This window comes from Phoca vitulina, unplaced genomic scaffold (assembly GCF_004348235.1).
Source record: "Phoca vitulina isolate PV1807 unplaced genomic scaffold, GSC_HSeal_1.0 scaffold64, whole genome shotgun sequence".
Taxonomy (NCBI): domain Eukaryota; kingdom Metazoa; phylum Chordata; class Mammalia; order Carnivora; family Phocidae; genus Phoca; species Phoca vitulina.
In genome coordinates, this window is record NW_022589767.1 from 342,057 (window position 1) to 486,235 (window position 144,179).

The window sequence follows — 144,179 nt, forward strand, 5'->3', positions numbered from 1 at the left end:
TATATAGCTTTAAATATTTTATTAACAATATTTACCGCTAGTAAAAATATAAAGTGGTATTGTCAGAGTATGTGTATATGACTTTTTTTAAGATTTACTTCTACTTTCTAACTATTTTGAGGAATGAGGCTATTATTAATTAGTTGTAAAGACATTATCTCCAAAAATCTTTTCTGCCCGTAAAACACCCACACACTTTTGTAACCAATGTCAATGTATTTTTAGTGGTTCTTAAAATGTTTCTCATGCCTCCTTTCTACTTCAACTTTTATTTATCACGTAAAGTTTCACTAAAATATCACTCGTGCTATTTTTACATTCACCAAACCTAGCCTGTGTCAAAGAAAAAATCTATAATCTATAAAAGTAAAATTTATAATGACATTGAGCAAAAAGAATGATAAGGTAGTAGAAACCAAAATTTAACCCCAAAATGAAATAATAAGTAAGTAAAGTGAGAGGGAGAGAGAGAAATGTTCATGATAATGTAGGTAAACAGAACAAAGCAGAATGACAGCAGGATCTAACTAAATTAGTGTGAACTTTATAATAAAGCAGGCAGAGCGCATCAAATTTTGAAATAATAATCCAAAAACAAAAGTCCAAAAGAAATTAGGATTTAATTTTTTTATATCATGTTTTTCTTATATATTATTTTCACTTATTTGTTTGTATAATAAAATTGGTAAAAGTTAAGTGAGAGTGAAGAAATCATGGGTCCAAAATTCTTGGTTATGTTACAAGGCAAAGAACAAGTGATTTACTTCGAAAACAAATATGAGCTTGTGTGAACAGGAATAAAAACGATAAAAAAACCATTAACTTTGTCATCCTTAGAGTATTTCCATGTATAATTCTGTTTAATAACATACATTGGTTCATTAAATCTCAAATTATTTGGGAGCATTTCTGTTACATTTTTGCCTTTAGTGGCTAAAGACTTGGGCCTCGATTTGCCTTCTCCAGGAGCTCCTTTTCTTGGCATTTTTCTTACCTTAGTTTCAGAAAGAATCTTTAGTTCTGTAAAACTGTCAGCAGAAACAGAACTATCATTTTTTAAAAAGGGTTGTTTTCTCTCATACTTTTGATTTTTGCTATTTCCCCATCATATATCATATCTCAGACAATTATGAAATAATACTCACTTGATCTATGTATTTATTAGAAATGCAAAAATAGACTCTCCTGTTTTCTAATCACCTATCTTTAGTGCCATTTTGTTAAAGGCAGCAATGCAAAACAGACCTTTCTAAAATTTTGAGTTGTCCAAAATCGTGAAAGACACTAAGTTCGTTATCTTTGAGATTTTAATCAGAAGTAAGATGGCCTTAGTTTTAAAATCTTATAGAAGGAACATCCACCTTAATCGTGGTTTCCATTCATAATATTCAAAATTTTGTTATATAGAATGGAAAGCTCTCTCTGAACCTATTTTGTAAGAATTTTAAAAGATGGTTATAAATTAGAGAATCTATATGGGAGGATAATATTAACTAGACCTAGCTGCCAAAGTAGACATAAAGGAGCTATTGGTAAAATGGATCTTTAAGAAGATCCATAATATTGACAAATATTTAGCTAGACTGATCACAAAAAAAGAGAGAAGACACAAATTATCAAAATGAATAATGCTATTACCTCATTAAAGATTCTACACATATTAAAAAGAAAATAAGAGAATATTATGAACAATTTTATAGCAATGATTTTGACCACTTCGATGAAATAAGCAAAATCTTTAAAAGTCACAAACTACCAAGGGTCACTCAAGAAAAAGTAGATAACCTGAATAATCTCTATAACTAAAAATCTGATATTCTACTTAAAAACTCTTAAACACACACACACACTCCAAGGCTAGACAGATTCAGTGGAGAATTCTACTAAACATTAAAAGAAGAAATATTGCTAACTCTACACAAACTCTTCCAGAAAATTTTAAAATAAAGAAAATATTCCTCAACTCATTCTATGATTTAAGAATAATCAGTAAACTCAAATGGGAAGTCGGTGGGGGGATGGGTCAAATAAGTGATGGGATTAAGGAGTGTACTTGTGATGAGCACAGGATGTTGTATGGAATTCTTGAATCACTATATAGTACACCTGAAACTAGTACTACATGTATGTTAACAAACTAGAATATAAATAAAACATTAAAAAAGAATAATAAGTAACCTGAAAAAAATGAAAAAGACATTATTAAAAAATAAAACTACACTCCTTATACCCATTAAGATAATTACTATTTAAAAAAAACACACAAAATAATAATAAGTGTTGGCAAGGATGTGGAGAAATTGCATTCTTTGTGCACTACTGATGGAAATATGTAATGGTGCAGCCATTGTCTTTATTTATGTGGGTCATAAATAACCTCAAAATCTGTTTCCCCAGAAGGAGACCCTAATATCCTGCAGCCACAGGACTGAGATTGCTGAAAATCAAATGCAAATCTCATACTGCTTCTAGTTGGTCACAAGGCAAATAGAACTCTCAACCTCGCAGGGTCTCTACTGTTAAAGCGAGGGCATTGATTAGGAAAGAATGAGATCCTCTGAGTTGGAGTGAAAAAATGTAGGAGGACCCTGATGAAGCTGAAGACACTAGACACATAAATTCCGAAATGTCTTCTCTACTCCTACTGGTAGCAGCTTCTCTACTTTCACTGATAGCAGCTGGTCATCCCTGTCTGACAGGATCAACCTGCTGCCTGAGTAAAGTGTAATGGCCTCCCCTGAAGCAGTAGCCATACAAGACAATACTGATTCTCCTCAGGGCACATCCCCAACTCCCCCCTTTGCTTCTACATCTATAATTAGACTCAAGTCCCAGAGGGCTCTTAAAGGTGTAATTATTGACAAGAAGGTCTACACTCCAAAAGAATACTTGCATTTTCTAATTTATTTATGCATAAATTTATATACACAGAAATGCAGAAAACATATATGAGAATGGATATTAAGGGTGTGGGATAATGATGGAAGGAACACGAAGTTGGATGAGGGTGAATACAAATCTTCCTCAACTTATGATGGTGTCATGTCCTGATAAGCCCATTGTAAATTGAAAATATCCTGATAAGCCCATTGTAAACTGGAAATATCATTGTAAATTGAAAATGTATTTAATACACCTAATCTCCCAAAGATCATAGCTTACCTAGCCTTCCTTAAACATGCTCAGAACACTTCCATTAATCTATAGTTGGGCAAAACTAACACAAAGCCTAATTTATATAAGTGATGACTATCTCATGTAATATATTGATCCTGTACTGAAAGTGAAAAGCAGAGTGGTTTTATGGATACAGAAGAGTTAAAAGTATATTGGTTATTTACCCCTGTGATTGTGTGGTTCACTGGGAGCTGCAGCTCACTGCCACTGCTCAGCATCTTGAGAGACCACAAAGCATTAGCCCAAAGTAAGATCAAATTTCAAAATTTGAAGTATGATTTATATTGAATGCGTATTGCATTTGCACCATTGCAGAGTAGAAAAGTCAAGGGTCAACTTCTGTGAGTTAGGGACCATCTGTATAATGAATGATATGGTCTCACAAAACATACATTTTTTTCTTTAATGTTGCTGACCAGGGATATAGGAAGAACACTAACAATTTGTTTGTTGGGTTGGTTGGTTGGTTGGCTGAAACATGAACCAAAAGGTGGCCCATAGTGACCAGATTAGACATACTACACCTGACTTGGTTTAATGTAGAGGGATTCAAAGGCTTAGGGAGATCAGAATGTTAAAGTTGATTTGTCATTGATTACATACTCAAATGGGGAGGATAAAAAAGACACACTTTTCACCACTACTATGAGAAATAAATGTATGAGGTGAGTCCCAGCATTCTTGAAGACCTCTGTGATAACTCTTCTCTGTAAACTAGACCTTACAGTGGGCACTGTAGTAACTGAACTAGGAAACGTAGATGCAATAGGAGTAATTGGATCCCAGGGTGCCAAAGACCATTGATTGGTGGCCATCAATTGACAAATGCAAGGTAGGCACAGTTCTCATAATGGAGAGCAGAGTCAAAGTAGCAGTCAGAATAATCTGACTTGGGGGCGCCTGGGTTGCTCAGTGGGTTAAGCATCTGCCTTTGGCTCAGGTCACGATCCCAGGGTCCTGGGATTGAGCCCTGCATTGGGCTCTCTGCTCAGCGGGGAGCCTGCTTCTCCCTCTCCCTCTGCCTACTGCTCTGCCTACTTGTGCTCTCTTTCTCTCTGTCAAATAAATAAATAAAATCTTTAAAAAAAAGAAGAATCTGACTTGTACAGACCTATAGCATTGGCTAGTTGATCTAGGGTGTTCCTAGAAGTGAAATAGATGGGAAGCCTAATAAATTCTTACTTGACCTGTATAAATAGAAAAGTTCCAGCTCAAGTGAATAAATGTTTAACCTGAATAATAAAAACAGAATTATAGCTGTTCAATCAATTCCCAGACTTGAGGCAGTTTATACACCCAGACTTCCTGAATGAAGAGGAGGACAGGTCCCCTTGAGGAATTACCCTGGAACACCACCTTTCACCAAGGAAACCATGCATTGGGGAAAAGAAAATAATCCGCAACTAGTGAATCATTGAACACTACACCAAAAACTAATGATGTACTATATGTTGGCTAATTGAATTTAAATTTAAAAAATAATATAATAAAATAACAATAAAAAATTAATTAGTTAAAATAATAATAATCGGAACCTTTGGGGACTACTGGACACTGGCTCTGAACTGATGCTAAAATAAGAGCCCAAACATCACCATGATCCACAAGTCAGACTAGGCGCTGAAGGAGGGGTGATCGATAAAGTTTTATCTCAGGTCTGTCTCATTGTGTGCCCAGTGGGTCTCTAAATCATTTCACCAGCTTCAGAATGATGATTGAAATAGATCTACTGATCAGTAGAATCACCATGTTGGTTCATTGACCTGTAGAATGAGGGATATTATGGTGGGAAAGGCCAAGTAAAAGCCACCAAAACTACCTCTACCTCAGAAAATAGTAAAATAAAAGCAGTACTGCATCCTTCGAAGAGTTGCAAAGGTTAATGCCACCATCAAGGACTTGAAGGATACAGCGGTGATGATTCCCACTGCATCCCCATGCAAGTTGCCTATTTGGCCTCTGAAGAAGATGGATGCATCTTGGAGAATAGCAAGAATTATTGTAACCTTAAGTACGTAGCACCTCCAATTGTAGATGCTGTACCAGATGTGGTTTCATTACTTGTGTAATGACCCACTTTTCTACAGACTGCAATTTTCTACAGACTACAAATTAAGGATTGATTACATCTAACAGGTGTTTGGGGTTTTTTTTGTTGTTTTTTTGTTTTTGTTTTTGTTTTTGTTTTTGTGTGGACTTGTTAGGATTTTCCCTATGTAAGACCATGTAGTCAACTAATAGAGGCATTAATACTTCTTCTTTTCCAATTCTGATGTTTTTTATTTATTTTTCTTGCTTGATTAATCTGGCTAGGGCTACTAGTACTCTGTTGAATAGGAGTGGTGGAAGTGGACACTTATGTCTTCTTTCTGGTCTTACAGGAAAAGCCTTCAATTTTCACCTTTGAGATGATGTTGGCTGAGGGTTTGTAAATATATAGCCTTGATTATGTTCCAGTATGTTCCTTCTACATCCAGTATGTTGTGAGTTTTTATTATAAAAGGATGTTGAATTTGTTAAATGTTTTTTCTTCATCTTTATGATGATCATGTGATTTTTATCCTTCACTCTATTCATTTAATGGGACACATTTATTGATTTGCATATGTTTACTCATCCTTGCATCCTGGAAATAACTCACATTTGATCATGGGGTATAATCTTTTAAGGTGCCATTGATTTTGCTTTGCTAATATTTTGTTGAGAATTTTCCCATCTATTTGTCAGGGATATTGACTTATAGTTTTCTTTTCTTGTAGAGTCTTTATGTGGCTTTGGTAACAGGGTAATGCTGGCCTTGTAAAAATAGCTTCAAAGTGTTCCTTCATCTTCAATTTTTTTAAAGAGTTTGAGAAGGATTGGCATTAATTCTTTAAAGTTTGACAAAATTCACTAGCGAAGCATCTGGTCCTGGGCTTTTCTTTGTTAGGAGGTTTTGATCACTGATTCAATTTCCTTACTTGTTATTTGTTTGTTTAAATTTCTATTTCTTCCTAATTCAATCTTGGTAGGTTGTATGTTTCTAAAAATGTATCTATTTCTTCTAGGTGGTTCAATTTGTTGGCATATACTTGTTCATAGTAATCTCTTATGTCCTTTGTATTTCTGTGATATCAGTTGCAATCCTCCATTTTTATTTTTTTTTAATTTGGTTTTTCTCTCTTTTCTCAGTTAGTTTAACTAAAGGTTTGTCAGTTTTATCTATCAAAGAACCAAATCTTAATTTTGTTAATTTTTCTATTGCTTTTCTGTTCTCTATTTCATTTATTTCTGCTCTAATCTTTATTCTTTCCTTCTTTCTGCTAACTTTGTACTTATTTTTTATTCTTTTTCTAGTCCCTTGAGTTATAAAGTTAGGTTGTTTATTTGAGAAATTTCTTTTTCTTGATGTATGTTTTCATCTCTATGAACCTCCCTCTTAGAAGCACTTATGCTCTATTACATAAGTTTCAGTATTTTATATTTCCATTTTTGTTTGTCTCAGATATTTTTTATATTCCTTTTGATTTTTTATTCCTTTGGTTGTTCTGCACTGTGTTGTTTAATTTCCACATATCCGTGATTTTTCCAGTTAACCTTCTATTATTGATTTGTACTTTCTTACCATTGTAGTCAGAAAAGGTAATTGGTATGATTTCAGTCTTTAAATTTGTTAAGACTTGTTTGTGGTCCACCATATGATCTATCCTAGAAAATGTTCTATGTGCACTTATGAGAAATGTGTATCGTGATATTGTTGGATGGAATGTTTTGTATATGTTTGTTAGGTTCATTTGGTCTATGGTGTTGTCAAATCTAGTTTCTTTATTGATTCTCTGTATCAGTGATCCATTCATTGTTAAGAGTGGGGTATTAAGGAATCCAACTTTTATTGTATTTCTGATTATTTCTTCTTTTAGTTCTGTTAGTATTTGCATTATATATTTAGTTGTTCTAATGTTGGGTGCACAATATATACAATTGTTATATCATCTTGATGGGTTGACCCATTTATCATTATATGACACTTTTTGTCTCTTTTAGCCATTCTTAACTTAGTCTATTTAGTTTGATAAAAGTATATCTACTTCTGTTTTTTTTTTTTTTAGTTCCAGTTTGTTCGAAATAACCTTTTCCATCCTTTCACTCAGTGTATGTGTATCTTTAAAGCAAACGTGAATCTCTTGTAGGCAGCATATTGTTGGAAGTTGTTTTTCATTCATTCAGTTCATCTATGCCTTTTGATTGGAACATTTTATCCACTTACATTTATAGTAATTATTCACAGGGAAGGACTTACTATTGCCATTTTGTTCACTGTTTTCTGTCTGCTTTGTAGAGCCTTTGTAACTAGCTTCTTATCTTGCGCTCTTTTCTGATTTGATAACTTTGTATAGTGATATGTTTTGACTTTTTTTATCATAATCTCTTGTGCATATACTAAAGGTTTTTCCTTTGTAATTACCACTAGGCTTAGATAAAATCTACTTATAACATCCTACTTTAAACTGATAGCAACTTAATTTTGACAGTATACAGAAAATTTACACTTTTACTTCTCCTTCACCCCCTTACTCTTAGGTTATTGATGTTACAGCTTTTATGTATTTTTTTATATTGTGTATTTATTTAAAAATTATTATAGTTATGGTTATTTTTAATATGTTTGTTTTTCAAATTTAACCTGGGGTTGTAAGTGACTTATGCAGTACCATGACAGTAATAGAGAACCAACCTTGACTACACATTTACCATTACCAGTGAGCTTTACACATAGATTTGTATGTTTTTGTGATGTTAATTAGCATCCTTTTATTTCCTCTTGAAAGATGCTTTTTAGCATTTCTTACAAGGCAGCTCTAGGGTTGAAGCTTCTCTTTGTTCAGGAGAATCTTTATTTCTCCTTCATTTCTGTAGGGCAGCTTTGCCATGCATAGTATTCTTGGTGGACTGGGGGTTTTTTGTCCAGTGTTTTGAATATATCATCCCACTTTCTCCTGCCCTGTAAAGTTTCTGTTAAGAAATCCCCCTATAGTCTTATGGGGATTTCCTTGTATGTAATGTGTTGTTTTTTTCTTGCTCCTTTTGAAATTCTCTCTTTATCTTTGACTTTTGACAATTGAATTATAATGTGTCTTGGTGTAGCCCTTTTCAGGCTCAAACTATTTGGGGTCTTTTGGTCATCCTGAATGTGGATATCTGTTTCTCTTGCAAGTTTTAGAAGTTTTCAACCATATTGCTCTAAATTTACTTTCTGTCCATTTCTTTTTCTCTTCTGGGATTCCCATAATGTGTATATTATTTCTTTTGATGGTGTCCTGGTAAAGTCCTTTGGCTTTCTTCACTCTTCTTCTTTTTTTGTTGTTATTGTTCCTCTGACTGGATAGGTTTAAATGACCTATCTTCCAGCCCACTGATTCTTTTATTTTTGTTTAGTCAGGTGATGTTGAAGCTCTCTATTGAATTCTTCAGGTCACTAATTGTATTCTTAAACTCTAAGATTTCTGTTTAGGTTTTCTTTTTTTTTAATCCCCAATGTTTTTTATTTCCTGTTGAACTTCTGTTTTGTTTATGCATTGCTTTCCTAATTTCATTTCATTGTTTGTCTAAATGTTATTGTAGATCACTTCTTTAAGAGTATACTGAATTTTTTGTCAGATAGTTCATAGATCTCCATTTCTTTAGGGCCAGTTATTGGAACTTTATTAGTTTCCTCTGGTGGTTTCATGTTTACCTGATTATTCATGACCCATGATTCTTGATATCTGCACACTTGAGTAAGTTATTTCCTCTTCCAGACATGACCTGTTTCCTTTGCAAGAAACAGTCCTTCATCAGTCAGTTCAGCTTGGGGTTCTAGACAGGTTAACAGTCAGGATCCCTGGACAAGGGGGGCTTAATACCAAGGTCTCTATTTGGGTGTGGTCTCTATTTGGGTAAGGCCACCAAAGTAGGGGTGCTACTGAAAGAAGGGGGTGGTACCATTGGTCAGACTCTGTGGTTGTATAGGCCTGCTGTGGCCTACATTCAAATGGGGCCATTGGCTGGGCTCCCTGACTGGGCAGGATTGCTGTCTATGCTCCAGAGTCTGGTGGGCTGTGCAAGCACTTATGGTTGGGAAAGTTTGCTGTCTGTGTTCTCAAGACAAAGTACTTGACAAAATACAAAATCCCTTCCTGGTAAAAATTCTCCACAAATTGGGTACAGAAAGAATGTACCTCAACATAATAAACCCCATATATGACAAACCCACAGCTAACACTGTACTCAGTGTTGAAAGGTTGAAAAATTTTCCTCTAAGATAGGAATAAGACAAAAGTGACCATTTTTATCACTCCTACTCAACATAGTACTAAAAGGCCTAGCCAGAGCAATCAAGGAAGAAAAAGAAATGAAAGGCATCCAAACTGAAAAGGAAGAAGTAAAATTGTCTTTATTTGTAGATGACATAATCTTAAACATATAAAATCCCAAGGCTTCACCAAAAAAACTGTTAGAATTAATAAACCAATTAGATAAAGTTACAAAATCAAAATATAGGGGCGCCTGGGTGGCTCAGTCGTTAAGCGTCTGCCTTCGGCTCAGGTCATGATCCCAGGGTCCTGGGATCGAGTCCCACATCGGGCTCCCTGCTCGGCGGGAGGCCTACTTCTCCCTCTCCCACTCCCCCTGCTTGTGTTCCCTCTCTCGCTGTGTCTCTCTCTGTCAAATAAATAAATAAAATCTTTAAAAAAAAAAAAATCAAAATATAATAATCAGTTGCATTTCTATACACTAACAACAAATTTTCTGAAAAAGAAATAAAGAAAACAATCTCATTTACAATAGAACCAAAAACAAGGCAATATTTAGGAATAAATTTAACCAAGGACATGATAGCTCTCTACACTAAAAACTATAAGACATTGATGAAGAAATTGAAGAAGACACAAATAAATAGCAAAATATCCTGTATTTGTGGATTGGAAGAATTAAGATTGTTAACATGTCCATACTATCCATAGCCATATTTAGATTCAATGCAATCTCTATCAGGATTCCAATGAAACTTTTCACAGAAATAGGATAAACAATCCTAAAATATATATGGAGCCACAGAAGACCTGAATAGTCAAAGCAATCCTGGGAAAGAACAAAGATGGAGGTCTCACACTTTCTGATTTCAAAACATATTGCAAAACTGTAATAATCAAAACAGTATGGTATTGGCATAAAAACAGATACATAGATCAATGGAACAGAATAGAGAGACCAGAAATAAACTCATACATATACAATTAATTAATCTTTGAGAAGGCACCAAGAACACACAGTAGGGAAATCAGTCTCTTCAATAAATGGTGCTGGGAAGACTGGATATCCACATTCAAAAGAAAAAATTGAACCACTATCTTACACTACTCACAAAAATTAACTTGAAATAGTTGAAAGACTTAAGTGTAAGATCTGAAAACCTAAAATTCCTGAAAGAAAACATAAGGGGAAAGCTCTTTGACATTGTCTGGGCAATGATTTTTTTGGATATGACAACAAAGCACAGGGAGAAAAAAATGAAATAGGGAATGTACCTCAAACTACAAAGCTTTAGCACAGTAAACAATCAACAAAATGAAAAAGAAATCTATTAAATGGGAGAAAATAATTACAAACCATATATCTGATAAGGGGTTAATATCCAAAATATATAGGAATTCATACAACTCAATAGCAACATAACAATAATCAATAATAATAATTATTATATATATTATTATATATATAATAATAATCCAATTCAAAAATGAACAGAGGGGCACCTGGGTGGCTCAGTAGGTTAAACATCTGACTTTTGGTTTCAGCTCAGGTCATGATTTCGGGTCATGGGATTGAGCCCCACATCAGGCTCTGCTAAGATTCATCCCCACTACCTCTTCCTCCCCCTCTGCTCCACCCCCTGCTCATTCTTGCTCTCCCTCTCGCTCTCAAGTAAATAAATAAAATCTTTTTTAAAAATGAGCACAAGACTTGAATAGACATTTTCCAAAAGAAGATATTTAAATGATCAAGAGGTACATGAAAAGGTGTTCAACATCACTTATCATCTTGAAAATGCCAGTCAAAACCATGAGGAATCATCTCACATGTTATTATAGCTACCACCAAAAAAACCAAGAAATAAATAGAGAAAGACAGCTTCGCGAAGGCTCTCGGCGCGCCCCCGGCCCGCAGGCACCAGCACCCGCCCGCCCAGCCGCCTCGATGCCCAAGAGGAAGGTCAGCTCCGCCGAGGGGGCGGCGAAGGAGGAGCCCAAGAGGAGGTCGGAGAAGTTGTCAGCTAAACCTGCTCCTGCAAAAGTGGAAATGAAGCCAAAAAAGGCGGCAGGAAAGGATAAATCTTCAGACAAAAAGTGCAAACAAAGGGGAAAAGGGGAGCAAAGGGAAAACAGACTGAAGTGGCTCACCAAGACACGAAAGAAGACCGGCAGAAAACGGAGAAACTAAAAATGAGGGGAGTCCAGCCTCCGATGAAGCAGGAGAGAAAGAAGCCAAGTCTGATTAATACCATAAACCATGTCTTGTCAGTGGTCCCTGTCGCCCTTCTTGTACAATCCAGAGGAATATTTTTATCAACCATTTTGTAAATGCAAGTTTTTTAGTAGCTCTAGAAACGTTTTTAAGAAGGAGGGAATCCCACCTTATCCCATTTTTTAAGTGTAAATGCTTTTTTTTAAGAGGTGAAATCATTTGCTGGTTGTTTATTTTTTGGTACAACCAGGAAATAATGGGATATTGAATGTGGGAGGCTTTGATTGTCTTGGGGTCAGTTCAACATTCCATAGATGGGGTAGTTTTTATATCCTATAATACCAAGCATACTAAAGGGCAATTTGGAGTCAGTCGTGCATTTACTATGTCTTGAATATTTTAAATTACTTCTATTCCCATGTTGTTTCTGGTAGAATTGTTTCCTAAAGAAAACCACTTGTAGATCTTGGCTCTCTCAGTCAGAATTCTTGGGCACTCTGTAACATCTTGGTCATAGTAGTCCAGTTTTCCTAGTAACTCTGTTAATGTGCTGTGCAAGATTGAGAATTTGAGTATGTAGTGTATATGATATTAAATTGTGAATTAATGGGACTTAACAATGTAACAGTGTATCAGCATTTGAAGATCTTGGTACTTGATATACTGTTAAGGAAAATTTGCCTCCAAATTTTAAGCTCGAAGGTCACTGGAATAACTTTTAGAAAAGAATCACAACTACATGGTTTTTTGAGATTTTCGGTAGGTACGTTAAGAATTGGGTACAAATTGAAATGTCTGTACTGATCCTCAAAACAACCAATAAAAACTCAATTAAGAAAAAAAAGAAATAGAGAAAGACAAATACTGTTGGTATCACTTATGTGTGGAACCTTAAAAAAAAAAAAGTCAAACTCATAGAAACAGAAGGTAGAATGGTGGTTGTCAGAGGTTGGGGGGTGGGGGAAATGGGGATATGTTGGTCAAAGGGTACAAACTTTCAGTTTCAAGATGAATAGTTTCTGAAGATCTAATGTACAGCATGATGGCTACAGCAAATAATAGTAATACTGTATTGTGTATTTGAAATTTGCTAAGAGAATAGATCTTAAGCATTTTCACCTCCTCTACCTGCCAAAAAAGTAACTATGTGAGGTAATGGATGTGTTAATTAACTTGATTTTTGAAATTATTTCACAATGTATATGTCCATCGAATCATCACATCATATACTTTAAATATACACAATTTTGTCTATTATACTCAGTGAAGCTGAGAAAATTTTTTAAAAAATTAAAATAAATTAAAACACTTTAAAAAGTAAAAGTTTAACAATTTCAACTGTTTGTAAAATAATGTTTTTTTAGGGTGCCTCAGTGGCTCAATTAAGCATCCACCTTTGTCCAACTCTTGATTTTGGCTCAGATCATGATCTCAGAATCCTGAGATGGAGCCACCTGTCCGGCTCCACACTCAGCCAGGAATCTGCTTGAGGTTCTCTTCCTCTCCCTCTGCCCCTTCCCCAGCTTGCACTCTTTCTCTCTCTCTCTCAAATAAATAAATAATTTAAAAAATAAAAAATAAAATAATGTTTTCTCTTAACCATTACAGACAAAATCTAGAAAACAATACCTTATATTGAAGAAGCATTCATTTGAAGTATTATTTTCTTTAGTTTAATTTTCAATCTGTTATTTTCTATGAGATCTTGCTAAAATAAAATTTACTACTGTTTTGGATATGGTAAAGTAGTAGGGGGACCCTATGTTTGCCTCATCCTTCAAACACAGCTAGATAAATATAAAATCATTCTGAACACCCAAAAAAATCAATCCTTGGACTGAAAACAAACTGCACAACCAGAGGGAGAAATGGGGCCGTGTAGTGGAAGGTAGGAGGTGCAGAGATGCAATTTGGGGGAGAAAAGAATTGTGGGTGCTGTGGAAGGGAGGGAGCCCTGCTCACAGAGAGAGAGAGAGTGCAGCACACAGGGAAATGTTTCCCCAAAACTATTGACTGGAAAACAAGAGGGGCTAATTATCATGAGTTTTTAGAAGCAGCGGAACTCAAAAGGCTGAAGTTTCAGAAGTCCATGCTATGTTGGTGGGGAGCCTGGCAGGCATAGATATGGCACTATGGAGAAGGAGGACAGAGGCCTGGGACAAGTGTGGTCAGAGAATCCCCTGGGTCACACTGGGAGAGACTGTTCCCCTTCTTGGAGTGCATTTGGGAAAGGTGGCACTGCCTCTCAGGGGACAAAAGAGCTGATGGGTGCCATTGTGCTGCCCCATTTATTAGCATAGGGGCAGAGACACCTGCTGAGGGCAGCAAGCTGGATGCTGGCTTTTTGCTTCATTTTACTATAAACTCCAAGCCCCTGCATGTTCCTGCAACTGCCCTCCTGAAACAAACCGGCACCAGTCACATTGCTTCAAGACCCTCCCCCAGAGGCTCAACATGGGTCCGTGCCACACCGGGTCCCTAAAATTTAGAGTTTTGAAACTCATCCAGCATGCCTGAGATAAAACACAGGAGCCCTGTGCTGCTGGTTGGGCATACTGCCTGGACACAGACGGTGAAGGCAGGGATCTGATGGATGCCTGGGACACACAACGGGAGATTGTTCGCTCTTCTGTGAAGCCTTCATGGATGACAGCAGGTGTAAACTCCTCTCTTCAGGGATGAGAGAGCAGGCTGACACCAATTTTTTTTCCCCTGCACATAAGCACAAATGGACTTCAGTGAGCAGCACAGCATCCATAGTAGAAGCTTGACCCATTTACACCAAACCTCATGCCCCTGTGCTCCTCAAGTGCTTTTTTTACTAGGGCAAATATACCTGAGAGCCAGGGCAGCAATGGGCCCCTCCCCTAGAAGATCAGCACAAACCCCCTGCATGCACCAAGTCTACTGAGCATAGAGTGTTGCAAAGATTCATCTCTTGTGAAAATAGAATCTGGCCTCTATTAACAAGCAGACCAAAGCACACCTAGCTAAAACTCACCACACACTGGACAAGGTCCAAACACACCCCACTGCAGGCAGGAGAAACTCTAAAGAGGACTGACCTAAGGGAAAGAGCAGCTAAAACACAACAGCCAAGTATACAAAACTATATGCTGGCCTAGGACAGTATATGTCCTCTTTTTAATAAAGCCATTACTCAGGAAATGCAAATCAAGACCACAATGAGATACCACCTCACACCAGTCAGAATGGTTAAAATTAACAACTCAGGAAACAACAGATGCTGGCGATGATGCAGAGAAAAGGGAACCCTCTTACACTGTTGGTGGGAATGCAAACTGCTACACCAACTCTGGAAAACAGTATGCAATTTCCTCAAAAAGTTAAAAAGAGAACTAACCTATGACCCAGCAATTGCACTGCTAGGTACTTATCTAAAGAATACAAACATAGTGATTCGAAAGGGCACATGCACCCCAATGTTTATAGCAGCGATGTCCACAATACCCAAACTATGGAAAGAGCCCAGATGTCCATCGACAGATGAATAGATATAAAAGAGGTGGTATATATATACACAATGGAATATTACTCAGCCATCAAAAGAATGAAATCTTGCCATTCGCAACAATGTGGATGTAACTAGAGGGGATTATCTAAGTGAAAAAAGTCAGTCGGAGAAAGACAAGTATCAGATGATTTCACTCATCTGTGGGATTTAAGAAACAAAACAGATGAACATTGGAGAAGGGAAGGAAAAGTGAAATAAGACAAAATTAGAGAGGGAGACAAACCATAAGACACTCTTATCTCTAGGAAACAAGCTGAGGTTTGCTGGAGAGGAGGTGGGTGGGGAGATGGGTAACTGAGTGATGGACATTAAGGAGGACACTTGATATAATGAACACTGGGTGTTATATGCAGCTGATGAATCACTAAATCCTACCTTTGAGTCTAATAATACACTATATGTTAATTAAATTGAATTTAAATTAAAAAATTTAAAAATAAAGCCATTATTCTTGGAGCAGGAAATACAATAGGCTATCCTACCACACAGAAGAGACCTAGAAAAAATGCAAAGACAGAGGAATTCATTCCAAAAGAAAGAACAAGAAAAGGTCAATGAATTAATGGAAAGAGATATAAGTAATATACCCTATCCAGAATTTAAAACAATAATCATAAGGATACTAGTTGGGCTTGAAAAAAGCATAGAAGATGCTAGGGAGTCCCTTACTGTGGAGATAAAAGACCTAAAAACCAGTCAGGCTGAAATAAAAAATGCTAAAACTGAGATGTGAAACTGACTGGATATAATGAACACAAGGATGGAGGAGGACAGGAGCAAATAAATGAAATAGAAGATAAAATTATGGAAAATAATGAAGCTGAAAAGAAGAGGGAAAGAAAAATACTGGATCACAAAGGTAGATTTAGGAAACTCAGTGACTCCATAAAGTGCAGTAACATTCGTATCATAGGAGTCCCAGAAAAAGAGAGGGAAAGGGGGACAGAAGGTTTATTTGAGCAAATTGTAGCTGAAAATTTCCCTAATTTGGAGAAGGAAACAGACATCCAAATCCAGGAGGCACAGAGAACTCCCATCAAAATCAACAAAAGCAGGCCAACACCAAGATATATCGTAGTTAAATTCGCAAAATATAGAGATAAAGAAAAACATGCTAAAAGCACCAAGACAAAAGAAATCCCTAATATACAAGGGAAGACAAATAAGTTTAGCAGCAGATCTCTCCACAGAAATTTGGCAGGCCAGAAGAAAGTGGTATGATATATTCAACATGCTCAATGGAAAAAATCTACAGGCAAGAATACTCTATCTAGCAAGGCTGTCATTCAGAATCAGGGATAGTTTCCCAGACAAACAAAACTAAAGGAGTTTGTGACCACTAAACCAGCCCTGCAAGAAATATTAAAGGGGACTCTATGAGTGGGAGAGAAAGACTAAAAGCATCAAAGACTATAAAGGAACAGAAAATCTCCAGAAACAATGAGTTGACAGGTAGTAAAATGGCACTAAATTCATATCTATCAATAATCACTCTGAATGTAAACGGAATAAATGCTCCAACCAAAAAACATAGGGTATCAGAATGGATAAAAAACAAGACCCATCTACATGCTGCCTACAAGAGACTCATTTTAGACCTAAAGACACCTGCAGATTAAAAGTAAGAGGATGGAAGACCATTGATCATGCTAATGTATGTCAAAAGAAAGCCAGATTAGCCATACTTACATCAGACAAACTAGATTTTAAACCAAAGACTGTAACAAGAGATGAAGAAAGGCACTATATCATGATAAAGGTGCCTGTCCAACAAGAAGATCTAACAATTGTAAATACTTATGCCCCCCACTTGCAAGCACCCAAATATATAAAACAATTAATGACAAATATAAAGAAACTCATTGACTCATTGATAATAATACAAAAATAGTAGGGGACTTTAACACCACACTTACAGCAATGGACAGATCATCTAAGCAGAAAATCAACAAGGAAACAATGGCTTTGAAGGACACACTGGACCAGATGGACTTAACAGATATATTCAGAACATTCCATCCTAAAGCAGCAGAATACACATTCTTTTCAAGTGCACATGGAACATTCTCCAGAATAGATCACATACTGGGTCACAAATCAGGCCACAACAAATACGAAAAGACTGAGGTCATACCATGCATATTTTCTGAACACAACACTATGAAACTTGAAGTCAACCACAAGAAAAAACTTCGTAAGACCATAAATACATGGAGGTTAAAGAACGTCCTAATAAAGAATAAATGGGTTAACCAGGAAATTAAAGAAGAAATTTTAAAAATACATGGAAGCAAATGAAAATGAAAACACAACAGTCCAAAATCTTTGGGATGCAGCAAAAGTGATAATAAAAGGCAAGTGTATAGCAATACAGGCCTACCTCAAGAAAAAAAAAAGAAATCTCAAATACACAACCTAACCTTACACCTAAAGGAGCTAGAAAAGGAAGAGCAAATAAAGCCTAAAGCCAGCAAAAGAAGGGAAATAATAAAGATTAGAGCAGAAATAAATGATATAGAAAGTAAAAAAAAAAAATGAACAGATCAATGGAAGTAGGAGCTGGTTCTTTGAAAGAATTAATAAAATTAATATATCTCTAGCCAAACTTATCAAAAAGAAAAGATATAAAAATCCTTAACAAAGTAGGGATAGAGGGAACACACCTCAACATCATAATGACCATATACAAAAGACCCACAGCTAATAACATCTCAATTGGGAAAAACTGAGAGCTTTTCCTCTATGGTCAGGAACAAGACAGGGATGCCTACTCTCACCATTGGTTATTTAACATAGTACTAGAAGTCCTAGCTTCAGCAATCAGAGAGCAAAAAGAAATAAAAGGCATCCAAATCAGCAAGGAAAAAGTCAAACTTTCACTATTCACAGATGACATAATACTCTTGTGGAAAACCCAAAAGACTCCATCAAAAAATTGCTAGAATTGACACACAAATTCAGTAAAGTCATAGGATACAAAATCAACATAAAGAAATCTGTTGCATTGCTATACATCAATAATGAAGCAACAGAAAGGGAAATCAAGGAATTGATCCCATTTACAATTGCACCAAAAACCATAAGATACCTAGGAATAATCTTAACCAAAGAGGGAAAAGATGTATATTTATATGAAAATATAAATTATATATATTTATATAAATACATAAATATATAAAATTATATATATAATATGCTATAAAATGCCAAAGAAAGAAACTTAAGAAGACACAAAGAAATGGAAGAATATTCCATGCTCATGGATTGGAAGAACAAATATTGTTAAATGTCTATGCTACCCAAAGCAATCTACAGATTTAATGCAATCCCTATCAAAATACCAACAGTATTTTTCACAGAGCTAGAACAAATAATCCTAAAATTTGTATGGAACCACAAAAGACTGCGAATAGCCAACGCAATCTTGAAAAACAAAAGCAAGGGCACCTGGGTGGCTCAGTTGGTTAAGTGACTGCCTTCGGCTCAGGTCATGATCCTGGAATCCCAGGATCGAGTCCCATGTCGGGCTCCCCGCTCGGTGGGGAGTCTGCTTCTCCCTCTGACCCTCTCCCCTCTCATGCTCTCTCTCACTCTCTCTCTCTCCAATAAATAAATAAAATCTTTTAAAAAATAAATAAATAAAACACTAAAAAAAAAAAGAAAAACAAAAGCAAAACTGGGGGCATGGCTATATTACAAAGCTGTCATCATCAAGACAGTATGGTACTGGCACAAAAACAGACACAGAGATCAATGATACAGAATAGAGAACTCAGAAATGGACTCACAACTATATGGTCAACTAATCTTCAACAAAGCAGGAAAGAATGTCCAGTGGAAAAAAGACAGTCTCTTCAACAAATGGTGTTGGGAAAACTGGACAGCCACATGCAGAAGAATGAAACTGGACCTTTTTCTTACACCATACACAAAAACAAATTCAAAATGGATGAAAGACCTAAATGTAAGACAGGAAATCATCAAAATCTTAGAGAACACAGGCAGCAACCTTTTTGACATGGGCCATAGCAACTTCTTACTAGACACATCTCCAGAGGCAAGGGAAACAAAAACAAAAATGAACTATTGGGACTTCATCAAAATACAAAGTTTCTACACAGCAAAGGAAACAATTAACAAACTTTTAGTTTGCCTTTTAGTGCAACCTAGGGAATTGGAGAAGATATTTGCAAATGACATATCTGATAAAGGGTTAGTATCTAAAATATATAAAGAACTTATCAAACTCAATACCCCAAAAAACAAATAATCCAGTTAAGAAATGGGCAGGAGACATGAAAAGACATTTTTTTCCAAAGAAGACATACAAAGGGCCAACAGATACATGAAAAAAATGCTCAGCATTACTCATCATCAGAGAATGATAAATCGAAACTACCATGAAATACCACCTCACACCTGTCAGAATGGCTAAAATTAACAACGTAGGAAACAACAGACATTGGCTAGGATGTGGAGAAAGAGGATGTTGGTGGGAATGCAAACTGGTGCAGCCACTCTGTAAAACAGTATGGAGGTTCCTCAAAAAGTTAAAAATAAAACTACCCTACAACCCAGAAATTGCACTACTAGGTATTTACCCAAAGGACACAAAACTACTGATTTGAAGGGGCACATGCACCCCAATGTTTATATCAGCATTACAACAATAGCCAAATTAAGGAAAGAGCCCAAATGTCCATCAACTGATGAATGGATAAAGAAGATGTGGGAGTTACATATCTATACACCCTACACGGTGCTATGGTGCTTGATCCCAGGACCCTGAGATCATGACCTGAATGGAAGGCACATGCTTAACCAATTGAGCCACCCAGGTGCCCACATAAGAAACTCTTAAGGATAGAAAACAAACTGAGGGTTGGTGGAGGGAGGTGGGTGGGGTATGGGTTCAATGCGTGATGTGTATTAAGGCGGGCACTCGTTATGATGAGCACTGGGTGTTATATGGAAGTGATGAATCACTAAATTCTACTCCTGAAATCAATATTACACTATATGTTACCTAACTCAAATTTAAAGTTTGAAACAAAAAAAAACTAATACAATTTTAAAATAAAGCAGATATAGTATAATCCTATTTTACTAAAAACTCTTCCATATTCTTTTTTTTTTTTTTTTTTTGATAAAAAGAGAGACCACAAGAGCAGGGTGGGGAGGGCAGAGGGAGAGAAAGAAGCTTAAGCAGACTTCATGCTGAGTGCAGAGCCAAACACAGGGCTCAGTCTCACGACCCTGAGATTGTGACCTGAACTGAAATCGAGTCAGACACTTAACAGACTGAGCCACCCAGAAGCCCCAAAACACTTCTATATTCTATGAATCTACCCACTTATCTATCTATATGTTTTACTGTTAGATGTTCGTAAATTGTATATACACAATGATTATTTCATGGTGATATAAAATATTTTTTATTTTTTAAAACTTTCTTCTTTATATTTATTTGCAATTTTAAGTTTGTGTAAATGGTGGGGAATGTCAAAAAGATATTACTGCTCTTTGACTCATGAGCTGGACCCAGGCACTCTGAAGGTCCTCACCCCCTTCCTCTCCTACTCCCAGGGGCTGCTCCAAGGACACAGCCTTGGGCTAGTGACATGATATTGAGAACACCTCTACTGTATATTGACTGAAATCAGCTAAGGCCTCTTTATGAACTTTTATAATTTGGCAAGTGGGTGCAGGGATCCATTCATCTTGCTGCGGCCCAGGACAAGCCTTGTAAGGTCCCCTTGCTCATTAAGCCTGCCACCTACGAATCTGGAGTAGCCTGCCTCTCCCTTCGGTCTCTCCCTGACCTCCGAGTACAGGGGCCGATTTCAGATTACACCAGGAAAGCTCCAGAGAGGGCTGCAAACCAACAGTAATGAATCTATAATTTAAAATAAGATAAAACAGGGCGCCTGGGTGGCTCAGTCATTAAGCGTCTGCCTTCAGTTCAGGTCATGATCCCGGGGTTCTGGGATCGAGTCCCCATCGGGCTCCCTGCTTGGCGGAAAGCCTGCTTCTCCCTCTCTCACTCCCCCTGCTTGTGTTCCCTCTCTCGCTGTGTCTCTCTCTGTCAAATAAATAAATAAAATCTTTTAAAAATTAATTAATTAATTAATTAATTAAATAAGACAAAACAAAAACAATTGTGAGTTAAACAAGAAAATAAACAATGACTAGAAGGGAGTTTAAACAAATTTTTAAGTGATTATTGATGGTGAAATTGCTCTTCTTTGTAATTTTATGTACTGTAACATTTCTAATAATGTTGAACTCTGTCCTCCAGATGTTTTAACGGCACATTTTCATGCATGTAAGAATGTTGAACAGACTGTTTTATATCTCATATGTCACACTTGTGGTCATGTGGACACAGTAGAGGGGCACGTACAACAGTTGAAAACATTACAAAACTACAAAAATGTAGTCATTAAATACAGCACGTTAAAGCAGGAAAAAATGTATTTTGACCGTCAGAGATTAGGAGATAAAGAAATGTACATGTGTACCATAGATCAATTCTGTATCATTTAATTAGAGCTTAAAAATAAATATATGACACATACATGCTAACGTACTTGATAGACATATATTAAAATAGTATACATTTAAATGTATATTTAATTTGCATATAACATTGACTATTTTAATTATATGCCATTTTAATTTAATTAGAAAATGATATATGGGGCCGGGAAATAATCCCTCAAAGAGGGGTGGGTAGTGTTAACTGAAGGCATACAGGACTCATTTGCTGAATGAAGAAAGAATATATGAAGGAACTAACATATATGAGTGAATATATAAATACAGAGAGACAGAGCTACAAGGCTATTCCTCTAGCAGTTTTCTTGTTCTCTGAGTTCTCTCCCTCTCACTCATACCCTGGAAAGCACTCTTTCTCACCCAGCCTGGGACAAAAATGAAACTAATTTATGAAGAAAGTACTTCACCCTTGTAGAAGTGTGCTTGTTGAACCTGATGTTTTCCCCCAGGCCCTGGGGAAGGGAAAGCAGAAAAGCTGAGTACAAGATGATGTGGAGATGGATTCCAACAAGAGAACTTTTGAACATAATGGAACAGAAAGCAGGAAATAACCCAGCTGGCCTGGCTCATTCATTTTCTACCACCTACCCGTTGTCTTTGGGTGATTTAATATCTCAACAGTTCTGAACACTTTTAAGCTCTCCTCCAGACAAGGTAGGGAACTTGGACATTGTAGAGGGGGGTTGGAACCACAAAGGGATAATTTTGACCCCTGACCAAGATGGAACTGAACTAACTTGTTCACAAATGGGATTCCCTCGAGAAAAGGCTGCTACATAAGGAAGGAGTGAACCTTAATGAGAGGGGGAAAAAGTAAGCCTTCATTCTGCGAGCAGATTCTATTGGGGAAATAGCATTTAATCAGAAAATATGGCTCTGAAATGGAAAGGCTAATTGAGACTTTGAAGAAATGAATAGCAGTTTCTCTTGTCAGAGAAACCAATTTCAAGGAAGGAATTCTGAGACTCACCATAGGGTATTGGTAAACATAGTTAATGCTTTCACTATGAAATAATTAAAAATAAACAAGAGCAGGGGCGCCTGGGTGGCTCACTCGGTTAAGCATCTGCCTTCTGCTCAGGCCATGAAGCCGGGGTCCTAGGAGCGAGTCCCGAATCTGGCTCCCTGCTCAGCGGGGAACATGCATCTCCCTCTGCCTCTGCCCCTCCCCCCTGCTCATGCACATGCTCTTGCGTTCTCTCTCTGTCAAATAAATAAATAAAATCTTAAAAATAAATTAAATAAATAAATAAACAAGAGCAGAAGGTCTAAAAGTGTGGTCCTGGGATCAGAAGCATAAGCATCACTTGAGAACTGTTTAAAATGCATTCTTGGGCCCCACTTCAGAATCACGGAACCAGGAACTGAGGTGGTGATCTGTACTTTAACAAGCTTTCCAGATGATTCTGAGGCAAACTAAAGTTTGAAATCTACTGGTACTGACATCAGAAGCAAGTGAATCATAGCTATGGAAAGTCCCCAACCTTAAACCCATGAATGGGATATATAACAAAGAGAAACTAAAAAGTCAAATAACCAGAGGTTGACCGTAGTTGAGAAGTAAAGATGTCCCTGAATATAAAATTCTTCCTTAACAGTATCAAATGGGAATATGTTGAATCATTTATGTGGCATCTCATTATATTTTTATAGAATAACAACCAGGCTCAATTACACTTTATGTTTCTGCCTCCATGCCCAAATTTTGACAACTGAAAAAGGTCACCTCCCTTGGAAAAAGGTCCAAGCTAATAGCTCACCATCCCTCACTTGATGATAATATACCAAGAGGAGGCACCATGCCGGGAGGGGTTCAAGTCATAGCCTACAGAGATATAGCTCTGAACTCACCTCTCAGCGTTACATCCCAAAGGCTTATCCACTGAGTGGATTTACATTTGCATTTTTTCATGCTCACCTGGTTTCCTACCAGCATCTCCCTCTTCTTGGCCCACCTTCACTAATTACCAATAATTGGTTAAAACTCAGAATATATCATCATTTGATATTGCTTTGTCAAAGTGTATTCAACCCAATAGTAAAATATAAAATATAAAATTAACACGTAAGTGAGCTTTCGATCACCTGCTGCTTGTCTATGCCAACTCAACCCTCCACCATCATAAAGCTTGCTGAAAGTCCATTATAAAAGACAGTATACAATACTCTGTGAAAATAAAACATAAAAATAGACTCAGATACTTCCTGAGAGATTATCAACATATCTAGCCCAGCAGCTGGGGGTACCTCCGGTATTTGAGCTAAAACCACACAGGAAGTCTCCAACTCAAGGAGCTCACTGTGTACCACAAGGCCCAGTGCAGAAATGTTTCAGTGTGTGGAGGCATGGTAACCCTGACAAGGGCCTCCTCTCTTCCCTCATTTTCATGCAAGGTCCGAGAACAAGGCAAAAGGTAGATTTTTAAAATAACATCAATTCAAGATTTACCTTTAAATCCTTGGCTTACTTTAAATTTGGCCTCTTGGGTATGGATTTTTCCAGTATGGTCAGTAACAAACATTTATATGAGAATCTGAAATTGTATTAAAGTGTCTGATGCTTGAAAATGTAGTGTTTGTGCCCAGAACTTGTTTTTACCTTGTTGTATTTTTGGTCTCCTTTCAATCTTGTGGAAATCTATATTAGAAAAACTGATTCCCGTCTCACAATCCAAATGTTTGTAAACTCACATCAAGACTTTTTAATAATGGTGTTCCATACTGTAATCTACCTGAATAACAGTGTCAATAATCTATTTCTTACAGGTAGATAATATCTTTTCCAGCAGATAAATACTTGCAAATATTATTTACTCATGTCTGCTCTTCGAAATCTTTAAACAATGAACAATATGTACAAAGTTCAGTATGTCACACTCATAAATAGAATATTTGACAGTTCAAATTGGGTGAATTGAAACTATGAAAAATGTATTATGCCATTATGCCTTTTGCATCTGTCACCTTACTTTACATATCTGCTTCTCTCTCTTTCTCTCTCTCCCTCCCTCTCTCTCTCTCTCTGAGTTGACCATATGTTCACTAAAGGCAGAAATCGTGTCTTACTCACTTCTGTGTAACCAGCACACAATGCGATGTCTGGCATATAAAAGACACCAGATAATTATTGAATAAGTGAATATTTTTATGGTTTAACATAGTAGAGGACAAAGAATTTTAAGTTATGGTAAGTGAAAAAAACTTCCATTCCCTTGCTCTGTTTGTCCTCACACTTGACTTCTTATTGATAACATGCAATGTTATTTCTAGCTAGTCATTGTTAAAAATTGGGGCAATAAGGAAAACATGAAGAAAAAAACCTTAAAATTGCCTGATAAAATATATTTCTATATATTTCCTTTCCATATTTCTATGTATTTTTGTACATGATCGAGATCACACATTATTTTGCAATCCAATTTTTTCAATTAACATTATGTCAAAAGCATTTGTCATATCATTGGATACTTCATAAAAATAATTTTAAGGCTTTCATATTTTTCAGTTGGATGGTTGTACCATATATATCAACCCGCCCACTATTGTTGAACATGAGATTTACCATGGTAGTTGGCAATTCAAATAATGCTGGGGTAAAAATCTAAGCGTGTAGCATTTGGTTCAGATATATCATTTTCTGAAGACAGATTTCTAGAGGTAGAATCATTAGCTCAAAAAGTACTACCATTTTTAACACTAAAATATATTTTGCTAAGTTTATTTGCAGTAGTGGTCTACTAACATTCCCAATAGCAGTTTATGAAAATAGATCATTATTCTTAGGTGCAAGACTTTTCTCTAAATTTAAGAGCCTTGATTTTATGGCGCCTGGGTGGCTCAGTCGTTAAGCGTCTGCCTTCAGCTCAGGTCATGACCCAGGGTCCTGGGATCGAGTCCCACATCGGGCTCCTTGCTCCGTGGGAGGCCTGTTTCTCCCTCTCCCACTCCCCCTGCTTGTGTTCCCTCTCTCACTATCTCTTTCTCTGTCAAATAAATAAATAAGATTTTAAAAAAAAAAAAAAGAGCCTTGATTTTAGAGCTTGGTCTGTGTGGTGATGCCATCTGGTGGTCATAGTACAAAATTACAACATCAGAAATGAAAAATGCTTTGGAAACCATAGTAAGCAGAATTAAATTTATAAAGTGTCAGCAGATATCACAGGTCTTATAAGTTCTCAAAAAGCACTGTTGCTATTTGGATTTTTTTAATTATCAGTAACCAAATAAAATAAAGCTTAAATAAAATTCAGCCTGAATTTCTGGAGCACCTCTCACATGGTGGCTATTTTATCAAATGCTGAAGAAGAGGTGAGTCACAGTTCACGACCTCGAGGAGTTTATAGTTGTTGTTGTTTTTTTTTTAAGATTTTATTTATTCATTTGAGACACAGAGATACAGAGAGAGAGAGCATGAGCAGGGGGAGAGGCAGAGGGAGAAGCAGGCTCCCCGCTGAGCCAGGAGCCCGATGTGGTGCTTGATCCCAGGACTCTGGGATCATGACCTGAGCCGAAGGCAGACGCTTAACCATCTGAGCCACCCAGGCGCCCCAGGAGTTTATAGTTTAATCAGTTAAAAATCGGGAAGCAAACTGACCATTACAAACCTGACCACAAGCTTTTGCAAATGGAAAACAATATTTACTAATATTTGTAATTTGAATTATTTAAAATGGCCTCCAATTATCTCCCACACCTCTTGGTATTCATGCCATTGCCTAATCCTTTTCTCTGGAGTGTGAACTGATTTCTATATCTCCCCCCCACCCCCCACGCCCACAAGAAACAAACAGCTCTGATGTGAATAGCCCTATGAAGAGACCCATGGAGCAAGAAATTGAAGTCTGGGGCAATAGCTGGTGAGGTCTAAGGCCAGCCAACATCCACGTGAATGAGCTCTGCAGCAGATCCTTCCTCATCAAACCTTGAGTTGAGACCCCAACTGTAGCCGACGCCCTAAGGGCGGCTTTGTGAGAAACCATGAATCAGAGCAACCCAGAGGAGCCATGCCTAGCTGTTGACGCACAAAAACTGTGAGATTGATTGTAGGGTAATTCATTACACAGAAATAGCTAATTCACTAACAAAGGGAATTTGAAACCTGCTTAAACATTTCAACATTAATTTCAACTTAATTGCTCAAGTCCTATACAAAATTTAAAATGCAGAGACTTTAACTCTTTTGAACACCTCAAATGCCTAAAGTGGCAAACATACGAGATAAGATTATTTCAAAATCTGTTGCTATTCTTATGCTTAAACTCAACTTAGAACATAAGAGTAGTTTTTAACCTTCATTTTGCTTGTTATTCCTATAATTTTTTTTATACTTCTCTAAGGCTATAATTGTGCTTTCCTACTGGTGCCTTACTATGTCCTTTGTACCTTCTTGGACTTACAGTAATATCGTTAGATAAAAAGGCAAAATATTTCAGGAAATGTTTTGTCAAACAACTGATGTTTAGTCAGAGTTTGGGACTTGTTTGCTTTTCCCACTGTGATCTAACTGAAACCACCATTGAGTTACCTATTGTGTTAGGGTTAAACTTCAGTTGTTACAAAAATAGCACATTTTATTTTTTTTTAAAGATTGTATTTATTTATTTGTCAGAGAGAGACAGCACAAGCAAGGGGAGCGGCAGGCAGAGGGAGAAGCAGGCTCCCCGATGAGCAGAGAGCCTGAGGTGGGGCTGGATCCCAAAGCCCTGGGATCATGACCAGAGACGAAGGCAGACGCTTAACCGACTGAGCCATCCAGGTGTCCCAAAAATAGCACATTTTAAATTCTTACCTTTCACATAGGTTTTGGATTTTTATAACCTAAAATCTTTACTATAAGTAATATCTGTTTTAAATATTATTTAGCCAACACTTCATTATGCATTATCCTATTATTATTATATATTAATATTATATGTTACACTATTACAAATTATGTACAGGCATACTTCAGAGATTGTGTGAGTTCAATTCCAGACCACCTCAATAATAGCATGAGTAAATGAATATTTGGTTTCCCAGTGCCTAGAAAATCATGTTTACACTATACTGTAATCTTTTAAGTATGTAATAGCATTATGTCTTTTTAAAAAATGTGCATACCTTAATTTAAAAATACTTTGTTGCTAAAAAATGCTAACCATCATGTGAGTAAACTAGCAGAGGATAAATAATACCAAACAAGTAACACAGTAGAAGGTTCTTCTTTATTCCCTATATTCTGTGGTATATAGTTACTAGTTTCTTTTCTGTAAAGTAAAAATGCCCTCTGGACCCATTACTTCCACATTTATTTTGGGGGATAAGCAGTAAGTAAATAAAAAATTTGTTGATATCTGGTTAAATCTTGTGTTAGCCTTGGCCTAGGGTGGCAGAGACTGTTGGCCAATCCATCAGCCTTTCCAAATCACCTTTTCTCCTGCCATTCCCACAAGTTACTTCCTTTCCTGGCTCCCCTTGCAGTGAGAGTGGCCACCCAGCCCTCCTTTGGCCACTGAAACTTAAGACAAATTTCACTAGAAGATTTCTGGAATGGTTTTCATTGCCTCTATTCTCTTTTTGTTTTCCTGAATACTGACAGTTACCTGGAGCCGTGGCAGTTATTTCGTGGCAATGTGGTTGTCAACATGCCCAAGGACAGATTAGGAAGATTTTGAGAGCCAATGACATTGTCGAGGTGTTGGACCAGTGCTTAGTCACTTGATCTCTGGGTTTCTTTGATATCTATGTCCAGATATATGTCTAAGAACCATGTACCCAGGGTTGTCAATTTCAATTGGTTCCTTATCACACAGAAGAGGGAGCTCACACTGAATCAAAAACATAAACTAGGTAATTTGACAAGTGGGAAAAACAGGATGGAGAAATCAGAAGAGTTCTGTATTTACTATTACTGTAGCTATAAACTGTGTTCTTATAATCTGATATTACAATATACGGAGAATGTGCTGTGCTGTAAAGCAAGATGGTTTAAGATTAAAAACAAAACAGGGCAACACAAATGGAAAAACTTGTGATTTGTGGCTTAGAAATAAAAGGCCCTTCAATCTCTCAGGCAGCCAAAGCCGCAGCTTCTCCCCCTGCTTTTTCTCTAACAGCTCTGTTCTTATGTATTTTAGTTCCTGGCCTGTTATTTTCTTTTTTTTTCTGATTATATATCACATTTTGTCTTAACACCTAACGGTTTCACTCTCCTTGGATTAAACTATTTCTCCATCCATGACTGGCACAGTAGTATCCCTCAGATCTACAGATCACAAATGGGAAATCCCAATGTAAGCTTTATTTAGAAAGGCCCTTCAAAGGAACTCTCATACAAAAGGAAGAAAATCTACTCATACATTATTTTTTATTGACAACTAAAACCCATATGTCATATGGGATGTAGGAATTGTATGTAATGATTTTTTCTTCTTGAACCATTATGGAGGAGGTTCTTCTTTCCCCATATTTTATCTCAGTGTTTCTCTACTCTCCAGAAATGACTGAGGAGGATATTTACACAAGGTGAAATTGCATGACAAAGGAAAAAAATACAATCCAGAACTTCTGACAGGAAATAGGATTATAGTGACCATTTATTTTTTCAGAATCATAATGTTCGAACAGGATCTTATATGCCCAAAAGTCCCTGCTAAGCGGTGATCTGCCCTGTTTGAACACCTCTGGGGAAATCTAACTCATTTTTCCCCAAGGTAGTCAATCACAGGTTTTAACTGTTCCTAGAATATTTTTCTTTATCCTGGATCATAATTTTTCTTCTTGCATCTGATCTGCACAAATATGACTCCTGAGCATTTTAATGGCAAAGAAGTAATACTTGTAACATGCTTCATGACTTCTAAGGCTAAGTCCAACATCTCAGAGAATAGGTCATCATCTCTTCCTGGGACCCGAATTCATCACAGTGCGGAAAATACAGGAAAGATCATCTTATTTTATTTGACATAGAGTCAGTGTGTCTTTGCTATTTAAGGGTTCTGGGTCATTTTGGGAGATAAATATTAATGTCAGGAATTGTGTTCAAGTGAAAGGAAAAGTCAACTGATACAGCAAACTTTATTGTTCTCTTAGTTTTAAGAAACTAACACAGCAGGGGCGCCTGAGTGGCTCAGTCGGTTAAGCGTCTGCCTTCAGCTCAGGTCATGATCCCAGGGTCCTGGGATCGAGCCCCGCATCAGGCTCCTTGCTCAGCAGAGAGCCTGTTTCTCCCTCTCCCTCTCCTTCTGCCTGCCTGCCACTCCCCCTGCTTGTGCTCTCTCTCTCTCACTCTCTCTCTCTGTGTCAAATAAATAAATAAAATCTTAAAAAAAAAAAAAACTGCCACAGCCCCCCAGGCTTTAGCAACCCCCATCCTGGTCATTCAGCAGCTATGGACATGGAGACGCCCCACCAGCAAAAAGATGATGACTCACTGAGAGCTCACTTATCTGTAGCAATCATCAGTAAAAATAAACAAATAAATGAATGAATAAAAGACAAACAAACAAACCTTAAAAGCAAAGGAATCTAAATCATTGCCTTTGAGGAAATAAACACAATGGAGTTAGAAGGATTCCTCTCGAAGTATGTGTCCAGGGTAGTGGTGATGCTAAAGAGTAACACAGGAAGGAAAACCTTTAATAGAAAAGGAAAGAAGGATGAGTTCCTGGACCTGAGTCAAAGAAGAAAAGAGAAACAGTTTGGGCCTCAGCAGGAATCTTCAGATACATTTTGATCTTTCTACAATATCCATTCTCACATCTGTTCTTTAAATAACTACCCTTTGGGGCGCCTGGGTGGCTCAGTCGTTAAGCGTCTGCCTTTGGCTCAGGTCATGATCCCAGGGTCCTGGGATCGAGCCCCACGTCTGGCTCCCTGCTCTGCGGGAAGCCTGCTTCTCCCTCTCCCACTCCCCCTGCTTGTGTTCCCTCTCTCGCTGTGTCTTTCTGTCAAATAAATAAATAAAATCTTTAATAAATAAATAAATAAATAAATACCCTTTATTTGTCTGCTCTGGCTGAACACCATGCTGGTTTGTCCCTATTCACAGCTCCTCCAGCAATGTCCCATATCCTACCTTCCGGCAACGCAACGGTCTATGGAGAGTTGTGCGTTTGGCCTATAATCGCTCTGAGTGAAATTCATTCTTTCGCCTTGTCCAAATGGCAAAACACATACTCATCCTGTAAATACAATTGAATGGATTTCTTTGCAAAAGTCCTCCCTGTACCTGAGCAGAGTTAATTCCATCTTTCCTATGGGTTCTCAGATCACCTTAATTATGACCCAATTACTTACGCTTTCACACAGCATTTCAATTATTTGTGGATATTTCTCCACCAGAGGTTTGAGCACTTCAAGGGGAGGCTCTGTGATTTAATTACAGTATCATTTCAGTACTAAGCATAATGCCTTACACATAGTGTTAAAAATTCTTGAACAAGTGTATAAAGGAACAAATGACTGCTTTTTTTTGAGGGAGATAATTATAAACAAAACTAAAAAGAAGGAGCCATTAGTTTTTAAAGTATCTAAAAAAGAATAATTTGATTCCCTCAAATGGGTTTGTCTCAGCTAATATACAAAGTGCTCGTGTTCAACAAGTTTTCAACTTATAAGGAAAAAAGAAATCTCATAGAGTTGTTTATCTGTATGCGTCCAGAGAACAAAACATTCCCTATCTACACTATAGTTTATAATTAAGAATAAAGGCTAACTAAAAAAGATGATACAAAAGCACTCACAAAAATACTATTTCTAAAGAACAAAGGTAGGGCGCCTGGGTGTCTCAGTCGTTAAGCGTCTGCCTTCAGCTCAGGTCATGATCTGAGGGTCCTCGGATCGAGTCCCACATCGGGCTCCCTGCTTGGCGGGAAGCCTGCTTCTCCCTCTCCCACTCCCCGCTTGTGTTCCTGCTCTCGCTATCTCCCTCTGTCAAATAAATAAATAAAATCTTTTTTAAAAAAAAGGAAAAGAAAAAAGAACGAAGGTAAACTTATATCTTCACTTTTCTCAGCCTTTGAAATGCACTTCCAAAAGAAAGAAACTCTGGAGGACCCAGCATTATTCCATCACCAGAATAGAAATTCTTCTACTCAATGACCTCCTTTTAATTTAATAGGATTCTACCTGAAAATATTCTAATCCAGGAGGTTTACTTCCCCTTCGCTAAGGTTTTATTGTTCTGAGTTTATTTTCCTGTTCTTGCATTTCAAATATCAATCCCCATCAGACAGAATTAAGGATGTTAACAAAATCTCTAGAAACAGTAGCTGATCACACCTTTGACCTTACCGGAAAGTGCCACACAGAGTTTGGTCAGAAATAGAGGTGAGAGGGGTTCACTTTCCCTCATCCAGGCTGAACAGAAAGAAAAGATCTGATGTGCACAACAACTGAAAATATCCCAGCACTAGGACGGGGGATCTTGACCTTTCAGAGACACTCTGAAAGTGTCTGTTCTTGTCATAATTTCTACATACGTTTACATCTTTCTTTTTTTTAAGATTTTATTTATTTATTTGAGAGAGAGAGAGCCAGAGAGAGCAGGGGCAAGGGGAGGGGCGGAAGCACAGGGAGAAGCAGGCTCCCTGATGAGCAGGGAGCCCAACATGGGGCTCCAATCTGGGACTCAAGGATCATGACCTGAGCCGAAGTCAGACGCTTAATCAACTGAGCCACCCAGGTGCCCCATGTTTACATTTTTCTTAAAAGACCCTTGCTCCTCTCTTTACCCAGGGCATAGAGCCAAAAACAAGTATCTACTAATAAGTATTTCTGACTCATAACCGGAGGAAAAAATAATAACATAGATGATGAGATAATGAAAGAAAGGAAGGGAAGAAAGAAAGGAGAGAGAGAAAAAAAAAAGAAAAGACAGGGAAATGGGAAATAATTTGGTCAAAATTGTGACTACTCACCTAGGAGTCTCTGTAATCATTTTGCATGTAGTTTCCATAGAGAGCTTTCATCTTTCCCTGATGTTTGCATGATGGCAGAGGAAATCCAAGAAGAACTAAGAGGACGTAAGAGTGTTCTGTCTGATAGCACCTCCCACATCAGGCAGACAGAGTTAAAGAAGAAAATGCACAAGAGAATTCTCTGCTTAGAAAACATTACAAATTCAAACTGTGGGAATAGGGGAGTTAGAAAAATTATCTCTTAATTAGCCAGAGAAAAGATTATAAATCATGAAATACTGTCATTTTATAACTGTTCTTATGTTTTTGTTTTGTTAAATTACTGGGTAGAAAATAGCACAACTTTCTTTTCTTTAAATGAAAGAATAAAAGGATAATGATCCAATATTTAAATTATATGATAAAATATGTATTATATGTACAACATTGCCGCCACTTCTGGAAACATAAACAAACTTATATAATAAGGGTTTGTGGCTATCACTTCAAAATACGACATTACATATCTGTGCTCTGTGCTGTTCCTCATTAGCAGTGTGTTATGCAAAACAGGAATTAATGTCCTACATTAATGTAACATTTACATCAGGCCCTAAACATGTTTCTGTGAAGGGTTGCTTCTCATTATTTTTGTCTCTGATTTTCAGTGTATAAATCTGCACCTTTAGCGCACCCTTAAGTAATCAAGAGGGTTAATGTGTAAAAAGTAAAAGAAAATATTGTCTATATTTCTAAGCTTTAGCAGCCCTGTATTTGATGTTATTTATATTCTGAACCTCTCCCTAGTTATTAATATCCATTTCTCATTAATAAGTTATTTCCTATCATGGATATTTGTTAATTAATAACCATTTGCCATTCAGCCTAGATTAGGCAGTGATGTGCATATTAATGTTAAATATCTTATACTTACCATAGTTTCCTACACACAGTAGTTTGCTTAATTAATATTTCTTGAATAAAAATGAACTCTAAAAATTTCTTTATTTTTACCTTTGAAGTACATTTTGCATATATGACACTTTAAGTACACACTCCACAGAGTCTTATGTCTGCTGATGGTTTTACCATAATAAATATTCTGAAAGTTTTTTCAAAAGAAGTCTTGGAGCTGCCAATCCTCTGCTTATACTTTTCGCCACTGGGAAATAGTTTTCTTCATACTCATCCAAAGAAATGTCTTCTTTTTTTAAATGCTCACTGCTCTTTTAAGATATCCCTACAAAAGCCACTGATGTGTTTTGTTTTTGTATTGCTTTAATAACAAAAGCAAAGTGCTACTAAGTGAGGAAATAAACCTGTTTTAAGTTAACATAAATTATGAAAGAAAGTTAAAAAATACTTCCCGATTAATTCATATGAACAAACATTTACTTAATGTGATCCAACGTGACATAACAGAAGACAAAGGAGTTTCACAGAGCGGTAAAGTGGCAGTTAATGCTGACTGGGCTGGAGTGTGAGCAACTCTACAAAGGTCCCATGTGAGCTGACTGCCCAGAGAAGCTAGAAAGGAAAAAGTACAGCTGGCCAAAAGAAACTCGTGCTAGAGCACATAAGGGTGAAACAATCAGCATGTAGCATAGAGAATGAATTACATTAGGGATTGTGGTGTAAAATACCTAGATTCTACTTGGAGATGAGAACAAAGACATGGCAAATAAAGTCAAAAGGAGAAAACTGAAAACAGCTCTCTGCCACGGTTGATCTGCTATATCCTTCTCTTTACATCAGGAGTTGGCATCTGCCCAGGAAACTTAGTATCAGGTTCAACTGTTCTTTTTGTTTTGTCATGTTTTGTTTTGTTTTCTTTGATCAGATTCAATTTGTATCTATACATGGTCTTACTGCTCCTGTAAGAGACTGAAAGGCCTATTGTAAATAATTAGCATAGTAATTTACATGGAAGCATTGCACATACCATTTTTTTTTAAAGATTTTATTATTTATTTATTTGACAGAGAGATAGCACAAGTAGGCAGAGAGGCAGGCAGAAGGAGAGGAAGAAGCAGGCTCTCCGCTGAGCAGGGACCCGGAAGGGGGGCTCGATCCCAGGACCCTAGGATCGTGACCTGAGCCGAAGGCAGCAGCTTAACCCACTGAGCCACCCGGGAGCCCCATCACCTACCATTTTTAAACACCTATGAGAACATATACATCTGCCTTGGTACCCAGGGACATATCAATTATTATCACTAATTATTATTATCAATCATTATTCTTAATCTATTAAGACAATGCAAAGGTATCCGAGCTAAAGCTAAAGATCAGAGCTATATCATTGTCTGAGGGGAGGCAAACAGCCAGGGCTCAAACCCCAACACTAACGATTAATTAATTGACCAATCTTACTAAGCTTTAGTTTCCTCATCCATAAAATGAGGATGATGTATTATCTCACGGGATTGTTACAGTGGTAAAGTGAGAAGATACATGTGTATCAGTAAATGTCCACAAGGAAAAAAAAATACCTCTGGGTATTTAAAACAAAGGAAATTTAATTTAGGGAATTAAGAAGGTGACAAAGATGCTCAGAAACCACCCAGGAGTCAGTAAGGACACTCAGAGTTTAACAACACTGGGAAGCCTCTGTTACCCCCTATTCTAGAAGGAGGTGGTTTCCCAGAGCCAGGATCACCGGCAGAATCTAGAAGCACAGAAGAGGCGTTCAACAAGAGGCAGGAACATAGAAGTAATGGAGCTGTTGCTAGAAATGCAACCTCAAGTCCAGAGGGCCTAAAACTACACTGCCTTCTCCCTCTCTCCCATCTTCCAATTTCCCATCATCCTCTCCTATTGACAAAACCCACCTTGCATCCTGGAGCCTGGTTTTACCAAACACATGTTATGTACCTTCTCAGATTCTCAGCCTCAGCTTCACACATTTCTTGGGGTGTTAACCCCTGGGCTTGCACGGTTGCCCCTGCAATGATCACCTACAGGTAAGGCTATGTGTTTCCCCCGTCTGAAATCAACAACTGAACAGTCGGGCTCTAAATTCCATTTCCAGGCTCTGAAAAGCACCACACCACAGGAGATGAGATGGGGATTCACTAGCAGCTGTACACACTACAAGGGCAGGTTACTTGTTTACTCTAGGCATGAACTCTAACTAATGAGAGACAAAAGATGGAAAGGAATTGGCACACGGATTACCTCTCCACTCCTCCCTTCCATGGCCTGCTTACACCTAGGATGTTTCTGTGCAGCCACATTCCCCGTGGTCAAGTGACAGCTTCGTTGCTTCATGGAGCTGTGGCCCTCTCAGTTATGTGTCACCTTGTACTTGTTTCCTGTCCTCTCTCACCCCACTGCTCTTTTCCCTAATTTCCACTGCCCTGGAAAGCATTGATAGCACTGAAGGTTTGCCCTCAGGCTTTGTTTTAAGACACAGGGAAATGCAGCCTGGAGGGGTTAGCTGCCCTGCCAGGCAAAGTTGAGGAGGGAAAGAGCAAAGAATAGATCTGAATACAAACAGACCCAGAAGCTACTGTCATATCCTTATATTCTTATTTAAATCTTATTTAACAGCTTCAAGCTTCAACCTAGTACGAGGCCACTATCTGCTATGCCAAGAAAGAGGCTCTCACCCTCTCCTCAATAAGAAGAGACACAGAGCCCCATCAGGCATTGCATCCGCCTCACACACTGGCCCTCCGAATGATATGGAATCTTCCCCACCAGCTCTAGATGTGGCCCCTCATAATCTGGAAATCTGCCTGCCATTGATAAATTCTATTAACACTTCCTATACAAAATGGCAATGGAAAAGGAAGAAGAAAAATATATATAATCACTTATCACATAGACATAATAAAAACAGTTTCCAATATCCTCTTTCCCGTGAAGGTCAGGAAGCCATAGTTGATATTATCACTTTCTCCTCCCACCACTCATTGATTTGCTCTAATGCCTCAACTAGTTGGGATTCTTTATCTAGTGTAATGACCCCTCCTACCTGTTCCTCTCCTACTTTACATACAAGTTTCATTTAATTAGACTGTCTCTATTATGTCCTCCTTTGCCTTGGAGTCTCTGGACTATTGTACTATTAAAAAACCACCTGATAACTAATCCTGCAATACAATAGCTGTCCCGGCAGGTGTGGGATGATCTCTCATTGTGATTTTGATTTGCATTTCCCTGGTGATTAGTTGTGTTGAACATCTTTTCACTTATCATTTGGTCATTTGTATGTCTTCTTGGGAGAAGTGTCTGCTCAGGTCTTTTGTCTATTTTTAATTGGACTTTTATTATTATAATTGAGTTGTAGGAGTCCCTTGTCTATTTTGGATATTAACCCCTTATCAGAAACTTAGTTTATGAATATTCTCTCCCATTCTGTTAGTTGCCTTTCAATTCTGCTGTTTCCTTTGCTGTGCAGAATCTTTTATTTTGATGTAGGCTCCCATTTCTAATTTTTGTTGTTTTTGCCTGTGCTTTTGGTAATAGATACAAAAGCCATTACTATGACCAATGTCATAAAGCTTTACCCCTATGATTTCTTATAGAATATACACAGTTTCAGTTTTTATGTTTAAGCCTTTGATCCATTTTGAATTGATTTTGGAGTATGATGTAGGATACGCGTCCAGTTTCATTGTTTTGCACGTGGATGTCCAGTTTTCCTGACATCATTTGTTGATTTCTCCATTGTGTATTCTTGGCACCCTTGTCGAGGACCAGTTGACTGTATATGCATGTGTTAATTTGGGGGCTCTCTGTTCTGTTCTGTTGGTCTATGTGTCTGTGTTTGTGATAACACCATGTTGTTTTGATTACTGTAGTTCTGTACTGTATTTTGAGATGAGGTTATAGGATGCCTCCAGCTTATTCTCTTTCTCAGGATTGTTTGGCTTTCTGGGGTCCTTTGTGACAGGATATGAATTTTGGGATTGTTTCTCTCTATTCTGCAAAAATTCCATTGTGAATTTGATAGGGATTTCAATGAATTTGTGGAGAGCATTGGGTAGTGTGGACACTTTAACAATACTGAGTCTTACAATCCACGAATAGACAATAACTTTTTTCTTTTTTTGTTATGTTAATCACTATACATTACATCATTACATTTTGATGTAGTGTTCCATGATTCATTGTTTGCGTATATCACCCATCCCCCCAACCCCCTCCCCTCTAGAACCCTCAGTTTGTTTCTCAGAGTCCATCGTCTCTCATGGTTCGTGTCCCCCTCCGATTTCCCACCCTTCATTTTTCCCTTCCTGCTATCTTCTTCTTTTTTTTTTAAAATATATAATGTATTACTTGTTTCAGAGGTACAGATCTGTGATTCAACAGTCTTACACAATTCAAAGCGCTCACCATAGCACATAACCTCCCCAATGTCTATCACCCAGCCACCCCATCCCTCCCATCCCACACCACTCCAGCAACCATCAGTTTGTTTCCTGAGATGAAGAATTCCTCATATCAGTGAGGTCATATGATACATGTCTTTCTCTGATTGACTTATTTCACTCAGCATAATACCCTCCACTTCTGTCCATGTCATTGCAAATGGCAAGATTTCATTCCCTTTGATGGCTGCATAATATTCCATTGTATATATATACCACATCTTCTTTATCCATTCATCTGTCGATGGACATCTTGGCTTTTTCCATAGTTTAGCTATTGTGGACATTGCTGCTATAAACATCAGGGTGCACATACCCCTTTGGTTCCCTACATTTTTATCTTTGGTGTAAATACCCAGTAGTGCAATTGCTGGGTCATAGGGCAGCTTTATTTTCAACTTTTTGAGGAACCTCCATACTGTTTTCCAGAGTGGCTGCACCAGCTTGCATTCCCACCAACAGTGTAGGAGGGTTCCCCTTTTTCCTCATCCTCGCCAACATCTGTCATTTCCTGACTTGTTAATTTTAGCCATTCTGACTGGTGTGAGGTGGTATCTCATTGAGGTATTGATTTGGATTTCCCTGATGCTGAGGGAAAACAGTGTCTGTTGGCCATTTGGACGTCTTCTTTGGAAAAATGTCTGTACATGTCTTCTGCCCATTTCTTTTTTTTTTTTTTTTTTTTTTTTTTTAAAGATTTTTTTTTTTTTTTTGAGAGAGAGAGAATGAGAGAGACAGCACATGAGAGGCGGGAGGGTCAGAGGGAGAAGCAGACTCCCTGCCGAGCAGGGAGCCCGATGCGGGACTCGATCCAAGGACTCCAGGATCATGACCTGAGCCGAAGGCAGTCGCTTAACCGACTGAGCCACCCAGGCGCCCTTCTGCCCATTTCTTGATTAGATCATTCGTTCTTTGGGTGTTGAGTTTCATAAGGTCTTTATAGATTTTGGATACTAGCCCTTTATCTGACATGTCATTTGCAAACATCTTCTCCCATTCTGTCAGTTGTCTTTTGGTTTTGTTGACTGTTTCCTTTGCTGTGCAAAAGCTTTTTATCTTGATGAAGTCCCAATAGTTCATTTTTGCCCTTGCTTCCCTTGCCTTTGGCGATGTTTCTAGGAAGAAGTTGCTGTGGCTGAGGTCAAAGAGGTTGCTGCCTGTGTTCTCCTTTAGGATTTTGATGGACTCCTGTCTCACATTTAGGTCTTTCAACCATTTTGAGTCTATTTGTGTGTGTGGTGTAGGGAAACGGTCCAGTTTCATTCTTCTGCATGTGGCTGTCCAATTTTCCTAACACCATTTGTTGAAGAGCCTATCTTTTTTCCATTGGACATTCTTTCCTGCTTTGTCGAAGATTAGTTGACCATAGAGTTGAGGGTCCATTTCTGGGCTCTCTATTCTGTTCCACTGATCTATGTCTCTGTTTTTGTGCCAGTACCATACTGTCTTGATGATGACAGCTTTGTAATAGAGCTTGAAGTCTGGAATTGTGATGCCACCAGCTTTGCTTCTCTTTTTCAACATTCCTCTGGCTATTCAAGGTCTTTTCTGGTTCCATACAAAGTTTAGGATTACTTGTTCCATTTCTTTGAAAAAAGTGGATGGTATTTTGATAGGGATTGCGTTGAATGTGTAGATTGCTCTAGGTAGCATTGACATCTTCACAATATTTGTTCTTCCAGACCATGAGCATGGAACATTTTTCCATTTCTCTGTGTCTTCCTCAATTTCTTTCATGAGTATTTTATAGTTTTCTGAGTACAGATTCTCTGCCTCTTTGGTTAGATTTATTCCTAGGTATCTTATGATTTTGGGTGCAATTGTAAATGGGATTGACTCCTTAATTTCTCTTTCTTCTGTCTTGTTGTTGGTGTATAAGAATGCCACTGATTTCTGTGCATTGATTTTATATCCTGCCACTTTACTGACTTCCTGTATAAGTTCTAGCAGTTTTGGGGTGGAGTCTTCTGGGTTTTCCACATAAAGTATCATATCATCGGCAAAGAGTGAGAATTTGACTTCTTCTTTGCCAATTCGGATGCCTTTTATTTCTTTTTGTTGTCTGATTGTTGTGGCTAGGACTTCTAATACTATGTTGAATAGCAGTGGTGATAGTGGACATCCCTGCCGTGTTCCTGACCTTAGGGGGAAAACTCTCAGTTTTTCCCCATTGAGAATGATATTCGCTGTGGGTTTTTCATAGATGGCTTTTATGATATTGAGCTATGTACCCTCTATCCCTATACTCTGAAGAGTTTTGATCAAGAAAGGATGCTGTACTTTGTCAAATGCTTTTTCTGCATCTATTGAGAGGATCATATGGTTCTTGTTCTTTCTTTCATTAATGTATTGTATCACATTGATTGATTTGTGGATGTTGAACCAACCTTGCAGCCCAGGGATAAATCCCACTTGGTTGTGGTGAATAATCCTTTTGATGTACTGTTGGATCCTATTGGCTAGTAATTTGGTGACAATTTTTGCATCCATGTTCATCAAGGATATATTTGATGGCATCTTTGTCTGGTTTGGGGATCAAGGTAATGGTGGCCTCATAAAACAAGTTTGGAAGTTTTCCTTCCACTTCTATTTTTTGGAACAGTTTCAGAAGAATAAGTATTAATTCTTCTTTAAATGTTTGGTGGAATTCCCCTGGGAAGCCATCTGGCCCTGGGCTTTTGTTTCTTGGGAGATTTTTGATGACTGCTTCAATTTCCTTAGTGGTTGTAAGTCTGTTCAGGTTTTCTATTTCTTCCTGGTTCAGTTTTGGTAGTTGATACATCTCTAAGAATGCACCCATTTTTTCCAGATTATCTAATTTGCTGGCATAGAGTTGCTCATTATATTTTATTATAATTCTTTGTATTTCTTTGGTGTTGGTTGTGATCTCTCCTCTTTCAGTCATCATTTTATTTATTTGGGTCCTTTCTCTTTTCTTTTGGATAAGTCTGGCCAGGGGTTTATCAATCTTATTAATTATTTCAAAGAATCAGCTCCTAGTTTTGTTGATCTGTTCTACTGTTCTTTTGGATTCTATTTCATTGATTTCTGCTCTGATCTTTATTATTTCTCTTCTCCTGCTGGGTTTAGGCTTTATTTGCTGTTTTTTCTCCAGCTCCTTTAGGTGTAGGGTTAGGTTCTGTATTTGAGACCTTTCTTGTTTTTGAGAAAGGCTTGTATTGTTATATACTTTCCTCTTAGAACTGCCTTTCCTGCATCCCAAAGATTTTGAACAGTTGTGTTTTCATTTTCATTGGTTTCCATGATTTTTTTTAATTCTTCTTTAATTTCCTGGTTGACCCATTCATTCTTTAGTAAGATGCTCTTTAGCCTCCATGGATTTGAGTTCTTTCTGACTTTCCTCTTGTGATTGAGTTCTAGTTTCAAAGCATTGTGGTCTGAAAATAGGCAGGGAATGATCCCAGTCTTTTGGTACCGGTTGAGACCTGATTTGTGACCTAGGATATGATCTATCCTGGAGAATGTTCCATGGGCACTAGAGAAGAATGTGTATTCTGTTGCTTTGAGGTGGAATGTTCTGAATATATCTGTGAAGTCCATTTGGTCCAGTGTGTCATTTAAAGTCTTTACTTCCTTGTTGATCTTTTGCTTAGATGATCTGTCCATTTCAGTGAGGAGGGTGTTAAAGTCCCCCACTATTATTTTATTGTTGTCAATGTGTTTCTTTCCTTTTGTTATTAATTGCCTTATATAATTGGCTGCTCCCATGGTAGGGGCATAGATATTTACAATTGTTAGATCTTCTTGTTGGATAGACCCTTCAGGTAGGATATAGTGTCCTTCCTCATCTTTTATTATAGTCTTTGGTTTAAAATCTAATTTGTCTGATAGAAGGATTGCCACCCCAGCTTTCTTTTGGTGTCCATTAGCATGGTAAATGGTTTTCCACCCCCTCACTTTCAATCTGGAGGTGTCTTTGGGTCTAAAATGAGTCTCTTGCAGACAGCATATCGATGGGGCTTGTTTTTTTATCCAATCTGATACCCTATGTCTTTTGATTGGGGCATTAAGCCCATTTACATTCAGGGTAACTATTGAAAGATATGAATTTAGTGCCATTGTATTGCCTGTAAGGTGACTGTTACTGTATATTGTCCGTGTTCCTTTCTGGTCTATGTTGCTTTTAGGCTCTCTCTTTGCTTAGAGGACCCCTTTTAATATTCCTTGTAGGGCTGATTTTGTGTTTGCAAATTCCTTTAGTTTTTGTTTGTCCTGGAAGCTTTTGATCTCTCCTTCTATTTTCAATGACAGCCTAGCTGGATAGAGTATTCTTGGCTGCATATTTTTCTCATTTAGTGCTCTGAATATATCATGCCAGTCCTTTCTGGCCTGCCAGGTCTCTGTGGATAGGTCTGTTGCCAATCTAATGTTTCTACCATTTAGGTTACAGATCTCTTGTCCCGAGCTGCTTTCAGGATTTTCTCTTTGTCTCTGAGACTCATAAGTTTTACTATTAGATGTTGGGGTGTTGACCTATTTTTATTGATTTTGAGGGGGGTTCTCTGTGCCTCCTGGATTTTGATGCCTGTTTCTTTCCCCAAATTAGGGAAGTTCTCTGCTATAAGTTGCTCCAATATACCTTCTGCACCTCTCTCTCTTTCTTCTTCTTCTGGGATCCCAATTATTCTAATATTGTTTCATCTTATGGTATCACTTATCTCTCGAATTCTGCCCTCGTGATCCAGTAGTTGTTTATCTCTTTTTCTCAGCTTCTTTATTTTCCATCATTTGGTCGTCTACATCACTAATTCTCTCTTCTGCCTCATTTATCCTAGCAGTTAGAGCCTCCATTTTTGATTGCACCTCATTAATTGCCTTTTTGATTTTGACTTGGTTAGATTTTAGTTCTTTTATTTCTCCAGAAAGCGTTTCTCTAATATCTTCCTTGCTTTTTTCAAGGCCAGCTAGTATCTTTAAAATCATCATTCTGAACTCTAGTTCTGACATCATACTAATGTCCATATTGATTAGGTCCCTGGCAGTCGGTATTGCCTCTGTTCTTTTTTTTGAGGTGATTTTTTCCATCTTGTCATTTTGTCCAGAGGAGAATAGGTGAATGAGAGAACAAAATGCTAGCAGGGTAACAACGACCCCAGAAGAATATACACTAAACAAATCAGAAGAGACCTCAAACCAGGGGAAAAAGAAAGGGAAAGAAAGAAAAAAAGAAAAAGAAAAAGATAAAAACAAACAAAAAAATAGAATATGATCAAATATGATCAGCCTGGTGCATAGATCAGTGCCACACACTAGATTTTGGGTGTATTTTGGTCTGTTAGAAGAAAGTGCCTCCCAAAATTTTAAAGAAAGAAAAACTTATATATGTATAAAAATAAGGGTAAATACGATGAAGGGATGGAATATGACTGTAAAAATGAAAATTATAAAAGGAATCGGTAAGAAGTTGGTTGAAAAAAGAAAGAAGAGGATTTAAAAAAAGAAAAGGGAGAGAATGTGGTCAGGCAGGAGACTAGAACAAAGCCATACACTAGAGATTTAGGGTATATTTTGATCTGTTAGAAGAAACTGTATCCCAAAATTTTAAAGAGAGAACAACTTATATATATATGCCAAAAATAAGGGTAACTACTATGAAGGGATAGAATATGACTCTAAAAATGAAAATAAAAAAGATTTTTTTAAAAAGGGATTGATAAGATGTTGGTTGAAAAAGGGAAAAAGAAAAACTCAAAAAAAAAAAGTTAAAAAAAATTAACTTTGAAAGACCAAGGAATCATGGGAAAAAAGCCACGAATTCTATGTGCAGTATTCCCCTAGTGCTGGAGTTCTGCCATTCTCATTGATCGGTAAACTTGGTCTTGGCTGGCTGTTCTCGCTGATCTTCTGGGGGAGGGGCCCGTGGCCGTGGTTCCCAAATGTCTTTGCCGGAGGCGGAATTGCCCCACCCTTGCCAGGTCCGGGCTAAGTAATCTGCTCAGGTTTGCTCTCTGGAGCTTTTGTTCCCTGCAAGCTTTCCGTATAGCTTTGGAGGCTGAGAGTGAAAATGGCAGCCTCCCAATCTCCGCCCCAGAGGAGCCGAGAACTCGGGGCCCTGCTCCTCAGTGCGCCCCCAGAGAAAAGCAGTCAATCACTCCCATCTCCCCGGTCTCTGTCCGCACTCCATGCTCACCCAGCCTGTGACCAAGCGTTTCTGTCTCTGGCACCCAACTGGGTGTGGAGTCTCCAAACCCAGCAGATCCCTGTGGTGCACTCCCGTGCCGCTCCTCCCGGGGGAGGAAGGGGAGTCTCCCCGGATCTGCTGCTTGTTGGGTCCCTGCTGGAGGAGCAGTGGCCCGACTCTGCCGCGGATCACAGTTTATGGCAACCCCGAGCTGAGAGCCCGCGCCTCGGCTCCGTCTCTGCAGCCAGCTTCCCTGCTCCAATACCCAGGAGCTCTGCCGCACTCAGGCACCCCTGGTCTTTCTGTGACCCCGAGGGTCCTGAGACCACACTGTCCCAGCGAGGGTTCCACTCCCTGCTTAGCCACTGGAGTGACGTCCCTCAGCAGAGCTGACTTCTAAAAGTTCCGATTTTGTGCTCCGCTGCTCTATCACTTGCCAGTAGCAGCTGACGGAGGTCCCCTCCCCCCCCGCCATCTATCTTCCCGAATATCGCCTCGGATTCACTTCTCCGCACGTCCTACCTTCCAGAAAATGGTCGCTTTTCTGTTCAGAGAGTCGTTGCTATTCTTTTCTTTGATCTCCTGTTGAGTTCGTAGGTGTTCAGAATGGTTTGATCCCTATCTAGCTGAATTCCTGGGACCAGACAAAATTTAGGTCTCCTAAATTTAGATAAAATTTTAAACTAAGCACATAAACCAGGTCTAGCACACTGCCCAATGACACGAGATGCTCAAACCTTTTATTAAAACTTTACAAGCTTTTTAGGTCTCATATAAGTAAAGATCTATGTGTGACAACAGGATTAAAAGCTTTCACTTAAGGGCCCCTGGGTGGCTCACTCAGTAAATGGTCTGACTTTGGCTCGGGTTATAATTACAGGGTCCTGGGATGGAGCCCTGTCTCAAGCTCTGCTCTCAGCGGGGAGTCTGCTTCTCCCTCTCCCTCTGCCCCTCCCCCTGCTCATGCTCTCTCTCTTTCTCTCTCTCAAATAAGTAAATAAATAAAAACACTTTCACTGAAGAAGGAGGAAAATAAAAGCAGTCATACTCAAAACAAGTAGAAGGGAGAAAATAATAAAGATAAAAGATGAAATAAGATAAAAAATGGACAAACATAAACAAATCAATGAGACAAAAATCTGGTTCATTGGCAAGATCAATAAAGTTGATAATCTCTAGCTAGACTCATCAAAACAGAAGAACACAAATACAACAATATCAAAAACATAAACAATATCAGAAAAAAACTGACAGGATCATTGATCCTACACACAGTAAACAGATAATAAGGGAATATTATTGTTATGGGTTGAATTGTATCCTCTGAAAAGATATGCTTAAGTTCTAACCCCTGCACCTATGAATATGACCCTGTTTGGAAATAAGGTCTCTGTAGGTGCAGTCAAGTTGAGATGAGGTCATTAGAGTGGGCTCTAATCCAATATGGCTGGCGTCCTTATATGAAGAGGAAACTGTACGTAAAGACAGGGACACACACGGAGAATGCCATGTGATAACAGAGGCAGAAAGTGAGCCATGCAACTGCAAGCCAAGTAATGCCATGAACCAATGGCCACCATGAAAAGCCAGGAAGAAGCAAAGATTCCACCCAAGTCTCAGAGGAAGCATACTGACACCTTGGTTTGGACCTCTGTCTTCCAGAACAGTGAGAGAATAAATCGTGATGGCTTTAAGCTGGTGAATTTGTGGTACTTTGTTACAGCAGCCCTAGGAAATTAATACAACTGTGAAAAACACTAAAACTATACATTTGACGATTTAGGCAAAATCAATAAATTCCTCGAAAGATCAAGATTATCAAAATTGACAAGAAACAGAATGTCTAAAGAGCCTCTATTAAAGAAATGGTATTCCTAATGAAATGTAATCTCTCAAAGAAAATTTCAGACACAGATTATTTCTCTAGTACATTTGAGCAAACACTTAAGGAATGAAAATTCAAATGCTACCCCACAAAATAGATGGATATTCAGAAACATCCCAAATGAATACATAAGGCCAGTATTTCTCCAATACCATAAACAGAAAAAGATATTTAAACAAATTAGGGGCACCTGGGTGGCTCAGTTGGTTAAGCATCCAACTCATGATTTCAGCTCAGGACATGATCTCAGGGTCATGAGATGGAGCCCTGCCTTGGGCTGCTGGCTCAGCAGGGAATCTGCTCTGTCCATTATCCTCTCCCTTTACCTCTCCCCTGGCTCACACATGCTCTCTCTCTTAAATAAATAAATCTTTTTGTAAACATAAATAAATAAATAAATAAATAAAATAACACACCAATATCCATCATGAATATTAGTACACAATTTTTAAGAAAATATTACCCAAGCAAATCTACCAATATATAAAAAATGATAATAAATACAATATGACCACATGGGAATTACCCAAGAAGTGCAAGTTTTGTTTAACATTGAAAAACCATAATGCCATCTATCATATTATGAATATAAGAGAATATCTATATAAACATCTCAAGAGATATAAAAATTTATATAACAAAATTCAATTTCCCTTCATGGTAAAAGTCTCAATCAACAGGAATAGAAGGGAATTTCCTCAACACGATAAAGAGGATCTCCAAAAACCTGCAGCAGACCTGACATATAAGAGTGAAAAACTAAATACCTTTTTTTTTGTAACATGGGGAACAAAACAAGCATGACTCCTATCACCACTCTCTTCAACACTGTACCAGAGGTCCTAAGCAGTACAATAAAGCAAGAGAAAAAAATGAAGGAAAAGAAGTAAACCTTTCTATATTTTTTTTAAAAGATTTTATTTATTTATTTGAGAACACTTACAACTTAAGAAAAGACTGAACAGGGGTGCCTGGGTGGCTCAGTTGGTTAGGCATCTGCCCTCAGCTCAGGTAGGATCCCGGGGTCCCGGGATCCTGGGGTCCTGGGGTCCTGGGATCAAGCCCTGTGTCGGTCTCTCTGCTCGGCGGGGAGCCTGCTTCTGCCGCTCCCCCTGCTTGTGCTCTCTTGCGCTCTCTCTCTGTCAAAGAAATAAAATCTTTTTTAAAAATAAAAAAAGATTGAATGGACACTTCAATAGGCAAAAAACTAAACAGACACTTCTGAAAAGAAGATACACAAATGGCCAATAAATACACAAGAAGTTGCTCAATATTATTACTTTTCAGGAAAAGTAGTTCAGGAATGAATTACTGATACATGAAAGAACATGGATTTCAAAAACACACTGAGCAAAAGAAGTCAGATACAAAAAAGTACATGATTATGAAATTCTAGAAGAGGCAAAACTAATTCATAGTGACAGAAAGTGTAACACTGGTTGTCTGGGACCAGGTGGGTAGTGAGGGGGAAGAAAGGAGCTTTTGCAGGCAATAGAATTGTTCTATATCTTGACCTGATGGTGTTTAAGAAATGTATACATTTGCTAAAAACCCACTGACCTCATGACTTAAAATGGCTGCACTTTATTGCATGAAAGAATAACCAGATAAAGTTGATTTTTAAAATGTCAAGGTCAAGGGGCGCCTGGGTGGCTCAGTCCATTAAGTGACCAACTCTTGGTTTTGGCTCAGAGCCCCAAGATGAAGCCCTGGATAGGGTTCTGAGCTCAGCATGGAGTCTGCTTGAGATTCTCTCTCTCCTCTCCCTCTGCCCCTCCCACCGCTCACACTTTTTCTCTCTAAATAAATAAATAAAATCTTATAAAGAACAATAAAACAAAATGTCAAGGTCAAGAAGACCAAGAAACCTGAGGAATTCTCCGAGATTAAAAGAGACTAAAGTGACATCACAACTAGATGTATCACATGATCCCACATGTGCAGGAAAAATACCTATGCTGATATTATCAGGACAGCTGACAAAATTTGAATATGGGTTATGGATGAAATCACAGTACTCTATCAATGCTAAATATCCTGATTTTTATAATATTACTATGGTTATACAAGACAAAGTACTTGTTCTTATAAAATATTTAGACAAAGGGACATAAGGTCCCCAATTTATTATCAATTAGAACAGCAAGGGAGTAGGGGAGAGAGAGAGGAGAACTGTAAAGCACAGGTAGAACAAAATATGAACAAATGGTAACTACGTGCAAAGGTTACAGGAGAGTTTTTATACAATTTTTTCAACTATGAGGAAGTATGAAATTATAGCAAAGTAAAACCATTTTAATGAAAGGTGATTATCTAGATGGGGGGAGGGGAGGCAAAATAACTATTTTTTAGTTCTTACTTTTGCCACCTCTCAAACCCAGAGGCTACTGAAATGATTTATCCCATTTCTCCTACTAATAAGGAAAAGACCAGGCTATCAGAGTTGTCTAATTGGTTCTATGGGTGGGTCAGGGAAAGAGAAAGGGAATTTCTCAGGACCATTAAAGAAAAGGGAAACTTCTCTCCAAAGACAAAAGCATGCACTCTTTCTCAAGAAGACAGATGGCATCTGATCTCTTAAATCATAGTCCAAAAGAACATTTCCTTCCTTTTCCCACTCATCTCTGTTTCCACAGTAAAGTAACTCCTAGTAGCAAAAACATTAGTTTGTTAAGTATTCACAAATTATCACAGGAACAAACAAACAAACAAATATCAGGTTCCATTGCACCTTTTCTTCTTGTATATATTGAAGCGGGCAGAGAAAACATCATCAATTCTCTCCTCACAGATACAATTGTAGGTCTTAGAGCACTCAATAGTTGTTATTCTTGTTGGGGTTAAAAATGCACATTGTCCCCTTCCAGAAGAACTCATGAATGTATAGTTACTGTAGAATAGAAAACACACATGGTCAACTGTTTAGGGATGTCTGGGTGGCTCAGTCAGTTAAGTATCTGCCTTCAGCTCAGGTCATGATCCCAGAGTCTAGGGATCGAGTCCCACATCGGGTTCCCTACTCAGTGGAGAGCCTGCTTCTATCTCTCTCTCTCTCATTCGCTCTTGCTCTATCTCATAAGTAAAATCTTAAAAAAAAATTAAAACCTTCTCGAATAAATTTATGAGCTGGCAAGAAGCAAATTCAGGCTCAGGCTGAGGTTAAGTAAAGGTGGGAACCCAGAAGGGTAAGTGAAGGACTGAAGTCATTTTTTCCTTTAATTGATACAGTAGATTAAATATGAATTCCACTCAAGTTTCCATATGGAAGAAAACCTACAAAGAGTTGAGACCCTGAAGATGTATCTTCAATGTAAACTCCCCTTGAAAAGTCTTCAACCTTGGACTTAAACAGAAGAAAAAATGAATAATCCCACCTAAGAATCCAAAATTACCAATTATCCCTCATGCAATTTGTATTTGAATATTATTTGAATATCCAAATCCCCTACAGGAAAAAAAAAAAACAAAAAGGAAGATAAATGAAACTAAGTAGCTTGGGAGGCATGGGCAGAAAGCAGGAGATGTGTTCAATAAGTAGGATGAGGAAGTTAGTAACCTTTGAGACGCGTCCGGTACAGACACTGTAAGTACCGCGTGTGCCTGCTGAACAGAGGCAAGGAAGAAGGAACCAAGTAGCACTACACGTCTCACTCAAAATATACATTATGCACATAGACACTTACATCCATGAGGTCTTAAATTCACCTCCTACTGCTGACACTCATACTGGCCCTCTGCCTAACAAACTCAAATAAAATCCATAGCTGCTCATCAGGATCCCTGGAAAGCTGCAGCTGTCCCCGGGCTTACATGCTCCCACATCTCCCCACTAGAGAAAATGCGTATGCTGGCCACAGAGCCTTCTGTTTGTTGGGCCCCCTTACTCCAAACTCAAGTGATATCCTAGAAACCACGCCACTATCAGGAAAGGGGGATGCAGAAGAGTCAGGCCATCTGAAGATTATGTAACCCAGGATTCAGGTAACCTTTTACCCACTTGCACCTTATCCTGAATGTGATAACTGATCCTATCCCATCCCATTGTGATAAGCTATCCCATTTCTTTCCCCTTGCATTGGGCTATTTGTTCCAAATTGACTTAATTAACTAAATACAATTTGAGCATCTTAATTTGGCCCATGAGCCTTTCTGTTCTGTGCCTCTGAGTGTTTGCCTGGAAGTGAACTCCCAGGCTATGGCTGCATCGAGGTAATTTCCTGCACGCCATCTCCTTTAAGTTTGCAGCCACCTTCATCTCAGTCCTCAAATAATTTCCACGGCAGCTCAAAACGGAAAAAAACACTACACGGAAAATGACACCATGAACAAAAGCCAGCAGAAACTATAGAGTAGACCCACAAAACTTCAAATATTAGAATTATCAGACACCAAATATAAAATAAGTATGTTTGACATCTTTCGAGAAATAAAAGACAGCTTGAAGAAGTGAGTAACTAGCAAGATTTAAAAACTTAAACCAGAATCCCTAGAAATAAAAGGTATAAAAGTTAAGATTTTTAAAAAATTATTGAACAGTTTAACAGAAAATTATAACTAAATGGAAACCCAAGAGTTTACAAAATACTGCACTTCAAAATAAAACTATGGGGATGCCTGGATGGCTCAGTTGGAAGAGCTTGTGACTCTTGATCTCAAGGACATGAGTTTGAGCCCCACACTGGGTACAGTGATAAACAAAGAAACAAACAACCCCCCCAAAAAAACCATAGTGAAGGCATATGTATGTGTGCGTGTGTGTGTATACTCACTTATATTTATATTTATAAATAATATAAACTAATAATATACAGATTGTATGATGGTGTTATGTCCTGATAAACCCAACACAAATGGAAAATACCAAAAGTCAAAAATGCATGTAATACACCCACCCTACTAGCTTAGCCTAGTGTACCTTAAATATGATCAGAACACTTATGTTAGCCTATGGTTAGGCAAAATCATCTAACACAAAGCCCATTTTATAATAACGTGTTGAGTATCTCATGTGATTTATTGAATACTACACTGAAAGTGAAAACCAGAACGGTTGTATGGGTATTGGATGGTTGTTAAGTCTACTGGGTTGTTGACCCTTGTGATCAATCAGGAGGATCACTGGGAGCTCCAGCTGCCTCCACCCAGCATCACAACAGAAGATCACACTGCACATCACCAGCCCCGGGAAAGATCAAATTAAAAATTCAAAGTACAGTTTCTACTGAATGCATATTGCTTTCACACCATTGTAAAGTAGAAAAATTGTAAGTCAAACCATTGTTAGTCAGGGACCATCTATAAAGAAGTTTCAAATGAACTTTGGGGATCCTCCAAATACTTAACTTGTGATTGTGGGAGGGATCACTATAGCTGATTCAGGATGGTCCAATTCCTTCATATCACTTTATGATTTGCATTTGTTTTGGGTACCTCATAATGCATACTTCTGAGCATGTGTTTAGCATCAAAATTTTGTTAATAATCTGTATGACATTTCTCTTTCTTTTTAATTATACTTCCTAAAACATGTTCTTCATCATTCTACTTATTCTTACCAATGACCTCTGTGTGAAAACCACATGAAATAAGAGAAGATTCTTTTTAGATACAGTCCTCCCAACCCCAACACCAATGTTGGAGCTTGAATGCATTCCAGAGACTTACATCCCAAAAGGTGGACCAGTGTCAATCCATTTCCATTTTTGTTCTCTATCATCATATGATAATCCAATCCAGTAGTTATTCCTATAAGTTTGGGGTTGAATAAAGGCCTGTAAGGAAACAAAACATATCATGTGACTAGCCCCATCTGTTAGATTAATGAAAAGGAGGAAGGTGAAGGTCCCAGCTGTTTCTATGGACAATACTCTGCTACACACCACACCATGCTTCATCTCTATTCCTGGAAAACCCTCCCTCCTCTCCATCCTCATGCTTTTATTTTCCAAAGTAAGTTCTACCTCAAAGATTATTTACTTAATGTTAAAAATTCCTGCCACTCTCATGGATTATTTAAACACGAAAAAAATTTAAATCTAAATATCTAACACTAGACTTGTTAAATAATGTATGTCACTATAAAACTACTCAAAATCATGCTCCAGAAAAATATTTAATGGTGTAGAAAGTGATCATTACTTATTATTAAATGAAAAAAGGAATCTTCATAACAAATTTATTAAAATAACAACTATATGTGCAAAGTTGTGCATCAAAACCCTCAGCCTCATAAGAGAAAGGCTTGCTGTAGTTTAGTAGTTGGAAGGGGTGAAGGGAAAATGGGCAGTATTTGGAAATATTTACTATGTCAAAAAATGTAATATAGCAAAGTGACATTTTACGTAATGTCTGATTAAATGGCTGAATGTATTTCAAAATATAGGTTTAAATTTAAGTGAGTTTTACTGCAACAAACATTTTATGACTTGATATCATAAACTCTTTTATGTTGTGACTTAAAACATCTATTAGATTTGCATATAAATGTTATGTTGTTTTCCTAAGGGATAAATAGAGGTTTTAGGCTGATCTTTGAAAATACTTCTCTGTAAAAAATATTTTGTGTGTGTGGATAATTTTTACTAGTAATAAATTAAAAGATAATTTTGATATTGTTGTCACTTTATTTTCTCTTTTTACAATTCCTTTTAAAAGATATACATCATTATACAATATATTAGAATACTGATCAAGAAAATGTTACCTACAGATGCCATGAAAATCACCATGAGGCTAACCTATAAAACTGTTATCACTTTTATATTCCTCATTATTATCTCCTTTTTGCAGGTGGAAAAACTGAGATCCAGAGGTTGAGTAATTCACCCAAGGTCACACAAATAATAGGTAGCAGAAGCAGATTTGCCTGATACCAGGCAATCTGGCTCCTGGATTCCTAATAGCACCTACTGGATTAGGTTCCTCCAGGTTCTTAGTTGCCACCTTGCAAGGATAAATAACCACTGCTTCCAGGCTGCAAATACCAAAGGGTTAAGGGCTCCATCGAAGGAGAGGCATGCTTCTCAGTGAGCTGTTCTGCACACACCTTACAAAAGGAAATGAATGCAAAAACCCAAACTGAATCTTGAAGGGGGTTTCCATTTTGGAAACAATAATGGTCATCATGATAAATAATATATACTGAATGTTTAGAAAGTAGCAAGATCAGGGCGCCTGGGTGGCTCAGTTGGTTGGGCGACTGCCTTCGGCTCAGGTCATGATCCTGGAGTTCCGGGATCGAGTCCCGCATCGGGCTCCCTGTTCAGCAGGGAGTCTGCTTCTCCCTCTGACCCTCCCACCTCTCATGCTCTCTCTATCTCATTCTCTCTCTCAAATAAATAAATAAAATCTTTAAAAAAAAAAAAAAAAAGAAAGTAGCAAGATCATATATGCCTATCAGTAGGCAGGGTTTTCCAGAACCCTTACCTTTCTTACCCACACAATTTTTGCTCACTCAACAGACACAATACAGAGAATAACTGAAGGTCCCTCTTTCTGGCCTCCCCCTGTCCTCAGTATCTCAACATCGCTCAATATCCTCAATATCCTCAACATCTCAATATCCTCAACATCACTCCAAGCATGAGAGACAGTTGGGAAAATAAAAGTGAATGTAACAGTCCATGATACCAGTTCATCTTCATCATTTATCTTCAAAAGAGATGAATTATAACTCTGGCAAGTCTGTTTACATCCGTTCCAGTTTTTACTTGCAGGAATAAAATAATAACACTTTATTCCACAACAGGACCAGCGGTTTTCATAGAGTTTGCCTACAACATATGAGGTGAAACATTATCTGGTATTCTGTTAAACAGAGCAATATACTTACCAGCCCTCCATAATTAAATAAAATCTTAATAGCTATCAATAATGATAATATTAGGTTCATCAAGATTCTGGAATGCCAAAAGATATCTCTTATATTCATTGCAGCATTATTCACAACAACCAAGACATGGAAACAACCCATGTATCCATCCATAGATGAATGGATAAAGAAAATGTGGTATATACATACAATAGAATACTATTCATCCTTAAAAAGAAGGAAATCCTGTCATATGTAACAGCATGGATTACATACATACATACAATTACCTTGAGGATATTAAGCTAAGTGAAATAAGACATTCACAGAAGGACAAATACTACGCGATTCCAGTTATATGAGATACAAAAAATAGTCGACTCAGAAAAACAGAAAGTGGAAGGTGGTTGCCATGGCTGGGGGAGGTGAAAATGAGGAGCTTTTGTTCAATGGGTATATAGCTTCAGTTATGCAAAATGAGTAAGCTCTAAAGATCTGCTGTACAATAGAGTACCTATGGTTAACAATACTGAATTGTGCATTTAAAAACTTGTAAAAAGGGTAGATCTTGTGTTAAGTGTTCTTAACCACCCCCCAAAGAAAAAGTGACAAGGGAAAGCTTTTGGAGGTAATGGATATGTCTACTACCCTAATTGTGGATGATTTTACAGACACATGCATATGTCCAAACTTGTCAAATTATATACATTAAATATGTGCATTTTTTGCGTATTCATAATACCTAAAGCTATTTTTTAAATAATAAAAGTAATTTTTTAAAAAGATTCTGGAATGCCTTCTAAATAAAAGAAACACGATTCTTTAGAATTTCTTCTTTTCCTCATATATCTTATAATGTACCCAATTTTTAAAATACTATTGATTTTTTTTTTATTAATTTATTTTTATTAACATATAATGTATTATTTGTTTCAGGGGAACAGGTCTGTGATTCATCAGTCTTACACGATTCACAGCGCTCACCATAGCACATATTGATTCTTTAATAGCAGAGAGGATAAATTCCTGGTACCATATCTAAATGATATTAAATATGCAAAATTGTTTTATAAATTCCAAATCCTAAACAAATATTTTATCACTTATTGATTAACTAGGTTAATTCGTCCCATCCATTTGCATGACAACGGAGTTTATTGTACGGGATTTAATATCCTTATCTCTTGGATGTTTTAAAGGGTATTATCACACAGAGTTATACAAACATCAACACTTCAGCAAACTCTGCAGAAGTAGTGCAGAGCCCGCAGAGAGTGTCTAGAGACCAAACACCTGAGGTCAAGGCACAATGGAAACACATACAACATAATTACCTTTACAAGAGCACCCAAATAAAAGGCCTTGTGCCCATTTAACCTAAGTATATTTTTACTAATAGCCTCCATATTTCATGTCAGCCACAAAGTGGAGTGTCTAATTTGCCCACAGGTCCAAAAGGATCCACGTTTTCAGGGAAGCTGACACACTATTTCACCTCCCTGAAGCAGTCAGAATGCAAGAACTGCCATTGAGTTTGGGTAGATACAGAGCTCTGTTAATCCCAACACGGCTCCTGGGGTCTCAGTCTCACATTTGATGTAGGCAAACCCAAACACTCATATTGCATCTTGAGGTACAAATAAAAAGGTGTCTAGTAGACCTAGATCACTAGCATATACCATCAGCCTGCCTATCAGGCCTCAAAGCTTCTGGAAGGGGAAGAAATAAAGGCAAATCATGCAATCTTCCATTCAAGATGCCCTTCATACCTTCATTTTCTTTCTGACATCTCCTATCTGCAAACAGTAAATCCTGTTCCTTTTTCTGCTGAAGCGATTCATTTTTGAGAATGTTATATTCTAAAGTCATATTTGTCAAAAGTCGCTCCTTTAAGTAGCTGTCATTTTGCAAAATGTGGTGCTCTCGAGTCAGGTTTCCTATCATTTCCCCCAGCTGATGGTTTTCTTGAATATACTGAAAAACTAAAATTAATAGCATAGATATAATACAAGGGTACTCATATACTTGAATGTTAAAATTCAAGACAAAAGAAAAAGTCTCACTTTGACAACCAACCCCAACCCCTTTCATTACTTTAAATGGTTAATGTGACATTTAGAAAGTAACACCTCAATAAACCGACCGTAGAAATGGAAACTTCAAACTTCACACTATTAGCAACTTATGTGTAGAATAAATAAAAGAAGATATCTGAATAAAATTATAATAGTAACATCTTACCATTCAGTTCAGTTTCTTTTTAACAATTAGCCTATCATTTATAAATAGGTCCCAGAGTAAAAACCAGTCAATCAACACTTAGCAACACATTTTCTATATATGAAAATCTGCACTAGGAAACATGAAGAAATACCATCATTGTTACTGAAGGTGATCAAATAGAAAAGGGAGGAAGATGTAAATAAGTACATTTATTTGAGTGGCACGTTAGTGATTTTCTCTAAAGATGTCAAGAAATTCAAATAAAAGATAAGAGTTGAATTCAAGATCATCTAAGGTACACGTACAGAATCAATCTTTTTATTAAACTCTATCACCACAGACTTGGAAAAAAAATCAAGAGAAAGTCATAATTTCTTGTGAACAGTTGTTTCTCAAAGAATGTGTATCTAATATTTACAATGATCTAAACTCAGAAGACATTATATGACTAAGTCCTGTATCTGAATGAATGCTATTATGTATTCTACAGAATGAGACAGTTCATTAACCTACAGAGTCATTGGAATAGGTGAATAAAATGAAAATGACACTGTGACATGTCTGGGACATTCCATCATGATAGCCAGGGAACAGTTAGTATCTGTGCAAATAGTGGTCACTGCTATTACTCAGACTTGAAAGTTGTATTTTAATTACTCACTCTTTGTCCCCAATAGTGCGACTGTCACCAATAGTAGTAAACACAAGATCCCAAGAATCACTGCAATGAGATGCCAGGTCACTGAAAACCCTTTATATAAGGAAGAAAGATAATCATCAGGGACAAAGCCTTGCTCACTGCTAACCTTAACCTGGGATACCATTTGAAACAGAGATAACCTTCTCTAAAAATTTTACAAAAATATATCATACAAATTGATTTAAATTTATGACCTAGTAATTACAGTTTTAAAGTCTCATATTTCTGACTGATATACACCCACTGTAGAAATCCTACACACAAGAACAGTCCTCTAGGATTTTAAAAGCACTTTCCCTACTAAAGCACAGATGGCCTAATGTACAGATTTGTCCAATCACTATGTTGTACACCTGAAACTCATGTACATTGTGCATCAATTATAATTCAATTAAAAAATTCAACAAAGTTTTTAGGGCGCCTGGGTGGCTCAGTTGGTTAAGCGACTGCCTTCGGCTCAGGTCATGATCCTGGAGTCCCAGGATCGAGTCCCGCATCGGGCTCCCTGCTTGGCAGGGAGTCTGCTTCTCCCTCTGACCCTCCTCCCTCTCATGCTCTCTGTCTCTCATTCTCTCTCTCTCAAGTAAATAAATAAATAATTTAAAAAATCTTTAAAAAAAAATTCAACAAAGTTTTTTTAAAAAGCACAGACGGCAATAGATATAATACACTTTTATAAGAGTCCACACAGATGTGTATACTCCTTCCTGTGATCACAACTAATCATGAAGAGGAAGGAAAAAGCAGTCAGTATTCTTGAGGAATTGGTAGCCAATAGTGGATATTATGAGGCTGGAAATGTGATTGGGGTCCATCCTTAAAAGAGTTTCTACAAATCAACTTTCCCTTCTTTTTCATCAATCCTATTTTTCCTTAGACAATATTTATCCTCCTACTTTTGAGGTCCTGGGTCTGAAAATTGTATCTCTGATTGTCACTAAATTAAAACAATAAAAGTTAATCTCACTTTAGAGTTTGTGACAATATTTGAAGGTAGAGAGTGAGGACGGAAAGAACAGAAAAAAGTGAACGCTCCTTTTGACTAATCTTCTGTTTCTTCATTACCAATTAAGGTTGGATAAATATTTAAGTCACCTAAAATATCTTTTTGTCTGAATAAAAACATTGTTTCTAACAAATATTCCCATTTTTCAAGCATTCTCTAAGACCTTTGTTTCTCTAGGAAATTCAGTGTTTTCTTGAGACTCTAATCTGTCCTTTACTTTTAAAGGCCTCACAAATTCCTCTTGACCAAATTTGAATAAAAACACTTTATTAGCTTTGCAAATTTTAAAGAATTCATTAATTTCTCCATTTTCACAAACATAAAAATAAAAAACAAGGCTTTGCTCTGCTACTCTACACCATCATGGTTTCTTATTACTATTTGAAAACAAAAGGACAAACAGGAACTTTTTTCAAATGTCAAAGTTTGACAATCCATAAGAGATGCTTAAGATATATACCTTTGCCATCATTTTTCCCAGGCCTTTGAGTCCCACCTGGCCTTAATCTATTTGGTGACTCTGAAGAAGACTGAAGAAATCTCAGGGAGGAATAAATCACTTGCTGATCACTCATATCTACAGTAAGAAGGGAAAGATGCTTTAAATTAAAACCTCACAACAGGATGATTTCTGTCAAAAGAAAAATTCAAATCTCAGGCTGTAGAAACATACCAGCGACATACCTAGAGGCTTGTGTGTGTATCTATATGAGTGAATGTGTGTTTAACTCCTTCAAGCGCATAAAGCATGTGGACTGATCCTGATTTATATAAGAAATGGAAAACCTTTCAATATTTCTGTAAAACTCATTTATACTCCTAGTGATTACTGCCATGATTATTAGAAAATATCAAAAGAATTTTTTTTTAAATGTCCCAATAGATTGAATAGGCTGGGTCCTATGCAACCAGCCAATTTAGCTCAAAATGTTGAACATACATATATGTATTTTATTCATTTATATGTCAGAGAGAAAGAGAGAGAGTACAAGCAGGGGGAGCTTCAGGCAGAGGGAGAAGCAAGCTCCCTGCTGAGCAGGGAGCCCAACACGGGACTCAATCCCAGGGCCCCAGGATCATGACCTGAGCCTAAGGCAGATGCTTAACCAACTGAGCCACCCAAGTGTCCCTGAACATACATATATAAATGTTGGACAAATCTGGCACCAGTATAAATCACTGAGACACTTTAAAAACTATCAATTCAAAAAAATGAAAATTCTGTTTGAAATTCCGAAAAAATATATATATCTTGGCCTAAAAAGCCTTAATATACATGTTCAGTTATACATATAAGTATTTAAAAGTTCTTGCATTCTTTCAAATATAACAAGACTCTACCAGAGTATGTTTCCCAAAGTATAACCCATAAACCATCTGCAAAAGAATTATTAATGGTTAACATTGCAGATTGGTCAACAATCCAGACTCCAGTGGCCCATGTAAGATATGCTGAATAAAAATCTCAGTGGAACCCATACACCTGTATTTTTAATCCCAAATGATTCCATGTATATTTGAATTTTAGAAATAACTTTCTAGTGTGTGATGTTGCCAGAGAAGCCTCTCTGAAAATAAAATTTGTCAACAGTCAGTCATTAGTTAATATCCATAAAGGATTCAGTCTATTAATGGATATCAATATAAAAAGAAATTATTAGGGGCACCTGGGTGGCTCAGTTGGTTAAGCAACTGCCTTCGGCTCAGGTCATGATCTCAGGGTCCTGGGATCAAGCCCCGCATCGGGCTCCCTGCTCGGCGGGAAGCCTGCTTCTCCCTTTCCCACTCCCGCTGCTTGTGTTCCCTCTCTCACTGTCTCTCTCTCTGTCAAATAAATAAATAAAATCTTTTAAAAAAATATAATAAAGAAAAAGAAAATTATTAAATAATAAATCTTTAAAAGCTACCCTGATTCTGATATTAATCAGTGTGAAAAGATGATATCCAAGAAACAGAAAATATGGAAAACAAATTACACATGAAACTCTATTCTCCTTAAATTTTTTTATTAATTTACAAAATTTTCTAAACTTATTCACATTTTCCCTAATTTCCTAAGGAAGAGGAGTCTTTTCTATTACACAATCCTTTAAGGTGGGTAACATCTACATCATTCGACACAAAGCAAAAGTCGCAGTGTATCGAGAAAAAGAAAATAGCTTTCCATGAATTTTGCACTACAGTTTTCACATCCTTTAGAGTTAATGCAGTTCTAATGTAATCATTAGAAAATGCTTTTCTACCAATCCCCATATTTACGCCAAGCCATTTATAATAAAATGCCACCTTCCTAGAATCTTTTTCTCCCAGAATCTCTTCGTTATTAAGTGGCACTAGTAGGACACTCAGATAACAAAGATCTGGGGGAACAGAAGCAGACGTTACCTGTGTCTATGCCATGCAGGGATGCAGGCAGAGAAAGCTGATCCAGAAAAGAGGTGGAAGAAGTTGGCCTTTTTGATCCTGGATCCCTTGTGTGCGTGAGGGGCTGTAAGACAGAAGGCAGAAATGATTGTCTCTGAATGGTACTCCCACTCAGAAATTTACTGCCCCTCCTCTTGGCCAAAGTGCTGAAAGGAAATTATATGAAAAGGCTGATGTTGAGGTACATCTTCCTCCATTTCAACTAACCAACCACTTCATACTCTTTGCAAAATAACGTTCAAAATCACTATTTGAGGACTGAAAATATAAACGAGCCCAGCTTTGGAAAAAATAAGAACTAATATCTTCAACAAAAACTAGCCTATTTAAAAGAAACTACTAGCAAAAACAAATGATTAAAGTGCATAAGTATACATATACCTAAGAAATATTATAACTAAATTCTTTAACTCTTAAAGAGTCTGTCTCTTAGAAACTTTCTCTTACATGCCGCTATCTGAAAAAAAAGATTTTTTTTCCACTTATGTGTACAATCGATAAATGTATTTTAAAAATTATTTTAAAACATCCATAATCCCACTACAAAAATTTTGGTGTATATTCTTCCTGTTTCTTATCCACACACTATGATTACTATGAAAGTTGGCATTATTCATACATAATTTTTTTGATTTATTATTTTCTAATAAATGTTTCCTTACTTAAAAAATATTCATCTAAAATGTGATTTTAAAATCCATACATAGTCATTACCCACACAGATTATGCCACAATTTATTTAGGCAATCCCCTACTGTTGGACATTTGAGTTGTTTTCCAATTTATTGCTAGTACAAAAAATATTTGGCCTTACATTTGAATGCTGTCTTAGGAAAAATGTTTAAACATGAAATTAGGGGGGTTAATACATTAAAGAACTTTGATACATATTGCCCAATGCCTTCCAGTGAAGCTGCTCCCATTTATATACCACCAAGGTGTGTGAAAATGCTCACATTTTATTTTTTCAAAAGATACTGTTGAATTATTCCTCTACTTGAGTTTTGTGCATGAGTCTTACTTCATGAAGAACTACAAACTTCCAGCTAAAAGAAATTCATTTCTATAACTGTTTCTATGAGCCAGACCTTACCCGAACCTCACTGAAGTTCATTTTCATTTAATACAGGCCTTGTCAATCTTCTGACATACAGCTCTATGAAATCAACTTAAGTTGCTCTTCAAAGGAGATGATTATGGTTAATATGGAGTGTGGAGGAAGAGGAGAGAGGCGGGATGAGAAACAGAAATTGGTCATGAAGAGACAGCTCACCCTTACTTCACCAGGCTCTGACCAAGTTCCTTACTTATTCTTCTCTTTCCTTACCAACTTCCAGCCACAACGAAACCATTGTACTTTAGAAGGATTTCCCATTCTTCAGGTTGTTCATGCCTCCCACCTCTCCTCCAAACTACTTTACAAACACAGCCACTGAATGTTCTGACCACTAGGACCAATCTAGGTTATGTTGCTATTCTTTGGCCCTCAGCGGGCCCACTTCTGTCCCCAAAGCACTCCTTAATCTCTGATCACCACCTGTCATCACGTGCAAGCACTCAGCTGAAATACCCCCCAGACACTATTTTAATTCAATAATGTAAGTTTCATGGGGAGAGTCTGGACACTTCAAGAATACTGGTTACTGGGCATTTTCATCTCTTCACGCCAATCCTGGATTGGCTTTGTTAATCTCAAAACAGAGAAAGATTCTAGCCCTCTATTCTAAAGCCATAAATAAATAAATAAATAAATAAACAAACAAAAAAAAAAACAAACAAACCAACCTCTGCTGAAAGAACATAGGGAGTAAGCGTGGGAGAAGTATTAAAGTTGATCAAAGAGGTGGCAGAGAGAGACACTGTCATTTATTGAAAGACCCACTATATGTATAACCATATCAAACCCTCCCAAGGCTGATAGCCATTTAATATTGCCCCCATTTTACAGATGAGGAAACTAATGTTAAGAAGTTAACTGACTTGCCAAAAGATACATTATTGCTAATTCTTGACCCATGTTTAAAATCAGGCTCATTATATATTGAACATTGTTATTTGAGGTCAAGGTTCAAATCCTCCCCTAGATATAAAAATGTCTACAAGTCACTCCCAATCTTCAAGACCTTTTCCTCATGTGTTCAATAAGAATAACACTCCCTTCTTAGGCTTGGAAGAATTCAGTGAGAGTAGCACTAGATAGGATTTCTCAGACTTCAAAATACATATTCATTTTTTCCTCTCTCTCTCCCAAGGTTCTATAAACAGTGGAAGAGCCAGGACAGCAATGCAGAAATCCTGACAGGCTGAGCTGGTTTCTCTGTCCTCACCTGTCAGGTTTGGACTGCAGATGCTTGGAAGAGAGGGTGTGGGCAAGGGCAAGGGGCACATTCCTAATATTTAGGAGCTGGAAACATGTGGCAGCATACTGCACCTCCATTCTGTGACCTCGGATCTTGTTATTACCATCTTACCGTCCCATGCAGTTACTAGTAATGCTGAGCCTTTATTCGGTTTTGATTTACATCCTCAGAGCCGGTGAAAGGTGGTCAGTTCTCATGATGTAGGCTAGACAGGTGCAGAACACTGTTTTAAACCACCATAGTTGTCTGTCCTCTCTACATCCACTCTGTAAGCTGAGTACCACGTCCGTCTGGTTCCTTATTGTAACTGCAGCACAGACAAGAGATGTGATGCCCACATGTGCACTTGAACAAGGTGATTCAAGTTCAGAGGAATTGGTTTCACTTACATGTGGAACATAAGAAATAGAACAGAGGACCACAGGGGAAGGGAGGGAAAACTGAATGGGAAGAAATCGGAGAGGGAGACAAACCATGAGAGACTCTGGACTCCGGGAAACTAACTGAGGGTTACAGAAGGGAGGGGAGTAGGGGGACAGGGTGACCAGGTGATGGGTATTGAGGAGGGCACGTGTTGGGATGAGCACTGGGTGTTATACCCAGCTAATGAATCGTTGAACACTACAACAAAAACCTATGATGTACTATATGCTGGCTAACTGAACATAAAAAAATAAAATAAAAAATAAAATAAACTAGATTTTCTAAAATAAAAAAAGGAGGAATTGACTATAAAATCTAGATTTTTCGGTTTTAGACAAAAGCAATTGAGATGAATGACTGGGAAGCCAAATTGTGTAGCAGCTCCCTCCAAGCTCAAGTTACTTGGTTTGTTACTAAGCTCTAATTTCTGGAAGAGGTAAATTTCTTCTTAAAGGAGAAGACAAGATAATGACAGCACTGACTTCAGATGGGACTAACAGAAACTCCTAGCATGGCCCTTTGATCAAAGCAGCACAACATTGGAAGCACCAAACTTCATCTGAACAACCTCTGGTTCATAAAACAGAAAGATGAAAAATTTGAAGAATACTTTGAATGTTCCTATACTTTGTCATCCAAATTCACTTATGTGCAAGACACACATAACACATACACACATGAATATATAAAGCATTTACTTATTTACTTCCTGGCTGCTTTGCTGTAAAGCCTCTGTTCATTTGGGAAACCACACATTTTACCCCAACCATTATTGACCATATTTACTTTGTCAGCTAGCTTAGCTCACAGCTTCTAGTCACACCTTCAAGCTTTCTCGTCACAACTTCAAACCTCAATGGCTTATCATTTCACACCATCATGCTGTTCTGCCACTTGTAGGCCAAAGGGAAGGATGTCTAGAGGAACCACCAGCTCCCAGAGAAGGATGGTCTGCATCCCTCTAACTGAGAAGAGTACCTCACCTTGCCGGGTTCCCACCTCCACAGTTAGACTTCATGCCTAACCTTCATGACACTGAGCAATGCTCATTTTCTGGCTCTTGCTGCAAAAACTCAAAAGACCTCCTTTGAACTTTCTTGTTCCCCTAACTAGTTACCTCATTTGTCCTTCTTGTCTTTACAATAAAATCTGTTCTAATGCTCTAGAGGTAAAATCCTTTATATGGGCCCAACTGCCCTCCAGCAGTCTATCAGACAGTACCCGCCCTTCCTCCAATTTCTAAATAACTAAATGAGACCACCTCCATCTCAGGAAATAAGTAAGCTTGAAAAAATTATGGCAAAAAAGGGACTTCAGAGGGCTATTTGGGCTCTCTGCCATTAAAGGTAACCTGTCTAATCACAGGTGGAAAAGGAAAATAGATCTGCAAAGTAGGGGCATAATTAAGAATTCTGTTGTATCAGTTAGTGTTCCCTCCACTATCTCACACAGTTCAGACTCTGAACTTACCCTCAAATCATTCATTTACCTTTGTTGTTTATTTTTTATTAAATTTTGTGGATGTTCTATTCTAGTGCATTACCATATAATGATAGGAAGCCAATTATTAAAATAACCAACAAACTTGATCACCCAAAAACCTGCATATAGATATTTATAGCTTTATTTATAATCGCCAAAACCTGGAAGCAACCAAGGTGTCTTTCACTAGATAAATGGATAAGCTGAGGTCCACCCAAGCAATGGAATATTATTCAGTGCTAAGAAGAAATGAGCTATCACGTCACGAAAAGACATGAAGGAAACTTAAATATGTAAGTGAAAGAAGTAAAAGAAGTCAACCTAAAAAGGCTACATATTGTATAACTCCAACTACATGACATTATGGAAAGAAAAAACTGTGGAGACAATACAAAGAGTAATAGTGATGATAAGGGTCGGTGATGAGGGTAGGGAGACCTGGATGGAGCACACAGGAATTTTAGGGTAGTGAAAATACTAGCTCTGATACTATAACGATGGATATATATCATTATACATTTGCCTAAACCCATAGAATATACACTGCCAAGAGTGAATCCAAAAGGAAACTATGGGCTTTAGGGTGATTATGATGTGTCAGTGGAGGCTCATCAGATATAACAAATGTACTACTCTGGTGGAAAATGTTGGTAACAGGAGGCTATGCATGTGTGCGGGCTGGAGAATATGAGAAATCTCTGTCCCTTCCTCTCCCTTCTCTGTGAACCTAAAATTGCTCCCAAGAAAGTCTTTAAAAAAAAAATCACAGGGATCAGTAGTTGAACTTACAGCACAACCCATGTTCACAGGTCTCACATATTTCAAAAACTCCTTTTCGCTGTGCCATTATCTATTGCTTTGGTTGAGCAAAGTTAAAGTGTCTACTTGAGAAATTAGGATCACAGCTGTGATCCAAAAGACACATCCTTATCCAAAGTGTTTGAATATACAGCTCTGTGGCAGGACTATGTGCATGTGCAAAGCTCATGGTAACTGAAAGGTTTTCCATAGCTACAGAAATGAATCTCTTCCCCTTCAGACTAAGTTACAAAGACAAAATAATCTGATGGCAGTAAGTACAAAAGACAACCACCTCAATAAACTTTTACAAAGCATCTACTCTGTGGAAAATATTGTGCTAGATGCTGGGAAGCAACACTCCATCCCATAAAAGGGCCAAAGGAAGGATGGGGCACTGAACCAATACTTGGAAAATAAGTTTTGATTATTGCAAGAAGACTCTTTATTATGGGGAGGAAGGGAAGGGAACATGTATCTACTGACCTGAGTGCTATAACATTCCAGTTTCATATAAAACTAGTATTATACAAAATTTAATTGTTAGTGATCATTGTCCACCAGCAGCTTACAATCTAGGAAGAAGCAGTTCAAACAAGGTATAAGAAAGTCAGAGACAATATAAAATATTTATCCTAATGATGTAGCCTCCAATCTTGGTTTGAATGTGAGAAACTCAGTAGACAGTGGGGACAGAACATAACAAGTCAGCACAAGAGGGAAGTCAGAGAATGATGACAAGGAGTTAACACATTAAATCGAAGAACTATTTCTCCCAACTTTGCTCCATCTTGATCATCTTACTCAATGTCTTACTCAGGAGACACAGAGTATTGAGGAGCAAACAAAAATTGTGGGCCCACAAATTAAAAGAGCAATCATTTCTCCCTTCTTCCTTGAGGTTGACATCTAAGTATAAGAAAATTACATGATTTGACAACGCATATCCAACAAGGTCTACAACTTGAACAGAAATGTTTATTATCGTTAAGAGACCTGGAGGTGATAACAGTATAGTCTTGCACAGTGGAGATCAGGTGACTTTTCAGGACAAACCTGGAGGATGGCCATGGATTGTTTACATAGTGTGAAAGACCAGACAGGATTCCATGGCAAACATGCTGCCAAGACATGCTCTAGAGCTACAATATCCAAAGGGTAGCTACAAGGCACACTGGCTATCTACATTTAATCAAAATTAAATAGCACTAAAAAAAAAAATGGTTTGTTGACAGCAATATACCATTTTATTCTTACATGAAAAATCAACAGGACATGACTTAGAACAGACTTACTTCAGTAAAAAATTGTTCATTATAGAATCTGAACTGGCAGATGGATATTCATTTTACAATTCTTGTAACAATTTCTATGCTTGAAATTCTTCATAATAAAATTTGAAAAAAGTTTAATAGAACTATAAATTCAGTTATACTAGCCACATCTCAAATACTTAAGTTGCCACGTAGAGTACCTAGTGACTACCTTATTGGACTACAGAGACATAACGTCTCTATTATCTCAAAGAAATGTACTGGCCAGAACCACTCTAGAACCGAGCTCAGGAATACTGGCAAACTTCAGAGACCAACTCTTCCCAATAAGGTCAGTTCTGACTGTCCCAAGGGGGAGTGAATTATCACTACCAGGACTGCACACTTTTAAAGAGTGGGGGTTCAGATGGGGGATTAACAATCCCAGGGGCATAGTTGCTAACAGGGAAGTAATGAAAGACCAAGTCTATCAGAAAGAGGTTGCAGGACTGAGAATCATGAGTTAAACCTATGCTCATTAATAGTTAGAATACACACACACACACACATGCATTAAAGCCTCAATTTTAAATAACTTGTAATGCTGAGAACTCATTTAGTTCCTACAGAAACACAAAATATATTCCGAAATATCTTATTGACAAAAATCTACTGTGAAATAAGGAATAAGGGCATAACAGAAGATGTGTTTCACCTGGGGTGCTGACTTGACTCTTGTAACCCTTTAGGCAATTACTGATTACACCAAAAATATTTAAATTTTAATAATTCTGAGGGGTTTGGGATACATGTGAAAAATCCAGAACCTTCTGTAAACAACTTCTATAGGCACCAAAAATTACGTCCCATTAGGTATGGAAGAAATAAGGAGAGATCTGCAATTGCCTTTAATGGATGAAAATCTGGCAGCATTCTTCTGCCTGAAAGAACTTCTGCCATAGGATGTACCTACTAGAACAATTCTTTATTATCTTAAAGTGAATAAAGAGACTTAGCCTTCTGAAAAAAAAAAAAAAAACAAACAAACCCACTCTCCATCCGGGCTTTGATATGTTTTATTAGAGCAAACTCTCAACAAAAGGTTGCTTTTATTTACAGAATTTCATGTGTGAGGACTGTCCAGACCACTTGGACCCAAATGAGAATAATCATTAAGCCTGCTTATGTATTTCCTTATTTCTAGTTGGCATACAAAAAAAATTTCACATTTATAAAAATCCCAATAGGGTAAATGACAAACCCATCCCTTAATTAAATATAAAAACAGCTTCAAAAACATACAATTTAGATTGGCTTAATCTTGAAATGTAATCCAATAAGACTAAAAACTAAACATTTCAGGTCCTGTACCAAATAGTAAAATACTCGAAGGCCTTCAGGATCCCTAAAATTTAAAAAGGTAAAAGTTACTTTTTTGTTCCTAAGATGAAACACATAATTTTAAAGTTAATTCCCAAAACAAAACAAAACAAAGGAATTCAGGAGAAAGGATTTGCTGCAACTAAAATGAACATACTGATTACCATCTCTGTCTTTTCTACAAAATTCATTTTTGTATTCATTCATATTTATATTTCATTCATATTTAAGGTGTTTATTTTCTTATAAAAGAAATAGCTATACATAAGAACATAGAAGGCAGATAAAATTATAAAGACAGAAAAAAATAATACCCCTAATACTATAAAATGTCACTCCTCCCAGGATAACTATAAATATTTTGGCATTTCTCTATTTTCTTAACTAAAATCATTCCCTGTGCCCTTTTTAGTATTACTTTTTCCTTCTTTAATATTACTTTTTCCTTCATTTGTGAATTATCAATAATTCTCTTTGTTAAACATTTGGATTTCTCCCCAATTATAAGACTTCAATGACCGGGCGCCTGGGTGGCTCAGTTGTTAAGCGTCTGCCTTTGGCTTGGGTCATGATCTCAGGGTCCTGGGATCGAGCCCCACATCGGGCTCCCTGCTTGGCGGGAGGCCTGCTTCTCCCTCTCCCACTCCCCCTGCTTGTGTTCCCTCTCGCTGTGTGTCTCTCAAATAAATAAAAAATCTTAAAAAAAAAAAAAAGACTTCAATGACCATCTTCATGAATACAGCATTTTCATTATTTGAGAGTATTTCCCTAAAGTAGATGCTCAGAAATGAAATTACTAAGTCAAAGATGAATTTATTTTTTTTATTTTTTTTAATTTAGTTAATTAACATATAATGTATTATTTGTTTCAGGGGTACAGGACTGTGATTCATCAGTGTTATGTAATATCCAGTGCTCATTACAACCCTCCCTAATGTCCATCACCCAGTTACCCCATCCCCTCAGCCCCCTCCCCTCCAGCAACCATGAATTTAAAATGTTAGCAGCTTCATGATGTAATGAACACTGGGTACTATATAAAACTGATGAATCACTGACCTCTACCTCTGAAACTAACAATATATTATATGTTAACTAACTGGATTTAAATAAAAATAAAAATAAATTAAAAAAATAAAATGCTAGCAGCTTTTGATGCATAATTATCAAACTGTTTTCCAAAAAACACTGTACCAATTTAAAATCCTAGTTAGGGTATGAATGCCACATCCTCATCAACTGTGGGAAAATCAACTTGATAGTTCAAAAGTATCTGATTGGTCTTTATGAATGTAGCCTTTTGTATCCAATAGTGACTATGCATTCATTCCTTTCTCCCTTCCTCTAATAAATATTTACAAAGCACTTCTTGTATGCCAGGCACTGTGCTAACTTTGGTGACACAGCAAGATTCTCATGGAGTTCACATTCAAACCAGAAAAGCAAGCAAGTAAGTTCTTACAAGTTAGGGTGATAGAAGAAAGAGCACTAAGAAAACATTCTGAGGCCTAAGACAGAAAAGAAGTGGAAGCATAGAAATTTTTCAGACAAAAACAATACTGTGTCCTACAAAGGCCCAGAGGAGATAAACTTGGGAAGACAGAGGAAGCTAAAGCCATACTTAAGTTATACTGACTTTCTTCAATTTCTTTCAAATATTAAACTCAAGGAGGAGAATGATGTGGTATTAGGCTAATGAGGCTGATATAATCCAATAAGGATTTCTTTTAAGTTTTATGAAACTCTATCCAGATTTTTACCAAAAATAGCTATTAAAATTTGGTTGCTGTTATGCATATGGTCAGATTAAGATTTGACAATCAGAAAAATACACTGCTAAGTATTTGACAGCAAGTCTTCAATGACATAAAAGTCAAAATTATATCTGCAGAATAAACCGATAAATTGCCACTGAAATAATCCTAGAAAACTGGCTATTGTTCTAAAATGACCCTCTCAAATAAATTATGTCAATTTTTTTTTTTTTTTTAGATTTTATTTATTTGTCAGAGAGAGAGAGAGTACAGGCAGGGGGAGCGGCAGGCAGAGGGAGAAGCAGGCTCCCCGCTGAGAACGGAGCCCGATGCAGGACTCAATCCCAGGACCCTGGGATCATGACCTGAGCCGAAGGCAGACACTTAACTGACTGAGCCACCCAGACATCCCTAAATTACATCAATTTAGTTAAAATACTTCAGCATACTTACTTTGACTGATTTACATCAATAAGAGAACCTATTTTCGATGTTGTAAAAGAAATATGTTCATCTCCAATTACAATTTCAAGCTCCTGAAAAAAATAAAATAGATTAATGTAGTTAATATAAAACTCCACTCAGAGGTATTGGTATTCTTGTTACCAAGAGGTCCCAATTTAGCTGCAAGTTTTCTAGCAGTCATAAAGAAGAAAGAAAAGAAAAAGGAAAAGAAACTTAACCTGACAGACATAAACTATGTCTGTAAAATAAAAACCTCATCAACTAACTGCTCAGGAGTCCCCAATATTAGGATTAACCAAGAATTGCTTTCCAGAGATCTCATAAATAAGACACTATAAATATGAATGATATATATAAGAGTACACATAAACATTTCTTATGTCAGTAAAAACTGAAGACATAACTTTGAAGCACAATGCTGTAAATATGGGTATAAACCTATTTTTAATAAATAAATACAAGCACATTTAACCTTTCTACCAGGCTTTATAAATAAAATGCACAATACTAATAGCACCACTTGGGCATCTACTATGTATGAGGCCCTGCTGCTGGGGACTTTACAAACATACTCTGTAATCCCTAAAACACTCTTCTCAGGGTATTTTACAAATGCAAAATACAAGACTCATAAAGCATAGGAAAAAAACACTGATGTATTTACAATCACGAGTAAGTGATGGTATTGATATTTTGAGTCCTCGGCTGTTAAGACTGAAAGACTCATTGTGATTTTACTTCACAAAGCATTGAAAATTAAGACCTACTAAAACAAATACAACATACTGTAGACATTCTTAGTGTGCCATAATTATTGTAGAAATTGTTCTCTAGATTTTATCTGCAAATCTAAAACCAATAATTATGAGGCTATGTGTGTAGTGATTTATCAGGTTAAATAACAAATGCCATTAAAGATGGTCTTAGCTTTGTATTTCATTATGGGACCTAATTATGCACAGTTTTTGGCACGCACAAAATGGAGAACTAACTAAGGCTCTCAAACGATCATAAAATCTTTGACTTAAAGACCCAACAGATGATTTCTGGAACATGCCTACCCCTCCCCACTAACCAAAACATATAAATACATCATCAAGTCGGTAGATGAAAATACTGGGTTCTCCCTGAGTCTAAAAGAGATAAAAGGTTTACTGTTGTAGTGTCTGTTTTTTAGTACGTATGTACCTACAGCATAAAACAAACCAAGATTTAAATTTACTTTTTAAAAGTATTTACAATGTGTAACATAAATACTGTTAACTATTACCTTTGCTTTCCTAAATAATACTTCTTTAAATAGAAGAGGTAAATGACTGCTACAGAATGTCAGCATCTATTTGATTTCTCCACATTTGCTTCTAGTCAAAGAAGGGGATATAAAGTATAATTCTCAGGAATATATAAAAGTGAAATTAAGTATTTCTTCCTCCAGGAGTTGTATCTCATTTCTTCAAGAGTTGAAAAAACCCAAACTGTCTTTCTACAGAGTGATTAAGCCTTCAAACTTCTCCAGAAGCCCTTTGAGAAACATTAATTACTCTGAAGGGAATAAGAAGCAAAAGCAATGATCAGTTTGAAAAAGAAACCAATTAAATCCCTCTCTTGGGCATAAGGGTACAAATAAGAGTTCTCAAAGTTATAAAAATGAAGAAAGTGAATTTTACAATCAATAAGAATCCTCTCTTGAATTTCACAAACACTGTACTTATTCTTAACAGAAGTAATTAATATACAATAGCAATTATCCATTAACAGTGTGAAAACATCCTAACTTTAACCGGTGAGGCTACAGAGAAGACTGCTCAGAAAGATGTCTAAGTTTAGAGCTCTGCACTGACTCCTTTACAATTCAGAGGTAGAACAGAAAATGAAACTAAGTGAAATAAAATTAAAGAGTATTTACCGGGTGCCTACTAAATGGAAAACCAAAGAATCAAGGAGGAACTATGCTAAGTAAATATGGAGAAACGTAACAATTATATCACCAATTTCCAACACGTATGCACGTAAAGAACTACTGAATATGAACCTGTCGGCCAACTCTGTCAGGGGGAGGCCACAAAGCATCATCTTCTTTTGTAATTTCACTGTCGTCAATAATCCTCTTCAGTTCCTCCATTACACTCTTGTGCACATAAGCCTGAAAACAAGTTACAATAAAAATTCCACAATGTCTATTACTTCCCACAACTCAGAATGAAATCATAATATGAAGTTACAAACCCTAAATATTCAAAGAGAATATCACAGAAGAATCTAATACTGATCCTAAAAGTACAAGATGGGAGATAATCACTCATCCTTATGATTTTATTAACTCTCTCGCCCTTTCCTTTAATATGTATTTGTTTCCAAATTTTAAAAAAAAGATAACTTACACTAGCCCCCTTTTAAAACCCTGGATCCTGCCTTTTAACACGGGACTCAAATACCTCTGAGTGGTTAACAATGATAACAGAAAATCTGTGAGGTGAACAGAGACAAATACAAGTAGACATCACAGTCACTGCTTTGAGCTTTTTCTTATCCTTAACTTTTGGGCCTTTCATTTAAAATTCTGTAAAATACTGTATTTAAATCTTGACTATCAATTAGTTTAAATAGGGAATGGGATAAAAAGACAAAGCTAATTATGAAATGAATGAAATTATATGTTCAAAGATGGAACTACAACTTAATATAATCAGATTGCTTCTTTGGCTGTTACACATGCTACATTTAGATCTATTTAAATAGACTCCTTTTTCAATCTATAAATTGGCTTCTTTACAAGCAATACAGCCTGAGATGTACTTTTGTAAATTCAAAAAAAGACATGAAGAAAATGGTCTAAATGTAAAAAATTAGACATCTGAAAAGAACTTACCTCCTTTCTGATCATGACATCATTTTTGTAATTGCTGTTGTTGGCATATCTAAGCTTTCCTGTGGGGAGTGGAAAAAAATTCAATCTATAACAGCAAAAACCACTAAAAAAAAAAAAAATAATAAAGAAATGACATTGTAAGCAATTTCAAAGGTACAGACCATTTTATACTACTACTTTTATTAATATTTCCACCCTTTTAGCATAAGATCAATGCTAGACCTGTAAACACTCAAATATTTGTTGGTAAAAAGTTGGCTAAAGTTGAAGCCAATCATTTTCAAAACTTTCATACCTTCAATAGTTGAATTTTTAAACATTCAACATAATTTTTAAATATTTTATGCCTTCAATATAATTCAATATAATAGGAGGGGTCATTTTTTTTTTATTATGTTACGTTAATCACCATACATTACATCATTAGTTTCTGGTGTAGTGTTCCATGATTCATTGTTTGTGCATAACACCCAGTGCTCCATGCAGAACGTGCCCTCTTTAATACCCATCACCAGGCTAACCCATGCTCCCACCCCCCTCCCCTCTAGAACCCTCAGTTTGTTTTTCAGAGTCCATCGTCTCTCATGGTTTGTCTCCCCCTCCGATTTCCCCCCCCTTCATTGTTCCCCCTAGGAGGGTCATTCTTAAGCCTCATTTGCTTAAGCTATGTCATGAACTAGACAGGGAATCTGAAAAAGGAACTAACATTTCTTTTTAAAGCCTATGTTATATATCTGTATTGGCCCTAAGTGATTTACCCAGAAAATTTAATCTAATTGGTAAAACAACACTTAATAGGTTTTGTTCTCTCATCTATTTATACTTGAGAGAACAGAGTTAAGTAACTTGCCCAGGGTCAAAAAGATTCATTTCTAGGTCTACCTTCTTCCAATACTCATGCTTTCCCCAATACTCCAAAAATTATTTCCTTCAAATTAATGTATGTACACAATATGGCAATGCTACTATTTTAGCACTGTAACTAAGATGCATACGAACTATGTACTGCTTCTAGACAAAAGTTGGTCAGTTTGTTAGCTGACCCGTATTTAATTTTAATCCATCATGACTTTTGTACTCCCGGGATGCATGCTTCTCATCATGGCTATGGTCAGTTGCTCAGACACAAATGTAATGTGGTCCTGATCTCTGAAATGACAGGTTTCCCTAATGAGGTGACCCCCTCACTACTGAAGGAAATATGTGGAATGGTATGGTGGCAGATAACCGGATGAGAATCACTGTTCTAGCATGAACTCTCCGTGATAATATCAGCCTACTTAATTTATGTGACTGGCTAAACATGATATAGGCAAGCTGAAAGCTGTTCAAAGGCAAAGGCACTAAAAAGAGTATCACCTAAGAAAAGAATAGATGGAGAATTCAGATAAATTTGGCTCCTTAGCTAAATTTAAAAGAGACATGGGAAGAACAAGGGGGAATAAAGTGATTAAGGTTTCTGAACTGCAGGGCTGTAGCTACCCTGAGTTCTTCCTTAAATGTCTGATACTCTTCCTTTTCCTAACATGTGATGCTTCTCCACTTTTTTTTTCACTCTCACAGAACTTTGTCCAAAGCATAATACACCACTTAATATCCACACTGTTTTATGGCTAGTTTCATGTCTGTGTCACCCACCAAGACATAGTTCCTTCAGAGAAATTAAAGAGACTTACTCATTATTGTACCCTCAATTTTTGTGTTTACATGTTGCCTTGCACATAACACGCATTCAAAGAAAGAAAAGTCTATGCAGGTGGACCATCCCTGTTCTAAGCAGAGTTCAGTATATCTAAAGAGATATACTCTCTAAAGAGAATCAGGGCTCTCAAATGATAGAATATGCTGCACCTACAGGGCAGCAGACAGTCCCACCTCACCCTTTGCTCATGCTGTTTTCAGCAGTCTGAATGGTTTTTTTCCCCTCACAGGCCAAGAAAACACCTATTCTCATTTCAAGACTCATCTTGAAAGAGAACTTTGGCTACCTACATTATTATGATCTCAAACCCACCTTCGCCCCATATTTTTTTGGTTAAGTATTGTTGGCATTTTGGAGACAGTCTTTGAGATGCTAGTGCACTGTCTTCCCGGTGCCAGCCTCTCTGAAATAAATTCCTTTCTTGTCTCACCACCAGTAGATTCTCTGCCTTTGGATTTTGTCAGCGGTGAGCCCCCAATCTGGTCTGTTTGGGAAACCCAGAGCAGCCCTGCGCACCAGCTACAATTTCAACTGTTACCTTCTCTAGGAAGCTTTCCTTGACTCCTAACCATTCCCCCCTTTTTATTCTTAATGCATCCTATGGGGAACAACAACTATATTTAAGCACCCAAAACACATAATTACTACACTCATGTTCCTACACGTGGAGCTCCCTTCTTCAGTTCAGCGCACCGGAAGCCATCTAGTTTACTTGACGTCATCCCTGAACATTTTAAAGAACATCCCATCACGCGGTTGTCCAATGGATGCTTAAAATCTTCCGGTGACCGGTAATTTTCGGACTCCCCCGTTCAACCATTGTACTCATTTAAGCGCTGTATGTAAGGCCACGTGTCTAGGAAAAGGGATGAGACCTACTCTGAAGATTCTAATTACCCTGTGTTCAAGTTTTCAGTATCTGGCAGGATCAGATTTTCTGAATTAACTTACACCCATTAATTTTCTTTTATTCACAGATCCAATTAATGCTTCTGATAGTCTTCGGTTCGGATTTACTTCGGCTCCAGCAGTGACCTCAGTCCCCAATATATACTTGCAAGCCCACTGAAGCGGAATCACCCCACTTCTCCTCCTCCGCGTCCTCTCCACCCCGCTCACCCTAGCCGCGCACCGAGCTAAGCCGCAGCGGCGGCGCCGCTCCTCTGCTCACCGTCTGGCCGAAACTCGAACTCCAGAAACTCGTGTCCAAACTTGCCCTTGTGACCTACGTAGTAGCGCAGGTAGAAATCGCTGGCCATAGCCATTTTTACCCCCTAAAGCCAGCCCAAGGCCTGGCCAACGTGCCGCCGGGCGCCTGGTAGCGACGTCATCGCCCGGGATAAATGCGTCACTGCGGGCGCGCCTTCCCGGTCCCAGGTCACCAAAGGAAAGAGGGAAGGCTAACTCTCGTTCCAGAGTCTTGGAGGCGCCGGGGCGAGAGGAACATTTTTTTCCCCAAAATTAAGTGGATAAGATTATATTAGCAAAACACGGAAGTGTGGAAAATGTGATCGCATTTTTTATGGGTTTAGAATTAAGGTTTGCAAGTCGCTTTTACTTTTCGGGTCTCTAATTCTCGCGGCATCCTGTCCTCACGAGGTGGGTGTGGCATTATTCCCCTCTAACTGGTGGAATGAGAAAGATAAAGCCCAGAATCAGCATGGTAGACCGGGATTACCTCTCTTTGCTCCAGTTAGATTCCTAACCGGAGCTTTGCCCTCTGGACAATGACTGCTAGTTATCCGGCAGCTAGAAGCCTAGAATAGAGACGAAGTAGAAAGAATCCATCAGAAAAGAGGTCTGACGTTTAAAAAGCACATTGAAACGAAAGATCTCTGATAGTCACGGTATAAGAGTTACTCTTAATAGTAAAACTTTCATCATTCAATAAGGGTTAATCTTTAGTAGCCTGTGTAGTTTTGGCAATTTGACTTAAGATCAAATGGTTTAGCCCACGTTTTTTTTTTTTTTTTTTTTCTTTTTAAAGATTTTATTTATTTGAGAGAGAGAGTATGAGCAGAGGGAGGGGCAGAGGGAGAAGCAGACTCCCCGCTGAGCAGGGAGCCCTATGTGGGGCTCCATTAGGGACTCCCGGATCATGACCTGAGCGGAAGGCAGAGGCCCAACCGACTGAGCCGCTCAGGTGCCCCAGCCCACGTTTCTTACCAGAAAGAATTAAATTGGGGAGATGAAGGAATGCTGCAATGTGGAATGGGTTTTGAAGGAGGTAGAAAGACAAGGTGAACTTTTATACAAAGTCTACTTTTGAAATATTATCGATCACCCTGTTTTTACCAACAGAGTAATTCTGTTGGGTGACCTTTAACCTTCAGCAGGATTTAGAAGAAAGAGTGGCAGTCAGAAGACCTGGGATTCGTTCCCATCACTTACCTCTACTAACCTTGGTTACTTAGTCACTGTCTACGCCTGTTTGTTCACCAACCAAATGAATATCCTACAATATCCTACAATCAACTTTGCGAAGCTTAGGAATTGTTGAGAAGATCAAATGAGATAATAAATGTATAATAGCTTTAAAATTTATAAAACATAATGATTTTAACAGGCGTTATTAAAATGTGCCAGAAATGGATGGACACTGGTAATAATTTTAGAGCCCTTTACACTTTTAGTCCAGAGAAGAAAGCAAACAGTAGATAAATATTAACACAAGGAAGCAAACCTTACAAGAAAGAATATTTTTATTCTTTCTTTTTATTCTTTCATTGAGGAAGATGCAGTCACAGCAATAATGGAGCTTTGGATGCCCCGCTCCTGCTCCTGACTCACCAGGGTTCACTCTCGCAGAGGAACAAGTCAGTCAGGACGCAGCTCCGCAGCCATGACTTTTAAAGACACCAGGAAGACACCCAGGAAACCAGCGATTCACTGAATTAGAATTACTCTAACCAGCCGCAAAGTAAAATCTTTGGAGAAGGTATGTGCTGACTTGATCAGAGGCACAAAGGAAAAGAATCTCAAAGTCAAAGGACCAGTTCAGATGCTTACCAAGGCTTTGAGAATCACTACAAGAAAAACTCCTTGGACCCACAAGCTACTCATTGATTTGCACAGTCCTTCTGGAATTGTTAAGGAGATTACTTCCATCACTATTGAGCTAGGAGGTGAGGTTGAAGTCACCATTGCAGATGCTTAAATCAACCTTTTTAATAAATTGATTATCAGTTGTTTAAAAAAAGGGGAAAGAAAATTTTTAAATGCTGGTAGCACAGCAGAAAAAGCAAGTCATTTTACTGGGGAATAGGGGAAACTGAAGAAAGGGAAGTATTGTGACAAGAGGTACAATTTGAATCAGACCAAGTTGAGTAAGTTCAGTGTATGTTCAAAGGGAGAGAAAGAATTCCAGGCAGAAAACAGCCTGACCAAAGACACAGTGGTATGAAAGTGTGTGATTTGGGAAAGTGAAGAAATTCACTATAGTTAGAAGATAAGGTTCATGCAAGTAGAATAACTAGAAAGGCAGACTGGGCCAGATTATGTTGAGTCTATATGAACACTTATATAACTGTCAATATAAATATCTATATTAACCATTGTATAAATGTTAATACAGAAAGATTATTCAGTTCCTATATATACTGCCATTATGGAAAATATACAAGAGACATAAAGCACTATCCCTTACCACTAAGGTGACTAACTGTTCCAGTTTGAACAGGACTGGGGAGTTTCCTGGGATGTGGAACTTTCAGTTTTAAAGCCTGCAAAGTCCCAGGCAAACAGATGAGTTGGTCAGTGTACTTACTACAAGAATAACCCACAGAAATTTGACCACAATATCCCATAGTAGCTCTGAAAATATAAGCAGTAATCCATTTGGTTTGTTTTTTGGAGAGAGCCTCATTCAATATCTTTAGATTCCCTAGTCCATGTCATCCAGGTTTTTGGCACACATACCAGTGTTCATCTTCATGCTTACGTAAGAGAGCTACAGGTACCAGAATTTACTACAATGTAAGTAGTGCATGTGGAATGCACAGTGTTGAGGTCTTTATCTATAGGCCAGTTATTGTCTTTATTCCCTAAAAACACCTCTGAGGTAAAGACTAATCCTCTCTAACCCTATCTGTCTTTAAGAGGAAATGTGAAAATATATGTACTTAATCCTTTATATATGAAAAAAGCCTCACTATCTCTTGTATCTGATAAGGATTGCAGAGTGATAAAGCATTTGTGTTTTGTGGTCTTCTTGGATGTTATACAACAGAGATGTGGAAATGTTCTGAACGGCTCTTGAGCACTTGGAATGTGGCTGGCGAGACCAGGAACTGAAGTTTTTCTTTTTAAATATTATTTCATTTGTATGAATTTAAATTAATATTTAAATAGCCATGTGTGTCTATTGGCTACTGTGTTGGACAGTGAAGTTATATAAGAACCACTTCATACCCTTTTACTTGGGCTGGAAATAGTGAAAATATTTTTCGGACACTGAGAAATCTCAATCTCAGTTGCTGTAGGGTTCAAATTAGAGCATACTTACCAGTATCACCAGTTTATTTATGAAAACAAATGTTTGGGCATCTTAAATGAAGCCAAATAAAGTACTATTTCTGCCTTTGCTAATGCAGCCTATCTGTGGTTAGCTTTAAAATATCCTTCTGAAGTAGTTAAGAAATACACGTTTTATTTCCAACTCCAGCTGAAATTAAGACTTAATGATTTAATCAAATACATAATATTAATTGATAAAATAATGATTTCCCCTCAGATTTTAAGTTTATTGCTTTCAGCTTCACGGTGATGAATCCAGTCAGATGGCTATGGTCAGAGATGATTATTTCTTAGAAGTGTTAATTTAATCTTTTAAAATGTTCTGATTTTTCCTGCATCTAAAATTCTCTCTTCTCTTGATCTCTCAAGTCTGCTCTGTCCTCACACTTTTCTTTTGCCTTTTACCTCACTATTTAAAATTATCAAATCATTCCTACTTAAAATTTTCAGAAATATGCCCTGAATTTCCTGAGATAAACACTGGAGAGGATAGGTTTTTGTTGTTGTTGTTGTTGTTGTTTTCATTTGTTTTCTTTATTTTATCAGCAGCTTTTAAATAGTTTGAATTTGTATTTACAGAACAAAAGCTGCCAGGGCTATCTCATTCCATTAAATGGGTCAGAGTAATAAACCAAGAATATTATATAATCTAAATCAACATTCTAAGGTAATTAAAAAAATTTTAATGTCAAAATGAGATGGTTTGTTTCAGCCTTTATGCCATCCACCCACCTTTCTCTTCTCTCTTCTAAAATAGACTTCTTGGGGCGCCTGAGTAGTTCAGTCAGTTAAGCCTCTGGCTCGATTACAGGTCAGATCATGGTCTCAGGGTCATGGTCTCAGGGTCAAGGGATTGAGCCCCACGTGGAGTCCTGTGTGGGGCTCCACACTCAGCGCAGAGACTGCTCGTCCCTCTCCCTCTGCGCCTACCCCTGCTCTCGAGCATGCATACATCTCTGTCTCTCTCAAATAAATAAATAAATAAATAAAATATTTTTTAAAAATAGACTTATCTATGGAATTTTAACCATAAATGTCTTTTTACACTCAGTGGTATTACTTTTTTAATGAGAAACACCATCATGCAGAAACACAAAAATTTTCATACCGTTGTTTCTCAGATATGTTCATATGTGGTGAGCACTATTGCTAGATTTTTTTTTTTTTTTTTTAAGATTCTATTTAGGGCTCCTGGGTGGCTCAGTTGGTTAAGCGACTGCCTTCAGCTCAGGTCATGATCCTGGAGTCCCTGGATCGAGTCCCGCATTGGGCTCCCTGCTTAGCAGGGAGTCTGCTTCTCCCCCTGATCCTCCCCCCTCTCATGCTCTATCTCATTCTCTCTCTCAAATACATAAATAAAATCTTTAAAAAAAAAAAAGGTTCTATTTATTTGAGAAAGAGAAAGAGCACAAGCAGCGGGGGAGAGGCAGAGAGAGAGGGAGAATGAACAGACTCCCTGCTGAGCAGGGAGCCCGACTAAGGACTCGATCCCAGGACCCTTTGATCATGACCTGAGCCGAAGGCAGATTCTTACTGACTGAGCCACCCAGGCACCCCCTATTGCTAGATTATTATGACATGATGATATATTTAATTCCAGTATTCAAACTAATAATTTTTCCAGTATATGACAATATCATATGCTTCTAACACATAGTATGACTGCTAACTCTTATCTCCAAAACAAGTAAAAACAGTCTCTAAATTAAGTATAATAGGCTGCCCTCCCACTTTTCCATTGTATTTGCCATACTCATTTGTTTAAATGAGCTATAAGATAAAGCAAAAATTTAATAAAAATTATTACAGCAAGGTTAAGATTAAGAAGATTCTATCTACTAGTTTACTTTTTCTTTAAAAATAGTGAAAAAATTGGGGCTCCTGAGTGGCTCAGACAGTTAAGCATCTGCCTTCAGCTCGGGTCATGATCTCAGGGTCCTGGGATTGAGCCCCACGTCTGGCTCCTGGCTCAGTGGGGAGCCTGCTTCTCCCTCTGCCTCTCCCCCTGCTCATGCTCTCTCTCTCTCTCTCTGTATCTCTGTGTCTCGAATGAATAAATAAAATCTTTAAAAAAAAAAGTGAAAAAATTATTCAATTTTAATAACAAAACACCTAAATCTACCATGAAAAACACTAGTGTTCTGCATGAGTGTGATTTGAAACTACTGGTTCAGACTATTCTAAGTTAAACTACATTTTCAACTTTCAGTTAGACACTGTATCCAGGTGCGTGTTTGCTCAGTTCCTAGCTATGTTAGAGGCTTTTTTAAACAATAAAGCATAAATTGGAAAAACAAGATCCGGGGAGGGTGGAATCAAAACAATAAAACAAATCCTAGCCCAGATTAAAGTTAATTGAATGGTAAATATTTTTATTCTCTTTTCCACTCATTAGCTCAGAAATACCTGGTTTGGCTGACCAGTTAAAATGCCAAAAATATAATCCCCCTTTTGGAGAAAGCCTGGCCAAGTAATGGGAAAGACCCAGTTTTCTTAGAATAAATAATCACTGTATCCATTTTTCTAAACCTGTATCCAGAAAAACAAATAAAATTAAGGATAAAAATTTTAAATAGCAATTGTCTGCTGCTTTCCCTCCTACCAAAACAACTATTAACATACAGTATGAAAGAGCAATGCTCTGATTAATTATGCACCACTTTCCTCCTAACCTCACTATGCCCCCATCCACTTGCCGACTTGCAGTTCCTCAAACAATTTATGCCTTTTTCCTTGCCCCAGAGTTTTCACACATATAGCCCCACTTCCCTCTCCCAGATGGCTCTTCTTCTCACTCTTTGTCAGGTTTGCTTACCTACCCGTAAGGTCTGAGTTTAGGGGCACCAGGGTGGCTCAGGTCATGATCCCAGGTCGGGCTCCCTGTTCAGCGGAAGCCTGCTTCTCCCTCTCCCCACTCCCCCTTGTGTTCCTTCTCTCGATGTGTCTCTCTGTCAAATAAATAAATAAATAAAATCTTTAGGAAAAAAAAAAAGGTGTGTGTTTAAATGCCATTTCTTCAGGGAGGTCCTCATTTTACATTTCTTTCTACTATCCTGTAGTTTTTCTTCGTAGCACTTACCACAATTTGTAATTATAACCACACAAACATATACATAAAGTCTCTTACTTTCTAGACTGTAATCAAAAGCTCTCTATTTTATCCAACATCTGGAACAGTGCCTGGCACAGTTGGCCCTAACACTCACCTTTTTTTTAAATATTTGAATTAATATATAAATATTTTGTAAATTTGACTTACATGAACAGACAAACAACAACAATGAGATTCCATAGGACTTTATCATTTTGTGCCAAGCCGCTGTACCTCCCTTCTCCCTATTGCAACTTAACACCCCCTTAAATCCTTACTAGTCATGTGGTACTCCTACCGGTGCAAGAATCATTATTCAGTTGGATGACTAATCATGACCTCATTCAGATTCCGACTTCTACAAAATTGTCAACTGCCAGTCATCTTTCTATAGCAGCCTTCGGTGTCCCTCCCAGAGCACCCAGAGTGTTCTTTAAAACCATAGATCATGCTGGGATGAGCACTGGGTTAGTTATACTTAACTAATGAATCATTGAACACTACATCAAAAACTAATGACATACTATACAGTGGCTAACTGGACATAATAAGAAAAATAAAAAAGTAAAACCATAGATCACATGTTCAAGTACATTGTCATCACCATATTTTCAGTATTTTCAAATTGTAGAAGGCTACGGTCATCATCCAGAAGCTCATACAAAAGTGATGAGCTCATTATTTTAGTCATGTGGTACTTGTACCAGGCCATCCTTCAGTATGTCCTGCCTTGTAGTGCGACTGACAGACTGAGGTTCTCTTTCTGGCTACAGTAGATTTTATTTTATTTTTTTTAAAGATTTTATTTATTTGTTTGACAGAGACATAGCAAGAGAGGGAACACAAGCAGGGGGACTGGGAGAAGGAGAAGCAGGCTTTCCGGGGAGCAGGGAGCCCGTTGCGGGGCTCGATCCCAGGACTCTATGATCACGACCTGAGCCAAAGGCAGGCGCTTAACGACTGAGCCACCCAGGCACCCCTGGCTACAGTAGATTTTAAATGAAAAAGATATGAAAGATTCTAGGATAGGCGGGGCAAAAAGAAAGGAAACTACCATTTACTGAGCACATATGAGCCAAATACTGTACAAACATACATTCTTGTTCAGTCCTCACAACAACCCTGTGAGGTAGGTAGGTATTATCCCCACTTTACACCTGAGGAACCAATCTTCTGACAATGCCGATTGTCTCCTGAATTTCTCTGTTGACATTAACTTCCATTTATTTACTTTTATCCTATTGTAGAGATTTTGGCAGCTGTATACTAGAAAATCCTACTTTACTCAATAAATATTAATTTAATGAAATAAAGTTTCACAGTACATCAACGAATGATTGAATCAGAAGCTACCATCCTTCTGTCTCAGATTACATCCTTTTCTAACCCTTTTAAAGACCTTCTGGACTACTAAGCATTCTTGCTTGCCTTTCACATTTCCTACTTATTAAATACACACATAGTACATAGTACATTGGACAACACAGGGATTAAGTGTGCCGAACCCTGCACAGTCAGAAATCTGCGTATGACTTTGATTCCCCCAAAACTTAACTAGTAATAGCCACTGTTGACCAGAAGCCTTACCAAAAATATAAACAGTCAACACATATTTTGTATGTTCTATGTATTACATTCTGTATTCTTACAGCAAATTAAGCTAGAAAAAAAAATCATAAGGAAGAGAAAATACATTTACAGGCCTGCACTGCATTTATCAAGAAAAAAACTCCACGTATAAGTGGACCCACATAGTTCAAACCTATGTTGTTCAAGGGTCAACTGTATATTCATCACAGCCTAATGGGCTCTCTAGGCTCAGTCTCCCTAGTTTTATGGGGACCAGGAAGCTAGTCTGATGAACAATAGCTGTTGAATGTTCTTAATCGTGAAAGGACCTCTCCAGCTTCTAGTTAAAAGTAGTTCCAGCCGAGTTCACTTGTCTCATAATTAGATAAAAAGAGACTATCTACCTGTTATCTATACCCAAAAGGAAACTCTGAAGTTTTCCTACATGGTCCTCCTCCAGTCCTGCATGAACGGACCAGGACTGAAGAACTTTATCTCCTTCCTCCACCTTCTCTTTGAAGGATGACCTTGGTCCACGTCTGTACTCCTGAGCAAATAGAACCTTTGGAGTTTCTTTCTCATCAACTTCTTTTTCGGCTCCCTATTCCATCAGTTGACTCCCAACTTCTCTGGACTCTATAATCTAGATGAAAGCATGCTTCAAGAGGAAACCAGTCTGTGGTGGGAGGACCAGCTTATTTGTGCAATGCCAGACAAACGTGGATTTCTAAGATTTTCTTTGCAATGGTACTATCCACCACATCTACCGTGGGTCTTCAGGATTGGGACAGCAGAAATGAAACTATACTTCTCAGTCTCCAGGGTATATGGAGTGTAGAGCCTCATCTGGCATCATTTTGGGTATCTAGGGAAATGTGTAGGGGAATATCCTATTTGTCCCTTTATGTCCCACTAGAAAGCTATTCTCTGTTCTCGGAGGAATCCATTCCAATAGTATATGATCACTCATAAATGTTTCTTTCCCCAAGATCTTCATAGGATGCTGTAGCTGTAGGAGAGGCTGTCCATGCTGATACCTGCCACGGCTGCATACAGTTCAGGCACCACCAACTCGGGTACTTGCAACACAGCTTTGTCATTTGCAGTTCGAGCGGCGATTTCTAGGCGTGAGTGTAGCTCTTTAAGTGAGGGGCGGCTCTCCTCACTCCAGCGCCAGCAGGACTTCATAAGACCATACCTGAGAGGGAAACAAGAGAAACTGACTTCCTTGACAAGGCAAATGTTTGAGGAACGTTGTCTCTTCTCCTAACACACCTTAACAACAACAACAATAAAAAACCCTGCAGTTCATTCATCTACTTCTCACTGTCCTCTCCTGTTTTTCCAGAGAATAATATTCCTTCTTATCCTCTTAGTATTAAATCACTTAATATCGTCTTCTCATCAGGGCCCTTTTTATAAGAAGAACGACTGAAGATTTCTCAAACTAAAATCAGTATGACAGAACAAGTTTTTCTTTCTATTGCCCAAAACTCTCAGAAGTTAAGTGTTCTCATCCTTTAGATGTTACTAACTTGTAGCATTCCAGACCATTGCTATAAGGTATCTCCCAGTAAAAGCTACCTCGCAGCCAACAAAATAAGAAGTTATGGAATAATATGATTCACACCAATTTTGAATAATCTAATTAATTAGATGTTTCCTTTCATTAATCCAGGTCATTGCCCTCCTTTATTATTTAGCTTCTCCAGGAAATTGCCTTAATCTAGATAAAAGTACTCACCACCTTTAAGCTGTCTTTTCTTCAATCCAGTTTACAAAGAATTAATAATGTAGTCTGTTATCGAACACTTCTTGTCATATCTCATCCCTCTCAAGAACCTACAGTGGTTTCCCACAGTCTGCCGTGTAAAACCGACATCCTACCTGCTAGCCTCTCTGCCTCAGAGACCTTGTCTACCTGAACCCCTCTCCTCCAGCCAAGTCAGTGTCTTGCTATGCCTCCGATGTGGTTGTTAACATGCAACTCTGTCTTTGCTCATGTTATGCCCAATTCCTTGAGCATCCTCTCGATGGTCGTCATTTCCTGCGGGCTTGTTTTAGATCTCAATCCTTCTATGCAGCCTTCCCTTATAAGCCTCAGCGCACGCTGAGTCTCCCACACTCTTTACTATTGTACAGTGAGACTGTGTAAAAGATGCTAATTTAATAACCCTGATAACATGTAGCAAGAACTTACTTGTTTTATAAGGCATGGTAGTGGAACTTAACATGCATTATTTTATTTTAGCCTCACAATAACTTAAAAGTATGATTATCATTATACCTATTTTCAGGTAAGTAAACAATGTTCAGTAAAGTAACAGGACTAGGAGTGGACATGTGTTTTTTTGACCCTGTGATGTGAGTCTGAGGTTTTAATCCTTCTTTTATGTTGCCTCCCACTTTAAGTTGATTTTCAGGTTGTTTTAGATATCTCCTCACCCAAATATTAAATTCTTCAAGATTGTATACTTTATCGGTTAAGTGTCTCCCCTCCCCCAATATAAAGGACAGATTTTTACACATAGAAAAAGGCTATAAGAAATATTTTTCAACAATCATTCCAGTATACCCAGGCAGTATTATTATATTATATACATGCATGTGTGTGAGTGTGTATATATATAAATGTATATAGTTATGATATTTAACATTTATAATCTGCTTGATACAGTAACTCTATTGGTGGGGAACTAGGGTGATGGAAATTTACCCTTTTAATGCTGAAAAATTTATAAAATAGCAATAATTTTATCAGAAATTTATATTAGTATATTCTCCCCTGACTTCTTATAAATATTTTAACCTTTTCTTATATTCTATAACAATCCCTTTTTGTAACTTATAGGTTATAAAATTCTGTGTATAATTTTTAATTTTTCCATTTTCTGCCTCTGCACTGGCTCATCAGCTGTCCCCTTCTGCTGACATTATTGGATACTCCTTCTCCTATCTTTCTAATTTCTTTCTACCCCCTTCTGGGTGGCTTCTAATTTGCTCAGACCTGGAAAAATAGTCAATATTTTTTAAAAGTTAAATACTAAATAAGAGCCAGTGAGTAACTCTAGAGCAATGGAGGGACGCCTGGGTGGCTCAGTCGGTTAAACATCTGCCTTCGGGGGCACCTGGGTGGCTCAGTTGGTTAAGCACCTGCCTTCGGCTCAGGTCATGATCCTGGAGTCCCTGGATCGAGTCCTGCATCGGGCTCCCTGCTCGGCAGGGAGCCTGCTTCTCCCTCTGACCCTCCCCCCTCTCATGTGCTCTCTCTCTCTCTCTCATTCAGTCTCAAATAAATAAATAAAATCTTAAAAAAAAAAAACTCTAGAGCAATGGATTTTTATGGCAGCGATATTAGAACTGAGGCTGGCAGTCTCTGACTGATACTAACATTTAGACAAGCAAAACACTACTGTATTTACATTGGATTTGGTCCACTTCCTACCTATTTTAGAAGCTTCTGGAAGAACTAAACTTTATCAACTTAGATTCCTAATACAGTTTTCAGTTGTTGCCTCAACACTGTGTGTTTTTGTGTGTATACACACACATATACATACATACATATATAAGTATATATGATATATGAGCAGATGTATTTTACTGCATAGGTGTGTCTAAGGCTGTGTATTAGCATATAAAGGACAGCTAGGGATTATCTGAGCCACTTTAAAAGGGCACAGTTGATGGGGATCAAAAAGGGGTTGCAATGAGAGAAGAGTAGACCCTAAAAACCACTTACATGGTATGTGTGCAGGTACTGGGTCTCTTCATTATTTTCCTTCTTTGGAGATGTTGTAGGATGCTGGTAGGAGGGACTTCAGGATATGGTGGTGCCCCTGTTGGTATGAAAAAAATGAAAGTAGCAAGGGAATTTTAGATCCTCTAGAATATGAACTATAACATGACTCTACATCCACCTGGGCTAACTGCCTGCAAAAGGTAGAGCCAAAGGAAAAATGCTAGATACAATATAGTTGCTCCCTGGTGATCAAGTAAGAATATAGCTTAGAGAGCTTGGGAGTAAAAAAAAAGGTGTTTGGGAGGAAAAAAACTGATAATTTAGGAAAATGTTGAGTTTTTACAAAAGTAACAGAGCAAAGTGAGAAATGAGACCTGCCCTCCACTCCCCAAACATGGGAAAGTACTATATTTTCACTATCAGATAGGTTTATAAATCTAAGGACAACGTATTTATGTTTATACAAAATCATTCTTGGAATTATTCTTTGGATTTTAAAACCTCTTTTGGAATTAGTAAAGTGTTGAGGGAAAAAAAGAAAAAGAAAGCAAAAAAAAAAAGTTAAAAGGAGGAGAGGGATTTCATATCAGCCCAGTTCAAACCTCAGAGATCATACTGAAACCTCTTCCCATAGCATATGCCATCTCCCACCCAACTAAACATACTTGTATATTTGCATACAGGTACTACTTTAGGGACCCTCCTTACCTAGAGTCACCATCTCATAAAGCAGGATCCCAAAGGACCAGCTGTGAAAGAAACAAAGCCATTTACTTAATTTATATTTCTGCCTTTCCTAAAGAGAGCTCACTTAAACTATCAGGGGCCTTCAGTAAGAACCCTATAAAGGCAATGAAGGGGAATTAAAGGTGTCTCATAACATAAGCAAGGTAATTAGAAAGCATTAGAAAGCATTTCTGTTCAATCCCCTTCAAGTCTAATCTCTTTGCAGACTGGATTTATGTCTCCTTTCTTCTATATTTCACATTAATAGATGTTTACTATCATTTGCTGAATTGTGTGTGTGTGTTTATGCAAACACACAAACACATCTACCCAAACATAAAGAAATTACCTTCCGCATCTTTTTCATCCTTTCCATTCATTCCTGCCGAAATTCTAGCCTTTAGTCTTAGCACAAGTCTCAGTGAGGTTTATCATTTATCTACTATTTCCTCAATAGATCTAACTGCCCAAACCTAGGAAAAATATTAACAAAACAAGCTTTACATATAATGAGAATAGATATTTGCCACAGCAATATGATTTAAGACATGTTAATTTCACTATTCTATAAATCACATTAAACGAGCAGTATTTCCCAGTTAAGCTTATTACTCCCAGACCTCTACTGAAAAGCAGATGTCAGTGAAGCAGCAATGGAAATCTCTTAATTGACTCACCGTATTAACTGATGTTCTAAATTTCCTCTGCTGCTCATGACATTAATACTAGTAAGATATTATATGTTACATCTATGTGCTTTGCCAAGCTGCTGAATTATATGGTTACCGAAAGTCAATTGTGATTCTTTCCAGTACTGTTTGTACCATCAGATGCATCAATGTAATTATGTAATCAATTAAATATAAATGCAAAAAAGTATTAGCTCCTGAAAACTAGGTTGAATGCTTTGAAAGTATTCTATAAAGATACACTGCTAAAAAGAAAGCGTTGTCAAATTGTGTGGGTGAGCCAACAGTAGGAAATTGGAAAAAATAATAATAAACGTCTGCAGTCAAATTGCGTCACCATTTTTTTTCAGATTTCTCACTCAAAATCATCCCAAGCTGAAACTCAAAAATAATGTGTTATGGATGCTATTTATACAAGAAATACAATGTATAACTTCACTTAGCAGGTCAGTCCTCATAAAAAAGGCTTTGGCCCTCCCCCAAGAGATCAATCAATAAATGTACATTTATATGTTTTAAGTCAAAATAAATTATTCAAAGTATGTATATTTCTTTTTATTCTAATAATTCCTGGTTTAACTGAACTTTTGATTAAGTGGACCCACCTCCTTCAGATAAAAGGGAATCTACTAGATTAAGTCCTTGGATATTGGTATGAATAATCTTTTCACTTTTCTTTTCTCTTTTCTGATTAAGGCTGCTAATCTAATACAGAAGGAATACTTTAAAAGGCACTAAAAAGGATTGCAGCCAGATGTCAAATATGAGCTCTGTCACAAAACACACATTTCTCCTGGAGAGTCTGTCTGACTTCTAAGTAGAGATTTCACATGTAGACATAATTGACAACAGATACAGTCATGGTCAGGAACTGGGGGACATCTAGGTCAAGAAGGGAAGAAGTCCAAAGGGCAGGAACAAACCGTACATATCTCCTCTGATGCCAGCTGGTCTCAGCAGAAGCCGTTCTGGGGCGAGCCACTTGAGAGGTATGGTGTGAGTAGCCGGGATGGCCCCTCGGGCATGGACTTCGTAAGCTAGGCCCAGTCCACAGAGCTTAGCAGTAAGATCACTTTGGATCAGGATATTCCTAGCTGCCACATCCCCATGGAACAGATGCTTATCCTGGAGAAATTCCTGTAAGCACAAGATCAAAGATGGATCAGCTGTCTGAGTTCATGGCTCGAGTCACAGACAAGAAGAAGCAGTCCTAGGAACCCTCAAAAAGACAAGGACATTTTCAACTCTGAACAAGTCTCATTGATAATGACATATCACTTCCAAGTCACCATAATGAATCAGACATTTTTGCATTATGTTTAGGATTACCAAACTGAGCAAATAATCCAAACAGCATTAATACTGGGTTTGGAAAGTATGATCACCCATTCTGTGTCAAGCTCTGACCCCTGCCTGAATTTACATTTCTCTCAGAGAGGATCCAGCTACACCCTGGAAAAGGAAGCAGGTTTCAAGTTTCTAGCAGCCGTCCCCCAAACAAGGTAATATATACATAGCGAAATTGAGTGTCATAATAATGAATTTATACAGAGCTTTATATCATCTCATTTTGTCCCTAAAATAACCAGGTCAGATAAATCTAAATGATTACATTAGGTCACACAGTTTGGAGTGGTAGTGACCAGAACCAGGTATTCTAATTCATAGGAATTAGAATTACAAATTCTAATAATTCTCAAGCCAGCCTACAAATCAGAATTGCCTGAGAGCTTTTTAAAAACTTATGATTTTTGCCCCAGCTTTACTTAACCAAAATCTAGGGAGAAGAACCTAGTAATCTCTATTTTTAAGAAGTATCACAATGATTCTAGCACAGCCAACAAAGCATTTGCAAACCATTGCGCCTGGATGACAATGATTTGCTGCAATCATTTCCCCCAACATCAGGCTATTCAAGGCATAAGAAGTTGAAAAGCTATACATGACCAAAGAGCTAGAGATTGAGGTCTATGATTGCTAAATAAGAATGACATAAAAAAAGGTGGGGGGGTTTAAGACGGTCATTTCCAGTCATTGATGATGAAGGAAACAGTAACTAGCAGCTTTCTGTCCCTGGTGAGGTGAGGTTTTAAACAAAGAAATTATACTATCATGAGAAGAATAAAGAATGTAGTGACTTTGAGGTTGTCAAAGTAAGAAAAAAAAAAATAGTATGACAATGCCTTGTAACTGGTAACCCAGAGCCCTGATCAATGCATCTCTGTGGGGCACCACTGCAATTGTGGTTCACAATACGAGGTAGGCTGTATCCTGACACCCTAACTTTATCAAGGGAGCATACCAACTAGGACCTCCAAACACTGTAGATAATACTCCTTTCTACGACGTGCTCTCTCCTTGCGCCCCATGGGAACTTCGGCTGTAACTACTGCTCTTTTTCACCTCACTGCTTCTTTTCTAAGCTTTCCCAGATTCCATTTAGATCCCTAGTACATTTCACACCTCAAGGAGGCAAGATATATCAAATACTTAAAATAGTAGCTTCACAGAGCCTGATTTTCTATATAGCAAATGCTAATTTTAAGTAAAGTTATCTAAATAACTTCATAGAAATTGTCATCTAAATTTCTTGACTAATTCTGGTAAAGGTACATTTTTTTTTTCTCTTAAACCCTCTTAAACCCTTTTTTTCTCTTACCTCTTTATTTAAGTTGGTTTAAAATGAAGGAATGATCTCACTGTTGCCCCTTATTTCTTTTTTTCCGTGTTCCTTGTTCTTTTTAAAGTATATGTATTTCCTATCACATTCAGTATCAAAACAAGTCTCCAGTGAAATGTGTTCTGAACTCGTCTTTCTTGTTTTTCAGGCATAAAATTGTGCACTTCCATCCAGGTCTGCAGCCTTTCACCCACTTGGTTTCTCTTCCCGTGTCTCCTCCCAACTCGCTCGCTATTTGCCATTTTACATCTCTTAATATTAGTATATATGGGGAAGTAAGAGTGTCAAGCATATAACTCTTGGCCCTGGTTTTTGACCTTTAAGACTGAGAAACCTTTTAAAATCCTTCCTGTTCCTTCTACAAACCCTAAGTTGACGACTTTCTGCCTAGAATTACCAATCCTGTGTATATTATCTAAATAATTTCATAAAGAAAGAACTGAAAACAATTTATCAGTGCTTGAGTGTCTGCCCCTTAACTTCCATCTGATTTTCTTTATAATCTATACCCCATTTGGAAATATAAATATGAGAAATATGATGTCAAATATCAGACTAACAAGAAAAATCCATACCATCTGTTGTCATTTTTCCCAGACTTACCAAAGCCAGGAGGACCTGCCTCCCGATGTGATATACTTGTTTTTCTGTGAGATCATAGAGAAGGCCATCCATGGTCATCACATCCTAAAGAGCCAAAGAAAAGACATGATATCAAAATGACATGAACAGATCTAAAAAATAAAATAGGGGCAGAGATATTCTTAAATGCAGATATCAAGGCAAAGATACAAAAACATAGGGACGAAGATTCAAGGAGAGGCTAATATGAGAGATTCTCAGATATGCAAAGAAGTACAATGATATATTGACCTAAAAAAAAACCGATAAAGAATGTAGATAAATAACAGAATGAAGGAAGAACAGAATAGCAGATAGGAAAGACAGATGTCATAAGACTATCCCCTGGATAAAGCAACAATTTTCCTGGGGCACTATGTGTGTGTGATTAATTAAGCACATTAACTCAACACATTATTGAATGACTACTATGTGCCAGGTTCCATCTTAGGAACTCAGAACACAAGAGTGAGCAAAATAAACATGTCTGCTGCCTTCTGGAACTTAAAGTGTGACATCAGAATCAAATAATCATACATAAATATATGGTTACATATCTATAAGCTCCATGAAGGACATGAAAAAGAGAGCATATGGTGGTGACAAAAAAAGATCTGAAGGATGGTGGACAATGACTATGCAAAAAACAAGGAAAGGGAGAAGTTTGGTGTAATGAGAGAAGCATGTGTAGATGGTCTAAAATAGAGAAGCATAATCGTTTTAAAAAATAGAATAGCGAAGTTAGAGCAGAGAACAAGTTACAGATGAATAAATAACCTCTTACAAAGGCTTAAATGCCTAAAGACTTGCACATTGTCCCATTTGCACCACTGGATGTAAGGCATTAACAGGGTCTCTTTATCATACACATTTAGCGGTAAAGTAATCAGTCTTTTGAGGAGGCTTGATTAATATTGAACTTGTTCATTGGTAAGTGAGGAACTAACTAGGGAAACATGCAGTACTTCTGAAAGAGGAATATGTAGAGAAGCAGAAAAACTGCAAGCAAGAGGACTTGCACTTCAGCCTGGAAATTTCTACACATTTACATTTTTTTAAATATGAATTTGAAGTACAAAAACTTTCAAGCTGAATGTCTCCTCGTCAACCCTGGCATACTAGAGGGATGTTATGGAATAGAAGACACATTTAAGGCCAACAGCGATAAAATTACAGTCAATACTAACAATAGTTTTTACATGCATAATTTCTGTTAATTTTAATAATAACTTATTATTATTCCCATTGTACAGATGCTGAAAATTCAGGCTCAGAGGGATGACTTGCCCAAAGTCACACAGCTCATAGGATATAAAGCCGAGAGTTCATGCCCTAAATCTGCACTGCCCACTATGATAGCCATTAGCCACATGTGGCTGTTGAGAAGTTTATTATTTAAAACTAAATAAAATTTTAAAAATTCCATTTCCCAGTCACATCAGCCACATTTCAAGTGCTCCATAGCCACACGTGATTAGTGGCTACCATTTTGAACAGAGCAGATAGAGAATTTTTCTGCCATCATAAAAAGTTCTATGGATTGGTGATAATCATTATTATGTTCCTCTAATGTCTCTCTGCTTTGTCGTTTGCCAGGCTATTTGACATGTGACCAGCTAATGAGCCAGGTCAAGCCTTTCCTTCCTAATGCCTCTGCCCTGCTGCTCACCCGCCGACAGGTCCAGAGAAAGCTGAGCAGGTCCCCTTGGTCCACATCCTCCAGCAGCATATAGAGCGGCAGCTCCTCTGTGCAGCAGCCTTGCAGCTGCACCAGGTTCTCGTGCTTCCCCAGGTGCTGATAGAACTGGATTCGCCCTAAGAAATCCTGCACCTCGTGGAGGCCAGCCGGCTCTGTGGAGGACAGATGAACCAATGGAAGCAGTCAGAACATCACCAGTAAAATGGGAGCTATGAGGGAGGAAGCAACCTCAGATGGTAATTTTCAAGACTCCAAAGGAGAATAAGTATAGACAGAAAGTAAAGAGAAAGGGAACTAATTAGAAGATAATTCTCAAGGTCACTGATTTTTTTCTTGTCAAAACAAACAGAGAATCATAGGCCCTAGAACTGGATAGACTCTCATCTGCCTAAATAGACAAGTGCTCACATTCAAATATTATCACCGCCTAGGCCTTTTGATTAGTATTCGTGCTTATCCTATCCTTGTTCTGTTTTATGTATCTGCTACTACTGGTCCATATAAAGAGAAAAAAAGAAAAGAGGAAGGAAGGAAGGAAGGAAGGAAAGAAAGAAAGGAAAGAGGAAGAAAGAAAGAAAACAATATTAGGGAAAGTGATAGTGCAGACAAATGAAGGAACAACCTCAAAATCCACATGCACTAATATCCAGTATGAAAAAATCAGTTCTAGCAACCTCAACAGGCAACACTGAGCTAGGGAAAAACCCCAAGAAAAACATTTCTGTCTCAAGTTTTCACTTTCTATCCCCTTCTTACTCTGCTCTCACAATTGTGATCACAGCTATTTGTTGATTAACATCTTAATGTCTGTAAGCTTGTTAGCATTCATGGCTGGGGGCTCACAATGGAAAAGTAAAAAAGGGAAAGGGAACTCAAACACTTCTTTTACCTTTCAAAACCTTGAGGACAACACTCTTTGGCTTAGCAGGGTCCCCAGTATACATCTTGGTTCGATAGATGGCCCCACAACTACCATTGTGGATCTCCTCCAGAACTTCAGAGAGTTGCTCCCGGGGCACTTGCAGCTTAGCTAGAGCATGAGTGGTAGTTCGTAGGAGGCTTTCCACCGATGTCTCCTTAAGTGGCACGAACACACTTCCTCCATGTCCTCCCGCCTTCCAGCTTAGGCCCCTAGATGGAGGCACAGGGGCAATGCCTAGAACAAAGAGATGATAACCAATCATCTTTTCCCTACCCTAGGGACTCCAGGAAAGCAGAGCCTGGAACACACTGGCAAGGAAGTCCCTTTAGCAATTTTCTCCCTGCCCGATGTGGGGATACCTTCTGTGAAGCAGCATCAGTACCAACCTTGTAAAACATTTATAATAACCCTATTCCTTCTAAGACAACTCAAGATGGACCTCTGGAAAGTGGTAATGACATTTTCTTTCTACTTTTCTCAGGATTACAGTTCAGTATTAGTATGGAAACAATTAAGGAAGTTCCTGAATTGGTACTCAAACCACAGATACCTGAAACGTGGTGGTAACTACCAGTAGGGACTAATGCTTAAGTGAATCAAATGGCTTTTAAAGGTGGAGGGAAGGTATGGATAACTCCTCAACTCTAAGCCGTGCCTATTCTTCCTCCCTTAAGATGTCCCCAAAGTCAAATTGCATATTTCCCAGAGTCTCAGTCAAAAAAATCTTCTGGTACTTTCCCCTTTTCTTAGTCAGTTTTTCTCCATTGGAAAAGAGAAATTCATTCTTCTCATTAAACCTCCATTCATTCATTAATCTATCAATTTATTTGGCAAATATCACATCCTGCATTCCAGGAACTGTTCTAGGTGTTGGGAATAGGCAAAGCCCAGATTCTTATGATTACTTTCTAGTGGTAGGAGAGAGGGGAAACAGATAATAACATACCAGGAGATGAGTGTTATAAAGGTAAATAGCAGAATCAGAGGCTATCCGTGATGCTATTTTATATTTCAAGGCCAGGACAGTCCTTTCTAATAGGATGAACATTTGAGAAATGCCTGGAAGCAATTAGAGAGCAAACCATACTGGTATCAGGGAGGATATTACAGACAGAGGGAACAGGAAGAGCAGAGGTATTGAGGAAGAAGCATACTTGGCATATTTGAGGAAGAGAAATGAAGTTAGTACAGCTGGAACCATGTGGGATAATTGGAGAATCATACGAGATGAGGCCAGAGAGGGCCCAGCACATGGAAGGTCATTGGAAGAATTTTGTCTTTTTTTATTCTAAAAAAAAATTATATTTTATTTTATTCCAAGCCGAGAATGATCAGGACTGACTTAGGCCTTAAAAGAATCATTCTGCTGTCCTGTGGAGAACCATAAAGGGACCAGGAGAGAAGTAGGGAAACCAGTTAGGAGTGTATTACAACGATATATGAGAGATGAGAGAGGCTTGAGTTTCTTCTAAAGATAGAGTTAACAGGATTTGCTAATGGATTGGATATAAAGTATGAGAGAAGAGGAGTCAAGGACATCTGCAAGATTTTAGACTGAACACTTCATAGAAAACCAGAGGACATTTGTGAGGGAATTTCAGGACCTTTGCTGTGGGCATATTACATATGAGATGTGTATTGGATCCAAACTGCAAAATAAGTGGTTTAATATAGGAATCTGGATTTCAAGGGGACTACAATTAGAATAGAGAAAGGGTTTGAATCCATAAGACTGAAAATGAGACCATTAAGGGAGTGACTATAGGTTTAAAAGGAAAATAAAGTGTTTCAAGAAGGAGAAGGTGCATAATTGTTCCAAATGCTTTCGACAGGTTAAGAAGAGGATTCAATATAGCTGTTATTGGCAATCTCAGAAAGAATTGTTTTGGTGGAATGGTGGGGATAAAAGCCTTATTTTAGTATGTTCAAAAGAGAATGTGACAAGTAGAAGTCATGAGAGTGAGTTTAGACAACTTCTCTGAGAAGTTTTTCTGGAAGTGAATTAGAAGAGAATTGGGATAATTTTTTAAATGTTTTATTTAAATTCAATTTAGTTCACATATAGTGCATTATTAATTTCAGGGGTAGAATTTGGTGATTCATCAGTTTGTTTATAATACTCAGTGCTCATTACATCAAGTGCCCTCCTTAATGCCCATCACCCAATTACCATTTAGAGAGGGAATGGGGATCAGCCACTAAACAGTTTCTGATCACTGTCATGATTTTTTTTTTCTTCTCTTTACTCTTAGTTTCATGTAAGCTAATTCATTTTCATTATATGCTCACTGGTACTTCAGAACAGGATATTATCTCCTACTTAATGCTTCAAAGACTGCTATGAAGGCTACCCTTTTTCATCATATAGTCCAGGAGCACAGAGGAGGGCTGGGATCTATTACAGAGTAAATGTCATCCTTTGAGGCTGGTAACAAAGCCTTGGGCTTTACCCACTAATCTTCCTCCCCAATATGTAGACACTCACATGGCCAAATATTTGATAGTGCAGTAGGACAAAGAAGATAGAAACAGGTCACATGAAGCCTCTCTTGCCTACTGTTGTTTCAACTGACAAGCATATACTGAGTTTCTACTCATGACTTCCTAGAGAAGAGCTCACCTCCCCTCAGCTCCACAAGAGGGGCCCCATACCTCCTCTTCCATAGCAGGGACTTCACCTTCTAGACTTGGGCTCATTGAGACTTGGGTCTTACTTTCTGTAATCTCCATCTTCCCCGGCCCTTCTCCCAGCCCCAGTTTGAGTTTTACCTTGGAGTCCAGGAGACTGTTGTTGAGCTCTTTGTTCTCTGATAAAAAGCCACAGGATGACTGCAAGAAGGATAAGGAAGGTGCCAACCAGAATGGTTGGGATGATGATGATCTCATACTGCTGCTCCCGAACAACTGGGTAGGAAATCAAGCAGGAGGAGGAGAGATTGAAGAAGAACCCCAATCTGATGTCCACACAACTTCCCCTACCCACACAGTCCTCAGCTCCTCATACGTGAAATGATCATTTCTTCCTTCTTCCCCTCCACTTCCATACAATGGCACCACTACTGGGAGCAGCTCTCTAATCAGAAAGCCCAATGTCCCCACTTCTCAGCCTATCAAGGGTGCTCTGTGTCTCATCTCTCATTTTTTCTGCTGAGGTGAAGGATGCAGCATCTGGATCTCTGACTGGCACTTGTCCCTCTTCAAAGACAATGACCTCTAGTGCCCATTCCTTTATGAACACCGTCTTCATTTCTACTAGAAGTCAACTCATTCTCCTAGAATCTATGCAGACCTTCGTCTCGGTCATCCTAGAATCAGAAGATAGGCATCTGTGGTGTCTGTCCTTACCACACAGCTTGTCACTGAGACTGCATTCCAGTAGCTTTCGTGCCATGCCCCTCTCATCTCCCAGGCCACACAACTGTCCACTCCTTTGCTTGGCCCTCAGAGAATGCACAGAGCACCACTGAGAGTAATTCCCAAGGATGAAATTATTCTGAAAAAATAAAATGGAGCATACAGAGAGTTTTAAGATACCTCAAAAGATCATTAGGTATTAAGTACATCGCTACCTGGAACTTTCTGAGTCATCCATTCATCTCTATCCATCTACCTGATATTCAAGTGTGAAGAACTTTGTTTTTTCCTAGCATTTTCCCCTTTTCTATTATACAAGTATAGCCCTGATCTGGCCTTATCCTTTCATGCCATTGTTTCTCAAATTATTTAAAGGTTCCCCTCCTACCCAAGACCCCTGCTCCAATGCTCAAGTTCATGTTCGCAGCACTGGTCTGAGCAATTGTGGTCCGTGGGTTATATGGAAATGATCTACCTCCCCTATAATCCTAAGCAGGTTTAATATTTTTTTTTCTGTGTATCACTTATTTTTTAATTGGAGCTTCCCCTGGTCATTATATATAGACAGACACAGGCATTCATTCCTACTAGTATATAGATTAAAGGGAGTATCAGAACCAAGCCATTTTCTTTTTCTCTCTCTTTAACTATATAATATATACATATATACATATATATATGCATAAGTTACAAAAATAAAAAATTAAAGTGCTATACCATAAAAATCTTTCTCCTACCCCATCCTTCTCCATTTATTCAGTTCCCAATTCTCCTCCAAGTAAACTAGTTTCTTGCTTACTGAGCCAGAGATTCTTTAGGTACATCACTTTTAATTCTGTATGATCAGCATATATTTGAAATTACACCTCCCCGAACCTGGTCCTTTCTTTCTGAAGAGAACTGGTATATATATATATACAAACTTTATTTTGCCCTTGGTAAACAAAAGTCTTCCCTGGTTCTAACTAATTCTGATGGACCTAGGGCAGGAAAAAACGGTGATTTTTTTTTCACTCTCTAGGTGATCCTAAGTATGTATCTAGTTTTGTAGTGAGTTGATAACAAGGTAAAATTTTACAAATCAGAATTACAGAATACTATGTTGTACATAAGTGCTATTCACCATATTATGCAGTCTTCTATTACATGTTGTGCTTTATTATTGATACTAAAAACCACAATGTGACTTATTGAGGCAGAGTCCCTTAGTGCCTGAAACACATATATAAAGAAACCTTCCAGTTCCAGCCTCACCCCCTTTTCACTATTCTTGAAGCTCCATGATTGGGAGATGAGAATTAGACAATTTTCTTACAACTCAGAAGAAAGACAGGTGTGTGGTTGGTTGACAGAAGCCCATGTATACAGAGGAGTGGCCAGGAGGAAAACTGGGGAGAGGAAAGTCACCTTCTTATCTGTGGGCTTGTACATAACAAGGGATCTATGAAGTCAATGAATTATAAGATAACAAAGTCCATCTCATCTAGTTTATAAGTCGAGAAAGCAAGGTGAAAGGGAATTGAGAAAGTTTCCACAATTCCACAAGACCACATGGAAGGAAAGCACTGGTGCTAGGGCAAGAATCAGGGAGCCTTGAGATGGTAGAGAAGGAGAAGACCTTAAATAATGAAACATTAGCACAGTCCAGAGAATTCAAAAGCTGCTTGAAAATGTCTCACTGCCATTCTCATTCTTGTTCTCCTTTCCTCTTACTTCCTTTTCAGTGCACTATCAGATGTAATTGTGTTCATTCAGGGAGCAGCCAGTTTAACGAGTTTGGCTCTCCCGGGGAGTGTTCTGTGAGCATAATCTCTCTTAACCACAGTGCAAGTGGAAGAAAAAGTCGGTCAGCAGCCGGCTCCAGCTTGCAAGCTCTGCCCAGAAACCAAACTACACACCCACTAATACATACCAAAGGAAGACATTTAAAGGCCTGTGCGCACATGTATCCTCACTTAGAACTGCTCATGGTGGGCCAAACTCAACTATAGGCACATGGCCAAACATACCCACCCACACCCAGTGACTCAAATCCATGCTTATACCCTTGCACCTACATATCACACTTATTACAGAGCACAGTGTGGTCATTTGGATACAGTATGACCTTCTATTACATTTCCTGAACAAGGTTCATTTGTGTATCTTTATTTGGGCATGGATACTTTAAAGAAGCTGGGCTTATTAACAACTAGAAACCCAAAATAATTGGATGCTAGACCAAGGAGACAAACGTGTAGGGCTATGGTGAGGGCCACTCGGTAGATTGCTTTCCAGGCATTTGTACAATAAGCTCTTTCCAACTATTAGAGCTTGGCTAGAGACATGTGGAATATACGAAATGAGTCTAGAATTTTTAAGGTGAACACACCAGGCATATCCACCCCATAGGCATGGAAGCCCACACAGGAAACCTTACCACCTTTAGAGCCCACCAAAGCACTTATATCAGAAGATGCTCATACTCACTTGTAGCAACAATATTCCTCTCACATTGCTTTTCTCTCTGCAGTTAAATATTCAATTACCACATGACTTTGCCTGTCCGCTGTGTCAACCTGAGAAAAGACATGCCTTGATGCCAGAACCTGATAGGATGACTCTTCCCATTGGTTAGATTCTAACCTATCAGTGTTCTTGACCAACATTTCTATAATATGACCAATACTCTACCCCTTCGATTACATCTAGACAGTTTTCTCACTGTGTTAAGACAAAAATGTAGGGGCGCCTGGCTGGCTCAGTCAGTAGAGCATGCGACTCTTGATCTCAGGGTTGTGAGTTTGAGCCCATGTTGGGTGTAGAGATTACATAAAAATAAAATCTTCAAAAAGAAAAAAAGAAAAAAATGTATATTGGCTACTCCTTCTCTTACCTAGACTGTAAGGTCCTTACATATATAAAACATTATCCCACAGTTCTCTCCTTAGTGCCATGTATTACTAGATTATTGGAAGCCATTGGAATCAAGGATCCAGTAAAGTTGGGAAATTGTTTATTTTGATAATTCCATTTAATGGTTGGAAAATATGTACACAGCTTGCCTATAGTTTACAAATACCTACATCTAACAGTGCCAAATCTCCTCAGGCAGGGCTCTAATTAAAACAATATTATTCCCTCATTTGTGGCTATCATTCCTTATTTTCTCTCTTCTCAATCACTTCTGACTTTCTGTTGGCATATTGAAAAGTTCAGCTCCCTTCTTGAATTGAGAATCTAGAGTAGGAAATAGCACAATGAAGAAGGAGATACAATAGGAAGAAAATGAGAGTGAAATGAGGGGTAAAGTTCAGCCCAAAGCTTTGCAAGATTACAGTCTGGACACCACACAAGTGAATGGTTATAACTGAAATTAAGCTAACTATAAACATAAACTCTCCAAACTCTTACACATAGGCACAACACAAGCATAACACCATGCCACATCTTTATATCTGTTCCATTATCCACAAACACAGTTCTATTTGCAAGAATAACACAACTCCTACTAGCAACACTTCTGTCCAGTGAGCACAGTATAATCTCCCAGATATAGTCAACAATTTACTCAGAAGTATCCAGAAGAAATTCTTCTTACCAAAATACACTTACAAATAGAACTTTAAAAATTAGATCTATTCTCCTGTATTCCATCTGCCTACGTGTTGTGAGAAATTCCTTGATTGACCTCCATATAACACCTGGTGCCGTTACCGTAAGATACGATAAAATGTTACACCAGACTCACCCTCAACCTTACCACCTGTGTATCAACACAAGTGGGTCCGCCGGCCATGTTCTTTTTATGAAGACAAGTGGCCCATTCGCCCACATGGATGCCACATTGGGTAAGGGAGTTACTAATAGCTATGAGCTATGAGGCAGAGGACTCAAAGAGTTCAGGTGAGGAGGGTAAAATATATGGAGGTAGCAGCCCCCAGACTGAGGCAGTCCACCCTCTACCTCACTCACCTTCTCTTCCCCTCCCCCTTCATCCTTATCCTTGAGCTGTCTAGTAAAATAAAACAAAAACCAAAAACCATTTACTGGAATGAACATGTTAAATTGGAAATGAGATAGAAAAGAACTGCTCAGATCTATCTACAGGGTTCCAAAAGTACTTAAGCTTTAACATTCTGAAAAGCAAGCTGTTCTTCCTATTTTCAGCTCCAATAAACATGTTGAGCAACTACAATGTGCCAGGTATTATGCTAGGCACTTTCACATAGAGGAAACTGTGGCTCAGAAAGATTACGTTCTGAATAAGCCAGGGTTAAAAAAAATTAAAACAGGGGCTCCTGGGTGGCTCAGTTGGTTAAATGTCTGCCTTTGGCTCAGGTCATGATCCCAGGGTCCTGGGATCCATTCCCGTATGGGGCTCCCTGCTCAGCAGGGAGCCTGCTTCTCCCTCTGCCTGTTGCTCCCCCTGGTTGTGCGCTCACCTGTGCTCTCTCTCTCTCTGTTAAATAAATAAAATCTTTAAAAAATTAAAACATAAAAAAGCAAGTAAATGACATAGCAAGGTTTCATACCCCAGTCTTTTAGTTACAAACCCAATATTCCTTAAACTACTTTACTACACATCTGTCACTCAAATGGACAAGACCAATAGTGTCAAGAAGGAATTATGTCAGAATCCAAAAGAATCGGGCGCCTGGGTGGCTCAGTTGGTTAAGCGACTGCCTTCGGCTCAGGTCATGATCCTGGAGTCCCTGGATCGAGTCCCGCATCGGGCTCCCTGCTCAGCAGGGAGTCTGCTTCTCCCTCTGACCCTCCCCCCTCTCATGTACTCGCTCTCTCTCATTCTCTCTCTCTCAAATAAATAAATAAAATCTTTAAAAAAAAAAAAAAAAGAATCCAAAAGAATCATAGAAAGCATAATGCTGAAATCAAACTTCACCAACAAATACAACATAATTTGGGAAGGGCAGGTGAGTAGAATCTGCCTTTAAGTGTGTTCTCCAAGATCTTACAGGGGCACAAACAATGTCTGCATGTCTGTCTTCAAAATTTCTTCAGAAAATAAAGGTAGCATCAGAAACTTTTCCTAGTACTCACCAGATCATGGAATCTTGGGTCATTTTCTTTGTTTGCTCATTTTCCAGGATCTGATCTCAATCCTTTTTCTACCTTCTGCTTTTGGAGGGAAAGGATCTAGTTTCCAGGACTAGCAAGCTTTCATTGTGAGCATGAGGGTCAGAAAGGTGCTAGAACTCCCAGGAGACAGGGCACTGGCCTAAGACGTAGAATCACCGTGCAGCAGCCAAGGCTCCGCCTTCCTCCTGAAGCACACTTGTCAGAGGACAAAGAGTAAAGGGAAAGTACACTGAAGAGGTGACCCTCTTTCAATCCAGAAAACCTGACTAGTGTAGATAACTTGCCTTGTGCAGCGTGGTATCGCCTAGTGAGGATGAGGCAAAGAGAAGGGGAGGTACCCAGAGGGAATCCCTTGTCCTCCTGTTCTTCTCAGATATTGAAGGATTATGGTGGTTCTGATCTTCACCCTCCCCCACCTTCCTAGAAACCCAGAGCTTGAAATGCACTTTGAAATGGTTGGAAGAGAGTCTCCTGTGGTGCCTGGGAATCCGGACCTTGTTTAAACAAAGGTCTTTTAACAGTGAGACTGAGTGTTATCAGCTTTTCTTGCTTCTTATTTTTACGTACCTATAGGAATTCCTAAAGCATGTGCTACACGGTAGAGATGAAGAAGCTTAACTTCTATCCTGGTAGCTCCCGAAAAGTCTCCTCTATAGAGGAGCAATGTGATTGCAAGACAGGCCCCCTAACATCTAGGTAAGAATTGCAGTAACACTGCACGCCCCATCAAATTTAAATATGATTACAGAGATTACATTTTATTTCCTTTGAGGTGTTACACAAATTCAAGACATTTTATTTTCATTATAATTATCATTCTATTTCTCGTGTTCTTGATTCCATAATTCTCCACCTACCACATTCGAACCTCAAACGCCCAGAAATCGTATATGTATCTCAAATTAGATATTCTCCCGCTGATTGTTTTCTCTTCCCGAAATCACTAGTGAACACCAATTTCCCCAGCCCAGAATAAGGATTCTCAATCAGGGAAAAGCCAAGGACACGCAGCTACCTCCCACCTTTAAACACAGAATAGCTTCTGATCCATCTGCGTCCCCTTTGTCCTACCTGATGGACACAACAGAAGACGCCTGCTGGGGGCTTCTCTCAAACACCTCGCTGCTACGTTGTCAGTTACAATGTGTTTCCAAGGATCAGTCCCCCTCTTTGCTACTCATTCTGCTAGACTTTTCATTCAGGGGTGGTGGGGAGACTTCTGGTACTTAAAAATCTTGGAAGTTTCCCCAAAAATGAGGAGCCCCTTGTTGCTCTGCCGCTTCTCCAGCCTATCCTAGCACACTGCCCTCTTGTGGAGAGGGGAGCCACACTGAAAAGAACAGAAGGAAGACATTTTGTGAAAGATTGCAGGAACACACACACACACACACACACACACTTTCTCATACTCTGATAAATGAATCCCAGACCCAGGCAGGCAGAGAGACAAATGGACAGGGGATTTCACAATCAGGAAATCAGCTCAAATGCCGTTTACCTCGGTGCTATGTAATACAGGGTGTGTCCCTGTAAAGATTCTATACATAGAAGGTAATCCTAGGTAAACAGCAACAAACGCCTGGCAAGACGAAAAAGACGCTTCTGGGAACGTCATTCTGCACAGCAAGGAGCAAACAGCAGATTCCCTCGTTAGGAATGGGTCAGCGTGCTTCAGAGCTGAGCAGTCTGGAAGTTGGGAGACGTGGAATCAGCACGGAGCTGGTGCTATGATAATAGAGTCAGAGGTTTGAGTTCTAGTTCTGGTTTGATAGGTGATTCATCAAGCATCCAGAGGCTTATATAACACCTGACCTTGCCATGCCTTCTCTTCCTAGTTTAGGGAGCAGGACACCTCTTTCTCTCCTGAGGGCAGTGAAGAACCACAGAGAGCAGCAAGAAATGAATCACATCGGAAAAGGGGCCGGGCAACCAGCAAGACCCCTCAACCAGCTATACCACCTTGCCTCTCAAATTCTGAAGGTTCCTTCAGACCGGCATCTTCTGACCCTTATCACGGCAGCCCCAGAAACTCTCCAGTTTCATTCCTATCCCTACCCTGCCTGTAATTTCCTATGGGATAGTGGTAAGAGAAGGAGATTTGGAGTCAGACTTCTATTTGAATCTCAGGTCCACCGTTCATCATGACTGCGTATAAGTCATTCTCACTTTTCTGAGCCTCTGTTTTTCCACCTGTAAGTAAAGACAACAATATCTATCTGTCCAGGCAGTTGAAAGCTCTATAGGATACTGGATGTAAAATACCTCGTAGAGTGTCAGGCCCATTACAGACCATCAATATGTAGTATTCTCTCCCTTCCTCCCTCCCTCCTTCACCTATCTCCCAGGCTGGGAGGTAGTCACATAGCTGTACCAATCAGTAAGCATCTATAACTCCGAATAAGAAAACAAAACACCTATTATCAAAATATTTATATTTGTGGGGGCACCTGGGTGGCTCAGTTGTTAAGCATCTGCCTTCGGCTCAGGTCATGGTCCCAGGGTCCTGGGATCGAGCCCCGCATTGGGCTCCCTGCTCCGCGGGAAGCCTGCTTCTCCCTCTACCACTCCCCCTGCTTGTGTTCCTGCTCTCACTATGTCTCTCTCTGTCCAATAAATAAATAAAATCTTTAAAAAAAATGATATTTATATTTGTGGATCTAACTATATTTAGCCCTGTGTGTGAAGAGGAAGTTAAAGTAATCATAAAGTTAATGTGGGTTTTAAATCTCTTCATATCAACTAGATATGATTTGACAGTCTAAGTATTACACCTGCTAGGCGGTCTCTGAATTGGACAATCATGTTGAGGAAGGGAGATTTAAACAAGATGGATCAAAGACCATAATGCTGTAAACTAAGGTATAAAATAGATAGAATGCTAGATAGTGATATATTATTAATTTGTTAGTTAATTAATTCACCTCCTGTCCTAAATTTCTCAACGCCTTCTAGCTGGTTCCATTGATACCACCTATCTGCTGGCTACATTTTTACCCAGTTCCTGAACCAATCTTGATGGAGGCAGTAAAGAGAGCAATAGTCTCAGCTCCTTCTCCCCATTCTTCTTACCATACTCCCCAATCTGAGAAGACATAAAGTTGATCATTTTTCACAAGGGGTATCCAGTTATTCATAGTTAATACCCAAGCACTGTCAAATCTGGAGTCCTGTCCTGAACGTCTCACAGGTGGATAGGCTCTTCCTGTTCTTCTGGCTTCAATCAATTTTCTTTCATTAGATAAGAACTTCACACTATAGTCTGGTTACTGAGGTCCTGCTACAAATGGAAAGGACCCCCACACATGCACCCTGATAGATACCCTGCAGGCTTAGCGCTTGAGTAATGGCCATCACCTCATCCCCACTATGCTTCATGCCCACCCACACACCCCTGAAACTCTTGCCCCCACGGTTCTGCTCACATCCTATAAACCCAAGTTGCTTATTTTTGCCTACATTTGAGTCTATAACCGAACTGTCCACCTTTACCTAGAATTTACCTCCATAACCTAGTTAGTTTATCTCAAATCACTCACTCAGACAAGTGACCCTGAAGCTGGTGAGAGGTAAGAAAAGTCACCCAGTGGATATAGGCAGAATGGAGATCACTCATGGTGAGAAAAAGAATAGTTGTAAGGCAGTAGCGGAGCCAGAGAGTGGGGTGGTTCAGGGAATAAACAGAAAATGAGGAGAAAGTTTAGGTAGCTTTCCTAAGGTGTTTAAGTATGAATGAGAGAACTAAGTTGAGAAGTTCAAGGAGGGCTCATACAGTAGATTTGTTTGGAAACTTAGGGCTCCAGCAAGATGAGGAAAAGAACTGGTGACGTCTCAACATGCGGTAATCTCTCGTTCTAAAAACAAAACAAAATTTGGGGGAAGGGGCATGTCCTAGGCCTGAATATGTTACAAGGCCTAACACACAAAATGACATTGAAAAACAGAGAGTAAGATTAATAGAACAAGTAAATATCCCAGAAATAAAATACATATTTAGGAATTTAATATAAAGAAGTCAGCATGAAACAAAACAAGCAGATTCTCAAGCTTGGTTACACATTAAGAATCTTGTAGGGAGCTTTCTAAAAAATACCAATCCTAGGGTTCACTGCCTCCCACCTTGGAAGAGATTGTGATGATTATGAATCCCATAATTATGATTTCACCTATCAGCATTGGAAAAAAAGGACTATTTCCCAGGAGAGACTAAATTATAGCTAAGTTGAGAACTATTGAGATTGATTATTATTATGTGGATTATGCATATTATGATTACTCGTTTGGCAATAATAATCTCCATCCTTGCTTCATTCCTATGCAAAATTAAATTTTAGTTGTAAAAATAATTATGTGTTTTAAGAAACAAAAAATAACAGTGTAAGTTATATTGGATTGGTGAGGACTTGGTAAGTTTAAAACAGAAGATTCCTGGGGCACCTGAGTGGCTCAGTTGGTTGAGCGCCCAACTCATGATTTCGGCTCCAGTAGTGACCTCCTGGTCATGGGATTGAGCCCCCCGCAGCAGGCCCCACGCTTAGCTCAGAGTCTACTTGCTTCTCTCCCTTCCCCTGCATGTGTGCTCTCTCTCTGTCAAATAAATAAATAAAATCTTTAAAGAGAGAGAGAGAAGACTCCTTCCAATAGGGAAAAAAAAAATCACAAAGAAAGGATCAACCAGTGAATAAAAACATAGATATTCTATATAACTTAGTAACATAGTAAGAAAATTACTAAAATGACAATAAATAAATGGTCGTGAAAAGTGAAAAACAAAAGAAAGCCAATACACCAAACCAAAATGTTTAACAAATATGGAAGAAGGGTAATGTAAGATTAAAGATGTTTACCTTAACTAGTAATTAAATAATACACATTCAAGTAAAAACAAGAGGCAAATTTTTTTGTCTATCCATATAAGAAGAAAAAAGTGAAAGAGAATTATGATGCTCTGAAGAACCCTATTTAAAAAGCCCACTCTAACATATTAACAGGGCATCTAAATTTCTACGTTTATGGAAACAAATTTGGCATGTAAGAAAAGAGCCTTAATGACATTCATAATTTTGACCCAGTAATTTCTCTCCCAGGAGTCAATTATAAAAGGATTTTTTTTTAAAGATTTTATTTTTAAGTAATCTCTACACCTAACGTGGGGCTCAAACTCACAATCCTGAGACCAAGAGTCACACACACCACCAATTGAGCCAGCATCCCATAAAAGGATTTTTTTAATGAAAGATGTTTCTGAACATGCAAAAAATTTTATTATACTGTTATTTATTTCTTTTGAAAGCAGAAATAGGCATGTGCTTCAAAATAATCCCAGGACTTGAGCAGTGGAATTGTGTGGAGGATATAAATGAAACACGATGGGCCATGTGTTGAAAATTATTAAATTTGGGTTATTAATACATAGGTAGTCATCCTACCATCCTACCTATTTGCCTGCTTTTGTATATACTTGAAATTCTCTACAATAAAAAAATTAAAAGTGGAAATAAATTTTCATCAGGAAAAGTGGGATGGTTAATTTTATGCGTCAACTTGGCTAGGCCATGGTACCAATATAATTGATCAAATGTTATTCTAGATGTTTCTGTGAAGGAATTTTTTTTATGAGATTAACATCTAAGTCAGTGAACTTTGAGTAAAGCAGATTACCCTCCATAATGTGGGTATACCTCATCCAATCAGTTGACAGTCTTAATAGAAAAAGACTGACGTCCCCAGAAGAAGAGGAAATTCTGCCAGCATATTGGACTTAAACCGGGTCTCCAGCCTGCTGGCCTACCCTGAAGATTTTGGACTTCCCAACTATCCACAGATTCTTTAAAATAAATCTCAATGGATACATAGATACATAGACAGACAAACAAACATTCTGTTGGCTCTATTTTTCTGGAAAATCCTAACTAATACAAAGAGGGATGTCAAATTTTTATACAGCTATGCAACGGAATACTATAAATATATTAATTTTATGTTCAAGTTCATTAATTTTATATTCAATTTTATATTCAGTTGAAGTTTTTAATAAATTCTTTTATGTTAGTAGGTAAAGTAATATAGTCAGATTTAAAATTCATCAGGCTCTAGTTTAATAAAGTTCTATATTGGCAGCCATGTTTTAACATTATCTCTGTCTCTCTCTTTCTGACTGTCATTTTGGGCAAGTTTTATCACATCCCTGGGTTTTAATTCCTAATTCATAAAATAACGGATCATAATCCTTGAACTGCCTAGTCAGAGACGTTCTGGCAAGACAAATAACATATGACAGGACTTTAAAATTTTAGACTAAAAGAATTTTATGGATTTCAGAAATCCAAGGTAGAATTATCATGTTCCCCCTTTCCCCTGCCCCCGCATGCCTACTGCCCTCTCTTCTGAAGTATCCTTGCTGCCCACAGTTAAAGCTTTTCAATAGTAAATGATTTGAAGATCTGTTAAGCTGCTGTTAAGGCTTTGGTATTTCAGAGAATTTCAGGCCAATTCTACTCATTATTCCATCATTTTTTGATCATATGTTTTCTCCTCTCATATATCAATACCAATAATTTTTAGGAAGACAGATTGATGCAGATACGAGATGCACTTTGGAGAAAAACCTGAGATCAAATGAACGTTAAATAATACTATTTCTATACCAGCATGGATTCAAGTATAATGAGGCTCTGGCATTAATCTTTACTTTGGCTTCAGCTGCCTTCTGCCCTAGAATTGGTCATATTTTCCTCACCTAGATTATTTAATAGAAAGTTCTAGGAGAAATGAAGAATGAAAAGAATCTCAGGGTGCCTGGGTGGCTCAGTCAGTTAAGCGTCTGCCTTCAGCTCAGGTCATGATCCCAGGGTCCTGGGATCCAGCCCCACATCAAGCTCTCTGCTCAGCAGGGATTCTGCTTCTCCCTCTCCCTCTGCGTCTGTGTGCGCGTGCTCTCTTTCTCTCAAATAAATGAATAAAAATATTTTTAAAAAAATTCTCTCCTAATACAGGCAAAGGGGATATGAGATCTCAGTTATGTCCCTGGTTACCACAACCTTGTGTGTGACCTTAAGTAAGCCAATTAACATATCTTTGTCAAAGGTTTGTATATAAAGCATCATGAAATATACAGAGTAAAAATATAAGGCATTATAATTATTTTTACTTAGTATCCAAGAAAGCAAAACTATGATAAAACCAAAGCTATATAACATACATTCACTTAGAGGAGAATTCAGAAGTGAAAACCAGAGGAAAGGTGGACAACAGAGTTTGTCTCTATCCTTTTAAGTAAGAAATGTAATACCTTCTACCATCCCCTCAAAATGGCTATGTAATCTAGTCCTTCTTTGCTACATGTTGACAGACAGAATCAGATCTACAGAAAAGTTAGGAATAGTAAATGCACCCTACAAGGATGCAGAAAGCGGTTTACCTGCCACCGTCCTGGCTTCTTGATTTGTCTTGGGAATAAAAATGTGGCAGTGACACGAACTTTAAAGATTTGCTTGGGGGGTGCCTGGGTGGCTCAGTCAGCTAAGCATCCGACTCATGATTTCAGCTCAGATCATGATCTTAGGGCTGTGAAATCGAGTCCCACGACAGGCTCTGCGCTCAGTGCAGAGTCTGCTTGAGCTTCTCTCTCCCTCTCTCTCTGCCCCTCCCCCCGCTCGTGCTCTCTAAATAAATAAATGAATGAATAAAATCTTTAAAGATTGGTTTGATTTTATTTTGAAATGAAAGAGGTAACAAGATCCCAATAGAGATAGGAAGAGAACAAAGATCGGAACTTTATTATCTAAATCCAGAGGAAAACCCTCAAAATTTTTGCCTAATATTTATTTAAATTGAACAACAAAAATTTACTAAGTACTTTTCACCATCCCTTGCTCTGGTTCCCTCCTCTATATGTCTCTCCTAACACAGTTTTAGATCTTTTCAGGACCCAGGAAAGGTTAAATATAGATATTGTATCCTGGACCCATATTATCTCTCCCTCCTTTCCCACAAACTCAGTTTCTTTCCGTGAGTCAACATGGAGCAGAGTTCAGACAATAAACCAAGTGAAGCAATCTGCTTTGGACTCTGCCCTGCTCTGCTCCTCCTTAACTGTCATTTATGGGTAGCATAGCTTCCTTAATACTGGTTTTTGCTTCCCGCTATATCCTAGCACATTTTATGGCATGTAGTTACAATGACAAACATTCAAATAGTGCTCCCCATGTGTTAGGCACTGTTCTAAGCACTTTACATATAGATGAAGAAACTGGGCCACAGAGAGATTAAGTAACTTGCTCCAGATCACACAGCTAGTAACAGGGATTTGGAATTCCCAGGTTGTGTGGCTTCGGAATCTGTTTTCTTACATTATACCATCTTCCTAGCAGATTCTTGAAAATATTTTCTCTTTTCTTTTCTTTTTTCCTTTCTTTTCTTTTTTTCTTGCAAAATTAGAATTACCTTCAATATTGCTTTCTTTTTGACCAAGATATAATTCACATACCATAAAACTCATCCTTTTTAAAGTGTATAATTCAGTGGTTTTTATATTCACAAAGTTGTACAACCATCACTGCTATCTAATTTTATATTTCCATCATGGGGCACCTGGGTGGCTCAGTCGTTAAGCGTCTGCCTTCGGCTCAGGTCATGATCCCAGGGTCCTGGGATTGAGCCCTGCATTGGGCTCCTTGCTCGGTGGGAAGCCTGCTTCTTCCTCTCCCTCTCCCCCTGCTTGTGTTCTCTCTCTTGCTGTGTCTCTCTCTGTCAAATAAATAAATAAAATCTTTTAAAAAAAAATAGAATATTTCCATCATCCCCCAAAAGAAACCTGTACCAATAGCAGTCGCTCCCCAATGCCCACTCCCCCCAGCCCCTGGCAATCACTAACCTATTCGCTGTCTCTATGGATGTGCCCATTTTGAACATTATATATGAATCGAATCATACAATCTGTAGCTTTGTGTCTGGTTCCTTTCACTTAGCATGTTTTTAAGGTCACCGATTGTATTAGGGTTCTCTAGAGAAATAGAACCAATAAGATACATGGATGTAGATAGATATACATAGATATGCAGATATGTAAGAGGAGGTTTATTACAGGAATTGGCTCATGAATTTATGGAGGCCAAGAAGTTCCACAGTCCGCTGTCGGCAAGCTGGAAAGTCAGGAAAGCTGGTGGTACAATTCAGTGTGAGGCTGAAGCCCTGAGAACTGAGGACCACTGGTGTAAGCCCCACAGTCTGAAGGCCAGAGGATCAGGAGTTCCAATGTTGGAGGGCAGGAAAAGATAGATGTCCCATCTCAAGAGAGAAAGTCACCCTTCCTCCACCTTTTTTGCTCTATTCGGGCCCTTGGCAGGATGGATGATGCCAACCCACACTGGTGAGGGCAGGTCTTTATTCAGTCCATTGATTCAAATGCTAATCCTTTCCAGAAACGTCTTCACAGAGACACCCAGAAATAATGTTTCCCAGCTATCTAGGCATTCCTCAGCTCACTCAAATTGACACATAAAATTAACCAGCACAGTCTGTGGTCTGAGAAGTTTTCTTTTTGTGCAAACCTGATGCCACACTCTCTCAACCTGTCTCTCCCTCTCTCCCTTTTCTCTCCCCCAATTCACTTCCACGCACCTCCCACCTGCGACGTTGTCTCCCTTAATGTGGAAATCCTTCTTCCAATCCTCAGATCGATTTCCTGGGTGTTCCAAGTGATCTGACCTCAGTACAGCTGTGTTGAGGGTCGAGGAAAGCCCCAGGTCCCTCTACTTCTCCACCATCTGAACTCCGCCTCCTAACCATCACATCCATGTTGTAGCATAAATCAGTACTTCATTCTTTTTTGTGGCTGAATAATGGTTTTAATTCTTAAATTTAAGTTTTTGACCTATTTTGAGTTAATTTCTGCATATGTTGTGAGGTAAGCATTCAACTTCATTCTTTTGCATGTGAATATCCATTGTTTCCGCACAATTTCAGTGTTTCTGTGTTGTATGTGAATATCCAGTGTGTCCGAACAATTAATTGTTTTGACACTGTGTGGAAAATCAAATGGCCACAGGTATGAGTTGGAGACTCTCAACTCTGTTCCACTGGTCTATATGGCTATCTTTATGCCAACAGTACACAGTCTTAATTACTTAGCTTTGCAGTGAGTTTTAAAATCATTAAATATGAGTCCTCCAACTTTGTTCTCTTTTTGACGATTGTTTTGGATATTTTAAGACCCTTACATTCCAATGTGAATTTTAGAATCAGCTTGATCATTCCTGTAAAAAAAAAATCCATCTGGAATTTGAGTAGAGATTACATTGACTATATAGATCAACTTGGGGAGTACTGCCATCTTAACAATATTAAGTCTTCCTACCTGAGAACACAGGATGTCTTTTGATCTATTTAGATCTTTAATTTTTTTCAATGATATTTTGTAGTTTTCAGTGGGTAACCCTCATTTGTTGTCGATGCTAACATTTACCGTTCTGTGGCCTCTAAAGGTTAAGCCAGAATTTGTGTATGACTTGGTGATAATACAGAATGTTCTGTCTCTGAGAAAATCCATTCTAGAACAGGTTGGTCAATACATGCCTCTTAGAGGCTGGCCAGACATGCTATCTATATCTAATACCATAGCATACTAAAAGGCCACTACTGATCCTTCTCATATTTGGATAAATGCACAGACCATAGAGCACCATATTGTGCAGCTCTTAGTGTCAGAACCCAGTGTATTTTCTTGGATAAGCCTGAGTTCGTCTAATTTCTCAGGTTGCCACAAATTGGTAGGATTAGAGATGGTATCCAAAGAATGACATCTCTAAATTTCTATCAACATAAATATTTCTTCATATCTAATCTACGGAGAACACTGCTCCCTGGGCACCCAAAATATGTTTGATTGAGGTTTAAATAAAAGCCACAAAGGAGCAGCCCCCAATATCACTGTTAAATTATAACTCAGGTGTAAAAAAATAAGGATTTCCATCTAGCACAGAGAGTTCTATCCCAGGGTTCAATGAACTTCTTTTTGTGAGTGAATTATCTCACACGCTATCTGAATATCTATAAACCCACAATCTGTGGCCTTGCTGATACTATCAAATCTTTATTGGCCATCTGTTTGTAGTTAAGGTAAGCTCATACTTCCATTTTTAAGTCAGCTTGCCTCCATTCCCCAGTCAATGCTAACTCAGTGGATTAAAAATAATCAATTTTAATATCAGCCCAAGAAGAGCAGACCTGGAAAGATAAATGTGGTGGTAAAGGGGTGGTGCTTTATAGATAATTATAAGATCACATTTGATTTATTTATATTTCTTTTTTCCCAGTCCTACAGAATTGGAATATTCCTCAAAGCTATCTTCATTTTTATAATAGAAAGCCACTTCAGAATACTCCACGGCTGTCTTAACAACTTCATACGTGGAAACTAAGGTCTGAGTGATCAGGTGACCTGCCCAAGGTCAGAAGATCTAATCAGATGTGAAAGCTCCCGATCTAGAATTCCAGATTAGACCGTCCTAAGAATGGAATGTGGGTGACGACGAGAAGGACAGGGAGTGAAACCCAAGTCACCCGGTGATACGAGAGATGCTTGGGCTTCAAGAACAGATGCAGATATGACAGGTTCAACTCTCAATATTCCAAAAGCCATTCTAGTCCCGTGCTGTAAATGTAGTAACCACTGCGGTGCCTTCTGGCCTGCTATAGCCACACCTCCCTGCTAAAGAAACAATGGAAAGAGCAGCCCTGCCTTCCATCTCTTACTCTGCCTGCTGAGCCAGCTGTGAAGTGCAACACACTCTCCACAAATGCGCAGAATCCTGAACAACCAGCCGAGCCCTCTGAAAGCCACGGGAAAACCTCACGTCCACAGCCTACCAGTGAGGAAACTCGGGCACACAAGAGAGGCGTCTTCCAACAGCTAGCACTCAAGCTAGGGCTACCATTGTGCGTCTTGAATCTCCACCTTGTGCTCTTTCACTACCATTCTCCACCATGCATAAGGCTGGCTGGAGATTTGACCCCTTGTAGTTATTCAGTTAAGTTTTGTAGCAGTGAGGATAAGGAAAAGGATCCTAGTTTCTAGAATTCCTAATGCAATTTACTTTCATGGTTTCTTCTGCCTGCTGGATCTTTGGGCTGTTTAGTGTCTGGACCAGGCTCAGAAAATCTACCCCATACATCTCCAAGGTTGAAGACTAGAGACTTCACATTCCAGTTGTGTTTTCATTGCAGGCACTGCAGGGCTTTCAGAATACTCTAGTGGATACTGTATTTCCTTCTTCTTCCTCTGCCAGAACTCATTTTGACTCATACTAAGATAGCAGCCCCCCCGGAACACTAAAGGGATCAGGCGTTGAGACCTGTGGGTAAAGACCACAGAGGTAGGAGGCAGGGCAGCTGCAGGCCAGACTGGCTTGATTTGTGGAATCTGCTTATAAATCTGATGGAAAATAAGGCAATGGAGATAAATATTTAGCATTCTTTTAGCCTTCCTCCTCTTTCCTTGAACCACAAGCAAGCCTGTCACTTCTACTACTCAGATAAACAAGCCCTTTCCTGCTGCCTTAGCCTCTAACCAGCCAGAAGGAGCACTACGTTGGGGCCCCGACTGAGCACGTGGGCAAGGGCCAAGAGGAGCTTTTCTTGCCTGGGCCAAGCCAGTCCCATCTGGCTTAAGAGGGACTTTGGAGAAGTTGACCCAAAGGATACAAACTAGGGGTGGCTTTGACATACAACTGGCCCTGATGGTTGAGTACTATCAGAAAAACGTGCTTAGGGGGCGCTGGGGTGGCTCAGTCAGTTAAGCGTCTGCCTTCAGCTCAGGTCATGATCCCAGAGTCTGGGATCAAGTCCCGCATCGGACTCCCTGCTCAGCGGGGAGCCTGCTTCTCCCTCTCTCTCTGCACGGCCCCCCTCTGCCCGCTCATGCTCTCTCTCTCAAATAAATAAATTTTTAAAAATCTTTTAAAAAAAGAGAAAAGAAAAACATGCTTAGGATCAATTTCTCCAAACTCCAAATTATCACCTTTCACAAGTGTTTTTCATCATTCAATTGATAGCATAATATGAATATAACATACATAGTATCTCCTGGAGTTCTTCAACACAAAACTCTGCATTTACCCAACACAGTACATTTGGTTAAATCATTCAAAACTGATGAGACAAAAGCTAATAATTTTGAAGCTTTCTCCAGAAAGCAAATTGGCTTAAAATATGAGCATTATATGTTCATTATTGAGATTTACCTATGGCCATAACATATATTTTGAAACAGCTTTTTCTTAACCTTTAGAATCTGCTACAATTTGTTCTTAGTAGAATTCTAACATAGCCTAGAACTATATACATATAATAATTTTAATTTAGGCCAGTGTTCTAGAAATAGCACCACATTTCTGTCTTTTGTAACCTGACATTAAGCACCACTGCCGTTTACTATGGCTGAGGCTATACGATGTTAACAGCTCTAGCAGGAAAATTAAAACAGGCTTCCTTTTCATTTATAATTCTTGCCAATAATTTAGTCCATAACAATCTGCAAGTGCAGGTTTGAAAAATGTAATCACTATCTTCAAGTTGATTTGATCACGGCCATTATGAAGAATTAGCTATATGGATAGGTGGCTACCGCCAGAAAGATTGCAATTATAACTGAGGACACAGACTGAGTTGCAGGTGGAGACAATTCTTAGAAGTTGGGACGCGACAGAGACTGATGAGGGCTAAAGAAGGCAGGAGCATCGGAAGATTCTTCCGTTCCCTGAAAACTCACCCTTACAAGTCGCATTCACAACATGATGTAGCTGGAACCTACAGTGCCCAACTCAGCTGGCGTTCTAAGCAGGAGAAAGTAGAGAAGGGCATCTGAGCTGAGGGGGTAAGAGTAGTAACCTCAGGAAAAGAGGTTGAAGTCAAGGGACCGGTGGGAACCCCTTCACCCCATCCCCACTTTCCTTTCTTGCCCAGAGGTGACTGTCACCCCAGCTAAATTCTAACCTATCCCCTCGTTATTTTCCTAGTTAGGAAACTCAGAGAAATTGTGAGAAATTCAAAAATAAAAGACTCATTTTTTTTAACCTGGGAAGATTCCCCTGAGGTTTCCCAGTCTACCTCAACCCTTCATTCGCTAAGAGAGGGGGAAACATATGAGATAATGAAGGACATTGAGGTAAATCATAATAAAAGAGTGAGCACAAAAAAAGTGCCAGAGCTTAAAACAGATTTCAGGTCCCTGCACTCAGAACTGGACTCTTTCCACTCTACACGGATGTTTGTGCAAGGAGCTGCTTTGTGGGTGGGTGTGTGCACTCATCCCCTTCTACTTTCATTTTCCCTGTTAGAAACTGGGTCCAAGAGATGATATGCTAATATAGAGCATCGAAGACTCAACCTGCTTACTTAGTGCTTAATTGATTCATCTGTTATTATCTGGCTCTTCCCAACCAGATGGTAATTTCCTGGAGGGCCTGGTCAGCTTCTTTAGGTCCTTCATTAGCACAGCCCAGAAGTAGGCAGAGGGCAGTAGCCACATCTAAAGTCAGAAGTACGGTGGGCAATTGAGACTGACTAAACCTAGCCTGGTGGGAAGGACAAGAATGAAGTGAGAGAGACAGACACCTTCATGAGAACAAGAATTTCAGGACTTCGTCTATTTTCTTTCTTCATTACTGTATCCCTTCCACTAGACGAGTGTCTGACACATATCAAAATTCATATGTTTGCTCAATAAAAAAATAGCTAACTTCACCTATAACATTGAGGGACACCTGGGTGGTGCAGTCAGTTAAGCATCTGACTCCTGATTTCAGCTCAGGTCATGATCTCCGGGTTGTGGGATCAAGTCCCTCACCAGGCTCCCCACTTGGCAGAGAGTGCACCTGAAATTCTCTCCCTCTCCCTCAGCACCTCCCCTCCCAATCTCTCTCTCTCTAAAATAAATAAATAAATCTTTAAAAAATTAAAATATAAAAATAGCATTGAATCCAAAAGAAATTTTTATAGAAAAATAACCACTACAAATAAACTGGGTATAAAGAATTTAATTGTAATGCTAGAAGTACAAGTAGGGCTGGGAAGTCGTTTCTAACAGTGTTAGATAGGAAGCATCAGGGTACCCAGCTCTCTGCTCAGTGGGAACACATTTTTAGTTCTATCATTAGGCAGGACGCTGGTTTTCTCTATAAAAGGGATATAAAGTTCTTTGCTACCCATAGCAAGCAAAACATTGATCCGTCAGAGTGAAAATAGGACAATAAACCCAATAAAGAAAACCCAGTCATTGAAAGCTCAGTGTGGCTGGCAGATAACGGCCCCTCAAAGACCTCTATGTCCAAATCTCCAGAACTACCAATATGTTAGTTTTTAATAGTGTTAACATAACAAAAGGGAATAAAGATTGCAGATGGAATTAAGCAACTGACCTTAAAACAGGGAGATTATTCTGGATTATCCTGCGAGTCTGATGTAATCACAAAGACCCTGAATGTGGAAGAAAAAGGCCCAAGTATCACTGCCGGCATGAGGAGTGTGAGAAAAACGACATGGCTTTGCAGATGGAGGAGTCACAAGCCGAGGAATGCAAGCAGTCTTCAGAAGCTGAAAAAAGGCAAGGAAAAGGATGCTCCCCTAGAGCCTCCAGAAGCAATGCAGACCTGTCCACCCATCTTAGACTTCCGACTTCCAGAACTGTAAGATAAAAATCTGTGTTGGTTTAAACCACCAAATGTGTGCTGATTTGTTACAGAAGAAGTAGGAAACTAACACACTCGGGGCACCTGGGGCGCTCAGTCAGTTAAGCGTCTGACTCTTAATTTCGGCTCAGGTCATGCTCTCAGGGTCGTGGGATCGAGCCCCGTGTCAGGCTCTGCACTGGGCTCGGAGCCTGCTTAAGATTCTCTCTCTCCCCCTCCCTCTGCCCCTGCCCCTACCCTCACCACCCACCCCCTGCTCAGCGCACATACTCTCTCCCTCTCTCTCTTCTTTAAGAAAATAAAATAAAATAAAAAAGGAAACCAACACACTCAGTTTAAAACAGAACTGCAGAATCACAAAATTCCCTGTAGGAGTTTGGAGCACATGCTCACAGGAGCTGCTTGCCAAGAGTTGGAAAAGGTGGGAAAACAAAGTTTCTGCAGAAGACAACTGAAATACATGTGCTCAACTAACTTTGAGTGTGTACATAACTCAAGAACAAGGAACTGTTACGGCTTGAAGTGTGGCACCCCAAAGTTCACATGTTGAAGTCCTAGCTTCCAGTACCACAGAATGTGACCTTATTTGGAAATTGTCATTACAGAGGTAATTGAGATAAAAGGAGGTCATTAAAGTGGGCCCTAATCCAATATAACTGGTGTCCTTTTATTTATTTATTTTTAAAGATTTTATTTATTTATTTGACAGAGAGAGACACAGCGAGAGAGGGAACGCAAGCAGGGGGAGGAGAGGGAGAAGCAGGCTTCCCACCGAGTAGGGAGCCCGATGCGGGGCTCGATCCCAGGACCCTGGGATCATGACCTGAGCCAAAGGCAGACGCTTAACGACTGAGCCACCCAGGCGCCCCAACTGGTGTCCTCTTAAAAGGGGGAAATTTGAAGGCACATATGCAGGAAGGATGCCATATGAACATAAAGACAGCCATCTAGCTACAAGCCAAAGAAAAAGGCCTGGGACAAATCTTTCCCTCCCAGCGCTCAGAAAGAACCAACAGCTTGACTTCAGACTTCTAGCCTCCAGAACTATGAGACACTAAATTCCTATTGCTCAAGCCACTCAGCTTGTGGTTGGTTAGAGCAGCCCCAGCAAACTAACACCGTGATAAAGGCACTGAAGAAAGGGTGTACGATTTTCACTGAAGCAAAACAGGTGTGCGGTCCTATTGAATTTTGCTTTCTTGAGGTTCACAGATACTGTGTTTTTTACAAACTGCAGGTCTGTGGCAACCTTACATTTTTTCAACAACATTTGCTCACTTTGTGTCTCTGTGCCACATTTTGGTTATTCTCACAATATTTCAAACTTTTTAAATTATTATTTTATTTGTTACTGTGGTCTGCATTCAGTGATTATGACTCGCTGAAAGCTCAGGTAACAGTTAACATGCTTTTAGCAATAAAGTATTTTTTTTAAAAAGATTTATTTATTTATATTGGGGGGGAGGGAAAGAGTCTCTTTTTTAAAGATTTTATTTATTTCTTTTTTTTTAAGATTTTATTTGTTTGTCAGAGAGAGAGAGAGCACAAACAGGGAGAGCTGCAGGCAGAGGGAGAAACAGGCTCCCCAATGAGCAAGGAGCCGAATGCAGGACTCAATCCTAGGACCCTGAGATCATGACCTGAGTCTAAGGCAGATGCTTAACCGACTGAACCACCCAGGCACCCCAAGATCTTATTTATTTCTTTGAGAGAGAGAAGGCATGTGCATGAGAGAGAGCGAGCAGGAGCTGTGGGGAGGGGCAGAGGGAGAGGGACAAACAGACTCCCCGCTTGGCAGGGAGCCCGAGGCAGGGCTGGATCCCCATCAAAGGACCCCAGGATCACAACCTGAGCCCATAGCAGATGATTAACCCACTGAGCTACCCAGACACCCCTAGGGAGAGTCTTTAAAAAAAAAAATGATAATTTTTTTCTAAGATTTTATTTATTTATTTGAGAGAGAGAGTGACAGAGATAGTGAGAGAGAGCACAGGTGAGGAGGAGAGGGAGAAGCAGGTTCTCCGCTGAGCAGGGAGCCCAACGTGGGGCTGGATCCTAGGACCCCGGGATCATGACCGATCCGAAGGCAGATGCACAACCGATTGAGCCACCCAGATGCCCCTGATAATTTTTTTTTAAGATTTTATTTATTTATTTGTCAAAGAGAGAGAAAGAGCACAAGCAGGGGGAGCGGCAGGCAGAGGGAGAAGCAGGCTCCCCACTGAGCAGGGAGTCCGATGTGGGTCTCGATCCCAGGATCACAACCTGAGCCGAAGGCAGACCCTTAACCAACGGAGCCACCCAGGCGTCCAGGAAAGAGAGTCTTAAGCAGACTCCACACTGAACATGGAGCCTGGTGCTGGGCTCTATCTCAAGACCCTGAGATCACAACCTGAGCGGAAAGCAAGAGCCTGGCACTTTAACCAACCGTACCACCCAGGCTCCCGAGCAATAAAGTACTTCTAATTAAGGTATGCACATTGTTTTTTTACACATAATGCTATTGCACATTTAATGGACTACAGTACAGTGTAAACATAACTTTTATTTGTACTGGAATCAAACATTTTATTTGACTCCCTTCATTACAATGTTCTCTTTATTGCAGTGGTCTGAAACCAAACCCACAATATCTCTGAAGTCTGCCCCAACAGTTGGCCCTTGAACAATGCAGGGTTTAGGGACACCGACCCCCTGAGCAGCAGCAAATAAGAACATACCTTTTGATTCCCCAAAAACTGAACTACTACTAGCCTGTTGACTGGAAGTCTTACCAGTAACATAAACAATCGAGCAACACTTATTTTGTAGATTATATGTATTATATACTGTACTCTTATAATAAAGTAAGCTACAGAAAACACTTAAAAATCATAAGGAAGAGAAACTACATTTACAGCACTGTACTGAATTTATTTTTAAAAATCCATGTATAAGTAGACCCAAACCCGGGTTGTTCCTGGGGCAACTGTACCTCTCACTAAAAGACCAGGCTGGCCCCTCCCCGGAGGGGGGGGGAGAGGCGGGGGGGGGGGGGAGGAGTACTGAGGAGGGTCAGTCAGGTGGAGGGCACGGTTCCCAGGTGCATTTCAGTGTGTGCGTGCTGCACCTTACAGGAGACTGACTTCCACAACTGCTGATGGCTCTCACTAAGTAGCAGGAAGAAAGCTTGGTCTGAAATGTATGAGAAACTCAGATGGCAAGAGGATTCCTAACAGAAAGAGGCCACGGGCACCTAAATGAAAGGGAAAGAAAGCAGACAAAATGGGGACGAGGTTGACAGGGAGAAGGGAAAGAAAGCAGACAAAATGGGGACGAGGTTGACAGGGAGAAGGGAAAGAGGCACAGAAAAAGAGAAGACAAAGTAAGAAGAAAACAGAAATTCGGTCACGAAGGAATGGCATATCACACCGTACAGTCATAAACATATAAAAGACAAAACCTGTAAGATGTTCCTTCCAAAGAAACACAGGTTCATTCACCTGGTGAGTATTGTTCGTTCACATAAAATTCGAACCGCCGCTCACAGCCGTCCCACTCTGGTCCTCACTCTTTTCTTCCCAAACGTCCAGGTCCACCCCTAGCTGCATCACTGCCATCCGGCGCCCACCCTTCCTGCCCACCAACCCCAGCTCACTACCGTGTCCCTCCTCCGGCCACTCTGATTTCAGGTGCAACTGGCTCAGCCAGAAGGGAAAAAATGATCGCTTTGGATACGACAAGGTGAGCTAGCCTCAAGGAAATGCTTTTCAGTCCCTCCTTCCCACTGGTGGGGCGTGGCTGCCAGCAAAGGATGGAGTTTGGGCGGGCTCCCCACAAAGGGAAGTCTGTGGGCACGGAGGTTTCCGGGACTCACCACACACTAGCCAGCAGGAAACCTCTGCTGAAACTGTAAAAGCTGCACTTGTTACTGATCTACTTACTGAGTTCCTCCTCTAGTGATTGCTACATGGTCAGGTATAAAGGAGACTTGAGTCCAAGTGAAAAATGGGAAGTCATTATAAAGCGCAACAGCGCCACCTCATGCCCGACCTTATAGCAGCGGCCTTCATCGGTGCTCTAAAAGGTCCGGATTTGATCAGGATTTAGCTTGATGAGTCCTCTCCTGGGATAATCGCAACCTCCAGGCTTTGCTGGAGAATCGCTAAGGAATAAATGGAAATAAAAGTATCAGTAGTAGGTAATCAGTCATTAGCATATGCTTTCTAAATACATTCTGGGCTCTCCTCTAGGGATATAGCATAAACAAAAGTAGGTCTATTACCTGCCCACATGGAATTTACAATCAGAGGAAACACGGAAGAAAATACAGGGCTGAAAGAACTCCATATTAGATACTAACACTTAATACAAGTTCTATTAAAGAAATGCGGGTCACAGATAACTTAAATAGGGGACCAGTTTGCTCAGCACTGATAGCATACCAAAGAAGCACCTATTTAGAACAGAAAGAATTTGGGCACAGTGTAATGTGGAGTATTTAGAGACTGAGGTACTTTAATTCTCTAGAGGCTTCTCTATTGAAATTTTTCTTCCTTCAGAGCTCTTTTAAAATTGGATGAACTGGGGCACCTGGTTGGGTCAGTTGGTTAAGTGACTGCCTTAGGCTCAGGTCATGATCCTGGGGTCTTGGGATCGAGTCCCGAGTGGGGCTCCCTCTGCTCAGCGGGGAGCCTGCTTCTCCCTCTCCCTCTCGCTCTGCTGTTCCCCCCCTGCTTGTGCTCTCTCTGTCTCTCCCTCTCTCTGTCAAATAAATAAATAAAATCTTTTTTTAAAAATTGGATGAACTATACTAAATGTCACTGAATTGCACATTTAAAATGGTTAATGGGTAACTTTATGTTATATGAATATTACATTAATTTTTTAAAAAAGGGATGAAATCTCATCAGCCAACTGTTCTTCCCATCTTTTAGGTCATGATTGATTAATAAAAGCCGAGTGAACTGATCTGAGCCTCATATTATGCAATCTCCTGCTCTGCTTTCCCAAGCATCAGAATTTCCTGAGGCAGAGGCTGTAGCTTGCTCATATTTGTAATTCGTGCAGCACCCTATTAGACTGCTACATCCCCATTCTAATTTACAGAATTTTGTTTAAAAATCTCATTACTGTGAAGGAACTATTACAGTGATAGAAGTTATAACCTCTAGGACATAGGGATTTTTTTAAAAAGCAAAATATAATAAAGAGGAAGAGGCCAGAATTTACTCTCCAATTTTATTGAGCAATTCAAATAAAAGATGAAAATTTTTTAAATTTCTGAGGTAGAAAAAATTCTGGAAACAGCAATGCTCAGACACAGAAACACCTAAGTACATACTAGATACAGTGCTAGCTAAACAAGGTATAAACAGAAGGTCTCACGTTTATACTCATGAATAGTGGCTAGATATCTGTTACTTCTTTTTTCCTCTCCAAGTGTTCATTCCCTTATAATTTCAATTATTGCCTCTTTCTCAAACGTCTGGCCCTCTGACTCATTTTCAGCAATGCTTCCATCCCACCATTCCTGCCAGGTGGTTATTTCTGCCTCACAATTAATTCATTAAGCGTTGGTTTGAGTGCTCATTATCTGCTCTGCTCATGTGAAGTGTTGAACTGTAGGAATTCACACTGAAATATCCACCGGAGACTTCATTCTGCAGTTTACTCCAGACGTGCCTTTGCTATATTCTGCTCTCCTCGGAACTCCTGCAACAGCCATCCGTTCATGTGTTACTTAGCACATTCTCTCTTGTGCGATTCCTGCACTTGTGAGGGATCCCTGCTTGGAATCTGGTGCGGTGGATACTCCCGAAATCTATTTACGTGAGGCCTGGAGAAACCCCTGGGAAATCATTAATTATAAGGAAAAAGAGAGTCGGGGCAGGACTTACAACTGAGTCCTAAGGAAAGGAGACTGTAACTGTAACTGGTAGAGTTATTTCACAAAGCAACAACATCAACAAACTATATTAGACCCTGGGTAGTGTTGCTTTGGAACGGTTTCAAAGGCATTTAACACAGAAGTGAGGCAGACAGATTCTCCGACTTTATCTGAAAATGCAGCCCAGCTTCACCATGGGAGGGCAGCGGGATGCTGAAGCCTACCTGGAAGGCTTGGCCGCACAGAGAAACAGAGCGATCCTGACGGGAGGCTGTAAATGGAGTCAGCAATAGAGTCTCTGCGGCAATGCCTGGCGCCTAACTGGGGCTTCTCAGGGCTCGAGAGGACAGTAGACATCAGCAGAGTGAATCTGAGGCAGAGAAGGACACTGGTAGACTCCACGTAGGAGCCGGGATTTGGATTGGTGAAAATTTACAAGGTATTCCACTGCCCTGAGGACTCCCAGGGCCAGTTGAGGAACTGGTTTTTGAAATAATTCTGAGGTCCTGCAACTAACGAAAGACAAAGACAAAAGAACATATCAGTATGACCTCATGTTTAACCCAGGTTGGTGTGTCCTAGAGAATGTGGATTATGGGTATTTAACTTTGCATGTATACATTGTTTCTTTTTCTGTTGCTGAGGCAGCAAATTACCACAAACCCAGTGGCTAACACAATACAAAATTATTATTTTACAGTTCTCTAGGCCAGAAGTGGAACACTCATCTCTCTAGGCTAAAATCAAGGTATTGGCAGGGCTGTGTTCCTTTCTGGAGGCTTTTAGAGAAAATCTGTTTCCTTGGCTTTCCCAACTTCTAGACCTCCCACATTTCTCAGTTGAGCCAGCAATGGCCAGTCTAGTCCTTCCCACATCACATGTGTGTTTCTCTGACCCCTATTCTATCATTATCTCTCTGTCTCCGACCACAATTGAGAAAGTTCTTTACTTGTAAGGACTCATGTTTTGTTTAGATTGGGCCCACAGGACAATTTCCCATCCAAAAAGTCTATAATCTTAGCCACATCTGTAGAGTCCCTTCTGTTGTGGAAGATGACATAATCACAGCTTCTGAGGATTAGATTATGAACTCTGGGGGGGGGGGGGGGTTTATGCCTACCACACATTGCTTGGACGAGACTTTAGCATAAGGTCCATATCTCATACCTCTTTGTACTGTTTCCTGCAAATAGTGAGAGATCACAAGTGTTGTTGACCACAAAAGGAGTATCTCACTTGCCAACTACTTTTATTCTGGGAAAGAGTATTCATATTCCCCATGGGGAAAAATGTGATGATTTGAGGCATTATGCCAACCATATGCTCCACTCATTTCTTCCTTGCCTTTTTCTCCCAAGATTCCCAAGATTCTCATAGAATCATTCAGTGTAGTTTAGAGATCAGTGACCTACAGCTAGTTTCCGCAGTTTATGCCAGCTAGGACAGGTTGACTTTTCTGAGTCTCAGTTTTCTCATTCATGAAATGAAGAGGATGGAGTAAATTAGCTCCAAGTTTTTGTCAAGTTTTGCATCCCATGATTCCCTAACCCTTGAACACAAAAAACTCCTCTGCTCCAAATTCTTGCTCACTGATGCCTTTCCCACAGGACATCTCTGGCAGATATTCATCCAGTTCTGTCTAAACTTCCTCAATATGAGGAGCTGCTACCAGGCCCCTCATTCCATCCATAACAGCTCTGCTAACTAGAAAATTATTCCTCATACTAAGTTAGCTTCACTAACCTGCAATTTATTTGTAAAATGGAGGTGAAAAATATCTATCTCACCAGGTTGCTGAGTAGTTCATGTAAGAAAATATACTTGAAAGTATTCAAAAATCAAAAGCACTATATAACTGTTAACTGCCATATTATTATCTGATACTATTGATAATAACAATCTAGATTATTATTAACCTCTATTTGTGCAATCTATGATGGGTTGTACACTTATTTTTTTTAATTATATCTTATTTATTTCAGCCCTCTTCAGGCAAAACATTAAAGATAATCCTAAATCAATCTCTGACTTACACTTTTCTGGCTATATTATTGAGACATGGTCAACTACAAGTTGATTTAAAAAAAAAAAAAAAACTATTAAAAAATTTCTACATACCTCATAAGGCACCTGGCTGGCTCAGTTGGTAGAGTGTGCGACTCTTGATCTTGGGGTCGTGAGTACAAGTTTATATTATTAAGATGTCATTTCTAACCAATCATATTTTGTAAACATAGCAATAAACAATCCTTGATGAGCTAACAAATAGAAAGTTTATAAGTGAGCAAAGCTGAGGACCTGGTTTCATCATGACCATGCCCCTACCAAGTGCAGCATGAAGAACGGACTAGTCTTTTTGTAGGTCCTTCCTTTGCCTTGCACTACAATGTGGCATAAAGAGAAAAACATAGATCCTATAGCCAATCAGACCGTGAATGAAACCCAGATTCTCCTCTTAACACTTCATGCTTTGGAATTGTGGCAGACTGTGGGAGATTCTGCTCACTTAATTTATTTCTTCTCTCCAGGTGCAATTAAGGGCTTACTCGGCCCCCTTAAATCTAAGTACTGCCATGTAACTATCTCTTGCCCATGGATTATGAGCATTAGTGATATGTCCCTCATAGTCTGAAACAGACCTGCTGTCTCATTGCCCCATCTACTGGCTGGATGGCAGCAGGACAAGCTGAAAGCACACATTCAAGACGACAGAGCCACAGACTGGAAGGAGACTATTCCTAAGTAGCCCCTGGGAGGAAAACTGCCCAGGGGAGCCACCTAACCAAACATGTCTGTAAGGAAAAAAAAAAAAAAAAAAGTGTATTCTATTAAGCCACAGAAATTTAAGATTGGTTGTTACAGCAGCTCACATTAATTACCCTGAGGAATGCAAGCATACTAATTTTTCAGAGCCACTGGTTTCTACATCAGTAAAAGGGAAGTAGTATGTCTTGCAGTAAAGGTAGAAGATAATATATTTACAATGCTTGGTACCAAGGTTACTTTAGTGAGAGCTATATAAATTAGGAGGAAAATACAAAGATATGCTTGTACTTATCATATCATATCTCGAAATATGTAAAAATGAACTTTCACTAAAATTCACTATGTTTTCATATGAAAGTGACGACGGCACACTCTGCCTCTGTTTGTCAGAGTGTCCATGTATCACATGTGGAAGATGAGGGATCCTGGGGGGAAAAATGGCAATCACATGAAACAAAGGAATTAATCATTTGTAATATGTATTTGTTCATGTTTAACATAATGCAAACTGTGATGATATCATTGTGGTTCATTTTATAAAATCAAAACCATTAAATAGTATAAACATAGCAATACTTTGAAATGAGAAGGGGAGTAATACTGAAAACCATTTGTCTTATAGTGAGCATAGCACAGAGAAGTTGAGTCACTAGGCCGTACACCTGACACGAATGTAACATTGTGTGTCAACCATACTCAAAAAAATTACAAGTGAAAAAAAGGAAAATAAAGAAAAAAAATGGTCCTATTCAGGATTACTGTTTTAACAACCGTCAAAGTACTTAAGGGAATTGTCACATTTAAAATATTATCCATTTTCCTTTTATATAAAGGCAGGTCTCCTAAATTTGCTCTTTTCTGTGGTCAGTGACTGGCAGGAGTATGCTACCTAGTAGATAGTTTTAGATAAAATGAACATCTTCAAAGTAAAAGTGATTTTTTACAAGGAATAAAATTGTTCACAATGAGTAAAAATGGAATTTTTTTGAAAAGAACCTTTGCTATGGGGTTTCAAAATAGGTTTTTGGAGATGTTACTGTTCATCATCTTGTGTTTTTGTTTTGATACTGAAATAAAATATTGCTCACATATGAATTCTCTCATATTTACATGTTATAAAACTTAAAAGAATTTTCTAACCTCTTTAAAAGTTATCTAGTTTCCATTTATTTTGAAAGTTATTGTTATGTAACAATTTCTAACTGGTTTACATAAAGTATTTTGATACCAAGTAAATGGAAATTTTCTATGCAAATTTCAACAAAAACACTTATATAATTGGTCGATGGAGTAAAAAGTATATATGAAAGAGGCAAAATACTTCTCTTCCATTTGAGCCCATATATTCTTTTCAGCTATTCCAGCCAAAGAAATCAACTACCAAATTAAAATGACCAAAGAAATAGAATAAGCCAATACCTTTACAAATAATGAAACATTTCAAATCACCATACTGATATGTTTTAAGTATCTTAGTTAGAAGTTTGTTACATTAATAAAAAATTTTTGCACAATATTTCATCTTTCATCTTTATTTTTTATGTTTTATAACATATGCTGTGAGTATATACTTATACATACATACATGGGGTTTATATATTAAAAATATACATGTTTCAGGGTGCATGCTCACTTTAAAAATTTTATTCAAATTGATTTATCTATTAGAATAGATGATTAAGGGGCGCCTGGGTGGCTCAGTTGGTTAAGCGACTGCCTTCGGCTCAGGTCATGATCCTGGAGTCCCTGGATCGAGTCCCACATCGGGCTCCCTGCTCGGCAGGGAGTCTGCTTCTCCCTCTGACCCTCCCCCCTCTCATGTGCTGTCTCTCTCATTCTCTCTCTCTCAAATAAATAAATAAAATCTTTAAAAAAAAAAAAAAAGAATAGATGATTAAAAGAACAGAGAGATGACTGCTCTCAATGGTAGTGATATTATCTAAAATTTACATAACTTGACATGGAATTACTAGCAAAGTATCATGAGAAAAACTGTACAACGGAGTCTTCTGTTTATTAACTTCAGGGAATTTATTCCTGAGAGTAGTGGCAGGATTAAAAAACAACCCCCCTGCACCTTCTAAGTTAGAAATACACAAATGGGCATTGTGAGGAGTTAAGATTGAGAAGGGAAATGCAAATCAAAAGCATTGGAAAAGTCTTCCTGGGTTTTATCTTTCAACTGCCGTCGTATCTGTAAGGGAAGATGGTACTGATATAATTAACAACCACCATCTCGATATCCACCGATTGCTGCTTGTTTGGGAGATGGAAATGATTAACTGCACACGACACCAGCAGTTTAATGTCTAAGAAGAAAGAGGGGGAAAAGGACGAAGCAGAGATGTAGGCAGGGAAAGACCTGGAAAGTTCAGCTCTGTAAAGAAAATGACTTCAGTCATTCTTAACCATTACTAGTACATTTTACTTTGAACAACTTCAGCGTTATCTCAAACTATGCTCGTCAAAAAGGCTCTAGTATTACAATTTAAGCACACTATTCTAAACCGACATGAAGTGAGCAGAGAGGGCAAAGTTGCCGATCCATGTTCAGCCTCTCGCTTAACTGAGTTAGTTATACTTACTTACAGATATAGATTACAAATCTCAGCCAGTGAAATATAATTCTCTGGTGCCATGCCTAGGTGTGACCTTGACAGAGTAACACACAAAGGACAATGGCATATTAGAGTGGAGGGAAGGCTGAGGATAATTCTGAAATGACTTCACTCTGACCACCAATTGAAAACCACTGATTCAGGGCACCTGGGTGGCTCAGTCGGTTAAGCGTCTGCCTTCAGCTCAGGTCATGATCTCACGGTCCTGGGGTCGAATCCCGCGTTGTGCTCGCAGGGAGTCTGCTTCTCTCTCTGCCCCTCCTCCCACCTGTTCTCTCAATCTCTCTCTCTCTAATAAATAAATAAAATCTTAAAAAATAATAATTGCTACAATCCTTTCCTTTCAGGCAAAGACATTGAGACCATGATGTTGAGTATCTTGAGGTTAAAAATTGTGAAAGATTTGGACTTGAACCTAGATCTACTCATTTCCAGGCTTTTCTCCCTATGGCCTCTATTTCTGTGGGTTTGAGCCTTATAATAAACTTGTGTTACCTGGATCCACAATGCCCTTACTTACTAAATGGCAACAAAATGTGCTAGCCAGGGGGCATCTGACTGGTTCAGTCGGTAGAGCATGTCACTCTTGATCTCAGGCTCAAGAGTTCAAGACCCACCTTAGGCATGGAGCCTACTTAAAGAAACCAAACCAAAACAAAACAACAACAACAAAAAAAACTAGCCATGATTGTTGTGAAGATCTAAAGCAATAAGAACACTGGTACTCAGGGGCACCTGGGTGGCTCAGTCGTTAAGCGTCTGCCTTCAGTCGGGTCATGATCTGAGGGTCCTGGGATCGAGTCCCGCGTCGGACTCCCTGCTCAGTGGGAAGCCTGCTTCTCCCTCTCCAGCTCCCCGCTGCTTGTGTTCCCTCTCTTGCAGTCTTTTTTTTTTTTAATATTTTATTTATTTATATGACAGAGAGAGAGAGAGCACACAAGCAGGGGGAACAGCAGAGGGGGAGGGAGAAGCAGGCTCCCCGCTGAGCAGGGAGCCTGATGCGGGGCTCGATCCCAGGACCCTGGAACCATGACCCAAGCCGAAGGCAGACGCTCAACCGACTGAGCCACCCAGGTGCCCCTCTCACTGCTTTCTTTGTCAAAAAAAAAACAACAAAAAAAACACATTGGTACTTAATGTATTCTTCATTTGTACAAGAAACTTTAAAGTTTCTAAGTTAATGATACCATAATTTCTTACTTTTTTTTTCCACAAAATTTTTATAATCTTGTATTTTGTCCTACCCACTTCCTTAAACGTTTGAAGGCGTTAAGATAGGTTTAAGTTAGGTCTATAGGAGTCTACAAAAGAGGTTTCAAAATGGGAGAGGTGCTAAGATCTTGCCCTTGCTTCACATGGGCTGGCTCAAACTAGGTCTTTCAACAAACTCAGTCAGTATAAGGCCCCAGATTTCTCTTGTCTCCCCCAAAACTTAGCAGTATCATGTTCATGGAACAGAGACCACTGGACCCAGGCAGTTAGATACCCCCCCAACCGTGCAAGAATATAGAAAAACTTAACGACACCATCAATCAACAGGATCTAGTTGACATTTATAGAACACTCTACCAAAAATAACAAAATTCTTTTTAGAAAGCCATAAAACATTCACTAAGATAGGCTATATCTTAGGCCGTAAACCAAAATAATACTCAACAAATTTTAAAGTATTAAAATCACACAGTACATACTCTGACTGTAATGGATAAAATTAGAAATTAACATCAGAAAGGTAACAGAAAGAGATCACTAAGAACTTGGAAATTAAACATCATACTTCTAAATGGGTCAATGAGAAAGTCTCAAGAGAAATTTAAAAATACATTAAACTGTATGAAAATGTAAATACATTTGAAATTTGTGAGGTACAGGTAAAGCAGTGCTGAGAGGGAAATTTATAGCATTAAATGCTTATATTAGAATAGGAGAGCAGATGCCTGGGTGGCTCAGTCCGTTAAGCATGTGACTCAATCTCAGCTCAGGTCTTGATCTCAGAGTCATGAGTTCAAGCCCCTCATTGGTCTCCACACTGGGTGTGGAGCCTACATGAAAAAAAAAAAAATATGAGAAAAGTCTCAAATCAATAATCTGAAGAAGTTAGAAAAATAAGAACAAAATAAACCCAAAGCAAGCCAAAAGAAGAAAATAATAAAGAGAAGTCAATGAAATAAAAAAATAGAAAACCAGGGGAAAAAAATCAATAAAACAAAAAGCTAGTTTTTGAAAAGATCATTAAAGTTGAAAACCTGGGGCACCTGGGTGGCTCAGTCAGTTAAGTATCTGCCTTTGGCTCAGGTCATGATCCTAGGGTCCTGGGATCGAGCCCCACGTTGGGCTCCCTGCTCAGTAGGGAGCCTGCTTCTCCCTCTCCACACTCCTGCTGCTCTCTTTCACTGTCTCTCTCTCTCTCTCTCAAATAAATAAATAAAATCTTAAAAAAAAAAAAAAGTTGAAAGCCTCTGGTGAGACTAACAAAAAAAGAAAAAAGAAGAAAACTATAAATATCAGGAATGAAACATATCACTACCATTTCTGGAGACATAGGACAATAAAGAAATACCTTAATAACTCTTCACACATACATTTGATGACTTAGATAAAACGGACCAATTCTTCAAAAAACACAAACTACCACAACTCATCCAATATGAAAGAATTTGGATAGGCCCATTACTACTAAATTAAATTTGGAGTTAAAATTTCTCAAAAAAGAAATCTCTAGACTCAGATGGTTTCACTGAAGAATTCTACCAAATCTTTGAAGAAAAATTAACAACTCTACACTGTCTTCCAGAAAATAAAAGAGGAAGGAGATTTTCCCGGCTCATTTTATAAGGCCAGTATTACCCTGATAGCACAACTAGAAGAATAGTACAAAAAGAAAACTACATACCAATATCCCTCATGCACAGAAATGTAAAAATCCTGAACAAAATATTAGCAAATTAAATCTAATATTATATTTAAAAATTTATACAGTATGAGAGTCTTAGTCTGTTCAGGATCCTATAACAAAATACCCCAAGCTGGGTAGGTTAGGAATTGATTTCCAATAGTTCTGGAGGCTGAGAGTTCAAGATTAAGGTGCCTGCAGGGTCAAGTTCTGGTGAAGGCCCTCTTCCTGGCTTTTGGCCAGTGTCTTATTCCCACTGCGTCCTCATACAAAGTAATGGGCTAGAGATCTCTGTGATGTCTCTTTTAGAAAAACGCTCCACCGTCATGATCTAAGCAGCTCCCAAAGTCCCCACCTCCTGATACCATCACACTGGCATTAGAATTTCAACGTATTACTTTTGGAGGGATACAAACATTCAGACCACAGCAATGACTGAGTGCATTTATTCCAGGGATACTAGGCTGGTTCAGTATTTGAAAAGCAACCAGTGTAATCCACCATACTAACGGGCTAAAGAGAAAAAATCATGATCGTATCAACTGATGCAGAAAAAGTATTAGACAAAATTCAACACCCAGTCAGAATAAAAACTCCCAGCAAACTAGGAATAGAGTGATCTTCCTCAACTTGATAGAGAGCATCTAAAAAAATACCTACAGCTAATATGATACTTAATGTTCAAAGACTGAATGCTCTCCCCCTCTAATATTGGAAACAAGGCAAGAATATTCGCTCTCACCATTCTTAGTCAGTATAGTATGGGAGGTCCTAGCGAGCCAGTACAGTGAGGCAAAAAAAAAGTAAATACAGGGGACACACATTAGAAAGGAAGAAATAAAATGCCTATATTTGCAAATAATATAATGAAAATCCTGTTCCTAACAACATAGAAAATCCCAAAGAATCTACAATAAATAAATAAATAAATAAATAAATAAATAAATAAATAAATAAATCCTGGAACTGACAAATAAGTTTATTGCATTTGTAGGATACAAGGTCTACATATAAAAATCTATTGTATTTCTATATACTAGTGATGAGCAAGAGGAAGCTGATATTAAAAACAATACCATTTGCAATTCCTAAAAACAAAATGAAATACTTTGGTATTGATCTAACAAAACATGTACAGGACTTGTATGCTAAAATCCAAAATACTGATGAAAAAAATCAAAGATTTGAAGAAATACACATGCCATGTTCATGGATTAGAAGACTCAATGTCAATCCTCTTCAAATTGATCTACGGATTTAATACATTTCCTATCAAAATCCCAGCAAGACTTTTTGTAGAAATCAACAAGCTTATCCCAAAATGTACATGAAAAGGCAAAAAAACTAGAATAGCTAAAATAATTTTGAAAAAATAAAGTGGGAGGAATCATTCTACCTGATTTTAAGACTTACAGTACTCAAGACAATGTGTTATTGGTGGAGGGATAGACAAACTAGACCAATGGAACAGAATGAAGACCCCAGAAATAAACCCACATTGAGTACGGCCAACTGGATTTTAGCAAAGGTATAAAAGCAGAGCAATTAAGTAAGAATAGTCTTTTCAAGAAATGGTTCTAGGATGACTGGAAATCCATAGGCAAAAAATTGAAACCCACCCTAAATTTCACATCTCATACAAAAATTATCTGAGAGGAAAACAGAAGAAAATCTTTAAGATTTAGGCTAGGTGAAGAGTTCTTAGACATGAAACCAATACCACAATCCCTAAAGAAAAAATAATAAATTAGACGTCATCAGAATGAAAAACTTTCACTCTAAAAAAAGCAGTGTTAAAGAGGATGAAAAGACACCTCACAAACTGAAGAAAGAGTATTTGCAAATAGTTGACAAAAGACTCATATCAAGATTACATAAAGAATGCTCAAAATTTAAATAGTTGAAGCCAAAAACAAAATAAAGTCCAATAAAAAAATTATAAAAGACATGAATGGACATTTTACCAGAAAGGAAAAATACACGGCAAACAGGCACGGGAAAATATATTCAACATCATCAGCTATTAGGGAAATGTGGATTAAAACCACAATAAATATCACCAGACACAGAAGAGCTCAAATTTTGAAAGTGACAATACCAAATGCTCACAAGGATGCAGAGACGCTCATACATTGCTGCTGCAAATTAAAATGATATGTATTAGTTTGCTAAGGTTGCCACAACAAAACACCACAGACTGAGTGGCTTAAACAACAGAAATTTATTTTCTTACAGTTCTGGAGCCGGAAGTCCAAGATCAAGGTGGCAGTTCTGGCTTCCTCTGAGGCCTCTCGTGGCTTGCGGACGGCTGCCCTCTCACTGCCTCTTCATGTGGTCATCCCTCTGTGCATGTGAGCCCCCAGTGTCTGCATCTCCCTCATTTTGTAACAGTAGCAGTTCTATCGGATCAGGGCCTCATTTTAACTTAATCACTTCCTCAAAGACCTAATCTCCAAATATGATTACATTCTGAGGTAGTGGGGGTTAGGACTTCAACATGAATTTAGGAGGGACACAATTCAGCCATAACAGCCATTTTAGAAAATGGTTTAGGAATTTCATAATCACACACACACACACACACACACACACACACACACACAATTCCCAATAATTTTATTGGTTGAGAAGTTCTGTTCTCAACTGATCAAAGGGACTTTTACCCGTGGTGCCATGTCCATGCAGTAGGCTCAGGAGTCATTTTGAACCCCACATGTGAAGTCCCCTTTGAATTAAACAGTGAGATCAATGCACGAAAAAAAACTATGGTAATAACATATAGTGATTTCTCATCTCTTCTATCACACGCCTCCATTCTACAGCCCTCTTAATAGAATACTGAGCAAACTACAGAAGTGTGGGGAGGGATCGACAAGCTAAGCAACCTCTGTCACGTTACCAGTGTGGATTTCAGCTCCATTACAGCTTGCCATCCCTTTGTGAAAATCTGGGTGGTTCTGGAGCTAGATTGTCAGATGAAATGCTTTCACCCTAAGAAAATGACAAAACTAATAACAGTATCACCTTTGCTGAACAAGATTACCTAGTTTTTAGAGATTTGTAACAGCCTGTTTCCTTTCTAAACTTCTATTAAACAAGAAAGACACCTATGCCATGATATACCAAATCACTCCTCTGGAGTCAAGAGATTACATTTATTTTCTCCTCTTTTCAACTGAAACCAAGTACGAGCTTCCCAGAAGTTTCAATCTGCTCTAAGATTTAAAGAACTTTATTACTTCAAAATCTCAAAGTATTCGTGTTTAAATACATTTTTCCATTCCACCAAGAGCTAAAGTACTTTCAAAAATTGCACCTTTGCAATGCAGGAGCCCCTTAGAATACTGTGTCAGTTGAGCTATGTGTGATACAAAAGCGCCAAGCATCCCTCTTGGCAAATAGTAGGCATGCAAATATTTCGAGTTGTGTAGGTTTTCTCTACAGGTGCTGTTCCATCACACATGCAAAATTCATGAGCTTACTAACCAATCACAGCTAATGTGTGATCAGCGGATGACAGCCTTCTAGTTAATCTCCAGCTATGTTCCCACCCAGATAGCCTCTGTATCTTGATAAAGCAATTCAAGTCCCTGATCCCTTGCTGTAAAAGGAAAACAACAACAAAAAACTTATTTCAGGCCCATCCTCACATCAAATCCAATTCTTTCTTCTGTACCTTCAAACCAGTGTTTTAGGATTATACTTATACCCACTACCAAAGATTTTCCCCCCAACTCTTTGCATGCATTGTTACATTGTTTTTTCTCTAGAAATAGATTAACAGTAAACCTGGAAACAGATGGATAGTATTTAGAGGTAAGGATGTTGGAACTATGACATAAAGTGTTTATAATTGCAATTTTTAAAAAAGCCTCAATATCCAGTAAGTGGGCTGACAAAATTGTGGATAGCTATATAACTGAAATGTTGTGCAGCCGCTACAAATGATGAGAGGACTCTACCTATGCTTGAGAATGGAGTAACAATAAAGATAATTACATGGGCGAAAAATGTCAATGCCAGTGTATAGTGTTAAGACATTCAAAAAAAGTTTGAAAGACTCCACAATAAAATTGTTTAAAATGAGCAGGAAGGGGTGGGGGGCAGTTAGAACACCAGCTGGGCAGTAAACTTACCCATGGCATTTTAAAAACGGATCTAATGTTTGTTGTTAGAATAACAACAATTAGGGGCGCCTGGGTGGCTCAGTTGGTTAAGCGGCTGCCTTCGGCTCAGGTCATGATCCCAGGGTCCTGGGATCGAGCCCCGCATCGGGCTCCATGCTCGGCAGGAAGCCTGCTTCTCCCTCTCCCACTCCCCCTACTCTCTCTCTCGCTGTCTCTCTCTCTGTCAAATAAATAAATAAAATCTTTAAAAAAAAAAAAAAAGAATAACAACAATTAAAACCCCTTCCCCCTCCCTGAGTTGCATCAGTTTGCCAAACACACACACACCCCCATGAACATAAAAGATCTGAAATAGATCTTTTTTTAAAAAAAATCATACTACCTGGTTGCCTTAAGGGAATCAGAACTAAGATGACATTTCTTCATAAAATACTTTATACCTTTGAATATTTTTTGCCTTGTGCAACTTTGGTTTTTTTTGAACTTGCAAGGCAATACAAGTTCTTGAACAATCCTTTCCCTTGCTTGCCATTTCTTAAACAGGCCAAGTACGCACGTTCCCTCCCTGCAGTCTTTGCATCTGCTCTCCCTGCTTTGAATGTTCTTCTCTCTAGAAATTCAAATGGTTATTGATCTCCCACCTCATGAATCCATTTATATATTCTGTTATCATTTAGAGACCGCCCCCCCATTTAAAATAAATGTACCTCCTGCAATTATGCCAATCTTTATCCCTTTACCATGTTTTTTCTTTTATAATATTTATTGCCCTCTGACATTAAATTTCACATTTGTTTACATGTTTGTTTATTCTCCATATTCACTCACTAAAATGCAAGCTCACTGGGACTAGAGTCTTTTGTTGGTTTGTTCCCTCCTAGCCACCAGAATAATGCTTGGCACAAACCTAGGGCTCAACATGTACCTGACTTAAAGGATAAATTTGAAAGATGCAGTGTATCTGAGAAGTAACTACATAGCATTGACATATACTGTAACATTTCTCAATTTGAAGGCACCACCTTCCCAGGGGAGGAAGAAATTTCTAAGTGCGGTTGGAAAGGGGCCCCTCCTCTTCCTCTTTTCTGAAAGACACACATGTAAACATACAACATGGCAGTTGGTGTTGAAAACCTCAGGTTGGAGATTCAAGAAGGTCAGAACTCTTAACTCCTTCATTTATATAAAGAAAACTAATCTAAATGCCATCATATCACCTCAACGAAGATTATTCGAGAGATAGAGAGTACGAACAAAGCATGGCTACTGCCGAACTCAGACAAGAACTTGTTCCTTCCAGGAGGAATCCCATGGTCTCAAGCTCATATGCCTACATTTATCAAATAGCACTAATGCACCTTTACATTGGCTCTGAGTTTACTGTTTTGTGAATAAAGTGGTGTGAAAAGACAAAACATATGCTAAGATAGGAAAACATACTCCAGTCATACACCTTTTCCTTTCAAGGGTAAAAATTTTATTTTTGAGGAACTTCATACTGCACATTTCTAAAGAGTCACATAAGAAAGCAAAAATGTTATCCTCCCCTCATCCTAGAAATAAATAAGGGCATAAAATTTCTTTTTAAATCACGACACTTGGAAGTTTAGCACCAGCATCCAAAATGAACAAAAAAGGAAAAAAAAGCATTTACTATATATTTCAGATTTCTTTGGTTGGGGTTCTCCCCATGTGGTATTAATATTTCTTCTTTCAATTCATATTACCAAAACAGTAAAAACCAGGAAAAAAATATAAACCTAGTGGTTGCTGAAACTGGGGAGGTTGCTCTCTTGTCTTTTGTGCAGGCATTCCCGGGATCTCAGCTTGCTAGAAAAATTGGCTGACTTTTTCCTTTTGTAGTTGTCTGTTTCATAAAGAGTAATAGTAAACATTCTAATGTCCACATCTTGGTTATGAGTCTTCCACATTATTGCTTGGATGTTTCTTTGGTGTTGGTTAAGGTCATGGTCTGCTTTACACTTTATTTTTTTTAATGGTCATTAATTCTTTAGGTCACCTGGAAAAAAATTAAAACCAAGAGTGACAAAATGACCAAAAGTTAAAGAATAAAAAGGCAAAAATGTTAATTCAAAATACGGTATTTCAGAAGCTCGAAACGGAATCTATCCTTGCATCTATAGATTTGTAAACTATACATTTAATAAAACATTTTTATTATAAACCAGAACATTCAGTACGTGGTAGTAAAAATTTTATAAAACTATATAAAATTACCATCATGAAGCCTTCTCAAATAAATGATACCACAGCATCACTAATTCTTCATAATCATTTTAGTGGCTGCACAATATTTCCTAACATGAATATAACCCCCAGATTGAGCCCTTTCCCAATGTTAGATTATAGATAGTAGAAATATTTGTTTCCCTGTATTTTGGATTATTTCCTTAGAAGACCTAGAAATAATGTTACTAAGTAGAAGGTTACAGCCAAATGATTGAAACAATTCTCAGTTAATGCAAGCAAATTTAAATAGGGAGCTTAATTCTATGATATATTGTCCACAAAACCCAGAGATAAAATACAATATTCCCAGCATAGCAAATGTCTACCTGACAGAAGGCTATGGGTTTAACAACCTCTTTTAACTAAAAGCTAATTCTTTAATGAAAAGGGCAACAACCAAGAAATACTCAAAAATTTAAGTCCCAGGAGTTACTAGCTAAAAAACCCAGAATGAAAACAACTATGGCTTCTAAATTCCTATATAAGTGGCTTCACAATTGGGTCAGTCTTTCTAGTTATATTTTACCTACATAAATTTTCCAACACCAATAAAGACAGCAAGCTGACCTTTACCCAGAGGTTGCGCTTTACCATGCCCTGTTCAAGCACTTCATACCTGTTCTCTCATAAATCTCTACAACAACCCTAGTGAGGTAGTCTAGTTGGTATCCCTGTTTTATCAACAGCAGACATTGCTGAAGTAGAGGATAAACAAACCACTCGATAGCATCCAGCAAATGAGTAGGAGATCCTGCCCTGAGTACAGAAACCTCTTGGCTCTCACACATTATGCTGCACTGCCTCAAAATAAATTCTGTTGGTTATCAAAGGGAAGAAAAAAAGACTCTCCTAAGTTTATTCTGTACAGCAATCTCGTTCAAACTGGCCACTAGGTGTCACAAAAGTAAAACTTTCAAAGTTTTCTTAAGAGGTATTAGTATTAAAAATTGTCTAGAAAAAAATTTGATGTTTACACCCCCAAAAGCCTAGCAAAGTAAGGTCAAATCCCATACTTAAGCACTAAAACTACTCTCTCTCCAGGATCCGAAAGGAGACGAAAGGTCGGCCCAGAGGAAGCACAGAACTAGTTCAGGTTAGAAGTCAACAATACTTAAAATATCAGCTCAAGCCTGGGGAGCTCTTACCTGGTGATGGTGAAGGTGCCTGGGGAGCCTGGTGTCACTCAGCACCGCTCTGCTCGGTGGCTGGAGCGGGGTTCTCAGATGGCGCTTCGCCTGCCTTGGTCTAAAACACGAAACAAAACCACAAATCAGAAACTGATCCAGATGACAATGGAAAGTTCAAGACTAAAACGTCTCAAAAGTCAGAACTTGCTGCTTATGAAGGTAAATCACTGTGCAAAATTAACTATTCTTAAGTAGGAGTCAAAATTTAGTACCACAGAAGAAAGGCCCATAAATGGCAACTAAACAGCACCGCTCTCCATAACAAAGTCCCTGATGCCCAACTGCTTTCAATACGCGCTTAGAGAGGCTCCTCTCTGAATGCTGTCCTTTGTTCAGAGAGCCCTGAACATTTTAATTCTGAATCTCCATTAGTATGCATAATTCTTTCAGAGAATGTTAATTAGTTGAATTCAAATATTGGGTTTGTGTTATGTACAGGGGATTCTCTCTCTCCATAACATATACAGATATAGATCTTAAGCAAAATATTATATATTAAAAATATATTATCATTTATATGAACTACATAGTATTAGATATAAAATACCTATGAATGTTATTATAAATAACATTTTATATAAAATGCTCTATCATTGTCAGTTACCAGGTTATCAAAGCACTCTTAGGATGGAATACTAAATAGGGTCTGACATGATTAAGGATGATCTGGCAACATCCCCCTCTGGCTGTCTGAATTTACCTCTTTGCCATCTTGTGAAGGAGCATTAGGAGGACGGGGGCGACGCCGATAGTTGTACGGGCGCCGGTATCCACGGCGAGCAGATGGCTGGTTTGGACCATTGGCCGCTTGTTGGTTCTCTTTATCTTCAGCCTCGCCAACAGCTGGGGCAGGTCGGGGGCGAGGAGGGCCTCTAGAGCAGAGAACACGACGAAAGAAAAGAGCACAAGTGCAACAGGACAGGGGGCCTCAAGAATAATCTTCATTTTTTAAGATTAAGTGATCGGTATTTATTGCTAGAATTATACACAGGCTAATGCAGCAAATGGAAGAGAGATTTTTGTGAAAAAAAAACCAAACAAACAAACTTATTTTCCCACTATTTTCCCCTCTTCAGCTGAATACCTATTTGTAGTGAACAAACATACACTGGACACATAGCATGATCCTGCTAGGCACCTGCCAGGCACCGAGGATAGGAAGATTTAAAAAGAAAAGTCTTGTCTGGTATCTGCTCTCCTCAAACAGTTTAGTGGAGACCAGGGGGATTAAACATAGGGGGAAACTAACATTACTATGTGCCAGAGCGTGTGCTGGGATGTTTTTGTGTCAAGTATTTCATTTCCATGCTAGTTCTGGAAGTTGGATTTACAGTGAGAAAACCAAGAGTAGTGTAGAGAGGGTAAGTATTTGGTTGAACCACAGGGAACTCTGCTTTTTATAGGTCAACAAAGATCAAATATAATTTTCCCATGATCGTGCAGCCAGGGATTGACAGAGCTGGAATCTACATATACCACTTTCCCCTTTCTGTTTTCATTAAGACATTTCTATGAAGTGTCTTATTTTTGAAAGTCCTTAGTAATTAATCATTAGGAGTGATTATGTCTAAAACTGGAATGAATCTTGTGAGGAAAAAGGACACAAAGTGGTACAAATCCTTTCCCAAAATAATAGACTTACCCTCCTTTCAATAAACCCAATTGCCAAACCTCAAGGTGGTAAAAATGTCAATCAGGAGTGAAGGTCTACTTTTTTCACTTACATCAAGGACCAGGAAGAGGAACAGAAAGGCTTATGATATCAAGAGCTTTAAAAGGATCTTATGGAGTCTAGCCCAATTCAGTCTTCACAAGGGATAAAGCACAAATAACCTATTCCTTCACTAATATGAACATCACTGGTAGTAATGATGTCTCGTGTTTACTGAGGGCAGACTATACCAGGTACCATTATCTTAGATTCATTAGTACTTTTAAAAATTGTAAGATACTCTTTAGTGTCCATCTTAGAGACCTGGTAACTTAAGTCTGACCGTCCAGGAACCTCCAAAAGGAGACACAGGTACAAGGTGGGAATTTAAACACAATCCGATCTGTAGCCTGACTTACCACCTACACTGCCTTTGGTTTTCGCAATTCAGTATCCCAAATACCTCCTTGGCACTCACTTCTTCCTCCATTTGTTGCTCTACCACTGAATTACCCATCAATTAATTTACTGTTTATTTCATTAAATATAATAAAAAATTAAATATTAATTCACGCCATATGACAGTTAATAAATACAAATAATAGTTTGGTACAGAGATACCTAAATATTTTGTTAGGTGGGAGGAAAATATCCCACGGCCATCTGAAAGCATACTGCAGAGTTCCCCCAAAACTTAGGATGCAGCCACTTCTTCTAATTATATTACAGATCCATGGAACAGGCCCACAGTCGTCTCATCCACTGTACTACTGCTCACAGGTGCTTCAACTGGTCGTCAGTGAGCAATGCCACCTACCTCCGGTACCTTGGGCGGTACGTTGGATTTCGATGAACCGGTCCCTGAAGTTGTGCCCCCTCCGGGCCTCCCTCCTTCATCTCTCCAATCTCACCAGCCTACAAGAAGGCAGTGAGAGCCGAAAATGAATGTCATCCTACCGGACATAAGAGACATAGAGCCCACAGTTGCATTCAGAATTTTTAAATAAAAAGATGCTTCATTATAAAGCCAAGAACCATCAACTTTAACCGTGAACTGTGTACTGATACAGGTCTTCATGAGTGATAGGAAAGAAAAACTGGTTTCCACTAGAACAGTCTTTTTCCTACCACAGAGCACCTTATTTTATAATACTAACTTAACATTTTGAAGTGTCCCATTCATCTCTTACCAAAAAAAACCCTACATTGTAAAAGGAAATACGATGATATACTACATTTGAGCAATGAGAATCTGTTCCACATTTCAAACTCAGACCCACTGATTCAATCTACGAACAGGGTATCCCTTCAACCATTAATGGTTTCTACATTCAAAGATTTTCCCACACCTCCTAATTACACCTTCACCTCTCGTGTCTTCCTTTCATCTCTTTGCATTATTTAAGTATAACCTTTAAAAAATAATAAAATTACACTTTCCTGATGATAAATTTATTTTAAGTTGGGGATATAAAATTAATTTATTGTGGAACTTCCAGAGAAAGAAGTGACTAAAAACTAATAACAAAACCCACAAGACACATCTCCAAAATTCTTTATAATACAGCCACATCTCAACTTTCTTTTTCTCAACACTAACAACCCTTACTTACTTCTCCCTATTTCACTAAGAAAAGAGAAGCAGCCAGCAAAGAATTTCCACGTTCTTTCACGCTCAAATCTGCCCAGATACCTGCGTTTGCTGTAATTTTCTCCTCTCTCCTAACCTTGGGTGAGTGGTCCATGCTCACATCCAAAGCCAA

At 38.5% G+C, this 144,179-nt stretch overlaps 4 protein-coding genes and 2 pseudogenes across 6 annotated transcripts in view; 2 read left to right on the forward strand and 4 right to left on the reverse strand.

The window, feature by feature from the left end:
- The first annotated feature begins 11,394 nt into the window (after positions 1-11,394).
- On the forward strand, positions 11,395-11,695 carry LOC116624083 (annotated as a pseudogene).
- Positions 11,696-47,093: 35,398 nt separating this feature from the next.
- On the reverse strand, positions 47,094-62,928 carry LOC116624107 (killer cell lectin-like receptor 2). 2 transcript variants are annotated; one of them, XM_032391745.1, is made up of 9 exons: positions 62,671-62,928; positions 60,161-60,263; positions 58,236-58,352; positions 56,731-56,820; positions 55,616-55,828; positions 53,666-53,808; positions 51,701-51,807; positions 48,768-48,926; positions 47,094-47,175 (listed from the first exon to the last, which is right to left on the reverse strand). In XM_032391745.1, exons 3-9 carry the CDS (start codon positions 58,348-58,350, stop codon positions 47,094-47,096), a joined length of 909 nt encoding a protein of 302 aa, XP_032247636.1. In that variant the 5' UTR covers positions 58,351-58,352; positions 60,161-60,263; positions 62,671-62,928. The 2 variants fall into 2 exon arrangements, with proteins under 2 accessions (XP_032247636.1, XP_032247637.1); XM_032391746.1 differs by lacking the exon at positions 47,094-47,175 and having other exon boundaries at positions 48,445-48,926.
- Positions 62,929-67,573: 4,645 nt separating this feature from the next.
- Positions 67,574-76,031, reverse strand: MAGOHB (mago homolog B, exon junction complex subunit). The gene is made up of 5 exons (XM_032391747.1): positions 75,857-76,031; positions 72,984-73,042; positions 72,147-72,257; positions 70,103-70,185; positions 67,574-67,920 (listed from the first exon to the last, which is right to left on the reverse strand). Exons 1-5 carry the CDS (start codon positions 75,948-75,950, stop codon positions 67,821-67,823), a joined length of 447 nt encoding a protein of 148 aa, XP_032247638.1. The 5' UTR covers positions 75,951-76,031; the 3' UTR covers positions 67,574-67,820.
- A 1,398-nt stretch (positions 76,032-77,429) lies between these two features.
- Positions 77,430-77,876, forward strand: LOC116624072 (annotated as a pseudogene).
- Positions 77,877-83,299: 5,423 nt separating this feature from the next.
- STYK1 (serine/threonine/tyrosine kinase 1) lies at positions 83,300-104,645 on the reverse strand. The gene is made up of 11 exons (XM_032391741.1): positions 104,444-104,645; positions 103,334-103,567; positions 98,285-98,432; positions 97,709-97,843; positions 94,907-95,173; positions 93,988-94,169; positions 92,301-92,384; positions 89,946-90,154; positions 88,311-88,351; positions 87,603-87,699; positions 83,300-85,058 (listed from the first exon to the last, which is right to left on the reverse strand). The coding sequence occupies exons 3-11, from the start codon at positions 98,328-98,330 to the stop codon at positions 84,854-84,856; spliced, it is 1,266 nt and encodes a 421-aa protein (XP_032247632.1). The 5' UTR covers positions 98,331-98,432; positions 103,334-103,567; positions 104,444-104,645; the 3' UTR covers positions 83,300-84,853.
- Positions 104,646-138,775: 34,130 nt separating this feature from the next.
- The window catches only part of YBX3 (Y-box binding protein 3), a 26,154-nt gene continuing 20,750 nt past the window's right edge, over positions 138,776-144,179 (reverse strand). For both annotated transcript variants that reach the window (XM_032391740.1, XM_032391739.1), the window contains 4 exons: positions 143,234-143,331; positions 141,466-141,637; positions 140,724-140,823; positions 138,776-139,348 (listed from right to left, as the gene is read on the reverse strand). In XM_032391740.1, the coding sequence (XP_032247631.1) occupies positions 140,758-140,823; positions 141,466-141,637; positions 143,234-143,331 (336 nt within the window). In that variant the 3' untranslated portion in view covers positions 138,776-139,348; positions 140,724-140,757. The remainder of the gene's footprint in view (positions 139,349-140,723; positions 140,824-141,465; positions 141,638-143,233; positions 143,332-144,179) is intronic.

Excerpts from the sequence above, each read along its gene's own strand:
- LOC116624107 (XM_032391745.1), bottom strand. The coding sequence starts at position 58,350 with ATGAGTGATCAGCAAGTGATTTATTCCTCCCTGAGATTTCTTCAGTCT. Across the intron at positions 55,829-56,730 it reads CGCACTATTGGGGACAAAGA|TTTTTCAGTATATTCAAGAA; the intron begins GTGAGTAATTAA and ends TATTAATTTTAG. Across the intron at positions 51,808-53,665 it reads TAAATGATGAAGATGAACTG|GCCTTTATTCAACCCCAAAC; the intron begins GTATCATGGACT and ends GTTTCCTTACAG.
- MAGOHB (XM_032391747.1), bottom strand. The coding sequence starts at position 75,950 with ATGGCTATGGCCAGCGATTTCTACCTGCGCTACTACGTAGGTCACAAG. Across the intron at positions 72,258-72,983 it reads ATGTCATGATCAGAAAGGAG|GCTTATGTGCACAAGAGTGT; the intron begins GTAAGTTCTTTT and ends ACTTGTTTTCAG. Across the intron at positions 67,921-70,102 it reads ATTGATGTAAATCAGTCAAA|GGATCCTGAAGGCCTTCGAG; the intron begins GTAAGTATGCTG and ends TTTAAATTTTAG.
- STYK1 (XM_032391741.1), bottom strand. The coding sequence starts at position 98,330 with ATGGCACGAAAGCTACTGGAATGCAGTCTCAGTGACAAGCTGTGTG. Across the intron at positions 90,155-92,300 it reads GGCAGGTCCTCCTGGCTTTG|GAATTTCTCCAGGATAAGCA; the intron begins GTAAGTCTGGGA and ends TTGTGCTTACAG. Across the intron at positions 88,352-89,945 it reads GCTGGCATCAGAGGAGATAT|CTGGTCCTTTGGGATCCTGC; the intron begins GTACGGTTTGTT and ends TTTCTTTCACAG.